The following is a 144,179-nucleotide window of genomic DNA, read 5'->3' on the forward strand; positions in this document are numbered from 1 at the left end:
TCGTTATCTCGGCTAGCTTGACCTTAACTGCTTCCAAATTGTTGACATCGTTCAGCAAGTCATAAATCTCCTTGTGTTTAGCCGTAATACTCGACAAAACACCTCCTCTTTAGTTAGAACTCGAATTCGCTCGACTCGAATAGCGTCTCGATCCAGCGTTACGTTGAGTCTTTGTACACGTAAACTTGAACGAACAGGCGGCGGCGTGTCAGAACGTACTGGACGCTGGCTCTTTGGCGACATACTTTTACGATTAACATGAGGTCTTGTTTGAGACAGCAACGGACGCCGACGGCAAACAATATTCGTCTTTTACGAATGTCGTCGCAAACGCGTTAACTCGTACACCAACCAAACATAATTTATTGATGAAAGCAAGTACGTAAGGTAAGGTAAGAGACGAATGTGACGACAAGAAAAACACTTAGAACTTAGAACTTGACTTTAGAAGGTAAATGAATTAAACTAGAACTTGAACTTGAATGACTTACGCAATATGGGCAGAACCACAAAACTAACAAGTAACCTTTATATATAGCATTATGCAAAATAAAACTAGCGAGTACGAAAACAACCTAAGAAAACAAAGAAGACTAATGAACGAGAAACCAAGTACGAAAGGCAACGGAGTGAAAAAACTAATAAACGAGGAACGAAAAACAAGAACGCTAATGACCTATAGAAATTCGTAACGCCGACAAACAAAACAACAAAAAAAATCTAAATTTTCGCGCCTACAGCTATGCTTATGGCTTACTTGTGTATCGATTCCCCTCGGATTGATGCAAATGAAGAACCTTGTTGCGAGTCTGTAAATTTTCAATGCACCGAAGGAAAGGTGCCAGCTGCCAAACTTGATTGTCGTGGGATGCAAATTAGGAGCGGCAATCCAGAAATTTCGCCTGGAGGTGTGCAAAATGAAAAAATCGAAAATTCACAAACTTTGCCAGGACATAGGTCTAGATGAAGTATTTCTAGAAAAACTACTTCGAGTTCGATTAGATTTTTAGTTTAGGCGAACGGCGACAAAGTCGGTTTGGCCGCTCCCACATCGGTTTTTACGGCGTCCACACCATACGTTACTTGAAAGTTGCCTAAAAATAAACATAATGGTAAACCCGATCATTAAACATCTTAATCAAAAGAATGCATATTTATGAACAGTCCGAAGTGTTATTTGTTCAATTCCATCGCGAGCTAAATATTTTTTTGGATTTTTTTTTTTAATATTTCGCCGATTTTGGCGGAACAAAAACATCACAAAATTGGGAGGGTAAAATCGCACCTTGGTACACCATGTGGTTTCATATCAAGTACACCGAGCGAAAGAGACACGTTTCTTCTTCAAATAACTGCAATAACATTTTTGGGCTACGTAAAATATGAAAACTTAGAGTGCCAAACAAAAGTGACGCAACGGTCAAATTACGCAGATCCTTATCACGCATTTACATTTACATTTACATTTACATGTTATTTGGTCGGTAAAATCATTAGATATCACACCAACCGTAAAAATAAATAAAATTAGTAACTGATTAAAATACAGATTATATAAAATTTAAAAGCGTACCATCAACAAGTAAAGATAAACGATAAAAAGGAACAACGTTTCGGGGTCGTCATGACACCATTATCAAGTTCGAAGTGATAGAAATAATTGAAGTCAATGTCAGAAATAGTATTTCTGACATTGACTTCAATTATTTCTATCACTTCGAACTTGATAATGGCGTCATGACGACCCCGAAACGTTGTTCCTTTTTATTGTTTATCTTTACTTGTCTATGTATAACCAAACCTTTACCATCAACAAAGTGCTCTTAAAAAATAGTGGGCCAACGTTTCACCAAAAATCATCATTGTTGCGAAAATAATGCTACTTTTGAAAATTATTTTCCTTTTTAACTTCTTAGTTTGTGTAAACTTTTTGAAGTTCAAGCGGTTAATTTTTGTTGCGAGCGAAATTCAAATCGCTAATCACCGTGGTTGTGAATGGTTACATGTAAGCCGTAAAGGACATTGATTTTCTATCATTTCTGAATCAACATACACAGCATGAAGGTAAATTTTTTCTGGTGATAACGTCGGGAGAAATAAATTTATGTGTAAATAAAAATACCTGGGAACTGAAGAGAAACGAGTCGAAACGGCTTCCAGTCTTGAGCCGGAGCGTCATCGGATGCGCTGGAATACCTTACACAAAAGATGAAAGAACAGAAAAACAGTATTATCTCTAGTCTGAAATGTCAGCCGTCTCCTCCCCTTAACCCACAGGGTTAGGGGGAGGGGGTGGGTTAGGGGGAGGTAGGGGGAGGAGACGGCTGACATTTCAGACTATGTTCTCTCTTTTTCCCTTTTGCATCTGTTGACATCCGGTTTGTTTCCGGTATAAAGCTTGACCAAATAACAAAAGTAGTCCGCATTTTTTTTGTAAACACTTCTCTATTTATTTATTGGTTACTTTATTTGTTATCCTTACCTTGTGTTCACAAACACGGCCAGTCACTACTTTTAACACTGTATTCCTAGTTTTTAAATGGAGGGCCATGACTCCAACCCCGCAAATGTCACATGTCTGCTGATAGCGCAATGTGGAAAAGACTGCTTTGATTCAACTTTAAAAAGAGAGGCAGATCTTCTTCTTGCTAGGTCAGGTTAGTCTGAATAATTATCACGTTATTCACCATATTAAAAAAAATAAAAACAAAGCAGAACAAAATGAAAAATATACAGAGTGCTTGGGCATAATACAGGGCAAACTACATCATTGGAGCTTCCTAAGGAGTATTCTTCATGCGCGTGGAAAGACATGCGGACCTGCCAGTCAGCCAGGGGTGTTTCGTGATGTTGCGAAACTATAACATTCAGTTTTAGTGCACGCTCCTATTTAATATCTGGGGATGGCACTGGCTTGAAAAACAGGCGAAAAAATAGGTTACCAAAAATTATTAATTTTTACATTGCAACAACCTAGTTGCAACCTCTTTTTGTCTTGGTCGGTTTTTATTTTTATCACCTTCCAGCATCGGTGTGACGTTCTCTAAAAGTTCGCTTGCCGTTGTAACATAACTTTATTAATGTCGTTAACAATTTGCGGTTTGGCGATCACATTGATTTTTTTTTAACATAATTCATTGAATAACATCACCATTGGAATCAGCGGCTGATTCCAATGGTGATGAACTACTCTTTGTTTCTTGTTCAAAGTCTTCAGGGAAAGTCTCAATTGACTGGCATGACACATTGGGAAGGAGGAGCCTCTTTAGCTAGACACAACCGGCATCGTTTACAAATTGCTGGAAACAATAATATAAGACTATAAATGACAAAAATACAACTGGATCACTTTCTTGCAGAAAGTGATCCAGTAATTCTATTCGTTATCAAATGGGATCGAGTACTGAGCAGTCCAAGCAGATCACTGTTTATGATCTATGCCTAGTTTCCCACACGCGTGTGCTATTGGTCGTGCAAAGAAAAAGTTTTAGCGCGCACCCTTACCATTCTTTTCGCGGCTCCGCTGCTCAACCTAACACTTTATTCTGCGAACAATCTCACCAGATACCTGAGATACCGTGTAATTGATTAAGTTCGTGCACGCGCACCCCGTACGAATTCGTTTCGCCTTACTACAGTCACCTGATGCTTTCAACAAACAACATATGCAAAGTCAAAACCATCATACAATGGATAGTTTGTTATTTTACTATGCTCTTGATCTTGCCAGAAGTGGCTCAAAACAAGTGGCCGAGTGGCCCGTCAAAGGACTGGGATCTAATTCTTTGAATTACACCCGTATAAACCTACCTAAAAGCTTGCCATTTGGACTTTGGATCAAAATAAACGTTCTTACAGGTGAACACAAAAATCTGTAAGCGAGGTAGGATGCAGGTATTGACTCAGTGCAATCGACACCCACCACCCTTTCCGTTGTAGTTCAGTTTTCATTATTTGCACGATTTCCCTCGCTAAAAACGAAAACGGCTGAAAGTTTCGTAAAACAGGATCATATAGCGGTCAAATTTGTTAACTCAAGGATTTTCTCTACCTGCTGAGTTAGACAATACCAAGGACAAAATGGTCCCAGGGTTAAATGATGAACACTAATTTACTTTCGCACGTTCAAAAAGGTCTCGTAAAAATGATCAAACAAACATTGAACTATTATTTGAAGATTTCAAACAACCTCCACAAACTTCTAAAGAAAGCGTAACGACTGGAATGCATTTTCTTTGTTATTTTGACGGGTGGCCGCGTGAACTCCTGGGTACTTGTCACGCAATCTTTTCCTTTGCTTCGAACGTGTAACGGCCGGTGGCTGTGAACCAAAAAGTAGATATCTATCTTTATGCTTAGCACTCACAGTTTGCTATGTACAGATCTGCAAACAGTAGTCTTCCGATAGAAGTGTAAATATGGCTAATACCCTGTTCGCTTAAAGTTGACTGATTAATTTCAAACAGCCTGAGCAGTTACTAAGGGAAATGTTGCTCAAAAGTAGTATTATCTTCGCAACGGTAGCGATTTTTGGCGAACATTGACCCATTGTAATATATATATTTAAGCGAGCATATTATTCATTTAACGGTTCTAAATGCGTGACAAGGAACTGCGTAATTTGACCGTTGGGTCACTCTTGTTTGGCGCTCTAAAATTTCATATTTTACGTAGCCCAAAAATTTTATTGCGGCTATTTGAAGAAACCTTGCTCTTTCGCTCGGTGTACTTGATATGAAACCACGCGGTGTACCAAGGAGCGATTTTATCCTCCCATTGTTGTCAAGTTTTTGTTCCGCCAAAATCGGCGAAATATTAAAAAAAAAAACAAACAAAAATCAAAAAATATTTAGTTCGCGACGGAATTGAACAGATAACACTTCATACTGTTCATAAATATGCATTCTTTTGATTAAGATTTTGAGTGATCGGATTAACTGTTATGTTTATTTTTAGGCGACTTTCAAGTAACGTATGGTGTGGATGCCGTGAAAACCGATGTGGGAGCGGCCAAACCGACTTTGTCGCCGCTCGCCTAAAATAAAATTCCAATCGAACTGGAAGCATTTTTTTCTAGAAATACTTCATCTAGACCTGTCCTGGCAAAGTTTGGAAATTTTCGATTTTTTCGTTTTGCGCACCTCCAGGCGAAATTTCTGGATTGCCGCTCATAAGTATTCGCAGCTGATTTCCTCTACTTAAGTCAATCACACCTGTTAGGTAGCACGGTGAACTTTCTGTTTATTGTACATTTGGTGCAGTAAATTTCATGACAATAAACGCGTGGTAAAGTCTTAAAGTTTAGAATAAGGAGTGCGAATTTAATAGCAAGAAACAATGTTTCCTTAATTGGTCTCCATATATCTCTTATACGGTAGTGGGTATATGAAAATGGAGCGTTAGTTTTGTTCTCCATCTCAAATTGTTACAATTTCAAGTTCACTATTTTGTTATTCTCTGGAGCTACCTTCTTTCTTGGAAAGTCTTTCCCGCACCCCGTAGTATTTTAAACATCACAATTATTTGAGTTAAATGATCATTCTCTCTATTCTTTAGACCTGCATGTTTCATCATGAATTGATTCTACAAAGAGAAAACATAGACTGGTCATTACTGTATTAGGGCTTGCAAGATTAAGTTGTCTTTCTTGATCCTGAAGACTTCAATATTCTACACAATAGAATTTTAAACGTAATGTTGTTACTCACACCACAGCAGTTTTCAATCGAGGAGTCGCTAAACCAATCACAGCAATCGTAAGCAACAGAACGAACCAATCGGAATTTGAAGCAAATGCACGTCATTGGGCAAAAGCGCGGGGAAATGTGTGCAAGCACGTGACCATTTGTTTTGTTTTGGATTGTAATTGGTCGAGAAGGTGGGACAATCTTTTTTAACCAAGCACAGAGCGTAGTGAAGCAACCTCAATGCAAAGCAAACGCCACATTACTTTCGACACTCAATTGAAAACCGCTCTATGGCGTGGTATAAGTATCCAATATTGATACTCCTATAATATTCACGGAATGGAGTACATATATTTCAAGGGGTGCTTACCATTTACCTGGAAAACCCGGAAATTCCAGTTGGAAAATCAAATGGTATGCATCATTCCATTTGGAGTACTTCTGAAATTATGGGCTCCTGTTCAAAGTGACGCATTTTTATTACTCATTTTGGGATTTACAGCTGATGTTCATACACTTTGCATGTTATCCATCTTCTGTTAAGACAAGCTAAATAATTTTGTATTGATGCCGAAAATTTCCATCCAGGTGGTTTGCGTAAATGGTAAGCACCCAAGCTTTCTATTCTGGTGTACAGGTAATAAATGTATCTTCTTTCTACTTTGCAATTTATTTCAATAAATCCTAACAAATATTATATTATTTTAAGCATACAACACGACAGTTGTTGATAATTGTAAATATTTAAATACAGCAATATTATATCTATCCTTTATTTTTTAGCGTGTTCGCTTAAGAATTCCTTTTATTTTCTCGACGTAAAAGCACTTATTTGCCTGACTGCATTACAAGAGCAGTAGATCTTTGGCAAAAAAGCGTTTCAGGCGCTGCACTTGCATACGCTATATAGTTATGTGCCACCCCAAGGGGTATGATGTTTGAGCCATTTTGGTCTGAAGTCTTAAAATGGGTACTGATCTTATAGAAACGGGAATAGATTTTAGAGGCGTGGTCTGAAAATGGGTACGGATTTACAGGCCTTTTCTGAGAATGGGTATGAATTTCGGAGGCTGGATCTGAAAATGGATTTTGAAAACGACATCTTTTTGCCTGAAATAGGGTCAGGGTTTGAAGGACGAGGCGGCACAACCGCACCAAAAATTATCAGGAGTGCCCTCCTCCTCACGGAGGGAGGGGGTGGTCACTACATAAGCTGTCGGCGTACTGAGGTCTGATAAATAGGGCAGCACAATTGCAATGACGATCTCTTACAATGTACGGTTTGCGAACATCATTGTGTTGCATAGATAAAAAGGTATTTGGATGTAACATCCTAGCTAGCTTTATGCATCAGTTACTTCCAGCAATGCCCACCACGTCCTGGGTCTAAAAATTTTTATGGTTTTTATCAACAAAGTTGCTAGTTATTCCTCGACTATCGAGTTGTTCAATGCTCCACAGCGTAGTTTTTGACTACTGAAAGTTAACTCGAGGCACACTAAAGGAGTAGAAAAAGTGCTTCTCCTTTGTATTTTTCTAATTTTATTGTTTCTGTGGATCTCTAACTTACTACAGCTTGCTTCGAGCTAGTTACTATTAATTTCTAGTTTTTGTTTGGGAAAACTCACTATTCAAAGAACCTGCGATTTGTTAAGGTCAAAATCTGCTGCCCGAGAATGGAATGCGAGGAAATACCCAGTCATGTCCAAGGGGAAGGCCATTGCTGGAAGTTACCGATACATAACTTTATACATTTTGAACTAGTTTGGTTCTTGCGTCCCTAATTCACTAACCAAACCATTGCCACAGTCACGAAACCTCTTTAGCAATGTGTTATCGTCCTTTCTCTATTCAGCCTCAACGGGCTAATACGCTGCCGATACAACAGCTCTTCTTAGAGGCACGTCGGCTCTGTTAAAAAAGAAAGCGTAGGCAGTTTAACTTTCACCTCCTTTTAAAAACAGTGAACTACAAATTTGATGTAAATGTATTCTTCAGTCAGTGTCACAGGCTTACCCGAAAAAAGAAAATCCGATTTCTCCCGCAGGAGTCGAACCTATAACCTTCCAGGTATGCCTGTGTCAATGACTGAAAAAAATACCTCTATCAATTTGATTAACTACCACTGTGATACTTCTCCTTTAGAGTGTGTGAACGGCGGCCATGTTGGAGGACTAAAAATATAGAAGATATTTGCATAAAAATAGAATATATTTCCCAAAGGAAAATCATTGTATTGTTTCGGTCCTCCAACATGGTCGTCGTGCACACACTCTTTAACCAAAAAAAAAAAGGCAAAAGGAACAGCAAGCATTCTCCATTGAATGCATAATTTTTTCAACATGGTGATAAAACAGTAATGATATTTTCACGAAATATGATGCACTTGAAGTTTACGTTTCCTATAATCCTAAAAAAAGTCATATACATATGGCTCTATTTTCTTGAAATTCATTACCCTTAAAAGCTATTGACATTGATAAGGTGCTAATAAAGAATGCTCCGAGGAACAGTTCTTTATTTCTCCTTAAAGAAGGTGCTTCCTAATACAGAGGTATTTTTGCACAGTTTACTACGCGGGAAAAGCAGATCTTAGTATGGGCTACTGGAATCCTGAAAGAAAATTGGAGGTAACCACGCAATTTTCAGAAATAACGACGCAACAATTATTCTTAAAAGCTTTAAATGCATAACAATGTATGACATGAGAATGACATATTCAGTAAATGACACAGGCACACTCGGAAAAAAAATTCCAGTGCTCCTATCAGGAGTCGAACCTTAGAACTTCCGATTACTAGTTCAGATGCTCTACCACTTAGCTACAGGAGACTTGTGGGAGCTAAGGCCATTAAACTAGGTTCATGGGACAAACATGCTTTATACTGCTAGGATTGGAATGTCATGTGTGGCTTATGCGCAATCGAATAAATGTGATGGAATATGTTAAGCCTAGTGAATGAATGAGAATGATGTAATACTCATTTATTCACCAGGGCCGGGTTCTTCGAAAGCCGGTTAACTCTAATCCTCGATTAAAAGTTAATCGAGGTTTTCATCTATCTCGTTGAATATGTCTTTAAAATCGAATATTTAGCTAATGGCAAAGAAAAGTAGAAGTAAAAAATGAAGGACAAAAATGTTTTGGAAATATCTTTATTGATTAAAAAAAAAAAAAAAAAAAAAAAAAAAAAAAAAAAAAAATAATAATAATAATAATAATAATAATAATAATAATAATAATAATAATAATAATAATAATAACAATCTTTATACAGGGAGCCCACATCACGAAAATGGTATTCAGTGGGACCCTGTAGATTAGTCGTAATTAAACTCGAATCAAAGTTCACGTTAACCCAGGATTAGTTTAATCGGGCTTTGAACAACTGGGTCCAGGTTTAAAATATTCCATAACATTTATTTCAATGTATGACATTTTCTTTAAAAAAGAAGGCACCGTCCTAAAAGGGTAGGGCACCATCCTTAACACGTTCAAAAGGAATAGGGATGGTGCAGCAGGAATTTCAGGGTCTTCGGGCCTTAACAACTTCGGGCCTTAACAACTTGTACAACTTCACTCGGTCTGTTGTCTTAAATGAAGTACCTTTTTAAAAAGGAGATTTATTGTTCCAAATGATTATAAACGGAATTGTTAAACAGGCAGAACTTTCTCTTCTCATTGGAAAACTACAACGTTATCCCTTGAATGTCTTAACCAGGACCCCAAAACGAAACATTCCGCCTTATGGACGGTGCCTACTATTGTTACTGCGCATACGTTCTGCGCATCGCGAGATACTCGGGTTTCCTATGGGTGGTGCCTACTAATGCCGGGATATTTTTGCGCGGTTTAAAACTATATGGAGAAAGCAGAACTTAGCAAATGCTTTTGATAATTAAACTTCAATTTAGGAAAAAAATCCCATACATTGCTTTATATTTTGGCGCTTTTTAGAGATATTATTGCTTAATTATCTCTGAAAAATGCGTGGTTACCCCGAATTTTCCTTTTGGATTCCAATAGCCCTTGCTAAGATCTGCTTTTCCCGCATAGTCATAAACCGCGCAAAAATACTTCGGTATTAGTAGGCACCGTCCTTAAATAGGGAAGGAAAATCGAAGCCCGTTGTCAAGGGTTTACGGAGCCCAATTGTACCTCCATACCAAAGCTTCCGTTGAGTGCACGTCCGACCCGACCCAGCAGAATCTGATATAATTAATAGCATTTGCTTACTCACTCTTCGCTCCCATCCTCGTCAAGGGTAGTTTCACTGTGGTGCTTCTAAAGATACGTAAAGAAACATTAGAAAATGACTTCTAAAATGTGCGTAAACTTACACATAGAGACGGAAGCTAAATGGTTCAAGTGAAACTGATGCTTTTAGATCATAACAGTTTACCACGGACCCACACTATAGAAGTGTGGATAGACATAATAGGATATTGACTGAATGAAAAACCAAGAGCTGTAACGGCTGAACTAGAATATTTTTCATAAAAAATATTCCTGTGATTGTTTGGCTTTATTTCTTGAAATGCCAGACCCACACAGATCACATTCTTGTTTCTAAATTCGTCTGCCATCATTACTAAGACGTTGAAGCAATGAACTCTCTTTTTATAGTGCGAGGCCTTGTTTAAAGAGTTACAGCTTGTTGAACGTGATGAGCTGTTATTTAAGGATATAGGGCTATATTTTTTGTTTGGCTATAGTTATGTTTTAAGAGTTATTGCGAGTAACGGCAATTTTAACTTTCGAGAGGGAAAGGTTATCCACATCTAACGCGAGTATTATCTTCCAATATACCAGCTTCCTGACAAGGCCAGCTCATTTGCTAAATGATAATGCCGTTCTGATGTTTTGTAGTAGCATACTTTAAAAATTGGACCTACTTGAAAACATGCGTACAGATCTTTCGCCCATATTTTATGCACGACTTACTTTTTTTGGATGCTTGAAATATTCCATGGATCTATAGAGAGAAATAAAACATGATCTCAAACTCAAAAGAACAATAACATTTAAGGTAAAATATGCACAGGGCACTGTTACTACAATTTTTAAAAACGCGTGAATTCGTAAGTTGAAAACTGGACTGAAATGAGAAAACTTCGCCTATCCCCATACTATACCGGATAGCTTAGCGCCGGCACAAACACCATACCGGATTGGCCATTTATTCACACACGAAACTCTGACATGGGCACAATTTTTTACCCCGGAATGCTGGGGCGAAGCTCCGTTCTTGAGAGTGGAACTTGCTATGAACCATGAGTTCGCGCGTTATATCAATAAAGATAGTAAAACAACGAACCTTTTTGCCGCTGATCGCACGCGGGTTGTCACCTCTCGTGTCTTCAACGTCACTCCGAAAATATCTTCGTGATACAGACCGGTTCTCTAAAATGAACAAAGAAGAAAGATAATTATAAACAGACCTGCTGACATTAAAACTGGCGGGGGGGGGGGGGAAGGGTTATGCTACCGGTGTCGTGATGAATGGAAACGACATGGAAGGCATCCGGAAAGAGAACAGAACCTTCTTTTCTTTATTGCCGACTCCGCTATGGACTCTGAAAGACAAACGTTAATAGCACAGGAGATAATATGCTGCCTGGCCACTGCAATCTGTTCCTTGGCACATCCACGTTCTCCTCGTGTTCTAAACATAGTTTTTACTTTCATTCGCTCCTTTTTTTGTGTGATGATGGACGGATTCGTCTATGTGCCCTTAACCTACACTATCGCTGAAACGTTTTCATTTCCAGATGAAAAGCCTTAAGACTAAAATTAAGAATGAATGAATGAACTTTGTTTACGTGTCTAAAAGTATTTAGCAGAGGGAGATCTGTACAGGCCCTAAAATGATTCCCGACCCCGAACTGATCCCCAAATTCCTCATCTAAGTAACTATGAGATAATTATGTAAAAACTATTTAAAAAATTACTAAGAATTGCATAGATGGCAGCCATTCGTCCATCTTGAACGCTCTTATTTGCGATTTAAAAGCATTTCAAAGATTGCTCGCGAGTGTCTTCTTTCTGGAAAGATTACCCCACAGTTTAGGACCAAGGTATCGTAACGAAATCTTCTCCAAATTAATAAGCCTTCAGCTATAAGTAGGATACACTGAAAGACCAACAATAACACGTGAACGTACTGTTAAAAAAGAAGAAGGTGGAGAGCGGGGGACAACGTTGGACCAGAAAGAGGAAGAAAGAAAGAATTTAGTGATTTAAGATGGCTACTTCAACAACTTACCTTCAGTTTATCAACTGTTTCCTGCGCTTCTTGTTGAGACATGGCAGCGTACTCTTGCAGCAAATTCTAAAAAATTAATTGCAACGCTTTGTAAATAATGGGTAAAATTTTTACCCTTTTCGTCTTCATTTATTTTCAGGAACTCTGTGAAAAGTCTGAAGTCGACTTTGCACTTATGGCAAAAGAGGTGCAGAGGTTAGGGTTTAAGGGAAGTGGGAAAACTACTGTACTCAAACAGGACCCACCAAACCACAGACTAGATGGTGGTCTCTGCCTGCACCCCCTTTCCTCAACCATTGACATTGCTGGATTACAGCAAATAAAAACTTGTCAACGTAAAACCGCTTTACTCAAGTGGTAGAGCATTGCACGGGGAACGCGTAGGTCATGGGTTCAAATCTTGTCCAGGTCTTTGTAATCATAAACGATTGCATTCATAACTGGAATCATTTTTTTTTTCTACTACACACTCGCAATTGGCGCAAGTCACATGTCACTCTGCATAAAACAGAAAGAAATAGAAGAAATTCTCAAAATTACCTGCAGGGTTCTACAAACATCGTCCGCCATTTTTACATCACCACACACGTAAAAGTGCGCTTGCTGGCTGAGGAGTTTTTCACAAATGTCAAATGCCTCTTCCTTCAACATGTCTTGCACGTATTTCTAATTGACACAAAAATATCACAAAATATAAATTAACCCAGTTCCACTGAAATGACTGGACGTCCAAAAGGATATCAATCAAGGGATGAACGAACCTTCCTAAGAACGGGAATGAAGTTTAAAATCTGTCTATAGCACTAAGATTGCTAAAGAGGAAGTATCACGGGGATTCTGACCTTTTTTGGTGAACATGGGTGGAAACATACCTTCACTTAGTTACACAAATAATTCTAAAACACCGAGACAAAGAAATCAACTGACTTCTGGAAAGGATGGCAATTCTTGATCTGGTCTAGCGCGTCTTGAAAACAAAACTGCGAGAACTTGAAAAAGGTTAGGCTTACGTTTTTCAAGTTTGAATCCGTTCTGACTCAGTCCACCTATGACCAGAGACACTCATTGACACTTTAAGTACACTGGGGTGATAACTTTTAACCAAATTTCTAATTTGAATTTTGATTGACGTCGCAGTATCTTTCAGATTGTCGGCCAGATAAATATACGATTCGCGCTCCGATGCTGTCGCGCCGACGAATAGCTAGTTGTGTGTAAACCACCTTTGGCTGTTGAGGTTCGCGTGAAAATGCAAAATGAGTCTCTGTCAAGGCACCTTCCTCTTTAGCTTTCTTCATTTCATCCTTGTAGATGCAATCCTGTTGGGAATTCCTACATCCAAAAAACAGCAACATCGAGCCCCATTTCCCTGCAGGATTCAAAAAATTGCCGCTGGCCACAGCAAAGTCACGTCGCTGAAGAACTGGGCTTGAGTCTGGTGTGACGTCATGGACCCTTGGTCTCGGAGCGGCTTTGTTGATGACGTCATACTGACGTTGTTGCCAAAAGCTTCGGAACGGAGCTATGCCCGTCCCAGGCCCCACCATGATGACTGGAACTGTTCCGTCTTCAGGCATATGGAAGGTATGGGCTCTATTAAAGCGAAACGTGAAAAGGGTTAAGTTTTACATGGGACACAAACGGCCAGAATCTTGACACGGTTTCTAGAGTATAAATCACTTTCAGCAACACCCCTTTCTACTGGCCTGGGTGGAGAGAAACAGCGTGGAGTAAAATGCCCTGTCAGCAGAGAAAAGGCTTGAATACAGGGTATCCCGAGGCACAGTGAATGAAATTAAGGGAAAATCAACCGCATTAGCAGTTTAAAAGCAGCCGAGAATCGAAAACAAGGAAGAAAATCACAACTGGTGTTCAGATCGAAATGTCGGAGACGTCAACTACGGCATCTCCAGAAAAACATGAAAAACGTAAATCTTAGTTACGAAACATTTATTCTAATTTATAATTTATAAAGGTTTTTAACCACGTAAGACATTTTTCTCTTTAAGAGTGCCCCAGAGTTTCCAAATAGGCGAAAGCCACAGTTGGAATTCTTAAGTTGCGTACACAAATGCGGTGGCCTTCTATTTTTAAATTCTCTCATCTTCAGTTTCAATATATGAAATGGTGTTTTCTTCACTTCCATTTTTTTTCAGTGTTCATGACAGTACGAGGCGTGCTTATTTGACAAAGAACGCAAGACTGAGGGGCTGCTCAATCGGAAGAACTACAAGGACAATGGCGCTAAAGAATTAGAAATAATTACTATTATGTAGCTGATCTGTACTCACTGTCTGACGTAACAAGGCACTTCGTCTCCAGGCTTTAATCCGTTCAGCCAAGTAGAGCACACGCCATGATGTAATGGACCTTTCCCACCTAAAAGTAAATTATATTATGGAGCAGTGATGAAGTTGTCCTTGGACCACAGTCAGCCCACACAGCCTTAACATAACGCGTTTTCTTAGATTTGTGAGCTGCAGTTCTTCGGACTCACGTTTATACTTTAGTATTGCTACTCCCCCGTGAATGGGATGCTAGACCATCACAGGATACCAGGGTCATAAGCTCCTGAGGATACCCAGCATGAAGATACTTGTAGTATTACTACTCCCTCCTGGATGGGATGCTAGTCCATCACAGGATACCCAGCATGAAGATACTTGGAGTATAACTACTCCCCCCTGGATGGGATGCTAGTCCATCACAGGATGCCCAGGATGAAGTGACAAGGAGTATTGCTACTAGTATAAACGTGAGTCCGAAGAACTGCATTTCACAAATCTCTATTAAATCCCGCATCTTTGTAATCTAAATCTTAGATTTGTGAGCTGCAGTTCTTCGGACTCAAGTTCATACTTATACATCACAGGATACCCAGTATGAAGTGACTTGGAGTATCACTACTTCTCCCTGATTGGGATGCTAGTCTATCACGGGATACCCAGCATGAAGCGACAAGTAGTATTGCTACAGTAGGACCCCGTTATCTCGAACTTCCGCTCGAGCGAAAAGTTATTTCCCTTATTTCAACTCACTCAACTAGCTTCAGATCAGTAAAGCTCATACCTTTCTTGTTATACTGAACAACTGCTACTGTGAGATGAACTTCACCGGGAAAGAGGTCTGGTGACGAGGAGATGGAGTAGAAGCGCTGTTGAAAGAAAAATAAGAAACAGAAGTTCCCAGAAATGTTCTTCTTTAGATACTGATACTTATGGGTAAATTCCATTAAGATGAGCACCTAAAGCGAGAATTTTCAATGGGAAAAGAGTTATGCAATCACCATGCGAATTGCTGTAACAATTTTCAATGTTGTGACCAACATTCACAAGAATTCTCCACAAGAGACACTTTACTAGAAGTGCCCGACTATCCTTCATAAACTGTAGGTTTTAAATTGCACACGATGCAATTCGTATCTTAGGCATGTCGCAAACAACAGATTTTTATAGTCCTAAATTTTTATGGCCCTAAAGGACATGTTTCCGAGGCAATTTACACCCATGCAAGCGATACAAAGCGATTATTTGTTATCTTCACGAGAGAATACTTTCAGTCAAGAACGGCATGTATGGTATCGCAAAGAAACAGATGAGATGTGCTACAGACAAACGGCGACGGCAACGAGAACATCACCAAGCAAAAGAAAAACGGCAAACCTCTGTTGATAGTTTTAAGAAGGCTTAAAACCTTTCGCGAAAGGTCTTTTATTTCTTTTAATTTTGATCCATACCTGCTGCCCTTTCTCTTGCAAAAGCATTGGGACATTGTTTTATGAAGAATGCGTTTCTAAGAACTGCTATTCTGAGTGCCGTAGTCCTCACAAATTCAGTTCCTTGATAGTTCGGCCATATTAGGCAAATCAAACGAGTTCAAATGATTGCTAAGTAAGTTAAATAAGATGACTTAATTGTTTTTATGACGCGTTTCCTTGACGTTACAGTCAAGATTGTCCCAGGAGGCACTCACCGGCTGCAACAGCGGTAATTGAGTAAGCAACAAGTCCACAGGAACTTTAAGAGAAGGATAATCTTCCAGCACTTCCAAAATGTTACATTCATTCTCAAATTTCCAGTCCTCGTATCGGTTATTGCCCTGAGAGAGAGTTGACGCAAGAAAAGCGTTTAGTTAAGGACGGTGCCTCCTAATACAGCAGTATTTTCGCACCGTTTATGACTATGCGGGAAAAGCAGATCTTAGTATGGGCTACTGGAATCCAAAAAGAAAATTGGGGATAGCGAGACATTTTTAGAGATAATTAAGCAACAATTATTCTCTGAAGCACTAAAATACAAATCAATGTATGGCATTTTTTTTCCAATTTGAAGCTTCTCTGAAAAATGCATCGTTACCCCTAATTTTCGTTTTGGGTACTAAGAGCACTTGCTAAGCTCTGCTTTCTCCGCATAGTTTTAATCCGCGCAAAAATATCCCTGCATTAGTAGGCACCACCCAAAAGAAACCCGAATTACCTCTAGATGCGCAGAACGTATGCGCAGTAACAAAAGTAGGCACACAAAGGACTGTATTTACATGCAAAGTACCTCAGAAAAAAATCTCTACTATCGAGACAGTAACTTGTTACTGAAAGGGCGATTTGATGTAAATAAAAACTTTACCTCGGCAAGGACTTCCAGTTTGACTTTCTCTTCTTTGTCAGCAGCCTTGAAAATAGCAAAAATGTCGACATCAGTTTAAACTGAGGTTAGAAATATTTAACTGAAAATTTTCATTCTGATAAATAGAATGAGTTTGTTTCAAGGAAGGAAAACCATTGCAGATGTGATAACTCATGTACAAGGTTTTCTGTTGTACTTTCCTGTGTTTTGTACAAGTTGATTGTAACTTTTGAGTCTGTGGATGAAATCCTAAAGTGTGACCATTCAAACGAAAGCCACTGAGGAGTGGTTTCCTGTGATCATATTAACTACGTTGTACAAGGGTCTTAGTGTGTCAATGAAATCTTCAAGTGTGGCCATTCAAATCCAACTTATAAAAGCACTATTTCCTGTGGTGTTGTGTAGTATGTGTTCCCATATAAAAGTGACAGCGTGATCGTTGTACCTTTTAGGGGCTTAGATTCGTGGTTTGGTACCCCTTAGGGTGCTAAAATCTAAAATGTCTTCCGTCAGAGGTATGGTGGTACCTTTTAGGGTATTGAACCGAAGCTTGAGAGGAGGTAAATGTCAGTCAACTGATTCGGTACCTCTTAGGGGTAAAAACATTGTTCAGACCACGCCCACAAAACAGAATTCTGGTACCGTTTAGGGGTTAGTTCAAAATTCCGAAGATCACCTCCTGACGCCATCACTTTTATGTGGGAGTCCCCTCCCGGAGCACAACTTACCATTGTGGCCAGGAATTGAATAAACTGTGGTGAAGGCACACTGGTGATGTCAAGGTAACGGGACAAAGCTTCTCGTACGGTGATCGGAGAAGGAAGACGCGTGAATGCCTCCCATTTCTTGGTTTTGCCAAAAAGTCCTAAAAAAAATTGCAGATGAAATATAAACGTCCGCAACACAGAACAGATGATTAACATTTCCAGTTGCACATTCGCTGCACATTTGCGGCAGGTGGCTCTAAACAAATGAATGTGATGGTGATAAGGCCCTGAATTATAGTTCACGTTTCAAGAGGGGGATGATGATGCTGATGTCCTGGTCAAATCGTGGCGACAATCGTGTCCGTTTTACATTATTGTTAGGAAATAAGACCGGACGTCAGCGTACTTGAATTTTTGGACAGCCAATGGATACACAAAAGTATCTTTGAATGATCATTCGCTCTTTCGATTTCACGTAGGGACAATCATTAATGTGGTTGTAACTTTTGACTGATGACAAACCCTTTAATTTTGCTGATTCAAATGAAAGTACGTTCATGTGAAGGTGCTGATCGTGTTGTACAAACCGTTCTAGCTTTGGAGGCTGTGAATAAGATTCTTCAGTCTGCAAGTACTTTTAAGTTATTTAGTAATTTAGGTAATTAGGTAATTTCTCGAAAAAGGATCGTCTTCCTTTCAGTACTTATCAACACTCTTACGAGATTAAAAGTTACCTGGACAAGTTTCCTTTAATGGTTTGTATTATGGAGACGGATCATACTCAACTTACTCGAAGTCTTTTCATGACTTACCAAAGCACCAGTTAGTTTGCTTACCTTTGATTTCACGTAAGGCTTCGACAACAATTGGTAAATCTGGATCGACGTCACCGGACAATCTGTCAATCAATGCTTGCACCAACTCAGAACGATTGGCCGGAAAAATAGCCACGTGATCTCCAGGTTTGTATTGCAACTCGGCGTTCTTGTCTGTCTTGAACTGAACTAAGATGGTGGATCGACTACACAGGTAGACAAAAAGAGGAGTGAATAGAGACACTCTGTGACGGTCATATTTGACGGTGAGGATGATTATGATGAAGATGATGATAATAGGGCCATTTATACGAGAGAAATTAGTCCGCGGATAAATAATCCGCGGACTATTGAGGCCGCGAACTGACCCGTATAAATGGTACAAAATGGACTGTTCGCGGCTTATTTAAGCCGGGGGTTTTGAGCGCGGCTTAAATGAGCCGCGAACAGTCCATTTTGTACCATTTACACGAGTCAGTTCGCGGCCTCAATAGTCCGCGGATTATTTATCCGCGGACTAATTTCTCTCGTATAAATGGCCCTATTGACTGTTATACAACCACATGAATAGAAATCGGTGAATTGAGCGATGGATATTTTAGTTTCTAAAGAAACTCACTATTAAGGACAGTAACTTGCGGTCCCGAGGGTGTCCGCAATAAAGGGAGAGTTCACTGTACTTCGTACTGTTATTAACCTAACCGACCTGGAATCTGCAGACTGCAAGTTTTTCACAGACATCAAAGTCGCAGAGCGCACTGTTTTCCCGCAAGTGTGGGACAAACCTGCAACAACAAACAAAAACGCACGGAAGATTAAATAACTAGGAAAGTTAGCGATTTGTTAACAATTCTGCAATGTCTACCCTGTGCTGAAAGAGGCATACACTCGCGGTTTCAATTTCCTTTTTTCAGATGTAGGAGTTCGGAGTGTAACACTTCCATTTACTTATTAGTTATTTACTAGTGGTGACATTTTTGACTTTGCATTATAAATTATCGTTTAATAAATGCACTCTTGTATTATAATTTGACCGGTTACGAAGCTGAAGTTGTAACAAGTTTAAGAGGAGGTGATGGAAGGGGGGTAGGAAAGGGGGAGATCCGAATGACAGCTCGAAACCCCACCCTCCCTCCCTACTCTTTTCTGGGCCTCAGGGCTCTAGACAACTCGGAACTGGCATAGTACTGTTGTATACAATACCTTGAACCAGTTTATTTTGTCCATCATCTGCTGCGGTACTCTCCACCAGTCGAAAGCGGCCTGGTACCCAGCCACTAGGCACAGCATCCAAGGATTGAGTAGCTTGCTTTGTTATCTCATCACTGATACAGAACGAATCGCAGGCGGCCTGGGAACGGGAATAATACCGTTCAAATTAGCATAAGTCAAGGAAGTGAGATCGTCTGGGTAAGTACAGCCCTGAGAAGGATTCTTGGTGGTGGTACTGACTGAAGTTTTGACAACCTGAACGAAAGTCATCATCAGAGTCAAACAAATTGTGTATCGTTTGTAGTACAGTCAAACCTGTATTAAGCGGTCACCCTCGGGGAATGGCTAAGTGACCGCTTAACACAGGTTGCACAGAATACATATCAAACACAATAAAAACGACATTCTATATAAAATTTTATAACTTAGTGTACAGTTTATGCACCGAAGCGCTCAAAAAATCACTTACTTGGTTAAGAAAGTTCGGCGATAAAATTGTATGACAAAGGAGAGCATGGTATAGAAACGGACTAAGAAAACGTTAACGCCACGATTGTGCAGCTCATAAGAAACTTAATCGCCTGGCACGCTATTAAAATATTTAAGTGGTTTACTTTTACAAAGTGACCGTTTGAAACAGGTCAAGACAATAGAAACAGCTCGTTGGGACTTAGTATAGCGTGACCGCGACCGCTTAATAGAGGTTACCGTTTAATGGAGGTCAGGATTACAGTAAATAAGGGAAGTAATTTTCGGGACTTCGACAACTGACCGCTTAATAGATGGTATTAAGTCTGGTTTCTGAGCGAAAGAAAACAAAACAGGTACCTTTTAGGGGTTCTATTCAAAATTTCCGATGATCAACCCCGTACCTTTTATATGGAAGGACCCCCCCCACCCCCCTTGGGGGAATGAAAACTCTTCTTCGAAAGCCTCTGTTTTTTGTGTCTTTCCGTTATTTCTGTATCAAGAGTGAAAGTTGCCATACGGTGGTTTGGGAGTTTACATCAAATTGCCAGCCATTTTACCTTGAACGTGTCCCTGGCCCAGACTTTAAAAGACTCCTCTTGGCCACACAGCTCATCTCCTTCTCCCATCTTCAACACCGGCTCCCCGCCAAGTTCCCGGATGATCTTGTCAAGCGAGCGTGCAAACGCACAGAAATTTGGATAGGCCTTAGAGCCCAGGCCGAACACGGAGTACCTGAGCGTTAGAGGTTATGGAAAAATAAAGGTTAGCACACGAACCTGGAGGTACACACCACCTCGCGAGCTGCTTTCATTTCTGCAAAACGCAGATGTCCTCTTATGGAATCTTAACGAGCGGAAAACCCAAAATTTAAAATAATCTCTACACGCACTTATTCGAGGTTATTTTTCAACACATTGTAACACTGCCCAAATATGGACATGGTGCACTGAATATTCGTCGTCCGTAGTCAACAGATATCGTGCGATATAATTTCTGTAATTTCGTGTGCCGGGGAGAAAAATGGCAAAGTAAAGATCGTCTCCGGATTTTCTGCAATAAAACTGGCTTTGTTATCAATGTGTTGAATAATAAAACAACTATCCTTTTAAATCTTGCTGCCTACGGCCTCGTCGGCTAAGTATCCGAGTCGGGCGACATTCCACGCGATTTCGCGGGATAATTGTTTAATACACGGTATCAAAATACAGTCGAAGCTCGGTGTTCGGTCACTACTCTAGAAGTGGACGCTTGCTCGGTCCCAGCTACAAACACACTACAGATTAACTATCCACTAAATGGACATCTCTCCTAACCAGGCAGTCAAAACTGGTCTTAAGGGATTCTACTTTCGGGAGCTCGAATGTATAGCGTACCTGAGGTTAGCCAGTGGTTGGCTGTCGTCCTTTACATCAATGAACCTTTCTTTCTCCTTCTGAACCAAAAGGCTTCCGAGCCGCTTCAGTGTCTTGCGAGAGTATCGACTCCTAAACGAAAATATGGAAATGCGGTTACGCATGCTTTAGATTGGAATAATAGACCATTTCCGAGTTGCTTTGAACCTCATTATGAAAGCGAGGCTAAGTGCAAAGGTTTTCTTATGAAAATTAGTTTTCATTCATATGCAAACAAAACTAATTTTCATCTGAAAAGTTTTGCACTTAGCCTCGCTTTCATAATGAGGTTCACAGGAACTCGGAACAGCAACTATTACTTGAAATAGGATTACCGTTACCCCTTAACGATCGAGAGTGCCATATGACACAAGAAGCAATTAACATTTAACAATTATTGGACGAAGTTGAGCAAAATATCGTGATTTGTCAGTGGCGAGCAAATAATTGAGCTGCGAGACACTGACAAATCACGATATTTTTCGACAACCGAGTTCAATAATTGTTTTATTATTCGATCACCGAGTTTGTTTTTCATAATTTTGATCAACTAAAAAAGTCAAATCACTCTCTGACAGCTCAGGGAAGCGATCTGCCATTTTCACACAACAGCGTGGTTTCATTATACATGAGCAGAATATTATTTGCAGCAAAACACAGTTGGGCAGTATTGCGCATTAGCGGACCATTATTTGTGGGCTGTTATTTGCAGGTCACATGGTTTGCTCTCGGCCAATGAAAAGGAAGAAGAAAATGCATCGAATGTTGTGTAACATTTGCACAACCAAAAGATCTTGAAAAGATCTGCGAATGCATAAAATCGTCCCTCTTCCTGTATGACAATTGATTTACCGCCCCTCCAAAGTTTTCAAGGAAGAAGACAGTGAATAGGGAAAATTTACCTACCCGTCGGGTGGATGTCGGAGTTCGTAGAGGTACCGAGCGAATCCCTGAGAAGAGAAGGTGTGTAAATTTTACAAGGCTAGCTTAATTAGACTATCTAAAACGATCCTGTTAGATGCAAAACGGGAGTTTTATTAAATCTAGATTTGAAATGGAAATAGATGAATATTTGGTGTTGTGTCTCAAGCCAAAGGTTTTCAGCGATATCGTCTTGTGATGCTGTTTATTTTGCTGTACAACGTGGTTCCAACTTTTCAGGCTGTGGATGAAACCCTAAAGTGTAACCATTCAAACAACGCTGTTTTTCATGCTGTATAAGATTGTTATAACTTTGAGACTGTGGATGGAACCCTAAATTGTGACTATTCAAAAGCTTTGAAACGTACTTTGACGTGGTAGTGTTAACTATGCTATAAAAGGGATTCCAAAGTTAACGTCCATGGATAAAATCATAAACTAAATATAGAAAGACGTCTTCTACTTACCTCCCCGTTCTCAGGTGGATCTCCATTACCAAAGGTGCTCGTCACAATGAGAACAAGCTGTTCATTTTCAATGTCAGGATGCGAATATTCCTCCATACACATGACCTGACGGGAAACAATCATAGTCCTTATGGCTCTTGCTCTTCGCGTACTCGCTTGAGTCAGGGGAATGGAGGGAAGGGGGGAAGGGGGATGTGGAATCGACCCCCACGGAATTCGAACACTAATAACCCTTCGGCTATCTCCTTTGGAGATACTGTACCACCTTCAACTGAGTCTCAGTAGGGAACTTAAACAGCGACGACGGCAAAGCCAAGGAAAACGTCACTTAAAAATATAATTTATGTTTGTTTGTGCTACTTCGCGATTATTTCAACTCGTTAAACTCGTTAAACGAACTACCCAGGAACCAAATTGGTAGAAGTGGTGTTCGTGTTCAGAAAGAGAATGAAAAATTCGCCGTCGTGAGTTCATGTTCTCCACAAACCTTGAATTTGGTCATTTCACGTTGTTGTTTTGCAGGGGACGACAAAGAAATGTAGCAAAATTTAAAACGCGCCTGCAAAGCGATTGTTTTTGCTCAATAAACCTATTGTATTGCGGCGTTGTCGTTGCCGTCGCCGTTGTCATTGCGTAAAGTCCCTATTGTCATAGCCTGGACAGGGCTTTAGCTCCAAAAGACCAAAACAGCTTGGTCGGAACAGGGTTAAAGAACGCAAGCGTAGAAAGCTAACATCTGCTACCCGAGGTTAGTTCGGCTCTCATCTCCTCGCTTTTAATCAAAAGTATATTTATCCAACAACCATTTTATGACGTCATGAAAAATTAAAGAAATCAGGACCTCTAAAAAAATCCAAGATGGCGCATCCAAGATGGCGGCTGTTCCGATTTCATGACGTGTACACCTTACCTTCGGGTCAAAAGCGTATGAGAAGAGTTCTCCCAGCATCTTCGCGTATCTCTCGGATTTCCCTGTTTCTGTGGCGTAAAGGATGACGGCTTTCTGTCTCTTAGCCAGCGCTTTGCTCATCATTTTTGTGGTGAATTTAACCACCCTAGAAATTAAAATAAATAATAAAAATTAACAGTGTTTTACCCACTTGTGTGAAATCCCAGGGAGCACGCGTCGGCCAAGCAAACAAGAGATCCACACGAACAAATGACGGCAAGTTTTTTTCGGAAGTGCAATGTGCGCGCCTCTGACGCACATTTTGACAGCATCAAGATGATGAACGACTTCGCGGAAAAACATGTACTTAATATTACAGTCTTCTGTAAATAAGACTAGAGGTGCAAAGAACATTGTTATAGAAACAAATAATCTTTAATCTGCTTAGCGATTGAGGATTTTTCAAATCAAAACCATCAAATCCTTCAACACAAAATGAATGGCTCACGATCTGTTTTGTTATAGAGGTAATGTTTTTTTTTTCAGTGAATCATCTGCAATAAGAAATTATTCTTCAGGGTTTGAAAGGATCGCTAAATACCACTGTTACCATTGACCACAGATAAAGGGGCTCTTACGGTTTCAGTTCCAAAGGGAGTCAATTAAAAAAGATTGCCACTAGCCTTGGATTTTAAAGAAAAGCACTGAAGTTTAAACTCACTTGGCTACTTCCTTGAATGAAGCTTTCTTTTTAAAGCCATCTTCAGAGTCGTCTTTCTTTAATTTATGGTGCTTCCATGGATCGTCCTACAACAGAAAACAGCAAGACCGTTGAACTACATTTACCATGAGATATCCAATAGTTTACCGTTGTTTATCTCATGGACTCCACACACGCAGTGCAGGATAGACATTAGATCAACAACAACAGTACCAATAGCAGCAGCAACAACAACAACAACAACAACAAGAACGACAGCAACAACAGTACCAATAGCAGCAACAACAACAACAACAAAACAAAATAACAATAACACCTCCACCACCACCAACAACAATAACAACAACAACAGCAGCGACAGTATATAACTAGAAAAAAAGAAATAACAACAGCTGGCAAAGGAAAACAACAGCAACAATGGCGGTGGAACAAGTGTGGGTAGAAAACAACTGTTCGAACAATAGATCAAACAAATCAAACACCAGACCAGTTATCAGGAATTAGAACAGCAACAAAAGGAGAACCACCACCAACAACAACAACAACAACGGAACAATCACCAATAATAAGCAATAAGCAACAGCAAGACCATCATCACCACCAAAAAAAGGGAACAACAACAACAACAACAACAACAACAACTGCAACAGCATCAGTAGCTATAAATAAACGAGAAGGGTGAAGACCAGTATGAGAAACTTAAATTTACAATCTTAACTTCGTTGAAATAACAGGAAAAAAGAAGCATAAGTAACATAAGTAAATTAATAACTGAAGTTTCTTTCTGAGTTACCTGGTATTCATAGCTTGGCTTTAAGGAGTAGTTTAACATTTCCTGTCGAGACAAACAAGAACATTCAGATCTTTCGTAGTGTGGTAATCAAATTCTTTTAGACGATTCTATAATAAGGACCAATGTCAACTATTTCCAGTTACACTTTGAAAGTCCAAAAAAATATATATTTCCTTTAAAATGGCTATTTAAACCACAGTTTTTCTGTCGAGGGTCTATGTTGGCGTTGACTTTGTGGTTTCTTAAATTACCTATAGTCTCTCCGCGGATGAACACTATCACGTCACATGATCAATTTAAACCAATGAGACTCGGAGAAATTTTAGTGGTGAATGATAATGTACTGTAGTGCACCGAAACAAAGTATTTACACACGTTTTTGGTTATGGATGGCCAAGATGGATACTACTAAACTGAAAAAGTGGGGCGACGTTTTCAAAGTTAGATACGATTGGTAATAACTTGTTGCGGCTTGTTCTGTATGAGCAGGGTATTTAAATGTTAATTGAGCAAATATTTGACCAAACAACGGGATAATTCCAAAAAATCACTTCCCCTTTGCTGGTTCAAAAAGATTCTTTTTGCTTTCAGTGGAATTAAAATCTTCTATTAGGTAAGAAAAAACAACTTTTGTCAAAAAAATAGACAGGAGAGAAGTTTTATAATCAACTCACCTGATGGAAAACGCCTGTGGCACTGCCTGACATGGGAGGCACAATCCAGACCCAGTCGCCAGGGCAACCCCCGCGCAGTTTAACCTATGAGGTTACGGTAAAGGCTCAGTTGGAAAGCTCTAGTACGATTTAAAGAATATTTAAAAATCGCTCGAAAGTTACCGGCAGAAGTGATTTCCTTCCCTTTAGTGTGTGAAAAGGAGTAAAAGAATTCATTTCTTACCGAGTTTCATTTTAAAAGAAGCCTTTTGCTACTCTTTAGGGGCACAAAATAGTGACCTTCAGAATTGAGTACAAGTACGACTTTTCAAATCTAGTTTGCGCGGTTTAGATAACCGCTTGTCACACCAATCTTGTTTCTAGGGTCTCCTTATCAGCTGGTAAACAACGGGAAGGAGCGAGAGTTCTGGGGATGTGACTGATTTGAAATTTGAACTCGTACTTGACTTAATCTCGTACTACTCGAAGTCAAATCTGAAGGTCTCTAATGGCTTAGGAAGCCGAACGATTATTTTTCCAATATCATGATCATTTCACCTAAGCTGTTCGGGACGGATTTAGCTACATGTTTAGGTATAAGAAAATACGACAGAAAAAGATGTTGTTCCTTAAAAATTTAGAACTGTAAGGTTACCTCCAACGAACTTTCTGAAACCTTAGCTGGGTTAATTTGGTAGCTAAAATATCACCCTTAGTTCACCCCAAAACGCAAGGAATCACTTCTCTTCATCTTGATTACTGCCAATGAGGAGACAAGTCTTTTTTTTGTTTTTTAAATGTTTAACAGCAAGATCTGGGTGAACGAATATGACACAGGTTACTGACCTCATTTTCAAGATGTTTCAAGAAAGACTCTGAAGAACTGTGATGATCAGTAATGGTCACTCCAGCTTCCTACAAAACAAATCATATCACTTTAACTGATAAGGTCAGCAAATTTTGAGGAAGTTTAGCACCCAACGAGAACATTAAAGCAAAATGCTTAAAGCGTTCTTTCCTGGATTGCCGCAACATTTTTTTTTTGTGGCCTTTTAAAAGACAAATTTGTTAAGCTAGTACAGTTTGATCTGTTCAAATTCTTTAGCTGAAAATAAATTGCCGAAAACTTTCACTTATTTCCAGAAATGCACCTAACCCTGAATTTGGGTACTTCACATAAAACATACCTTTCTGTCGTTTTCATATGACTTCATGTTTGACAGAAATATTTGTGTTTTAGTAAGAATTAAGGTTAGGGGACACCTTGTTATGTCTATCATACAGTTCATGAATCTCATTAGCGTGCATTTCTGGACATAGGGAACGGAATCTTATTTTCCGAACTTATGACCTGCTGTTGACTTTCCGAAAATGCTAGCTGACCTTTTTTCGCACTTTTAACGACATATTTCCCTCCGTAAACAAATGGGATGAGTTTTCCACCGTTCTCTAAAAAAAAGCGCTTGTTTTTCTTCACAATTTACAGCCAACTCTCGCCTTGCGGACCCCGATAATACGGACACCAGCTAAATCCCCGGAAAAACTAAATTACAGACGTTTAACTGAAATAAATTCCCGCTATTACGGACTCTTGCTATTAAGGACACAAACTCGCGGTCCCGAGGGTGTCCGAATTAAAGGAAGTTGACTGTAATCCGAATTTTTGAGGTGATTTTTTTTTCGAACAGATATTCCACCGAAACTAACCATTGGGTGCCCCTGACAATATAAATTTGTTCACCTACGACAGGCAAATGTTTAATTGATATCTCCATTTGTGAATCGAAGAGGTACGATTTCTTTTTAGTAGAAGAAATCACTGCAGTTTACAATAACCTCAATTGGACGTTTTACCATACCGAGAGCACTAACACTTTTTTTTCCTAAGAACGCCGAGACTGAGATTTATCAAAATTTTAAGAAAATACCCCATACTAAAATACTAAGAAGATACCTCAGCCTGAGGGTCAGTTAAGTAGGTTAACATTCTTGTTGTAAGGCATTTTGGAAACGAAAATACGAGAACTTGAAAAACGTTAGCTTAACTTTTTTTCAAGTTGCAATTCATTCCAATCCAATCCATTTGTAGCCAAAAACACTCATCGAAGGCTTTCGTGTACTGGGTAGTAATTTCTAACAATACTGGACCATTATCATCTTTAACTTTCTGAAACGTTTTTCTGTTAGGGGGCTTTTGAAATGATACCAAATGCCTCTGATACTTCTCCTTTGAGAACGTTTAAAGCTGACCTGCAAAAAACATAAGAACGTTCAGCCTCAGCACCAAAATTAAACGTTCTTACAAACCTGGAAGCTGTATAAAACAGCCAGATTTATTTCCACCAAGGCAAAGTCTTTCCAGAGAGAAGAGTTACTCTTTGTGTCCAGACCCATCCGCTTCGCTACAGGCTGTGGGAGAAAAACAGAGCAACAACATGAATTAAAGCAAAGGGTTGTTAATTTATCAGTTTAAAGAGTTTTAAAGTTTTTTTGCTCGATAGTTTTGATTGGAATAGGCTATTTTACAGTTGTGTGATTAGTGACCTGGCCTTTGATTAGAAACGAGACTGGTGGTGAGGTGATTTTGCTTTGATACAAAATTCACTGCTTTTCGTATGCAAGTGCAAAATAGTAGAACGGCATGATTTACGTCTGAAAAGCAGTGAGGTTTAGCCTCGCTTCAAGTTAAAGACCAGGTCACTAAGTACATAACTGTAAAATGGGGTATTGCACTGAAAGGTTTATTCCTCTGACAGAAAGAGTTAGAATTACCTTATAGAGCCCATAGTAAACAGGCCCACATGAAAGTATTGCTCAACAGCTTTGATTAGGATGGCCACAATTTAGCAATTTCAAAAATGTTAAAACAACCTGGCACACCGGGTCTAATAAACAACATCACAGGAAAGTACTTAAAGGTTGTCATCCTTAGACAAAAAACTTTGTTCCACATTGTCTCTCTTCACCCAGGTGTATAAATGGGTACCCGCGACATACTGCTGGGGGTAACCCTCTGACGGACTAGCGTCCCAACCAGGGGGGAGTAGCAATACTCCTAGTTGCTTCATACTACAGAAACCGGGTTAAGCACTGGCCGTGTGGGCCACTTCAGCCCGAGTGCGACGTTAACTTACCTTACCTTACCTTACCTTACTATGCTCACACGCAAAGGACATAACCACATTACATAACGCAGAAGATTGATTGTGAGACTCAAAGAGTCATCGTCTCTTCCATTACAACGGTATTTGCTTGGCATTAGTGGGAACTAACCTCCAACATGTCGTAACGGCCAGGATCACCGAAATCGCGTGCACCAATTTCTGTACCCATGTACCTGGCAAAGCAAATAACATTATACACAAGCTAACAACAGATTAAAATAAGTAAAATGGTTTGATACTGGCGTAAAAAACGCTTAACGCAAAGTAGTTCGCAAATTATTCCAACTTTAGTTCAACGTGCATTCTGTGGCTGACTGATTCGAGAAACAGGCCCCTGGGGCCAATGTTTTCATAGAATTAAAAGATTTTAAAATTTAGTATTCAAAGCTAACAAAAATTGACTTCTGTTAAGAAACATTTATCACCAAGGACACTTATAGGGCCCGGTTAGTTACCGGGACTTTCGAGAAACGGGCCCCAGGAACTAAATTGGCAGGAAAATCATTCAGAGCGTTTAATGAGCAAAACGTTGGTACTGCGCGTGCGTTATAAGGTTTAATGCATTTCTCTACCGTTCTGCAAAACAACGACTTGAAACGACTAAGAACGTGACCACCGCCGAAGTAGCTGTTTACTTCCTTTATGTAGTCATTTATCAAAGTTAGATTAGTCCCTCTCGCGTCCTACCTGAGGGAATTCTAATTGTCTGCTTTATGGTGGTCTCTAAAAACAAACAACTGAGCGAGACAAAAGAAGCCCTAGGGTTACAATGGTAGCAAGTGGTCATCTTGGAATTTTATCTTTTCTTGTCCGGATACGTCACGTTAACTTCTTGCCGAAATGGCCAACGATCGCGTGCAATCAAACTTCGTAAATTCTCGTTTGAGGACCGGTATGACCCTTACCATCCATTAAATGGACAGCCCGGGAACTCTACTCCTCCAACGTCCAGCATGATACACGATACTGCGGGTAGGGCGTACCATCTGAGTCCCATTTCTTCAAACCACGGATACCTAGAAAACAAGAAAGGTAAATGAAGTTAATAAGTGTCAAAGAGGCTGACAAGACCACCACCACCACCACCACCACCACCACCATCATCATTATCATCATCATCATCATCATCATCATCATCATCATCATCATCATCATTCTCATCTTCTTCTTCCTCCTCCTCCTCCTCCTCCTCTTCCTCCTCCTCCTCCTCATCATCATCATCATCCTCCTCTTCCTCCTCCTCCTCCTCCTCATCATCATCATCATCATCATCAACGTATCAAAGCCCTGAATTCCTAGGGAAGTAGTGAGTCCTTCACTCATTTACTCCAGCCATCTCTCTTATTTGCATTTCTTCTTGAAAAAACTCAGCGCCTGGCATTCTGCGTTGGTGGATTATCTTCATGTGATTCTAGGTTTCTATAATTTATCAGTTCTAGCGTTTGAGTTTCTGGAGAACATTCTAGGACATTATCCCTTGTTGTGGTACTATTTATAAGACTTCATTAGGCGATATTGACTTTTGAGTCGGGAGACGAAATCCTTAAGTGTGACCATTATGAGAAATGTTTCTGAGCAGTACTTTGCTATGATGATTTTATAACGGTGTGACCATTCAAATAAAATTTACTGAGCAGTACTTTTCTGAGGTGCTACTATATTATGGTGTACAAGGTAATTCTGACTTTTGAGCCTGCGGATCTAAAATCCTGAAGTGTGACCATTTAAATGAAAGCTACTTAGCATTTAACTGCGGCCCTTTAACGTTTCTAATTTTTTATGTGGTTAAATTTAGCAGTACTTTCCCGTGGTACTTTTTATTGCAGTGTATAAGGTGGCTCTAACTTTTGACTCTGTGGGTGAAATCCAAAGTGTGACCATTTAAATGAAAACTACTGAGAAATACTTTCCTGTCATATGGTTAATAACGCTATACAAGGTGATTCTAACTTTTCAGTCTGTGGATGAAATCCCGAAGTGTGGGCATTTAAATATGGTACAAGCTTGTTCATGCTTTGCTAGCCGTTCTGATTTCACTACTTCTGAAAATATCCCGTTTGGTTGAAAGACAGCACTCCTTGCACTAAATTGACACTGTAAGAAGAAATAAGCAGTTCATCACTCTCGAAGCAGCTTACTTTGGGTGTTTCATTTCCACTTCAAGTACGATCTCCGGAGGAATCTCAAACAGTTCAGGATCTCCGCCGTGAGCTTGAAGGATTAAAGGCAAAACGTCAAAATTCCCGCCCTTGCCTTCCCAGCCAAGTTGCTCACAGATCTGAAGATGAAGAGAAAATGTTAAAATATTAACATGTTTTTCTCACAAGTTGCATAGGACTAAAGACAAAAATTCTGAGCCCCGACGGAAGTTATAAGCATGTCGGTTGGAAGAGCAGCCCTGACCAATGCGCGCATACGCTAATGGCAGCCTGATGACGAGGTCATTTCTATCGCAGTGCCAAATCAATGCAGCGCACCTATGCTTGAAGCGTTGTCAAGCCGAAAGCAAGTGTACGTGCAAAGCTTTTCATGTGAAAAATAGTTTTGTTTAAATATGAATGAAAGCTACTTTTATAAGAACTTTGCACTTAACCTCGCTTCCATAATGAGGTTCAAAGCTTGAGGTTCAAATGGCTTATTCCATAGGCCTTGTCAGGGTGGTTGGGTTATCCCGCAGTTCTACTTGTTATTTTTAGGATAGGTTTTCGCCATCCCTTAAAATTGCCAAGGCTACCCCAACTAAGTTAATTATCCCCTCACTCCTATAAATTCTTTGCAGTTATGCCTTATCTCCAAAACCCCTAACAGCGCTTCATTCCATGCGTTAAACGTTTTGGCGCTAGCCTCCTATGGATGACTACTGGCGGGGGATTTGGTAGGCATAAATGGCTCGCACTCTTGGGGATTGCAAAAAGAGATAACAAGCATTCAAAACTCATTAATAATTCATAAGCCCATCGACCTATCAAATGGTCGATAATACATCACGTGCAGTGACTTTATACTGATAAACCTCCTCCTTATTTGTATGCGGCGTTTTATTAGCTGATAAAACACTCCTGATAAGTATGTGGTGTTTTTCTCGTGTGCTAATTTCGAACGTTCACAAAAGCATAGTTGTTATGAACTCTATTGACACAAGCTTTTCCAGGAATGTTTTTGAAGCCATTCAAAAAACTCTCAGCACGTGTTTTTTCGGGTTTAAAACCACTCGGCTACGTCCGATAAAACACTCCTGCTCGTTTTTTAAACATTACTCTACCTCAGTGAACTCAACGTTAGAAGGGTCACCGATGACAGAGCCATCAACCTGCTTGTAGCCAGCGTAACGAATCAGCTGGGAGTTCCACACACGGAAGTCTTTAAAAGACTGTCTCCTTTGGGGAAAGATAGTAATGGTGGACCTGCAAACATGGAACAACAACAACAGAAGCAGCATCATCAGCATCATCATCATCATCATCATCATCATCATCATCATCATCATCATCATCCATCATCATCATCATCATCATCATCATCAAATATCAACATCAACATCATCATCATCACCATCATCATCATCATCATCAACATCATCATCATCATCATCATCATCATCATCATCATCATCATTATCATCATCCATCATCATCATCATAATCATCATCATCACCATCATCATCATTATCATCATCATCACCATCATCATCAAATATCATCATCATCACCATCATCATCATTATCATCATCGTCATCATCTTTATTTACACACGAGATCGTATCATTACATCAAATGATCTTCCTAGGAGCCGTGGGAAAAACAACACTAAACTCGAATTACAATACGTATAAGCTATAATAAACTACTCTTTTAAATTGAATAAAAGTATAAAAAGAATCACAACGATATTACTTAACAAATATATTAAGATAACTTTATCTATACATTGCCGGTGCTGTCAAAACGTCATTCCTTGCTCAAACAGCTTGAATATTTTACACATTCAAGTTCCATTTGTCAATAACACTTTAAAGGTTTAACTCTTGTTTTCTGTGAAATTGTGACTGAGTTACAATTTTTTCAATATACCCACTCCTAAACTTCAGAATGCATTAAACGTGACATACATGTAGTTAAAGCCTATTTTCACAAAAGTGGAATCTGACTTAGGGTCAAGTCTATTTTAAGTCAAAAGCACTAACACCAATCTACTAATGTAGGTAGTAAAATTTATGGGCACTTTACGCTGCATGCCGTAAAGAGCTCCGCGATATCCCTAATATTCACGGATTTCAATCGAAACTAAACATAAAGCCGTCAGACCGATAGATACATTTCTGATCCGAACGAACTCTTTTAGAAATACAAAATAATCACTAGGTAAATATTTCTGGCCATTTAGCCATATTTTAGAGAAGATCTATCCTTTTATAGACGATAACGGTACAGTGCTCTCGTTTTCCTCCCTTAGTGACAAAACTACATAAATAAATAAAAATTACATGTATTATAAAAATAACTAGCATAAGTAACATAAGTGTTGTGTTTAAAGTTAGTATTGTAACTAATGTTGCTATATTGTAAACAGTGTTACGTATTGCTAGAAATTTAGTTTTGTAAATAATGTTAGTATTGTAAGCAGTGTTAGCGTTGTAAGTAATGTGTGGTACTTAAATAAAAGGAAAAAAAGATTTAAAAAAATGATATTACAGATTCGGAACGAAATGGAAAAAAACCTTTCATTTGACATGAAAAGTTACCGTAATTTCCAGCTGAAAATTCGGCTTAACCGCGAAAGCGTCTTCGGACACCGTATCTGCCTTACCGGTCAATATGCGATGATACAAACTTGTTGACTGATCAAAATAGTCATGTCTTCCTGGATTAGAGTGTATCGAACACCGGCGAGCTCAAATGATGCTCTGTTGGAGATTCATCTTGTATGCTGCTAGGATTTGAATGTCGAAGAGCGGTAAGCCGACAAATGTGATGATAGTTTTTAAGTTAGGTGAAAACAAACGGTACACGCGGATCAGTCAGTGAAATGACATTTCTTTCTCATCTGCCTCTCTTCGACATCCAATTCCTACGAGTATGCAGGATTAGCTCAGTGGTACAGCATCCAAACTAGTCATCGGAAAGTCTTGAGTACGATCCCAGCCGGCAACTCTTGTAGGGATCACTAGGATTGCCTTTTTTCAAGTATGCCTGTGTCACTGAATGAAAACAAAAACCGTCGATCGTTTATTCACTAGGGTTAAAACATAACATGGCATTTCTTTCACTGAATGCAAGTTCATGCAAATCTTTGCGCACGCGCATATGAATGAAACACAAATAATATTAAAAAGACCCATAAAATTTTCGTAGAATTTCTAGTGACATTTGTTCTTCATTCAGTCTCTTTGGAAATGGGTTTCGCAGTTAGGAATGATTGATTGCTTGTAGCAAGCTGCAGTGTGCTTTAACCTTCAATTCTATTTACTCGTATTAATGCGCAATGTAGTTGAGTAAGTACAACCGAACCCGGCCGGGCACGACGGACGACAAGATGCTTTAAAACGTTACATAGCCGTTCTTTATGGAAGACGTCTGAATATAACCTAGAATGATAATTAGCAGATAAAAGACGAACAGACACAATTCATCAGTTGGATGCAATACTTTGTTACGGGTCAGGAGACTTTTACATGTTGGGTCACTAATGGATTTATAATAATGCGTTGGCGTCATTCTTTTTTATGAAACAAAGAAGCTAAACAGTTCTTTATAGAAAAACACAAACTCGTCAGTAGTAGTAAAAAGCTAAAATGGTTTCTATGTTTGCTTGCAAGGAGAGTTTTGGCTTTATTTCCTTTACCGTTCAGCAAGGAGCTTGCTCTCGAGTTGGAAAAACCTCAGTTAAGCGAAAGTAAAAACTATCTGCTGATTTATCTTCCAGAAAAACCGAGACGGGGGGGGGGGGGTGGGAAAACTCCCGGATTGTGGGATATAGAGAGAGGCACGGCTATAAAGGAAGCCTATTTCGCCCACGTAGTATGTCAACCTTGTAACAAAAATAAAACAAAACAAAAAACAAAATAGCATTTTACATGATCGCAAAGTAGACTGTTTGTCTTGAGGGTAGCAATTTCATTCTAAGTATTGCAAACGTGTCAAAAACAGAGCAGAAATTCCTTGAATACATGTTGTAAAGCAGAGAGTTTGCCCTTCCTGTGCAATAACGAAGGGGGCAATTCTCCGTCTATGGCTTACCTATGAGGTGTACAAAAGGGAGTACAAATTATAGTTTTATGTATGTGAAAGGGTCTCCATTTCGGCACAGGTTGGTCTATGAAAGGCTATTAATCTGATCGAGGGGATGAACCTTCGGGAGTAGCCTCCCCGCATGAAACTATATTGAGTGCCTCAGTAGCTCCCCCTCCCACCCCACCCAGCGTTAAATCCATACACAAACGACTTCAGTCAGTATGAGCCAGGGTTATGTGGGTCAACTTTATGATGTGATTAATTTTGAATTTGAACTATTTGAATTTATTTAATACAATAAGTTTCAAGGGTTTGTTAATTAATTAAATGGCGCCGTTGAGTCTTTCCTTGAGGGTCCCTGTTTTGTAATGACTTGCAGCGCGTTCACCACAAAAACAAAAGAATAAAGGCTGAATACAGCACTTAAAACCGTTATCAAAACAGGAACTCGATGAAAAGTTCCACAACTCGGTAAATATCTTAAACATTCATTTGTACCCTTTAAATATCTTGATGGTTTTTAAGCATATACCCCTCCCCTTTACAAAAATTATAACAACGTAGGTTCCCCTTCACTTATGCGGTTGTAAAAAGGTTTTCAAATGACTGTTCGCTAGATTATTAAACCCTCGCACACAACATTTCTAACAGATGAAACACTTCATTCAAAGAAAGCAAAGCCATTAAAGTATGATACATAATGAGCTCTGCTTGAGGACAGAGAGCCCAATAAATCACAATTTTGACAGCCATTGTTTTGGTGCTGGAGTCAAAGTGTCCGCTCTCATTCAATTTGTTCATCGAAACATGAATGCGGTGAAAATAAACCTTGCGTCAACTTAGTGTCTTTTGTGAAGTAATGACCTATAACGTTGTTTTGCGAGGGCAGCCATTTGTGGAATTTTTTCCGTGTTTAATAAACAGCTCCGTGCTAGTAATCAGCCCTCATATTTCGTAGAATACAGCAGAGTTAACGTTCTCTGTTAGTAGTCATGTCGGCGATAATAACAGCCGTGTTCAAAGCTACTTTCGGCTTACTCGTGAATAAAGCCAGGGATAAGGCAGCCGAAAAGTTAAAAGAAGGTGATGTGACGGATAAAAAAATCCGAGACTTGATCCAACGTGAAATCAACGATATCAAGTCTAAGTTGGATGGATTGGCGAGGATGAATCTACTGGCATCCATAACCGCTTTTGAAGCAGGCGTTAGATATCTGTATCAAGCAATGGACGCAGATGCTGATGCAGCAATGGCAGGGGCAAGGGAAAGAGGCAATGAAGAAAAGCTTGATGCAGTAAGCCCGGCTTCACCCACACGTACGGTAAACACAGTGGCTCTCGCTACAGAAATGGGCAAAATGGAACTGTCAGAACTCAATGAAGAAACGAAGATGGCGCTTTCTCATGCGAGAAAGCGATTCGAATTTGCTCGAGAAGAAGCAACTCGTGCCTTCAGCAATGAGGCTCTGAGTACGTTGGACCGCATCAAAGCTATCCGATATCGCGTCATGGCGGCAATGTTAGAGTCAGCTTTGGAGACTATGGGAATTGCGGGCGACTTATCATCCTTATCTATCAGCAGTGCTTTGAAAAATGCAGTACCAGAGTGCGAACAATGCCTTCAGGAACTCCACTCTCTGCCAGATGTTCAGAACAACTTTAAAGTGGAGCTCGAGAAAGGCTTGCTCAATGTCAAGGGTCGGTTTGGTAAAGATGAACGAAGAGAAATAATTTCCGCTGTCTGTCAGGTAAATCGCGCAATCTACGATGTCACACAAGCGGCCGGTAAAAATGGAGCTATCTTGAACTGTCCCCCTGTTGATACTGGAGAAGACATAATTGACCCTCTGCGTGACGACAGAGTTGCAGAAGTATTGCGCAAAGTTGGCATGGCGCACTGCTGTGTCACACCATGGTCACTTGGTCAGGAGGGTGAAGTGAAGCACAAGCTGAATGGACCTCAGAGTATCGCTACAAACCCAGATGGACAGTTTATTATAGCAGACTATTCGGATAAAAGTGTGAAAGTGTTTGACAGCATCGGAGAGTTTGTTGTCCAATTTCACCCTGAACGCAATGACACTGACACGGACTTATATGTTCTTGATGTCGCCACTGATGTGAACAGCAACATCTTTGTACTGGTCAGGCTGGGGAAGCCTGGGACTCACCTGGAAGTTCAGGTATTCAGTCATACCGCTGACCTACTACACAAGTTTCCTGTGAGGGACTTCGGCTCCAGACTGGCAGTCACCAATAACAAAGTGCTGGTACTGACAAGACGGACTGTGCATGTGTACGAGCATGAGGGGAGATATGTACGCAGCTTTGGAGAAGGGATACTGAAGTATACATTTGATATCACTGCTAGTCCTGATGGTCAGGTCATGATACTGGACAGGGATGCTCATTGTGTGTTCATATTTACCGAGGATGGCGAACAGCAGCGTAAATTCAACATTAACACTAAAGAAGATGTCTATAGCCACATTGCCTGTCATCCATCAGATGAATACGCTGTCGTCGCTGGATATGAACGAGTAACAGGGCACCTGTGTTTTGCAGTATACACTAAAGATGGTGAGTGGGTGAGGAGAATTAAACCAAATGGACAGCGGAATTTTTATATAAACGGGATGACAGTGAGCATGGAAGGTCACATTGCGGCTATAGATGGTTACCCTAATCCCAAGGTAATTGTTCTCTAAAGTTACTGATGCTGAAACACAAATCAGCAATTTCTGTTAGTGGAAAAGAAAACGCAATGAATTTTGTGACATCAATTACGTTATTTATCTTCGGCACAATTCAGGATTCTCAAGTGACTGTGAAGACATCCATTACTGCTTAGCTATCACCTGTAACAGTGACTACGTTCACTGATGTTTTCTTTTGTTTTTGTGGTTACAGCTTTGTAGAAGCTGAAACGTACATTGTCATCGTGTATTGTAAGTAAGAAAGAAAGAAAGAAAGTAAGTCCATTTTCCGTAAAGGTTCGGTATGCCGAAGGTTCACCACGACAGGTTGACGAGATCTTACTGAGTCGGCTTTATTAGTACGGAAGAGTATTCAATTCAAAATGGCTGCCGCGTCTTTCATGAGACTTTGAAAAGGCATTCGACACCTCGGAGTGGAACTTCATATCAAAAACTTTAGAGGCATTTAATTTGTCTTGGGGAGAATTTGTATCTACCGATTTTATTCATACATACAAGGACGGTAACCTTTAAATTGAGCGTACAATGAATATCGAATAATTTATATACCTTGAAATGAGCAACTGTCAGTCACACAAAACAAACACTGCTACAGGCACATCGTGGAAAAGAATAAAAGCTCAAGAGGTTTCATTTAAAATGCCAATTAAAGGATAGATCTTCTGTAAAATATGGCTAAATGGCAAGAAATATTTACCTGGCGATTATTATTGTAATTCTAAAAGAGTTTGGTTCAGAAATGTGTCTATCGGTCTGACGGCTTTATTTTTAGTTTCGATTGAAAACCGTGAATATTAGGGGAAGAGAAAATAGGCTTCAACTACATGTAAGTCACGTTTAATGCATTCTGAAGTTCAGGAGGGGGTATTTTGAAAAAATCGTAACTCAGTCAAAATTTCACAGAAAACAAAAGTTAAACATTTAAATAATTATTAACAAATGGAACTTGAATGTGTAAAATATTCAAGCTGTTTGAGCAAGGAATGACGTTTTGACAGCACCGGCAATGTATAGATAAATCGTAGAGTCTCTCACCTTGTAAACCGTCTCGCCAACAACGAAAAAAAAACGTATTGAGCTCAGTAAATGTGATATTTGTTAATGTGATATAATGATTGATGTTCATTAAAAGAAAAAAAATCAGCGAAATCGTGAAAAGTCGAACTTTGCCTTATCCGTTCTTACGCGGACAGCCTCTTAAATTTGTTCGCTGCTTTTAGCAACTTCGTTTCCAGGGTCTCTCCTCTCGCTCCCTGGGAAGTGAAGAGGAGGGACCCTGAGAACGAAGTTGTGGTTTTCGTTTATTACACTACCATGGTCCAAATAGCTTGGCCTGACTGAGAGACTGGTTGCATTGTTTGAAATCACTGATGCTAGAAGTGTGGAAGTCTACGTTCCTGAGGTTATGACCGGAAGGACACAAAATAAACAGATTGGTCGTACTCTTACGAAAAAGACTGTGCTTGATCTTTTATGTACATGAAGACGGCTATGTGTTTACCTGATGTTTCCCTTGTTTGTGCCGTACTTAATGTGTTTACAAAGTGCCTCAAACATTTCTGACGGGGTGGTTACATCACGGGCGTCGAAAACCTGAAAAGAGGAATACATTTTTAGGTTATGAAGATGGCGGGAAAAGGAAAAAAAACAAAACAATACAAAAGCACCCTCGAGCTCGTTGATCTTTATTCATAATGACTGTATTATTGTTCTCTCGTTTCACATTATGTGGAGGACCCATGCAGCTGCTTAAGCTTACATCTGTTTCAAACTGAGAAAAGCCGCAAACAGATAACTTGTCGCTGAAGTGGCCGGGAAAGTTACAGCTACTGAGCAGAATCGTGTTTTCCGCGGGGCATCTCATTGCGCTGTGCAAAGTGGTTCTATCTTTTTCAAGAGTCTGTGAATGAAATCCTAGAGTGTGACAATTCAAACGAAAGCTACTGAGCAGTACTTTCCTGTGGCGCTGAAAAGTACGCTGTGCAAGGTGGCTTTAACTTTTAAAGTCAGTGGATAAAATGTAGAGTGTGACAAACAAAACGAAAGCAAATGTCCTTTACTGTGGTACTGTTTATTATGCCGTAAAAGCAGTTCCAACTTTTGAGTATGTGGATGAAATCCTAAATTAAAAAGTGTGACCATTCAGAGGTACTGAGCAGTACTTTCCTGTGGTGCTGTTTATTATCCTGACAAAGGTGGTTCTAACTTTTGAGTCTGTAGATGAAATCCTAAAGCGTAACCGTTCAAATATAAGCTAATGAGTAGAAAGTTTCTGTAGTGTTGTAAACTATGAATTTGATATACAAGATTGTTTTAACTTAAGATTCTATTGATGGGATTCTGCTCTTTGTGGCAAATGCTAAAGGTGATTCCTTCGCTACTGGATATATTGGAACATTTATGGCATTGCTATATACAAGTAAAAGGGGAAGTATCACGCAAAATTTGCTGTCATTTCAAAACCCAAAAATGCTTGTCTGTCAGCAGAAACAACGAAATAATTGTCAGGTTTGTTATAAATTATCACCCCAGTGCAATAAAACTGTTGATTAGTGCCTCTGGCCAGTGACAGAGTAAGCCGGTATGGATTGAGACTTGAAAAATGTTATGCTAATGTTTTTCAAGTTCTCACATTTTTGCTTCCAAAATGGAATCACGAATCACGAATCACGAATCACGCACCGATCAAGAGTTGTTCCTTTCAAGAATTAAGTTGATTTCTTTCCTCTCGTCATTCTAGAATTATTTGGCAGCTGATTGGAGGTCTCATTTTGTTATTCTTCATTTTTAACAAAAGATATAAAAACCCCATGATACCTCCCCTTTAAGTGTTCACGATTCTTCTCCCGTTTCAGAACTTTAGTAAGGGAAATAATCAAGCTCACGTGTAATTTATTCCACTGTATTCGCCCTATGCACCGCGGAGCGTTCCTCCAAGCCAGTCGAGAGCCAAAGATCAGCTCCTTTTCCGTCAAGTCATAGCTCCCAGTCTCCTCAATCTCCTTCATTACCTCGGCCAAACGCTGCTGGTGAGCAGGACCGTCAACACTGTAAAAAGACGAAAACAAAATAACCAAAAAAAAAAAATTTACTTGCACATCAACTGCCAAGAGTAACCCTACTAAAACGTCTAGTTAAGTATGTTCTTGTCGCGCTTGGAACGGGTAACGATTTCTTACGCTTAGCGCATCGGCTGCGTGTTTCCCACGCACGGCACCGGTTGCATGTTTTCCCGCGCACGGCACCGGTTGTATGTTTTCCTGCGCGCGTCACCGGCTGCATGTTTTCCCGCGCGCGGCACCGGCTGCATGTTTTCCCGCGCGCAGCACCGGTTGCATGTTTTCCCGCGCGCGGCACCGGTTGCATGTTTTCCCGCGCGCAGCACCGATTGCATGTTTTCCCGCGCACGGCACCGGTTGCATGTTTTCCCGCGCGCGTCACCGGTTGCATATTTTCCTGCGCACGGCACCGGTTGCATGTTTTCCCGCGCGCGTCACCGGTTGCATGTTTTCCCGCGCACGGTACCGGTTGCATGTTTTCCCGCGCGCGTCACCGGTTGCATGGACTTATCTTCGAGTTGTTATTGTGCTGTGATTAGCCAAATGATATCAATTAAATCGCTCTTCGAATCCTGATAGATTCAGTTAACGTAATGTGAGTATTCTAAACAATACCCTGCAAGCAGAGGATACTCTTTATCGCCAATTCTGTTTTCCTTCGTCTCGGTAGTTGATTGACATCTGTCATACGAATATACCATGGGCTCAAAAAAAACCAGCGAGGAACGCCGGAAAGACATGCTCACTAGCGGGCAATAACCAGTATTTAAAACCGGTTGATCACGTAATGAACGTGAGCTAACAGCAGCGCATGCTCAACGTGTGCAGGTGTCGTTTCGATTGTCATTTGAATCGTTCTCTCGCGGTGAAGGAAAATAGAAGCGACAAAAATATAAGAAGAGAACAGAAACGACAAATAGAACTTTATAGGTGAGGGAGAAAAGGACAATGCTAAAGGTAAAATATAAATAGCTGCTAGGCAAGGGGAGGATCAATAATAAAACAAAAAAAGGTCGGCACCATTTAATTTCGTTGCAGGCATAGCCTCATCTAAATCTGCGTTATTATGTAAAATTAAGTTTTTCCGTTTTCCAGCATGTTTGTAATTTATTGTAATTTTTTCCATTATGTTCTCGTGTTCGTCTTCTCCCGCCTCGACTATCTTTGTGGCTATATTTGCGAGACAAGCCCCTTATATCATCTGAATTTGTAAATAAATTGTTGTTGTTGTTGTTATTGTATGTACTCACAGTTTCATGGATGCATAATATTGCTTAAGGAAATCTTCAGCGTGAACCTTGACTTCTTCTGGTGGCCTAGGTACACCATAAGGCCTTTTAGGGTAGGCACCATATGGGGACATCAAGGAGCCTAAACAGCGGCTTTGAGAACAGTGAACAGGCTGAGGAGAGAAATCACAGTGCTAATCACTCACATTCACTGCTCATACTCCCGGCCAACGGTCAAGCATAAGGCCGCAAATATGACAGTAATTTTTAACCCTCTATCCAGGTCATGCCTGTGTTAGGACAGAACGCATTTCGAAAACTCTTTGATAACAATGCACTTCTGCGTTTTCCACTCAAACGAAAAAAACCTAAAAGAACGCAATAGAGTGTGTGCACGACGGCCATGTTGAAGGACCGAAACAATACAATGATTTTCTTTTATTGTATTTTTATGCAAATATCTTCTATTGTTTAAGTCCTCTAACATGGCCGCCGCGCACACACTCTATAGAACTACTCGGCTAACGTAATGTTGTACCCATTTCAAATCCTTTGGGCATAAAATGTTTTGTTCTAAGTATTTCCATATCATTTAAAAGCGAATGCTACATTATAATGCAAATGCACTAAACAAAGAATCATAACCCCGGGGGATCTGAATTGGGTACAACATTGGGTTAGCCGAATAGGTCTATTCCTCCAATTCCGAGTAAGTCGTATTTTATTAATAGAATACTTTTCCTTATGGCTTCAAAGAGAATTCATTGCCTCTGTTACTCGGCTACATGTAAATTTTGATATTGTTGTATTTGTTACCTGGGCACGTTGCATGAAGCACCTCACGATTGTGGGCATATTTTTGACACCGTTCCGTGCGTTCCGAAGGATTTTGTGACGCGTTATGAAGGATCATTCGGCCATAGGCCGATTAATGAGAACAGGACACACAAAAGAAGCGAGGAAAAATCAAAATATACGAACGCAGGTAAGGTGTCTGAAAAAATGAGCTTGTGGGGGCTATCGACGAACTGATTGGATAGTTGGTCTTAGACATGAACAAATAATGAATTTTGAAGTATTGAATTTCTTACAAATAGTCACACCTTTTAGGAATGTAATGTAAACATGGCAATTGTTATATGTTGTTCAAATTTGTGTGGCGAGTACCTTTACACGTGATTTATGCCGCTAAAAAAGCGGTGCTAGGGCCAGCACAAACATAAAACTTCAGTCCAACTCACTTCTATCGCTGTTTGATGAAGACTATCCGTTGTGAAAGTATTAGTGATGAGGTTCTGTAGTCTGACATACTTTGGCGGTTGGTATTGCGAGAATGCATTGGTAACTGGGCATTTCTGGATACCATTTGACTCACAGCGCAATTCAGTTTTGTTGTGTGGACGAGCAACCTTCTGTTCAGTTTCGGCAAATCCATTCGAAGTCGGTATCTCCTCCGTCGAATTTTTCTGCTCCTGTTTCTCTCCATTCGCCTTTTCGTTCATATCCGTTGTAGAATCGGGAGAGGTTTTGGGCTTCGTACTTGGCACTCCTCCATTAACTATGCTTTCGTCCTTCGAAGCCAACCGCTCTTCTGCGGAATTGTCCGAATTCTCTTTTTCTCCGTTTGATTTTTCATCCCCCCTTTTCCCGTTCAACAATCCCTCGCCTTCATGCTTTCCGTCCATATCCGTGGCACTTTCTGAAGACGTTTTTGCTTTCGTACTTCGAACCGTCTTCACGAGTCCTTCCTTGTCGAAAGCAGTTTCCAGACACGCTTGGAACCCATCTCGGGCGCGAATTTTCAGCACCAAAGTGTCATCGGTCGGTATTTTGTCAAGAATTTCCAAAGCCTTCAGATATGGCACGTTTTCCAATGATTTGCCATTTACTTCAAGAATAACGTCTCCCACTTCAATTAACCCTGTTTCTTGCGCCACTCCACCTTTTACTACGTGCGAGACTGCGAGATACGGACTGGCGTTACTCTTACTTGCTAAAAAACCGACGCCGCCTTTCTTGCACTTTACAAGATTTACTGTTATTGTACCTTCGTCTGGATTGTCGTCCATTTTACCTGCCTCGTTCATCGTTGAGCGCACCTTTGGAAAACAAGAACAGAGAAATCGTATATTTTAGGGCATACTTCCAACTATTTTAGTGTAATATTACCAAATTGAGGGAACATTTGAAAGGGATATCCAAACATCGAGCGACCTTTGTAAACATGTTTTCAGTTGGCCCTGACATTTGACAACGGCACGTTGAACAGATTTCGACGAAGTTTCAACTGAACAGATTTTTGAACTGTGGAAACTTTTGAGGTACCTTTCGAGACTGTATGACGATATACGTTTGCATCAATTTCTTTATTAAAATTGACAAATTGATCAAAGTATTATAAACACAAATTACACCGCAAATTCTCTAAGAGATCAAATGAGTAAAACAAGCTCTATACAAACAAAACGATATTGCAAACAAAGTACAGTAAAACTGAACAAAAAAAGCTCTATACAAACAAACCTAATGAGATATACAAACTGTATTGTTTTTTAAACAGGTTTCTCTTCTCTTTGTGTATTTAACAATGTTGACGCAAATTAAAACATCTTTCGTCAAGTCAGGTTTTATTTATCTTTTTTTTGGAATTTGTCTATAAAAAAAAAAAAAAACCGACAAATTTGTGGGTGGCAATCTTTAGCACTTCCGTTGTCTGACATCTTGAGTCTAATTACAAGTGTTTAATGCTTCAGTCAACGCGGGGGTTAACGCTCATTTAACAACGCGTTGTCGCCGAGAGGCGGGGAAATTAACAAAACGTCGGTTTGACCGGGGCCATTAGAGGGTTTAAGCAACGACGACGGCAACGGTAACGAAAACGCCACCCGAAAATATAACTTTATTTCATTTGTGCTCCTTCGCGATTATTTCAACGAGCTCAACTTTTACAAAAATGGCGAACTATCCAGGGAACAAATTGGTAGGAGTGGCGTACAAGTTAAGAAAGAAAATGAAAAATTCACCGTCGTACGTTCACTTTCTCCACAAAACCTTAAATGTGGTCATTTCACGCTGTTGTTTTGCAGAGGACGGCAAAGAAATGTACCAAAATGTAAAACGCACGTGCAGGAGTGATTGTTTTTGCTCATTAAACCTATTGTTTTGCGGCGTTGTCGTTGCCGTTGCCGTCATCGTTGCTTAAGCTCCCTATTGACCCGGAAGCGGGGACAACAGCGGGGATTTAACATGAAGGAACATTGAGCCGAGCCCTTGTCTTTCTAATTTTTATGTGATTTTAAATAAAAACAGTCACGAACATTTCCATAGCTGGGTATGTGACTTAGTTTAACTCAATTAGATAGATAATTAAATGGAGCTTATTTTACGAAACGTTTGAGTTACGGGTACATGTACTAGGATCGGATAGGAATTTAGTCATTCTATGGTGCATTCCGCGTCCTAACTGGCTCGCAAGTAACAGTTTCGTGTCGTTATCCAAGAAGACTGGATACACAGGTCGAGCAACCCAAGACAAGACTTCAACTCAAATTGCAGAGGTAAGTGAGCTTGTTATATGTGCTGAACGACCTGTGCCGGTTTGATACTATGTTTCGGAGAAATTTACATTGAGTTTAAACAAGAAATCGATCGAAAATAGTAAATTCGGGTCCAAACAATGATTACTTGGGTGTACTATTGGTGTTATGGGAAAATGTAATTGAATAGAATTAAACCAAAAAATCGGTCGAAATAGTGTTAATACAATAGGCCGTCACTTGCGTTTACTTTTAGTTCTTTTTATTTCCATATTTTCTCGTTTTTACTTTTGTTTGATTTGGAATATGATTGAACTGTGCTCGTTTAACTAAGATACTGTACTTCTCGATACCTGTAGGTTTTGTTATATTGATTCTGTAGTTACAGCAGACCTCCTGTATTTATCTCTACACAATGGAACAGACTCTCGTGGTTTTGTATATGTTCTTAGCTATACTGGCCTTTTTGCGCTTTTTGAATAGAATTTCCTTGCGTATCCGATCACATAATAGAACAGACGTTCCATATATTTTGTAATTGTGTTTCTAGCTGCTGTTCCTATTTTAGTTCTTTTGAATAGGACGAGTTTATACAATGGAATAAGTTTCTTTCCAGTTTGATTAGCTTTCGCGACAATATGAACGTTCGGCGTTCGCGACAGTATAAACGTTCGTCTTTTGTTGTAAAACTGTTTTGAATAGCCCTGCTAGTTACTAATATACCCTGCTTGTAATTGTTAAGTTGATTTTGTGAGTTGTGATTAAACTGTGTGGATCTAGGTCTGTGTTGATCATTGCTGTCCTTCGAAGTTCAGTCCGAAAGTACCAGGAATTTGTGACGAGATTCCGTTCCCGCAGGCTAAGCGAGTTGCCGAGTTGCCTAAGTTTCCGGCCAAGTTAAGTGAGTTAGTTTTCCCGCCGTTGTACCGCAGAAGTTACAGTTTCCCTTCCAAAAGCTTAGAGTGGAAAAACCTATCGTCACAACTAAATCAAAATCTACAATGTGCTGACAATTTAAAAATTTTAATGAAAAATCTTATGATACCACGTTAAGGCGGGGGCACACCTGAAAGCCGTTTTCACGCCGCTTAAAATCGGTTCAACGGAAATATCTCGTTCGCATTTCAAGCAGTACAAAAACCCTATGCTCATTACACAAATCAATGTTTTGGGGTATTTTGTAAATTTTTAGGTGATTTTTAGGTATATTTGGGAGGAGATAGTTTTTCTCAAAAAAATTAGTAAAATTAAGAGAAGTAAGAAATATTGAAGATTTAGTGAAGTTTTAAAATTAGAATTTGTGGTTAATAATTAATAGACGGATACCAAGTTAGTCCACTAGAAACCCGGGGTGCTCTTGCGTGGGTATCAACTGTCTGTTAGTGTTCCAAAAATCATTTTCTTCCTGCTATTCATTCTTAAAACCTCTTCAAATTTCACTCAAATTCGGGTGTACCCCCGCCTTAAACGTTACGTCCGTCACAATGTCCATTTTTACCAAACGGATTTGTATTTTATTTGGTTCCGAAGTACGGTATTGATGCCCTCCTATGCGGGGCTTTTAACAGTCTACTTGACCCCGGGGGCGGGGAAATTAGCGGTGTTTTAACACCGGGCCAATGTTAAATTCCCCGTTATGTCCCGGGGGTCGGGGGGCTGGGGTTTCAATTGACTGATGCATAATACAGGTTTGTAACAATAGAAATGACCATCAGTTTAGTCACTTTTAAGGTGTCCCCGTCCGCTAAATAGGTGTCCGTTTGGGACTTTGGTTTCTGTCCGCTTAACACAGGTTTCACTGGATTGTTATATTTAATAACGCTATTTGTGCGAACTGCTTGAAAAAGTACCGGACCACCCTACAAGGTTTGGTGAGTTTTTGTCCGACCATTTCTGGACTTCAAAGGAAAAACACGTCTTCGTTTCGTTATCAAAACGCTGAACCTTGATTATGGTGACCCTAGGGAACTGGTCATAACAAGTTTTTCCGAAGAGGGACCCACCTTGTCTGGGGTAGGGGGTTATCGAAGACACCACCTATCTCATGAACATTGTCAACAAAATTTTATTGGCTTTCAAATTTGATTTGATACAGAAATGTTCAGCTTGCAAGAGTCAGCATTGTTAGAAAAACAAGAAAAGCAAGGTTTGAATCAGTCTCTTTGTCATTTTTAGTGCTGGATAGAGGAGTGGCTATGCAATAAAGACATCATCTTTTGAGGTTGAGAAAAGAGGGGGGGGGGGGGGAGGGGGAGGGGTGCAGGCAGAGACCACCATCTATTTTGTGGTTTGGTGGGTCCTGTTCGAGTTTAGTAGTTTTGACCACTTCTCTTATTGAGGAGACTGTCGCTGAAACTTCTATTTTAACATTGCAAGTGCAATTTCAGTTGTAGTTGTGTGACATTCGGAAAACCGATTCACCTAATTGTTCTTGAAACTGTTTTTTTAGAAGATCGTAAAATGATTCAGTTAACTCACAGACTCACAAAAACCTTCTCAGCTTTCAGCTATCAGAGAAAAAACCTTACGTTTGACAGCCTTTTCAAATTTTTTGCGCTTGACAGCGGACATTATCCGAAAAAGGCCGAGAAAAGAGATGTTTGCTTGCTGAGTATTTGCAAACATTTTACAAATTTTCACTGAAAGACGAATCAATTTGTGTTGTTAAACGTTTTCAAGTCTAACAGTATGTTGATAAATAAAAAAGAATTTAATGTCAATAACAAGGGGACTGCTTATGCAATCTGCCGAGCCAGAGGCTCATGATAAAGTGCTTGACACAAAAAGTAATCCCGATCGAATTGGAATTTGGAAATGTTGGTTTCTTAGGAGAGGGGAAAACCGGAGTAGCCAGAGAAAAACCTCTCGGAGCAAGGACGAGAACCAACAACGAACTCAACCCACATACACGCTTTTTATATAGGAATTTATTTTATAGAATATCGATGCTGAAATTTGCGAAAATTTAAGAATATTTTAAGAATAAACCCGAGGCTGAGATTTTGAAAAGAATATAATTTTGAGTTTAAAATTTGTAAATACAATACAATTACATGTTTTTAACTAAACCGTATAAAATTATTCCTTTCTCTAAATGGCAAAACTAGCCAATAAAACGATAAAAACCTGCACTAGCCAAATGTTCGATGCTAATGACAGTTTGATACAGATCTGAACACCAAACACTTGTAACTGATATCCCAATACATTCTAAAACGGAAATGTCGTACGCTACAATCTAAGAATATTCACAAGAATAACGTCGGCAGAAAAATAAGAATATTCAGCCTGGGCCGGAAAAACAATATCTTTATATAAGACTGTATGACGCCGAGTCCGGGAATCGAACAAGGGCCACATTGGTGGGAGGCGAGTGCTCTCACCACTGCGCCATCCCTGCTTCCTTTACTTATTATAATCTATTATTCGATTTCTTGAACATCATCAGCCCACACTCGCCAACTTCCATAAAGATAAGTGATCACGATTTTGAAAATTTCGCTACCAAATGGAAAAACAAAAAAAAAAAAAACAAAAACAAAACAAACAACCGAACATTCTATGCCTGAGGGCAGAGGGCAAATGGTAAACCGCGTGTCACCGGCTGTTCAAGTTAATTCATGTATTTTTAATCCACTTCTCGACGATGAAATCAAAATTTAATTAAACAACGAACATCAAACTTAACAAGGGTGTACATATCTTAGTGATCTGATCCCACTTTGTAGGGGATTCACAAAGAGTCAACGATAAGAAATGTTATAAAAAGTCTAAAGCGCCTGATGCAAGAAACAACACTTAGCTGTAAATTAAAAGAATAAAATTCGCCATCGTTAAAATTCCGTGATCTGGTCCCACTTCGTAGGGGATTCACAAACAGTCAACGATAAGAAATGCTATTAAAAGTCTAAAGCGCTTGATGCATGAAACAACGTTTAGCCGTAAATTAAAAGTGTAAAATTCGCCATCGTTAAAATTCCGTGACTAATGCTATCGTGACTAATGTAAATGTTCCGGTAATCGCTGCTTTTTCACTTTCCAGTTTTTCACATTAACAATTTACATTCTACTTCAGAAACCACACTGATAAATGAAATTGATAACTACAAGGTCAAGCAATAGCAAGTACAACAAAATATCAACCTCAAGGAAATCGCAATAAAACTTAACCTTTTTTCTTTTCTTTTCCTTTTTTTTGTGTGTGTAGTACATTCAACGTACACGATGTGATGTCACTTTTACATGTGCGGTTGGGACCAAAATCTACGCCCCCCTCCCCCCTCCTCCGCCCCCTTCTAAAAAGAAAAACTACAGGGAGATTACCAGTCTGCAAGGGCGGACACGGGAATTAAAGTTAAAGTTAAAGTTGCTTTTACATACCAGAAGCAACGATACCACGCAAATTAAATGGCGTATGAACAATGTTTTGTTCGTTACATTTTTAAAGGGCGTATGTCCCAGGAAACCAAGCCTTCGGCGGCGAGAGCCGGCTTAAGTCAAACCCGTTTGCAGATGGTGACAAATGTATCACGCCAGGCCTTTACACAAATATCACATGAAAAATATCTCAAAAAAATGTCTAAATATCCCATTTTTTCTTCTAAATATCTCGAAAAATTCTCTAAATATCTCGTTTTTGTTTTAAAAATAAGCCGATATGAATCCAGTTATGCCAAAATTTTCCCCAGCGGGAGCTGAAAAGTATGTCAGACATTGTCTACACTAGTATTACGGAAATAAAGCAACTTTCAAAACAACGTGGATGCAAAGTTTAATGTTTTCTCACTAATGGGTTAAACAGTTGGTATGTCTATCATGTGTATAACGACTATGACTGAGTATTCTGCCAAGAAAATAGCGAGGAAAAGCTGGAAAACAGCCCCAAAAAAGATATAAATCTTTCTAAATATCTCAAAATTTTCTAAAATGTTCTAAATATCTCGGAAACTTCTAAATATCTCAAAAAATATCCAGATATTTGTGTAAAGGCCTATATCACGCGATGTTATTTTTTCGTTTTGGTTCACAAGAAAAGAAAAACAAAACAAAAAGAAAGACGCCTTATTTTAAACGTTATAAGGTCGAAAATATGCGTTACATCTGGCTAGAAATATAACCCATATCGCAAACTGTCAACAAATTAACTCGATTACGAAGCAGTGCACGAAGTCCTTATGAAAAAATTCCCTAAAAAGTCACGAAAATCAACCTTTGTAACTCAGGACATAAAATCGTCCAATTTAAAAAATCAAAGCGCTGTGTGAGCGAACTCGTGAATTGAACAGGTGAATGAAATAATATTTCGGATTATGTCTAAAGTTATTTGTTTCTTTGATTTTCATACCTAAGGCATGAACAGCAGTTGTTCGCTAATGTAGCAAAGAAACACCGCTGTGGCCGTCGTAATCAGTGGTTCAATAGATCCACGTCGTCACTTTTGCTTGTCTTTTTTTTTTTAACCTTAGGACAGTGTTCTGGGTTGGTGTCATGGCAAGTCCTCGAGTTTATACCCTGTACGTCTCGGGATCGACTCCTGGAGGGGGCATATTCTGCGATTAGTTCATTTTTCCTTCTCCGCCTTTTTTTTTTTTCCAGACGGAGAGGTAATATTTTACTGCATTTACCGTACTGAAGCCAACATTAACCGTAATGTAGCGTTCCCCATTCCGGTAATTAAAAATCCATGTGAAGCCCGCACTTTGGTTTAATCGTTCAAAAGCTTGTGCAGTTTTTCGAATTGAGATTCTCAAAATCTTCAATATCCTCCTTTTCGGCGGTCGAGTCCTCTTTTTAGGCTCCACAAAATGCGCATTTCAATTGCAAGAGAAGAGAAACTTTAGCAAGCCATGAGAGTACCTCATATTTGCTGAAAGTGTACAGCCCATCGACCGACCGATGAAACACTGAGCGAGTGACATTTTCGTTCATTTCGATGACTCGTTCATTGCGCATGCGCGTTTTACGAATTAAAAAAAGTTAAATAATTAAAGAAGTTACTTTAAGTGCCACTTTGCTGCTAATCGACAAAGGCTCCTTAAAATTGCTTCCTTAAAATTGGCACTTTTATAACGACTTGTTTAAATTGCTGGCGATGTTAGTAATGACTGGAGCCTCAGAAGTGGCAGTTTTAAGAAGCCTCGAGGCGACAATTTTACGACGCCTTTATGAAGTCGTAGACGTGGCGATTGTAATCAGCCTAAAAGTGCAATTTTAAGAAGTCTTGAAAGTGGTACTTTAAAGGAACCTCGTAAAATTGGAGTAATCCTTAAAAGTGTCATTTCAAGAAGCCTTTGTTAATTACCTGACTCCCTTAATTTTTATCTTTTTTTTAATTTAATGGGACGATTTTAATGTCCTGAGATATAAGGGCTGATTTTCATAACTTTTTTTGAGAGATTTTTTCATATACTGATAACGATCACATCTTCTCATACAGAAAATTAAAAAGAATTAATAATAAATTGGTGGTAAAATTAATATTCTGAGATATGGAACTGTTTACTAACTTGCTTTGAAAGCAAGCTTGCTTTGTACATTAGTATTTTCAGCTGAATAGTGTAGAATGATTTCCTATACGACCATGTTCGCAAAAGGCATTCAACTGTTAAATCTGCTTGTAATAAGTACATAGTCTTACTTGGTAAAATCGTCCGCCAGGTTTGCGTCGTTGATGCAAATTGTATGCTCCAGTATGGTTTTATTTGCGGTAATCCGACAATACCGCACTGAAGAATAAACTCTGTATTTTCATTGATTCGGGCATAGAAACAATAGAGATCTAAAATTCAGTTTCAGTTTCAGTTTACTGTTTTCATAAGTTGTACAAAAACAAGGAAAAAAAACTAATTATTCAAACACTAATAGCGAGGAAGCCTAAGGGAAGCCACCGGGCTTTTAAGGAATGGGTTCCCTCAGTAAACGCAGGAAACGCAGCAATGACCACGCGACCATATTTATCCTTCATTTCCCGCTCGGTCAGTGTTTTCAGTTTCTCAGTAAAATTGAGTAGTTTTGCGTTAGCATCAAAGGTCAGAATTATTTTGCAGTGTTCTCATCTGTAATAATAATAATTACATATTTTCAAGAAAACATAAACGCGAATCTCACGTTTGCCGTCTGCCGTAAACGCGATTCGAAATCTCTCTCTTTTATGACATTAAGACTTAAACAAATTTTTCTTGTTAAAGTGGCTTTAATACTCGACTAAATGAAACAATAAAGAAAACATCCTACTTTGGCCAGTCGAATATTTTGGTAACTATTTTTATTTTCTGTTTTAAATTGTCCAGGAAACACAGAGAATTAAAAAAAATAATTCTATTACTTTAGCCTTGAATTAAATTAACCCTGATAATGCGATGTATAAATACACAGAAACTGAAAAAAATACCCTTGGGTCTCTTATGAACGATTTTGGTTACACTTATGAAAAAATCAATCATACTACCACAGGCAGTGAAAATATCATGGAAATAATTGAAACAGACAGAAAGAAATATTTAAAACGACAAATTTTTCGTTTAAACGAAATAAAATTAAAATCTTTAATTTCTGGTTGACAAACGAAAATTCCAGTTTACACTGTGGTCTTTTCAGAATGTCTAGTAATTAGAGAGTCTCGAGTAATTGGCTGACAAAAACCTCCGTTGTTCTAGGCGTTGAAATCATTTAAACACAAACAACCGACAATTTCGAAAAGATTTTAAGATTACAAAAACCATAAACTTTGGTAACACGAACCTACTTACGAATTTACAAGAAGCAATTTGTTTTACAGGTCTAAGGAAATGGCAATGTGGTAAAGTTTTTTAAAAGAAGTTTGTAAGACCAACCGGCGCTTTTTTTAGTCAACATATGACCATATACTGATAAACCAAGCCCTTTAATTAATCGAACTTAAATTTTTGGTTTGCATTTACGTTGGTGAATTGTGATCTTCACATCATGTTTACCTAAGCTTAAACTTGCAATTAGCTTTACTTGTGCATAATTTGATAACAAGCCTCGATCGTGGAGTAGTGAAGAACAAAACTAGGAGTTTTATTCGTCAGTGATTGACCAACAAGCGATTAGCATTTCACCGATCATGCAAAGTTTTTAAAAGGCAAGGAATAGATCAGTGATACTGCTCACTCAAACTTACCATAGTTGAAAATATCTTCCGATCAAAATCTTGAGTTACGATCGGCGTGTGTTGACTTTAAGGCTAAAACAGATGTCAGCTCTTTGATCTCCTATCTTCATTTCCAGACATCTTACCCTTTGTACTCGAAATTTTCTTTAATAAATAATGATCTGAAGCCCAAAATATATACAATAAACAAAACGCTGACGGCGATCGATCGATTGACGGACGATGGATAATCGATCGTTGAACATTGATACGACTGCACGCGGAGTTAAGTGATTTGTTATTATGGACTGACAAAATCAAGCATATTTTGCTTCCTATTTTCCCAAAACGACATGCAGTAACCTACATTAACTTATTGTCTGTAACTCAGTCCGTTCACATTAAGAAAAAAGTAAGCAACTGTACTTGAAGAACGTTTCTCACAGACGGGCTCAGTTTAATCATAATTAACTGAAGTGACTGTTTTAGATCCGCCATCTTGTAATTTCAAATCTTCCAAATCTGCTCGTAAAGTGACGTGCAGTAAAATACGTTAACTTATTCCTGTTATTCTCCGTAACTCAGCCTTTTCATTTTAAGGAAACACTTACAAAGTAGCTGTAATTGCAGAGCGTTTCTCACAAAGGGGCTGAACTTTATCATAATTTACGTACGCCATCTTGGATTTTCAGTCTGAGATATTTGAAGTGCATCACACGACGATTTCAAACCTTATCACTTGGAAAATTCCACCCTAAGAGAACCTTTTCCAGTAAAAACAATACCAGGAACAAAAACAATACGAAACCAAATCCAATCCAGTTAATGCGGGCGAGAGTGCCATCTACTTAGCATTGTTTTTACACGTCTTGAGTTTGATTAGCTGTCAGTTAAAATAGTTTTCTACTATTTCCTTCCACAATATCTTAAACACGAGCTGGTGCGTCTCGAGAAAAGGACCATATCGGTCGTTTCAGCAGGTCTAGACTAACAGACAGGTCTTGTCAGGCTAAGGATCAGACAAATAGGCCACTTTGAGGTTGAGCAGGGGAATGGGTCGAGCTGCAAATTTCATCCAATTTATAAATTAACACCACTATACGAAAGATCACTTTAAGATTAGTCATTTGACTATGTTTGGTAGTGTTTAGTTGAATAACAACAAAGTTATGGACCTTGAAACATGGTTCCAAATCCATACAAACGTCTCTAACTTTGAGAAGGCGTCCCCCAAAACAATACCAATTTTCAAAATTTTTCTTATTTCTGTGATATAGTAAAAATTAATGATAATTTTGAACCCAGTTTCTTTGAAATGGTAGCCATCTCACAGGATTTGACAGGGGTCACGAAAATGAGTGAATAAAATGAATGAATTTTTAAGAATCTTAACGTTATTTTCTTATATGGTAGTGTCTATTTATAACTTAGATAAAATTTGCAACTCAGTCCCCTGTTCAACCTCAAAGTGGAAAATAGCATAAACGTTTTGAAACTATTAAATCTCGGCATTCTGGTCACAAGATCCACAACTTACTACCGCCAAAGCACGAAACGCCCTAAAATTTAAGAAGTAAACGTACTTTTAATATCCTCCGGGACCTACACCAATCGTTCTAACCAGGAGCTATTTTTAGAAGTTATATTTGCTTACATTATATCATAACAATAATATTAAATACTGGATCATTGTATAATGCAATTCCAGGGTTTTGATTGGCTTAGTGGCCATGGTATTTGAGCCATTATATCATGCCCGAGAAGTAGCGACCATAAAATGTTTTCTGGTTGCACTTGAAAAGGAAATCAGCAAGGCCTACCAATATTCCTTGATTGTTTTTAATAAAACAATTATTCCACTCGCGCTTGTTGGATCTGAGATGATTATAGCCAACTTGGCGCTACGCGCCTCGTTGGCTATCTATTATCTCATATCCAACGCGCGCTCGTGGAATAATTGTTAATTATACTATTTTTATAGCCCATTTTTCACGTGAATGAGCAAACGCGCTTTACATCAAGTACTTAATTAAAAACCATCAAAAAGGCTACTAAGAAAACAAAAAAGCTGTAAACGCAGATTAAAAAACACTAAAAACACAATAACCTTAATGATACATATCATATCAGAAATACTATCAAAAAAACAAAGTCAAAAATTGTCTCGCTTATTATAAAAGTACCAATTCAAAAAATTTTGTTTCAAAGAATCTTTTAAAAGCATTAACAGATCTAGCATTTCTAACCTCAACAGGAAGTGAGTTCCATAACTGTGCCGGAAGTTTTCTTTTTCTAACCACTGCTCCCGCAAGCACCGCGCGCTACCAGGGGGTCCTGCGGGCCCTTTCCATTTGACCAAACCGGTTTAACCGGTTGAAATGGAAATGGTAAGCGCGAATCAAACGGAAATTTTCCGGAGCAAACGGGCGACTTTTTCCATTCCAACCGGCTGGAACGAAAATTACCGTTCCATTTGCACAGAATTTCCATTTCCACTTTGTTTAGCCTGCGTACAGACGTCTCGTATTTGTGACACTTCTGAGTGCAACAAAGGAAGTATGAGACGTCTGCACGCAGGCTAATTTAGTTGACTTCCTGCGCCATCACGTACGTTATTCGATCAACCAGTGAGATTGCAAGTTTGGAACGAATGGTAAAAAAAGTCTTTCCATTTTGACACTTCCGAGTGCAACAAAGGAAATACGAGACGTCTGCCCGCAGACTAACTTTGTTGACTTCTTGTGCCATCACGTACGTTTTTCGATCAACCAATAAGATTGCAAGTTTGAAATGAATGGTCAAAAAGTCTTTCCGTTTGACACGGAAATTTTCAGAAATTTCCAAACGAACATTTTGGCTAAATGGAAAGCATCCGAGACGTCCTCTCGACGCTCACATTTTTAAAAACAAAATTCACCTGATCTTTTAAATATTTCACGTCGAATTTGCATTTCAGACGCCCACTACGTGCCTCACCTACAGGAATGGACTACATGGGTTTGCCCTATCAGGGTTGCCACTTATCACGACAATAAAAGTTCCCTGACTTTTCCCTCACTTTTTCTCTGACCACAAACCAGTTTTCAAGGACACAGAAGACAAATTCTTTGGCAAATAAGCCAGCAATGGAGCCACAGAAATCAACTCCTCTTGTAAATGTCTTTTGAAATAACATTACCTTTACCAACTAGGAAATCCTCTCCCAAACCTGGTGGCCAGCCAAAACTAAAATATCCTGACTGACTTTTCACTGACTTTACGGTAGAATTTAGTATTTCCCTGGCTTGATACAGAATTACCTGACGCTTTCCTTACCTTGAAAAAAAATTGTTTTCCCCTGACTTTTCCCAACTCCGCTAATATACAAGCACCATATTTGTGCCCCATGTTACACATTACGGTGCGTAGAATGTTAGCTTGTTCATTCATCCTGTCAAAAACTGCTCTACTCTCTTCACATTCGAAATACTCCATATCATGGAGAATTTTCAGCTTTTTGGTCACAAATTTGAAATTTAGCTATAGCTGTAACTTTATTACCAATCGAATGATATCAAGTGAATTTTTAACGCAAAACATACCAGGAACGTATCATTATCTTTCTCTTTAAGAATACTGACAGATGCGAAAAAGTCAATCAAACTGATTCACATCGACAGCTAGTTAGTGAAGCAAATGGGGAAGAAAGCCGAATATTTTTATCGTGGATCCCACTTCTCTGCAAAACGTGCCTTGCATTTAGTTTTAAAAACGCTATGACAGCAGACAAGCATTCCACTTAAAAGTTCAAAGTTATTTTCAACATGAGAGCAGCTTTTAAGTGACGTTGTGCATTGGAAAGGTGATTCTAGTTATGAAATTCTGGCTGAGATATTACTTAATAAATGAACGCTACTGAGTAGTGCTTTCCTGTGGTGCTGTTTATTATGCTGTACAAGTTGGTTCAAACTTTGGAGTCCATTGATAAAATCACAAAGTGTGATAAACAGCACCACGGGAAAGGACTGCTGAGTACTAGCTTTCATTTGAATGGTGACATTTTAGGATTTCATCCAGACTCAAAAGTTAGAACCATCTTTTACAGCAAAACAAACAAAAGCACAGGAAAGTACTGCTCAGTAGCTTTCATTTGAATGGTCACAGTTGAGGATTTCATCCACAGTTTCAAAAGTTATAACCACCTTGTACAGTATAATAAACAGAACCACAAGAAAGTACTGCTCAGTAGCTTTTATTTGAATTTTAGGATTTCATAAGCAAACTCAACATGTAATACAACTCAACATCTTCGATTTAAATGGGAAAACATCCACAGATTTAAAAGGTCAAACCATCTTGTGCAGTATGATAAGCACCACCACAACAGAAAAAATAAACTGCTCAAGATAATTAATTCACATGGCCAATCTTCGGGATTCCACTCAGACTCAGATTTTTGAAAACACATAAACCAAGCTTTGGTTGTCAAAAGCTTAAAGGTTTTAAAAAAAGAAATCTGTCTCAAGTGCCTAAAATTAAAACGGTAGGCTGGACTTTCAGGTTATAATCTCAAAGGAGGTCGGTTTACAGAGGCGTAAATGAGACTGAGACAAAATTCGGTGTATTCAAAATATTCCAACAAAACAGCTGCCCTTCTTATGACAGTTTCTCGGATACTTTGACGCATATAAAACCAAAACCGTGACTTGAACGTGGTGAATTTTTTAAAACTCAGCTTGCTGTTTTCGTTGCAAGACAGTAAAACAAAACAAAATAAGACATAATAATAAAAAACTGGTTGTCTCACTTACCAATCTCACTGACTGTAAACGGCGGAAATTCAATGGGATCTATCAGCGTTTAAAACTCACAGCTTTACTTTGCTTTCCCAGACACTTTGAACAGAGAGCAGTGAAATACGACCAACTCGGATTATATAGAAGTCATTCCTGGCTATCACAAACCGATGACACGATTTACACAAAGCTAATTAAAATTTAACACTTGTGTGAGCGGGGGAAAGGAAAACAAATCGCGGTAAATCTGTCACATAAATAAATCAAAATGAAGCTAATAACAAATGTCACACCCGGGAAATTATTGCATTCTTTAAAGATTTTGTAGGATAAATAGCACTCCCAACCTTTAGCTTTTCTCGATGCTGCTTTGAATTTTAACGGGACAATGACGGAATAACAAGGTTTGGGTTTGATAACAGTAAACTTCCAAATGCTATTTTTACAATCGATGTCAAAACTCCCATTTTTTTTCTTCTAATAGCTAACTGAATTTTCATTCTTCCAACGAAGAATTACTCCATTAGTCTCTAACCTCCTGGAATTATTTTATTCTAAGGCCACAAAATTTTCATTATTGATTTTCCTCTTCATTTACGTGAGGTGAATATATATGGCGTAGAGAAACCATTTGGTTCTATTCATTCCAAGTTAATTAAGATTGTTGAATTTAAAATTCGACAAAGGGATGATATCTTTCTACCAGAAGGTATTTTGTGATTTTCAAAAAAACTTCACTCAGTAAAGGTACGGACCCCATTTCGAAGAAAATATTTTCAGTTGTGTAATTCACATGTAAATGTGCCCAGATTGAACGTTTTCACGTTTTGTGTCTGTGGACAAAATCCTGATTTGTTGGGACCAAGTAATTCGAATATACTGAGTATTACTTTCCTGTGGTGATATTTGTTACGCTGTACCGACATGGTGGTGTTATATTTTGAATACCTGTGTGTAACTATACAATCACGTCAAATAAATTATAAGGCTACTGAAAAGTTATTTCATGTGGCAAAGTTTGTGATGCTGTACAAGGTGATTCAGTCCTGTGTCATTAAAAATGAAACGTTTAAAAGATAGCTTCTTAATAGTTATCCTTTCTTGTCTTTTTCTAATTTTTTTTTTTTTGTTGGTTTAGTTGTGGTCGGTTAGTTTTCGTGTTTTTCGAAACCGGGCGTTTAAAACTTCTTTGATCTTTGGCATTGCTTATGTTATAAGGCACCTTTTCCTTTCTACACCTGCTAATCAAACACATGCCGCAAAATAAGCTGTCGGTAACAGGCAAAACCGCAAAAGTAGACCGATAAGAACATTTCCCTATCAATAAAGAAAGATGGGAAATTTTACGCTCAATAAGGAGATGAAAAGGATGAAATAGTCATTATGTCACGAGCGTGAAAAAAAAAATAATAATAATAATAAAAATTCTGATTCACCGACCGGATACTCTAACTACCAAACCACTCAGATTTTTGCGACATGATTTTTTTTATCTGTAGAGAGAATAAATTAAAAAAAAAATCTATTCGAACTTTTACACAGAATTGTTGAAACCATTACTAAGAAAGAAATTTCTTCGCTTTGGAATTGAACAACATAGTGATTGTTAATACTGCGGAGAAAAAGGGTGCATTGAGCGCACATTTGCGAGTCTTCGGTTGCTTTGACACAATCTTTCAAACAAGGTGGTTGTACTCTACGAATGACTGTAATTATAGACCTTCAATATGAGAATTGTTGTTTTTTATATCTTCAAGTGCATCTTTTAATAGAACTTTGGTGAAAAATCTCAATCGCACATTACCATTTATGAAATTTTACGTTCACTCATCGGTGAAAACTTGACATAAACATGATAAAAAATTACATCTCTCTCATTTGCATGCTCATAGCCCTATCACTTGATCCTTTCACTAGCCGCTTAACCCAAATTTATAGCCGCAAGTTTTATTATCTCTGCGCTTTACACGCTGTTTACTTTTCAGCACGAAATGACAACAGTTCAATACCCTTTTCGGAAAAGATATGTTACACATGGTTGAAAATGTCAATATTTGTTAGATATAAATCTCCTGAAACCAAAACTCTTTGTCTAGTGTATTGTACGATGTAGCGCCTTTGTTTGACAGTTTTTCAGTCGACATCAGACACCGGAGGAAAACAGATTAACTGTTTGGATAATTTATCAGAGTGACCTTGCAAAAATCATTACCCTTCCTCTTTATTCTAACATGAATCACGCATTGAATCAGTGAATTTCCATTGTTTCCTGTCATTAAAATACACAGTCTTATGAAACATTTATAAGGCTAAAAAAAATTATAAAAATGTTCTTAAAAGGAAATACCTAACGTTTTCAACTATTTAGTCAGTGCTTTTTTGTAACCAATGTCGATGAAGATCAGGGTTGTTCCCAACCTCGTTCCCAGGTCTCTCCTCTTCACGTACAGGAGAGACCCTGGGAACGAGGCTGGGTTGCTCCCAGACACAACTCAGGATCGCGGGTAACAGCAACAAACTGGTTTATTTCCACAACGTTGATTCCTCAAATTACAGCATAAAGCTTCTTCGCATTTACACCTCTCTGTACGGACGAACTCTCACTCTTATATACGTACACTTCAAGGCTCTAGAAATTTCTCTAAAGAACTAAATTTAGTGATGTTACACGGTTTCTAAACCAGGGTAATCCGAGAAAGTCTTGGATTCCGGATTCTTTGTAGTGGATTCGGGATTCCACTGTCTGGATTCCGATTCGAAAAAAAGCTGGATTCCAATTTTACTTAGTTTCTGGTGTCAACCATTTTCTTTACATACTTTTTTCTTTACAAACTTTTTCAATGGCGGACTTTGCTGTTAAAGTGCGTCTTTCAATTGCTTCGGTTGTTGTATTGAAGTGTACATTTTTTATCCAAAACAAATAATGCGTACCTGCAAAGATGAGCAGTCTGTGAAGATCACTGATACGACGTCTGATTGATGAGGCAGGCCATTCTTGCTCCAATAACTGCTCCAACAATAACAAGAAACCAAATATTGCAAACAACAGCTTTTGGTGTTCACACGTAATTTACCTCCAAAATTCTTTACTTTTTCCATGAACACATTCTCTTATCGTCATCTCTTGAGTTCTAATTGAATATACTACGACGCAAAATTGTCCACGGAAATGTACCATGGAAGCAACTTACAACTCCTCGGTAAATAGCTGAAAATATTCATCTTTTTCTTTAATTTGCTTTATGGAAATTTTTACTTTCTACTGAAACCAAAACCAGAAACACTGAAACAGAATTAACCTTAAGAAATACAAAAACCACCAACTTCAAATCGCTATTTAACGTGGCAAATGTAACTCCAATTTATGACAAAGACAAGTCCAATTTCCTTAAATAAAGAATGATTTCTCTTTCATCTCTTGATTCTCCCTTTTGCCATTTATTATTAACTGATGACTTAGCACGCAACGCGCGAATTCAATTGGTCTCAGTAGAGAAAATCTCTCCCGAAAATGAGCGATTTACGACGATTGTAATACTCCAGCATCGAGAAGTGTGAATATGCTTTGTTGTGTTAACTCATAAAATAATGTTATCATTTATGAGTGGCAGTAAGTCTTCACAGCAACTGGGAGTGGAATTTCTTTTTCTGGGAAAAGAACATGCTACTTACAACGCTTAAAATTCTTTCTTTTGTACAATGATGTCCTTCCCTCTTACTCTCTGACCACCTGGAACGATTTTAAGCATCAAGAATTGAAAACCTGCAGAGGACTTTAACTTATCAAAAACAAGCCATCACAAGAAACAGATGCGAAATATTTTGTGCAAGCTGAAAAAGTCCCAGGCCGCCAATGAGTGTTCTTATGGAGTGCCTGCACAATGTCATTGTCAGCGCCTTTGCCTTGATGGAAAACTGAATCAGAAACAGTTTTCGATCACAAGACATATAATACTAAATGTTAAGATAACTCTCTTCGCATTACGTTTTGTTCACATTTTCTGCTTCTGCATTTTGATTCTATATTTCTACGAGTATTGCATCATGATAAACTTGGCTAGTCGTAGCCAGCCGACAACGGAGACTTTGCACAAGGCCAGGCTAGCAGCGGCAGAACTGCAGCTGTTAATCTGGAGAAGAAACTTTTTAAAAATATTTAAAAATATTCATATAATATACATGAAATACGTCAAGTTGAAACGAACAGGAAAAGGTCTCAAATAGAAGAAAGATCCTCGCAGTTACTACGCAACTTAAGCAGTTGCGAAAAGAAAGCCTGAAAAATATTCAGGCTTGAACGGGATTCGAACCTTGATCTCTCCGATGCCGGTGCAATGCTTTACCAACTGAGCTATCAAGCCAACTGGGAGCTGGTCATATTTTGAGTTCATAATATACGCGTGAAGGATGAATAAATAAATGTAAATATATGAAACATATATTTGAACTGCGGATGAAAGGTCAAGTATAGAAGAAAAGATCCTCGCAGTTGCGAAAAGAAAGCCTGAAAAAAGGCCAACTGAGAGCTGGTCATATTGTGAGTTCGTAATATACCCGTGAAGGGTGAATAAATAAATGTAATATATGAAACATATATTTGAACTGCGGATGAAAGATCAAACAGAAGAGAGATCCTCGCAGTTACTACGCAACTTAAGCAGTTGCGAAAAGAAAGCCTGAAAAATATTCAGGCTTGAACGGGATTCGAACCTTGACCTCTCCGATGCCGGTGCAGTGCTTTACCAACTGAGCTATCAAGCCAACTGGGAGCTGGTCATATTGTGAGTTCATAATATACGCGTGAAGGATGAATAAATAAATGTAAATATATGAAACATATATTTGAACTGCGGATGAAAGATCAAGTATAGCGGAAGAAAAGATCCTCGCAGTTGCGAAAAAGAAAGCCTGAAAAAAGGCCAACTGGGAGCTGGTCATATTGTGAGTTCGTAATATACCCGTGAAGGATGAATAAATAAATGTAACTATATGAAACATATATTTGAACTGCGGATGAAAGATCAAGTATAGAAGGAACGATCCTCGCAGCTGCGACAAGAAAGCCTGAAATTCAGGCTTGCACGGGATTCGAACCCATGACCTCTGCGATGCCGGTGCAGTGCTCTACCACAGATGAATTTATAAAATTTGAGGAGTTGAACGCACTAGTATAATCTTTGATTACTGTTTGTAATAAAACGAATACAGTCAACTCCCTTTACTTCGGACACCCTCGCGGCCGCGAGTTAGTGTCCTTAATAGCGAGATTCTGTAATAGCGGGAGCCTTGGTTGTAAAATAAAACATAGATATATATAAACCTGATGGAATAGAACTGTTTACGTTTATGACGTAGTCAACGTTAGTCTTTTCCTTATACTGACCTGTAAAGACGATTTTTCTTATCGTAACATCACTGGATCAATATCCTCAGCGCAATGTTCAGAATGTTATGTTCTATCTTTTAGCTAGCTACACAACATCTGCCCAATTAATAGACAGATTTCTAAGGAAATGACAAAGATTTTTTAATCAAGTTGTGTAATTAAAACATGCCTTCTGCTATTGTTAATCTCTTAGAGATTTTCAAGATTTGGAAACGAGAACAAGTTTATAAAGAAAAACTTAGTTCCATTTGATCTTATTCAAGTAAATAAGGGAAGTCAATTGACATTTCCAGAAATGTGACATCTATCTTCTTATCATGTACCGGTCGTTTATCCAAACCGATGTACCTTTGCTGATGATTAAAATCTATTTAAGTTGTTTTAGATGCACACTTATATATAAGTGTATTAGTTGTTGTTGCAAATACGAATTGGTCGCTTTGACAAGCGGAAGAGGACTTAGGACGAATTTTCTCAATATCCTCCGCGCAATTCGGGTTATATGTTCCAACGAGCGTACTTTAGCCAAGCACGCTACATTTTTACAACAGTCATACAATATAAATTAATTACATACATCAAAATTTAAATTATAGTATAAGGAAGATTTAGATTATAAGCACACCACAAAGTTTTTAATCTATCAAGCTGTGTAATTAAATCATACCTTCCGGACGCCTGTATCGCTCAGTGGACGAAAGAAAAGACGTGGCGCCTTTTACCAGCTTTAATAACCTTAAACAACGCAATTCATATCTTTGCACGTATTTAAAATAACGATTTAATACGCTATATTCAAGTTCTAGATAGAACTTTGGCAAGACTTTATCGTAAAACAAAACCAAAACTCAAACCGTTTTTCTTTTGTATTGTTGTTTTTTCTTTTTTTTTTCTATTTACCCGGCCAATCGAACGTAATTTCAGTCGAGCTCAATCGATCTCAATCCTAGGATCGAATCCAATTGAGTTTAGTCATCAAACCAGCAAGCTCTGTCGACAATTCAGTTCCATTACCGAACTCCATTGAACTCAGTTCACCGGATTAAGCTTAATTGAGCACGATTTTCGAACTCAATCCATCGGATCAACTTCGATTAGTTCTATCAGTTGGGCAACCGAACTCATAGAAATTTTCGTTGTTTGGTTGCGTTCGATTAATCAACACAATCGAACTCAATCGATGGATTGAGTTCGATTGTCGAACGTTCGATTGGCTACGCCTGGCGTACTCGCCGCCATTACGCTTGCGAACCCAGGCTGAGTTTGAAGACACCAGAAGCTAGAGTTAACTCGGAGTAACGATTAGCTAGACGTCGAAATATTATAACCGGCTGTTAGGTAGTCTTCTTTAATGTCATCTCTTATCTCTTAAATGGAGATTTTCCGCAACCTGGAATCTGAATTCCATTTGGTTGGATTCCGGATCCCTAGTTCTAGGGATTCCAGATTCCAGAGCCAAAAATTTCCTGGATTCTGGACTCCGAATTACCTTTCGTAAGAAATACAACGTTCCAGAATGTTCTTACAGTTGACGGCTGAATGACTTCCGGTTCTAGACTGTTCTATAGAAAGTTCTGGAAGTTTACCTCAGACAATTTTTCGTAATATCACCCTGAACAGTCGAAAAGGTTAGGTGTTTCCTTTTTAAGAACATTTTATTAGTTGTCTAGCTTTCACGATTTTTCCTAATTTTACTAACGAAAACTGTTTACAATATATAGTTTGTTTCTTTCTTTTAGTAAATATAGTTATATAAATGCGTTATAATACAGTTATGCACTGATATAGCTCTATATACACAGTGATAGTTTTATATGTGCATACACATTCATACAATTGATTTCTTTTTCACGACATGACTTCTGGGTTCAAATCATTTACAGTTAAAAAGAAGAAAAATGATGATGATCGCCCAGAGTGGAAACGTTTCTTTGATGCTGCTTTGGAACTTCGACGAGGCAAACAATTTTAGTAGTTAAAGAGGTTGATATGGTCCGTAGAGAAGATTATATGGGTCACGTGATCAAAATAGACCAATCAGACGACCGGATTTTCACATTCTATTCCACGCCATCTTGGATACCGCCAAGGACGCTCTCTTTTCTCACATTACTTAGCTTTTAATAACCGCACGAGGGCTCCACGAACCACATCTCGTGTTACGGTTTAGTTTTATCTATCAGAAAGTGTCAAATATGTTATGAAAAAAAAAAACATACGTTTCGGGTATATAACCCTTCTTCAGTGAGGAGAAAACCGTTGAAATATGTTCCGGACACACGCGCGCATATGAGCAATAGCGCAAGCATGCATTAAAAGTTACAACTCAAACAAACTAAAATTGATGTTAAGTCCATCCGGCTGAACAATTCTAAGTTGGAAAATCAACCTCATTTCACGGTGCTTGAGCTGGAGGTTTGTGCCATTGCAAAACTGCATACCCCGCACCTGGATATCTGAAATACTGTGACCCTTGGAGTCGAGATGTTGGGCCATTTTTGACACTTTGTGATAATTATTTTTATATCAATCCAATCCGAAAACATTTTCAAGCGTCATGCATCTCCAAGGAACTTTCCTTTTACCGTTCATTATCGTTTTATCTATCATGAGAGGTTTTTGGAGTTACCGGAATACAAAACGGCTCTTAAATAGACTTTTGTACACTATGCTAGCATTTTTTTCCAGCATTTAAGTGAGGCAAAAGCAATAAGCATTATTCGAGCATTTTAGTGACATTTTCTCGGAAAATTGATTCTTTTTTTAGAGAAAATAATTTTTTTTTAAGAGAAAGTGAAGACTTGTACTTGAAATTCAAAAAAAATTTCAAATGCTACCCTTAATACAGCCGAGTGGAGACTGAGGAGAAGTCAGGGTTTCAGAGTCAAAGCCTCAAAGGCGGCCATGTTTGTTTTCGCTGTGACCCTGTGATACCTTTGTTTGATAGTGTCAGCGTTAACATCCTATTAAAATCTCTGTATAATGAGCATTATCCGAGCATTTTAGTGACCATTTTGAGGTAGACCGAGCATTTTAGTGGGAAAAACGGAGCATTAAGGTGGAGCATTTTAGTGGAGAAACAAAAGCATAGTGTAAAAAAGCCTACTCATAAATTATCGTGTTTGACTGAAAGTTTGTAGACACGTCTTCCCGAATTTACCTAAAAAGAGAAATCTAACAGCTATTCCGCTTATTCTTATCCCCAAATACTATCAATCGAACGCGACCTAAAAATGTAGCACGTCATATTACAAATTGCCAACAAATTGACTACATCGTGATCACAGTACACAAATACGTTATCAAACGTTGATTATATTTGCCATAAAAATTTAATAGTAATGAGCGTGAAATTGTTGATAAAGGAACAAATTTATCACTCAATTGCAAAACCGTACAAGCCATTGCTTGCTGATGTTAAAATTTAGTCACGAAAATGCCGGCAATGCGTCAGCAAATTCGAATACAACAATTTGTTGAGTTAACTGTAGTGACAAAAACAACAAAGCTACAAAATCTGAATCCATTCCGACAACGAGGTGTTAACTTTGCCCTAAAATAGGGAATAGTGCTAGTTCCAAAACAGTCGATAAGGAAACAACCTTAAGACTTACACCTGAGACTCAACCACCACACACCATTGTTTACTTGAAGGAGAAAGTTGATCACAGAAATAGCATTTTACAATGGCAACATTTCTGATATTCCTACTTCATTTTGCATAACATATCCTCCGAGAACGAACTAATTTAATTCAAACCCGAAAACACTGTTGTCTTAATTTTAAGCAACTGATGGTTGGTGAAGGTCTGAGTCGAGTCTGTCACGAAACCACGTCACATTTCAAACTTGATACAGATCATCACCCAAAAACATCACTTATACTAAACTGTCTACGAAATAACCCGATGTTACAGCGACTATTCTCTGTCGGGAATAACGAACATCTGTCGAGCATCAACGAAAGCTCACGGAAAGAAACATAGGAAAATTATAGGAATGTGCCGACTTGGCACCGAGTGTTCGCAAAATCTCGTGGTTGCTACTACAACCATGAGATAAAAAGGAGGGCTTCGTCAATTCAATGCATTTGAACTTCCCTTACGCAAAAACAGTAGGCAAGACCATAACAGATGTGTCCTAAGTTATAGAAGTCATATATATATCGTGCTTCACTGACAGAATTCAATGTATTTGTGGAATCGACTCAACCTCAACTCGCATTGAGGGTATAACCTTGATCCATTAATGGCCGTTATTGAAACACGTTTGTATAGCTTATCGCAAGTTATCTCATGTATAGATAGATAGATCAGTAAATAGCCTTTATTTTCACTCCACCTGTGGGGTCGAGTATATAAATATAATATAAATATAATAATAAGTGGACGTAAAAATTAAAAGGCTACTGATCTCATAACGAAACTCATCACCAAACTTACTTATCAGATAATAAAGCTGGTATATGTAAAGTTATTTACATGCTAAAAACGTATGTTCAAATATATATAAAATCGCTATCTCTATGCCACGCAGTTGAAGCGAAGACAACGTTGAATTACTTGAAATGTTTAAAATAGTCTTTAGTTCTTAAATACGAATCATCCTTATAAAACTGTAACAGACATAACATGTTTCATGAAAAGGAATGTACAGTAAAATTCCAAAAACGACTTGTAATATTCTCTTAAAATTATTATGTGATGCTCGCAACGGGTCTCTCTGTGGCTCAGTGCTTTCCTTTGTCTCGTGCTGGCATGATACTGACAACCGCACATTTGTTAAATTTTTTACAATTTGTATCGTTTTATTACTTTTGAACTTTCCAGAAGATGTGGTTGTATTCAGCATGTTTCTATAAAAATCAAATTTAATCGACTTTCATGCTTTTAATTTCTGTTGTCAAAATAACATTTCGCGCACACATTACTGTTTGCTTTTGGGAACTTATTTAACCGAAATTTGAAACAAATGTGCTGTTACGATCCATTCAGTCTATTGTCAAGCTGACATAAATAGAACATTTATTTACACTGAATTCTGAAAACACTTTTAACGGGTCTACAGAGAGATAATTATTCAAGGATCTTTTTTATGCCGGCTTGTTTTACCTGAATTGATAAAGATTTTATTTACAGAGATTACTCGGTTTTAAAGGCGTAGAGTGCGTTTGTGAGTCGGTTTAATTTTATTCCTAAGAACTAAAAAGCTGTTATTTAACCATGCATTGTCCAAGAGAAAACTAAAAAAAAATGTTTAAGAAATGAAAACAATAAATAACAGCAAAGCAGAGTACTGCTCATGTCAACGGACACACTTAATTAAGGTTCTCGTCGACAAAATCAAAAGTTTTAACCACAATACAAGACTAGGCTGCGAAAAGGCAGTATTGGGAAAGTTTCACTTACGTTTTAAATGTTTTTAGAACCCAATGTAGCTTTCACGACGTCTTCAATGTTGCAGAACATACTAAATTAAAAACGAATACTTTGTGTTTAATGAGTAACTGAATCTTCCCACCAGGGGGGGGGGGGGGGGGACGGAAACTCGCCAAATGTTCGTATCCTGAGCATTGCCGAAAATAACGTCACTTCCGGTTGGAAAACGCAGCAACGTTGTACAACGGAGTCCCGATTGAGAGTGATTTCTTTGCTTTGTTCAATCGACATTGCCGTGGAACTAAATTATACTTTGGAAATTGAGAGTAATGCAGAGATATTGCTTCGAATTTTTCAGCAAAGATTTCGGCAATAGAGAGGGAAAATAGAAGATAGCTTCGCGTCATTTCACGTCAAAAAATTTCACATTCTCAAAACGACTGGTGTTCGAACTTTTGGCTCTACTGGCCCCTGATTCATTAAACATCAAGTAAAATGGCCTCTCCTGCGTGCAACATAATGGCAGAAACATCGACCGTCATAGTTTGCAGTGGTAACACTGGGAAGGTAATGAACTGACTGAAGATGTGCTTACTCGGTCCATGTGTTTGATATAAAAGACAACTCCTATCGTTTATTCGAGGTTAGCATTTGATTATTCTTCATTCCTTGTTGTTTCTAGTTATTTAAAACCTGTTATCAGCCGCTTTTGAAATTGTGCAATGAATTTGTTTTTGTCATTACAATATTTCAGCAACCTTTAAATGAGCTCAGGCCAGTAGTATATAACCAACAAATCTCTGCTAGGCGGAGTTGTTCTGTAAAACGGCAAGTCAGTTTTCGAATCATCTCTTCATTTCCCAGTAGTTGAATCATCAAGTTCCTTGAGGCACTGGACAAAAACGTGTAGCCATCATTCAAATGAAAGCTGTTAAAAGTGCTTTACAACGGTACTGTCTCTATAGCAATAGGGAGCTTTAGCAACGAATACGACGACTGCAATGAGAACGTTAACAAAGCCATAGTAAAAATGTAAAAGTAAACTTGGGTGCGGTCTCCAAGAATACAACTCCAGCAAATTTCACCTACATTTGATATTGAAAGTACGTTGGAATAACCGCGACGACGTTTGAAAAAAACGCGAATTCATTTTGATAGGTACGTTTTCGGTGCCGTAACTGTCGTCGTTGCTAAAGCTCCCTAATTCATTTAGAAATTAAACAGTTGAAAATTTGTTTTAGAATCTCGATCCTGAAAACCAATGGCTTTCTTACCTTTTTCCGTCGAATGATATTTCATAAAGTCAGTATTCTTTGCTGCTGAACCATGAACCATGGGCTCTTATGAGAATCTGTTTACTCGCAAAATCAGCTGCTTGGTACTGTTTAACGTAAAAATAACCCTTTGAGAGAGTTTTACAATATTTATAAACCCCGACTTGTGAATTACAACTTATTACCGAGGTATACAGTGTGTTAGGCCTATTACACTTACCGTTGAATCAATGTTAAGCCGCAGAGCGGGGAGGTCGAGAATCTGCGGGGAACCTGAGATTTTCTGTTCAAATTCCCTACTGCAAGATACTTCTGGATGGTCAAAAGATTCACTAAACATCTTTGAAAATTTGTTAGAAAGTCCACTAAAATGGTGTCTCAAATGAGGGCAAGTAATTGCTGTCAAAACTCCCAGCTTTGCTCGGCCTGCCGCTCTTTCCCCCCCCCCCCCCCCCCCTTGCGGCTCAATATTGATAGGTGCATAATTTATAAGTTGCATTCAGTCTGTTGAACAAAATCCAATAATTTGCTTTCTGTTCGACTTGCGAATTTTTATCAGGTTAATTATTATTTTTCTTAATGGTTTTATTCTTATGGGACCCTTCTGTAAATCGCTAGTTTTAGAGAAGTTGGCATCCCAGTCAATAAAGATTATTATCATTCATTCAGCTCAGAGTTAATAGTCTATAGAATAGTGTTGATTTTTGAATAGTAGGTTCATATACTGCGATCTTTGCTAACAGTTTTCTGCGTTCGAGCTGTGCTGAAGAGCCACCGATAAATTGGGTGTTAATTACGTGTATTCAAGGTCTCTATCAAATCCGGACTCGCTTTTGCACATAAAATGTCATAAAGCAATCAACGCAAAATGCAATAACATTTCAACGAAACTTGAAATGTAATCACGTTTCCAAAGAATACTGCAATAGCGCAAAATGTATAATATGAGAAGACAATAACGGTAGGTAATTAACAATTATTCCACGAGTGCGCGTTGGATATGAGATGATAGATGGCCAACGAGGCGCGTATAATCATCTCAAATCCAACAAGCGCGAGTGGAGTAATTGCTTTATTAAAAACAGTCAAGAAATATTGCTAGATCTTGCTGATTTCGCTTTGCAAGAACAACCAGAAGAAAATTCAATGGTGCCTATTTCTCGGGCATGGTATAATGCTCATATACCATGGCCGCTAAGCCAATCAAATCCGTCCCTGGAATTGCATTATACAATGATCCAGTTTTTAATCTGAATATACGGTATATATTTTTTCAGTCGGTGATACAGTCCAGTACTCGGAAAAAAGAAAATACTCCGAGTATGCCTGTGTTCCACGCTCAAAGAATAAATTATTGTTTACTCACCAGACTTAAAAACATAATCATCACATGTCTTTCTACATGCCTGATATTGTGAGCGAATTCTAGCATTAAGTACACACTGAGCACAGGGTATAATATAGATCAAAGAATTTTACACAAGGGCAGATGTTTTTAACAGTAATCCGAACAATACACCTTAAATTGTCGCTTTTATCTTGCCGCACTCAATTGTCGCAAAAAGAACAAATATGGCTAACTTTGGCGTGTGTTTTTTCAATTTTTCCATTTTCTTTTTCAATCAAAAACGACAAGGTTCTGAATCATTTTTCCAATAAGCAGGCAAAACGTGCTGTGTTTTACTCCAAAACGGAGGTATATATACATCGTTTAGACACAACCAAACACTTCACATGAGACGAACTAAATTGCAATTTGGGTCGACCTACAGTCAACTGTCGCCTTGCGGACACCTCACTATAACGGACACCTTAATTATACGAACGGCACCTAAATCCCCGGCAAAAATAAATTACAGACGTTTGACTGAAATAAATTCCCACTATTAAGGACACCAACTCGCGGTCCCGAGAGTGTCCGCAATAAAGGGAGTTGACTGTTGATGGGTAAAGCTTGACCATTGGGTCAAACGTCCAACATAATTGCTCGAACCAGATTCAGAGCAACAACAACGAATTCATGAAAAGATACCATAAAAAGATTCATGAAAAGATACCATACCTGACTGAATGACAAAGGGTGCGAGTGCCTGACGTGTATTCTATGACTGCATCTTTTGCAGGACCACAAACGTATGAGGTATTCGCTCCTGGCAGAACCTCTTAAAAATTGTTCGGAACGGTAGTTATAATCACATAAACTCTGGTATTGATAATGCAAATTTTGAACAAGAAGAAGATTTTATCAGCACGCGTCCGCTAAGTGGTCCTAAGTACCTATATATAATATCCATTTTTGTAACCGCACCGAAAGTGGGCGCTAAGTCTCAACAATCCCTCACCTACGCGGTCCCTGTTTAATACACCTTCTCTCCTTAAAGTCAGTTTTAATGAAAAATATCTGCAGACGAGGCCGTAGGCCGAGTTGGTTAAATAAGGCGATACTCAGCAAAATTTGAGTAGGATAATTGTTTTGTTATTTAACATATCGGACAAAAAAGCAAAGGTTTAAATGAATATGAATATATGAAACATATATTTGAACTGCGGATGAAAATTTAAAGAGAAGAAAGATCTTTGCAGTTACCAACTAAAGTAGGTGCGAAAAGAAAGCCTGAAAAAAAAAAAAAAAAAAAAGAATCAGGCTTGAACGAGACTCGATCCCATGAACTCTGCGATACAGGTGCATTGCTCTACCATGTAAGTGACCTATCTATCAAGGATCTATCAAGCAAACTGGGAGCTGGTCATATTGTGAGTTCGTAATATGCCCGTGAAGGATGAGTAAATGAATATAAATTTATGAAGCATATATTTGAATTGCGAGTGAAAGATTGCTTGCATTGCATTATGTCCAGAAATAACCTAACCCTGAATTTGGGTACTTCATATAAAACAAGCCTTTTTGTCGTTTTCATATGACTTCATGGTTGACGGAATTATGTGTGTTTTAGTGAGAATTATCTCTACTAACCTTGTTCTAACATTTTACCTTGAACGAGGCTAGTGAGGCTAATATGAATGCAGACAAAAGAATATTAAAATGTCAGCCATTTTTGCATAAGGACTATAGCTTTTTTTGTTCTTAGAAATACACATTTTACTCAAAAACCATCAGTAGTAGTTCGCGAGTCTCGATGAGTCTCGCGAGTCTCGATGTAAATCAAAACGTTTCGCTCTCCGAAAGATACGGAAAGATTAAAATCAAAATATTTCATATTGAAGGAGTTTCAAGAAAAATCTGAAATATTGGCTAGCCTTCACATGAAAAAGACAAAACAAAGAAAAGCATATAGTTAAGCAGGATACAAATGGAATCTTCCAACCTTTTTATCCTGCGGATTTGTCTTTGAGGTTGTTCCGAGTTTATACTTGTTAAGGCTGTTAGGCTTTTCTTCGTCTCTCTGGTTCGGTGGACAATATTACAAAACTAAAAGCTGTGCTGGTAATGAAATGCAGAAGTGTGTGACCTTGGTATTTTTCTGTTGATATTTACAGTTATATCTGCTTTCCATCGAGTTAGTAACGACAATATGTGATAAAAACTGTAAACTAAGATAACTTATCTGAGACTGGCGCCAAATATCAAAACCGGATTTGGAGGCGCGAAAAACATGTCACGTACAGTTTAGCATTTCCTCCTACATGTAAGCATGTTTCAACCGTCAACTGACACTTCATTAGGATGGGCTATCGAGTTGAGTTTGAATTTCCGCTTTTAATACTTCTTTATAGTGTTTCAGATCACTTCAAAGGATAATTAAGACGCTTATTTGAAGAGATTAACTAAACTAAACGATTACACAACTCAGATACATTGGATCCAAACAACCCCAAAGGGCTCACCCAATTTGGCATTTCTCGGTAATTTCTCATGTACGTAGGACATAGATTGTCAATTCTTACTAATATGTTCCATAACTCTGAAATGGTTTCACAATTCAAATACATTGGATCCAAACGACCCCAAAAGGCTCAAGCAATTTTACATTTCTCGGCAATTTCTCTGGCATAGACGTAGGTGAACATGGATTGTCAATTCTTACTAATATGTTCCATAACTAAATGGTTGCACAATTCAGATACGTTGGATCCGAACGACCCCAAAGGGCTAATCCAATTTGGCATTTCTCAAACCATTTCTCGCGTTATGTTGTCCAAATTGACAATCCGTATTCACTTACGCAGTCGTATAATTTGGAGCTCTTGAAGTCAAGATCAGAAGCGATAATTTCAAGTCCTCACAAAAATAAAGAAAAGGCCAATACTTTAGCCACCCCTTTCCAGTTTTTTCCAGACGTAGCCACCCCCTCTTAATACGTACACACGCACAGAACCGAAGTCGACAATATCAAATCAAAACTCTCTTGTTTATATGTCGCGAAAGCTGCATTAGCGTGCTGTGACGTAATTGTCACGTATAAAAACAGTACCGTGAAGAGACTGCGTTTTATAAATGTGCATTTTGTAAAATAAAATAAAATAAAATAGACAGCATTTTTACAGTTATATATTTGTAGAAAACGGTCCAAACACTTTAACTTCTTGGCGATTCAAGCAAGAGTGATAAAATATTTCGTACGTTATCTCATCTATCATGGACATGTTTTATCTCTAGCAACCCACAAACATTCCTAAATATTTACGGACAGTTTTATTGAAGTTTAGGTTTCCGAAAAAAAATGGTCCTGATGCTATAACTGACTTCAAGATTTAGCCAAAATATTCGGCATTTTTTTTAAGTACCCGGTTTTAGACTCATTTAAACAATGTCTTGATCCAAGTGCACTGAGTGGCCTCAAAACGTTTCAAGCAGATGAACTGAATATTTAGTTGGAGGTAAGCCACTATGTTTCATTTTACTAGGTTCAAGGCAATGCACAGTACTGTTGCAACCCATTAGCTGTAAGAAAGTGGTTTACGGTATGTTTTCTTCGACACCTATCGACCCCTAGAACAACAGTTAACTTATGTCTGATAGTTACTGCTATTTGGGTTAGCACAATCCTCGACAAAAAAAAACATTATTGAAAGCATTGGTCTACAGGTTTGAGAAATTATAGCGCTCAAGAAATGCATTTTGTATCCCAAACTAATAGAAGCTCTGAGCAATATGTTCTGACACTCTCCGGCGTTGAGGCAGCACACGCAGCTACTTCTGAAAAATAATGCTAGTTACGCCATCATGATTTTCAGTCGTTAGCGCATCAGATAGTAAGAAGGTCATGTGGGTTAGAATACCGTCATGTCTGGGACTCATAGGTTTTCTTTGTTCGTCCCACGCTCTTGACACACACCAATGTCAATTTACAGTTTAGTTATCTACAAAACGTTCCGTGAATCACAAATTCTTGACGATTTAACAGAATGGGGCACCAGAAAACATTGCGAAAAAGGAGGCAAGGCTACCCTGCGAGCACTGGTTTCTCCACCAGACGCTTCGTAGCTTAGCGTGCGGTGGAGAATCAACTGGTCACAGGGTAAGGTAAAACAGGTCAATAACCAGAGAAACAATACCCCCGGGGATGGGGGGACGGGTACTCGAGGTCCAAACTCTTGGTCTTTTATATACCATGTTTGACAGGAAATGTAACCCTTTCATATACCTTCCAAAGGAAATGGCACCCTTTCACATACCCAATGGGTACATTATAGACACTATCTTTTTTCGTTGGGTCTGTTCGGACTCGCCGTACAGTCCATTACAGATAGTACCCTCCCCCCCCCCGCCCCCGACAAATACCCTGTGATAAGAGTTCCTTTGCGAATTTTACAAGGCACAATTCACGCCCACTCATCTGCTGCAGTACCTTCTCAATTCAATACATCAGGACACTCAATAACAGACATTTAACTCGTACCTGTGGAAATATTGACTACCAAGAACAACTCCAGACGCAAAGCAAGAGGAGCAGACCTCATCCAAAAGGCAAACACTCACCTAGTCCTTCACAGACGTGATGAAATATCAACTACGTGTACTCGTGTTATCTTGTTATCTTTGTCGGTTTATTTTGTCAACTTGATTATCCTTTGTACAAAGAATATTTATCTTTATTATCGCATATTCGTAAAGTGCCATGCCAACTATTTATTAGCCACTTACATTTTCAATCTTCTTCATTTTCAATGTTTAGAGTCGTTATATTTTTGTCACTCTGGCCCGTAGTGTATCGTGATCGCTCAGCTTTTTGCGTTCCAAGATCCCCGCAGATTTTCGAGAAAAAGAGACTGACTGCCCGCAGTCTAAGTCAGTATACTATGGCTCAGTATACTAGTCGAAATATAGGCCTATATTAAATTTGTCATTCTAGTGCGTTAACAGCGCCATAGCAGTGCAATAACTTAACGAAAAAGGCGAAAGTTTCGACTTCCGAAATGCAAAGCGAACAGATTCAAGAACAATGTTATTCTACGTAATTCCTTCAGTTATGCCAACTAGCGATACTTGATCGATCCATTAGTTTTGTCTTCTATTACTGAGCATGGTTCAAAAATTTGTACTTTTAAATTCAGTTTAGCTAGTAGCATTCGTATACAATTTTTTGTAAGGTTTATTGCACGTGTATAGTTTTAAGCCTTTATATAAGTAGTGGTATTGTTAGCATAACAATTGTAAAGCTTATCGTAATTCAGCCGTGCTAGGGGCTGTAAGGTAGAAGTTAATGAACTATCTATCTATCATGCTATCTATCCGTTGCACTAGCCTTGCAGTTTTGATTGTGTTTCTTCAAACACAAGATCTAGTCTGTTGTAGGCTGCATGTCAGTTTGCGCACTTATTAGCCTGTTCCATGTTACGCATACAACTCACACAGGCATGTAGGAACTCCCTCGGAGATGAGCAATCGTATCGTAACTCTGGTCTTTTTTCATCCTTTTTTTTTGCTATTGTACTACATTTTGCCAAATTAAATAAGCCCCCCCCCCTCCCTATTAACCCCTACCCCTCTATTAAACCTACACCCCTCCCCTCAAACGTGCTTGAAAAAAAAGCCCCCCCCCCCCCCCCCTGGCGAATATCAACGGAATTCATCCACGGAGTCAAATACTGAGTATTTGCACGATCCATAGCTTCAACATTATGCGACCTTGAGAATGATGTATTATTCTAGAAAGTGACACAGGCCTACCCGGAAAAAAAAATACGAGTGCTCTTATATTAGGAGTCGAACCGACGTTGTATAGAAATATCGGTAGAAGGTAAAATGATGATAACGGCGATATTTGTGCATAGCGTAAAAGTGGTTGATTAGAATGGCAGTTCTCATAATCCCCTAAGCAATACCACATTTGATTTTTTATTGAGAACGAAAGAGTCTATTTAAATATTTCTATTTTAAGACTGCGGTCTGGATGAATGTTGATATTTCCCGCCGTCTGGATATATTGGATGTAACCCATTAGATAGCTTTGCAAGAAATTTGTTTACTTCCAAAGACTCCTTTGTTGTCAAAATATACTTCTTAGTCTTCTTGATGGATATTTTAATGATATTTTCGCAGAAAATTAAAGTTAATGTTTGGCAAAGCAAGGCCCGCGTTGTCCCAGCGGTACATCCCGCGGGGTGTTTACCATATTTAGCACAAATCGGTCAAGCATATATTATCGATTGATCATTCGTCCCCTTCTCATATTGCTGCAAGTTTTCTACGCAGCAAGGTTAATTTTGTCTGTCTTGCGATGGCAATCTCGTTAGACACGCTTTCCAACGAAGTGTTGCGCCTTCTCTTGGCCCAAAACAACCTCGATATCACTGGAGGTCGAGATCAGCTGATCGAGCGTTTAGCGACTGTTTCTCCAGCTGGCGTTTCGACTCATGATCACTCAAGGACACGAAGCTCGGACACGACCCCAGAGGCTGCTAAACGCCCTCGGCTCGAGCAAAGCGGCTCTGAAGAACAGTCCGGCTCAGAAACCAATCCGGGAGGCTCACCAGAACTACCTGAGGTCACTGAACAGTACGGTCGCGAGCAGCCTGCCGGCGGAAGAGTCGAGGATACCACGCGCCAGGCACAATTGGGCGCCCAACCAGGGGGCGTTCCCGGTTCGGTTCCACACATGGATAGCACCGCTCTCGCGGCTTTAATTTCGACAATTATGGACGAAAAACTCAAAAAGCTTACGCCTGCTACAACTGCTCAACCGATCGCCCCGGTCCTTCAATCTCAGCCACAATTGCCGCTCCAACAGCAACTTGGCGACCCTCAGTTCGCGGCGGGCCTTCTCTATCAACAGCCAAGCACATCCACCCAGCGCCCTCAACAACAATTTCCTCAAGCCTCACCTACCTCGCACGTTCAGCCCAAGACCAGGCAAGCCATCGTACGCGGTGAGTACGTAGAGTTTGACTCGCTGCTGCCAGAAAATTCTTGCCTCGATGAGGGTGATCATCCCGGGGTTTCAATTTCATTCGATGGAAAACAACTTAATATCCCTTCCCCGTCCAGAAAGAAAAAAACCCATATCGATTCCATCGATAAATGGCTCTCGGCCTTTGCCGTCTATTGTATGGTTCTCCTTACCCAGTTTCCCCAACGGGCGGTTGAAATGTTTTGTTACCAAGAAATTATTCGCTCGGCCCATCGTAAATTTGCTGGTTTTGCTTGGTTGTCATATGATATCGACTTCCGTCGGAAAGCTGCCTCCAACCCTGCCCTAAATTGGGGGGAACGGGATATTCAACTCTATTTACTGAAGTTTACTGGGCAAGCTAAATCTTCTTGCACCATCTGTGGGAGTGGGGACCATTTATCTCATGGGTGCTCCCTCTCTGCCCTTAGGCCCAGTGCAACCACTCAACGAGGGACTTGCAACAACTTTAACCGGGGCGCCAAATGCAGCCAGGATCCATGCCCCTACAGCCATCGCTGCAAAACCTGCAACGGAGACCACCCAGCCTACAGGCACGATGACCCCACTCCAAAAGCTAGAGGCCAGGGTGATAAGAAGTCATCAAGCCGCTGAAGTTCTTACATATCTTAAGCCCCAAACACCTATCAACATCCCTCTTTTAACTGAACTCCTTTCCAACCACCCCGATAGGATTTTTGTCTCTAATTTGTGTACTGGGTTAAGCCACGGTTTCCGGGTAGGCTATAAGGGTGGCCGTTTCCCCCGAACTGCGAAAAACCTCCCTTCAGCTAAGCAACACCCTTCTATAATTGCAGAAAACCTACTCAGTGAAGTGGAAATTGGTCGCCTGGCAGGCCCCTTCGAATCACCTCCCTTTAGCAATTTTCAGATTCACCCCTTAGGGCTGGTTCCCAAAAAGAACAACCAAAAATGGCGCACCATTTTCCACCTGTCTTACCCCAAGGGGACCCCTGACAGTTTAAATGCAAATATCCCCATTGAGGAATTTACCCTCCAATATATAAGAGTAGATGATGCCATTGCCCTTGTTCTAAAGCATGGCCAGGGGTGTTACATGACCAAGACTGACATTCAGTCTGCCTTCCGAATCATCCCCGTACATCCCGACGATTGGGAACTCCTTGGAATGTCTTGGAAGGGTCGTTACTATTTTGACATGGCACTCCCATTTGGTCTCAGGAGTGCCCCGTTCCTTTTCAACCAATTTTCAGATGCTCTTGAGTGGTTGGTCAGAAATCATTTAAACATCCCCTCCATTATCCACATCCTCGACGATTTTTTCATTGCACAGCCCCCTCCATCCTCCCTTTGCGCTACAGCTCTCTGTCGAGTGCTTACCCTCTTTGAGGAATTAAATGTTCCTCTTGCCCCAAACAAAACCTTCCGCCCTTCCCAAGTCTTGGAATTTATGGGTATAACTCTGGACTCCATGCGCATGGAAGCCAGGCTTCCATTGGACAAACTCCGCAATGCACGCTCTTTGCTTGCCTCCTGGGCTTCAAGACGAGCCTGTTGCCTGCGCGATCTCCAGTCCCTCATTGGAACATTGCAGTTTGCCTGTCGGGTTATTGCCCCCGGTCGCCCCTTCATGCAGCGCATCATCAACCTCACCCGGGGGGTCTCAACACCAGGGGCTTTTTTATCACTCAACCCTGAATTCCGGAAAGATATCCAGATGTGGCAAATCTTCCTTGACCATTGGAATGGGGTCAGCCTTTTCCTTCCCCCTTTTACCCAAACCTCCCCTGATATCCACCTTTTTACTGACGCCGCGGGTGGTATTGGGTATGGGGCCTTCTACGACAACCAGTGGTTTCAGGGCAAATGGCTCCCCTCCCATCAGCTCAACCCCGATACTGGGATTAGCATTGCCTGGCAAGAGCTCTACCCCATTTACCTTGCTTGCATGCTATGGGCTCCACTATGGGCAAATAAGAGGATATGTTTCCTTTGCGACAACCAGGCAACAGTTGCAATCCTGTCGTCTAAGAACTCCAAAATCCCCCGAATTATGAATCTTGTCCGTTTGATTACTCTCCAAACCCTTTTGTTTAACTTTACTTTTACTGCTAAACACGTACCTGGGGTCGATAATGGCATTGCTGATAGTCTGTCTCGTTTCCAGATGTCCCGCTTCCACACCCTCGCACCGGATGCATTGCCCGCTCCCTGCCAGATCCCCACTTTCCTGACCAACGTTTAACTGCACAGGCAGCTACTTACATCTACCAGTCAATTGCCATTTCCACCCGCCGTACCTACTCATCTGGGGAGCGCCAGTTCATCCGATTTTGTCTCCAACATAGATTAATTTCCCCTAAAACTCCCCTTCTCCCTACCACTGAGTCCACCTTAATTCATTTTGTCACCCACTTGTCCAATACTGTCTCTTATGGCACCATTAAAGTTTACCTGGCAGCAGTTAGGAATTTACATACTGAGTTTGGCTGTCCCTTGGAGTTTTCCTCTATGCCCCTCTTACATAAAACTTTGCGAGGGATTAAATCCCATCTCGGCATTGCGAAACGTTCCCGCTACCCCATCACTGTTTCGGTCCTCCACAGCATCTACAAAAAACTGAACCCTTTTTGCTCTTTAGACACAGACTCTTCTATGCTGTGGGCCTCCTTTACCTTAGCTTTCTTCGGTTTTTTGCGTAGCAGCGAGTTCACTTGCAACGGCAAGTTCGATATCCAAATTCATTTATCTAGGTCAGACATCTCCTTTTACCCTAATATTTTTCACCCTACCTCGTTTGAGATCGTTATTAAAAAATCTAAAACAGACCCCTTCCGGGAGACAGCCACACTCACCATAGGCAAGTCAAACTCTACCGTATGTGCCGTCACCGCGTTGCAAGACTACATGCTCCAAACGTCTTCACGCCAACCAAGTCTGCCACTATTCCAATTTATGGATGGCCGCAATCTTACTCGGATCTCCCTCATTAACAACCTACGGGCCTTATTACAAGTCTGCGGTTTGGACAGCGCCAACTTTGCCTCACATAGTTTCCGCATTGGCGCAGCCACAACTGCAGGGGCAGCAGGGCTTCCCGACTGGCTCATTAAGGTTCTTGGACGGTGGAGGTCTGACGCCTACCAATCTTATATCAAAACCCCAAAAGACACACTTCTCCAAGTCCCTACGACCCTGGCTTCATGCCTCACTTGATTCCTCAGCATGGACAACTGGAGAACTCCATACTTGAACGTTGAGAACACTAGATGTCTCTTAGTTAGAACAAGTATTTTATTTTGACAATTTATCTATTTAGTAATTCCATACTTGGACTTTGAAAACACTGTTGAGAACATTCTGATGTCTCATAGCTACCATTGGTAGCCGTTCCTGTAGTCCAGCCTTATTTGTAAACTATGGTTCATGTTCTAAAACCCCTTAACCATAGGGATATAGCTAGTGGACCTTCAATCTAGAACCCCAACCGCCTGCGTTATTTGACATCTTGCTATGCTCGGACAGTACCGACACCAGCCAAGTCTCGTTAGCTATATCCCTTGGGGGCCTGCTAATATACAAAAAAAAAAAAAAAAATTACACCCTGACCCCTTCTCCATAGAGGCCGTTTTCGCTTGTCACTCAACGCTTGGGGCAAGCAGCGGTCTGTCTTGAACCTCTCATGGAGACAGGGATGGGGGTGTCTTATCAGCTCATTGTGGGCTCGCACAGGGTACTTCGCGTTACACTTGGCGTCTTGGGCGGGGAATTGCTGCCTGCGGCACCCCTTCAGCCCTGTGCTGGAGCCCCGTCAGGGAGGGGACATCTTGACATTCTGGACTGGATTCTACGCCAGGACATTACCCCAGGTCGATGTCTGCCTTGCAGTTCAGGCATGAGGCACCCCCTCGGCATGGCGCCATGTGCCGAGGCCCCTCATCCCTTATGCGGTCGGTGGGTCCTATCCCCATCCGAGCCTTGCCAGTACATTCCCTGCCCAATCTTGCCCATCAATAATTATTGTCTGTTGTGTTTATTGCGTGCCTTTACATTAAGTGCGGGATAAACGTCTTTTATTCAAAATTAGACCACTTAGCGGCTATTGAACATCAGCCGTTATGCCATGTCTGGGAAATAGCGCCATTAAATTGTCTTCTGGCCGTTCTAGCAAAATGAAATCGGCTTGATCTTGAAATATTTGGTGGTGGTTTTTAATAAAAACAATTATTCTACCCTTGCTTGGTGGTTATGAACTGGGCGCATATCCAACGAGCTCGAGGAATGGTTAATTTGCCAAGTTCGGCCTGTTCAGTTTAGTTAGGACACAAGGTTTCGCTGGGATAAGAACTTTAAGAAAGATCAGGTTCTAAAACAATTTTGATGGTCGTAAACATCCTATGCGCCTTTTTCTTGGATTTGTTTTTCTCTTTTCCAAGAACTTTTAGCATGGAATCAAATTCTCCAAGCTATCTAGACAAAATAGTTCCCTCTTTTTGTTGATAAGCTCCGGTGTGGCTAGCCCTTGGCTAAGTAACTCGTGGCTATCATTTGCAAGTGTTATGATTTCATTTATGTATGAAAAGAAGAACTGATTTGAGATCTTTTTTTATATCGCAGTTAACTATTTTGAACAAGGAAATTATTTTCCCAGTCACTACGATACCTACTCATATTATAATTCCCTTGTAAACCAGTTGAATCAAGGACAAAAGGCAGTTCCGGGATGACGCTTATATTTGGCAAGGGCCAATCCATGAAAATGGAAATGACAACTAAGTCCGCATTCGATGACATGAGAAGGGTACGACCGTTTCGATACTAATGCTTGCCGAATACAAAAGCAAAACTGAACAGTTCTCACAAAAACGCAAGTAGTGAATAATAGAAGGCAGCCAGAGCAGTTTTCCCAAGGACGGTGTTCAGTAAAGAATCCGCTGTGGTATTACTCTATAACCAACTGTTATTGACAAAAACATTATCGAATCTAACCTTTAGACTGTTTTTGAACTCAGTGTCGTAAAACCAAAACCAAAGCAATTACTCTGACCAATCACAATTAACGTAAACAACGCAATGAACCAATGAGAATTCGGAGCAAATGCATGTAGCCGGTGCCAAGCGCGGGAAAACGCCTGCGAGCGAGGCACGATTGGTTTTGGTTTTGCTTCTCATTGGTTGAGAAAGTGGCACGCGAATTTTGCTATCCAATCACAGAGCGCTGTAAGGTACAACCAAAGCAAACGCGAATTTCTTTTGACACTCCAAATGAACATTAGTTACCTTTAAAGAACATGGAACCCATACTTTTATTACTCTTTGATCTGTAATTTGGTCTCATTCGGATAAGATATCTCGTTTAAAACATCAAAGCTATCCGCCTTCCTTATCCCTAATGCATTTCCGAAAACAAATTAAGCGGTTTTACCAATCTTGTTTCCATATACACATGACATTACGTGCACTATGTTTTAAAAGAGGTTGGAAATTGGTATTTAATTGCGTCCAAATTTTCGTGGTATTTTGTCCACAATATATCTATATGATATCTTTTAGGGTTGAAAGGGTTGGGTCAATTTCTCTTTGGTCAACCAAATCGTATGACTGGATTATAAAGTGCTATATTCCTTGTGAATGTTTTACTTTTAATCTCCCTGAGGGTTCCAGTAGGTAACGTTTTTCTTCAGTTTCCGTCGACATGCGCAAAAAATAAAAGAAAATAGAACGACAGCAATATACCGCTCAAAAGCTTTCATTTGAATGTTATACTTGAAGGTTACATCCACAGACTCGAAAGGAAAAGTCTTTTTGTACTGCATAATAAACAACTGCACTCCAAAGTCAATAAGGAGCTTTGGCAACGACGACGGCGACGGCAACGAGAACCTAAAAAAGCAATGGGCTTAACAACCATGCAAAACAACAACTCTGCACACGCATAACGCTTTTATGGACATTTCTTTGCCATCGCTGCACGACTAGGACGTGAAATTTCCTGATGGGATGTTTTATGGAGGACGTAAACACACGACGACGAATTTTTCTCTCTTTCTAAACTTGGGTGCGGTCTCCAAGAATTCAACTCCAGGAAATTTCACCTATATTTGAAATTTAAAGCAAGTTGGAATAATCGCGACGACGTTTGAAAAACGTGAATTCATTTTAATAGAGACGTTTTTGCTGTCGTCGCTGTCGTCATTGCTAAAGCTCCCTAATAGCTTTCATATAAACGGTTACGCTTCAGATTTCATCCTCTGCCTCGAGAGTTAAAACCATCTCGTTTACCATTAGCAATAGAAAACATAACGTGAGAATAGTTAAGCGGCGTCACTATCTTCAAGCGATAATTTAAACATCTTAAAATAAAAGCGGCTTTTAGTCGCAGATTAGCTCCGTTAATTAAACCAGACCTCTAAAGCTTTTTATTTTATCTCAAAAAGTATCACAAGATGAAGAAGCATAAAGCATCGACAATTTTCAATAACCGTGCCATTCCATGTACGCTTTTTCTTCCCTATTTGTCTTCCTTAGAGCCATCTTCTATATAAATGTATTACAAGATACAAACAAAAATTTCAAGCCCATATAGCCAGTAACCCAAGCCAACGTTGCGCTGATAAAACGGCTTAAAACTATACTTGTAAAAAGTTGAACTCGTTTAAACTATAATCTGGAATCCGCGTGGCGAGTTCGCGTTTGACAGATCAAGTTTAGAAAAAATTATCTTTATTGCGATTTGTTTTTATTTGCATATTTGTAAAAAAGCTGACATGGTTTAAACTATAACCTGGAATCCGTGCGATGAGTTCATGTTTGAACAAACGGAGCAAGTTGAAAAAAATTCTCTTTAATGTGATTTGTTTTAATTTAACTTCATTTCCAATATATGAAAATATTAAATCAGTGTACCACCTGCTTAAAAGACAACTTTAATCCTCAGTTTACATAAACCCGGCGCGCGACAATTTTTCATTTTATTACAAAAAGCATTTTCTTGGTTCTACAAAAAAAACCTTGTTCACATTTTCTTGAAAAATCCAAGTTTTCTATCAGTGTTCAATTTCTTTTTAAAATAGGAGCTTTTCTGTACCATTAAAAACATCCCATTTTCCGAAATTTCAGTCACTTTTCCGTTTATCTCTGGACTACTTGAAGACAAAGTCGGTTTTCTATTGCTCTGAAACCAGTTCAAATTAAAACACATATCCAACACCTCGCCGACAACATGACTTGTGACTAAAAAAAAATTCTTTAATGTACAATGTTCACGACTTTAAAAAAATGACACCCTTGAATTCACTGTGCCATTTCGAAAACAAGTTGCCCCTACAGGACATAAATTACATTAACTAAAATTAGTTTTCAAATATTAAATTGCCTTACCTCCGAAGCGAATCTTGAAGCCAAGGAATTTTCTTGACTGTCTTGAAGCAACCAGTTCTTGAGTCCCTTCGCACTGTTTCGGCCGCCTCCGTCAGAATTAAGTAAGTTGTTCTTGAAATCGTCTTTCGATGCACCTGCAAATTTTTGCAAACATGATTACTTGTCGCCCTATCAGGAAAGGTCAGTTTTAATCAGATTTAAGCTTTCTGACCGAGAAAATGAAATATTCTAACCACTATGTTTATCGAGCTTGATCAGCCTTAAAAGGGAGAAAAAAACGAAATATACCTCAAATAAATCACAGAAATGATATCTATGATACGAGATAGCCAGAGTTCATAATTTTTTCTAAAGAGTATATTGACTTCAATGTAAAATCCTGCTTCCTAGCTTTCATTGTAAAATCATATTTCTTACACTGCGTTAACTCAGTCCTTTTTTTAATCACTTTGTTGATTTTCTATCGTAAATTCAATATAAGGAAAATGAACAATTCGAGAAACAATAAAGGCGTGATTTTGTTCTATTTAATTAGAATGGTTACTGAGAGTGAACAGACGAAATTTGATACGTTTGACCTACGGATGATAGAGTTAAATACACGGAAGCCCATCGCAGTTACATACGCAACTTGAGCAGTTGCAAAAAGAAAGCCTGAAAAAAACAAACTCAGGATTTTCTTTCAGGATTTCTGCTAAAGTTCCGTACACTTACTATGGTGGTTTTCCATATATTTAAATAGAATGCTTGTTATATTTTATCGGACTAGAATCCAAGAAAAGTTAAATTGAATTATAACAAAGATTGTAGAAATAATCGGAATGTTTAAAACGTATGTGACAACCAGCTCTTTCGTTTAGATATTAATTTCCCACAAGGGAAAAACCAATAGCTAGTTAGACTTTTTCAGTTCAGAGAAAACTTGTGCGAATCATTCTCTCCTGCCGAAGGAAATAATAACGAAACGTTATTTTTATTACCATTAATAGTGATTTTTGGTAGAGTGGTTACGTTTTAGAATGCCTTTTATAAAGAAATCGCGGAACAAAAGCAAAGTGAAGAATAAAGGAAGTTCATGAAAATCACTAGCTTTTAACTGTTTTTTTAAGTTTCATTGTACATATTGTGTCTTTTATACATATTTTATTTGCATTAGCCTGCTGTTCCAGGCTGTGGGTGTACCGTGGGAGAAGCGAAGGAGCGGGCGAGAGGAACGAAAACGAGGGGGACTGGAGCTAATTTGCATACGCCGAAGTTTCGTGTTTTGATGCCATTAAGGACGGTGCCTACTTCTGTTACTGCGCATATGATCTGCGCATCTCGAGATACTCGCGTTTTCTATGGGTGGTGCCTACTAATACAGGGATATTCTTGCGCGGTTTATAACCATGCAGAGAAAGCAGAACATTGCAAGTGCTCTTGGTATCTAAAAAGAAAATTGGGGGTAACCATGCATTTGCAGAGATAATAAAGCAAAGCTTCAATTTCGGGGAAAAAAAAGCGATACATTGCTTTGTATTTTACTGCCATTTACAATAATAATATTGCTGCCCCGCTACCCGCAATTTTCTTTCTGGATTCCAGTAACCCATACTAAGATCTGCTTTTCTCGCATAGTCATAAACTGTGCAAAGTAGTTCTGTATTAGTAGGCACCGTCCTTAATGCGCAGAAGTCAAAGGTTCAACCTCTGATATTTCGTGTTTGCATACGTGACATAACACCACGTTTACCCAAAAGTATAATTTCACCCAATTTTTTTGCTTTTCCTGTGTCAGTACTATGGACAGCTGCCTGTACTTGACCTCAATGACGTAAAATTGTGAACAGAAGCCCCACCCCCTTTTCCCCGAATATAAGTTCCATCCTCATCCCTATGGTCACCTGAATATAACTAATAAGCCCGTAAAACTACCTTCGCGTTTTCTGAATAAATTCGCGATGATTTCTACTCATTTAGTTTTTGTAATGTGACCGAACTATCCAGGAGCTAGCGCCGTAGGGGCGTAAGGGCGGCTTTAAAGTTCGGGAAAAGAAAGGAAAAGTAATTTTATTTCATGCGTTCACGTTCTCCATAAAACCTTCATTTTTTGGCCGTTTTTATACTGGAGAACGCATTATCCGTCTGGACGAACTTGGGTAAAGATTTGTTGTTCGTCTGGTTATTCGTCTGTAGTATAAAGACGGGCACAATACGCATTATCGGTCTGGACGAACTATTTTCCCTTGTTCGTCGTTCAAGACAAACAACGGAAGAAATAAGCCCATATTGAAACGAACTAGAAGGGGTCCACCATAGGTGAATAGCCCATTTTACAGTTGTGTGCTTAGTGACCTGGCCTTGGATTGTAAGCGAGGCTGACGGTGACCTTGTTTTGATACAGACCTCGCTCCTTTTCATATGTAGATCGTGTTGTTCTTATGCTAACTAGTTTTCGTTTACATATGAAAAGCAGTGAGGTTTGTATCAAAACAAGGTCACCCCCAGCCTCGCTTACAATCCAAGACCAGGTTACCAAGAATACAACTGTAAAATGGCCAATTTGTACAATGTAAGGTGTCGAGCGTACTGATATAATAATTGATTACTGCCAGTTAATAATAAAAAAACTCATTATTCCACGAGAGCGCATTGGATATGAGATGATTGACAGCCAACGAGGCGCTGAGTTGGCTATAATTATCTCATATCCAACAAGCGTGAGTGGAATAATTGTTTTACTAAATGACTCTAATTTCTGCAAGGCTGATCGGACTGCGTAGAAAACTTAACGCGACAGAGACATGATAGAGGCCAAACCGAGAAGCAACAGAATGCGGCAACCGTGGACAGCTTTTTCGACGGCTGGTTGGCTCTCGTCAGCACGGTGCAGCACAGCAAGAAGTACAACAACAAACACGAGTCGAGTGGTCTACCAAATGCACGTGGTAGTGATTTCGGATGGGCCCAAATTCAGAAATCCCTCCACGTCATAGCGCGTGACTACGAACAATGAACAAAAAAACTGAAATATCATGTCGCTGTCGCAATAAGTTAAATGAGAAAAACAAAACTTTGCTTCATAAGTACAAGGCCAAACCATGTTAAAAAAAGTACAGCATATCGGATCTAAAAAGATCTACGGTCCAAAACAGAAAAGTAAACAATAATCAAGGGACCGCAAACGAAAATGCTGCATCACAGTAAAAGATCTAATCAGCCAAAAATATAAATGACTCAAATTTCTGCAAGGCTGGACTGCGTAGAAAACTTAACACAACAGCGACATGATAGAGACCAAACCGAGAATCACCAGAATGCGGCAACCGTGGACAGCGGCTCTTTCGAGCTGGTTGGCTCTCGACAACCGTGAATCAAGAAATATTCCTAGATCTTACGGATTTCGGTTTGTAGGAACAACCAGGAGACAATTTATTGGTCTCTATATCTTGGGCATGGTATAATGGCTCATATACCATGACCGCTAAGCCAATCAAATCCCTGGAATTGCATTGTACAATGATCCGGTTTTTAACAATTGTTAAACTGTTATCATTACTAAGTACGCCTGTTTAGAGAATATCGGATGAGACAAAGTCTTACTATGTTGGCGTCTTCATCAAAATTAAATGTGCGTCATGGAAAAAAGCTTGGAACCTCGGTTTCAAAATAAAACAGCGATATAAACCTTACGGAATAGTTACTGTATACGTTTATGACATAGTCAACATTAGTCGTTTCTTATACTGACCTGTAAAGATCAATTTTCTTATCGTAACGTTACTGGATCGAATCCACCGCGTAATGTTATAGACCTTTTTTCATAAATGGCGGCCGACAAAAATTTGTACAAATTCAATAAATCAAAATCAAAATAAAATGGGCCGATTTCTAAGGTGATGACAAATATTTTAATCAAGTTGTGTAATTGGATCATGCTTCTCGCTACTTTAAATCTCTTAGGAATTCTCAAGTTTTGACAAAGAAAACAAGTTTATTGGGGGAAAAAAATTTGTTTCCATTTGATCTTATCCTTAGTGATAGTGTGAGGTCAATTGACATTTACAGAAATGTTACATTTCTCTCCTAGTGTACTGATCGTTAGTCCACGCCGCAACGCCGGGGGACTCAGATTTGTAACCAGATCACAAAGTTTTAATCATTCAAGTTAACCTTTCAGACACTGCGTCTCTTGGACTGAGAAAGAATACGGACGTGACGTCTCTATAACAAGCTTTAATAACCCCAAACAACGCAATTCATATGTCTTTGTACTTTCTTTTTACCAACTTTTGACTTTTGATTTAATAAGCCATGTTCAAGTTCTAGTTAGCAGTTTGGCCAAAATCAAAACCAAAACTCAAAGGGCCAGTTATTTAAACAGAGTCTAACTTAGGCCGCGGCTTAAGACAATCAGTGGGCCTCTAAATCTGTCTATAAGTGGTGTTTTCGTAGATAAATAGTTTTCTAGTCTGGGATGCAAGCCTTCTTATTACCATCAGCAGCAGACAATGTTTAGATATGATTGTTCACAAAATTGAAAATAGCTTATAACGTGGTTTTGTTCAACATCGTCTAAACTGCCTTTTAATAACTGACCCAAACTGTCTTTCTTATTTCTTATTTTTCTTTTTACTGATTCATAGCTCCCATCACAATAGAACGGAATTTCAGTCGAACTCAATCGATCTCAATCCATGGGCGAAATCGATTGATAATGGTAATTGAAATGAGTGGAGTGCAATTTGGTCTGAAATCATACGCGTGATTTCAAAATCAAACTCGCGCTGCACGCTCGTTTGATTTGAAATCACAAGTATGATTTCAGATCAAAATTGCACGACGCAAAGTTCAATTACCACTTTATTACACCTATTTTGAAATCACGGAGTTTTATTGTCAATATTAATATTCTATTTTTGTTACTTCATTTCCATTCTGATGGGCTAAAGAAAGGATGCAATTTAGAGCAAAAAATGGTGCAATTTGGGAATAATTTGCACTGTTGAGAGCCAATCATATTGGAAGGATCACCAGTGATTTCAAAATGAGTGTAATAAGTGAATAAATCGCACTGTTGAGAGCCAATCAGATTGCAAGAATCACCAGTGATTTCAAAATGGGTATAATATAGTTCGGTAATCGAACGCGATCGAACTCACAAAAACATTCTTGGCTGTAGAGCACGAGAACATTATTTTCATTGTCGAACTCTTGAATGCAAAGTTTACTGTTACAGTATCGAAAGGGATCGGAACAGGCGATACTTCTCGCAAGTATCGATTCTATTCAAAGAAACCTCAGTGTCGATTATATCGAGTATTTGGTATCGATTTAAGCCCATCCATACTGTACTGACGATTCAGTTCGATTTCCGAACTCCATCGAACTCAGTTCACCGAATTGAGTTTCAGAAATTTCGTTGTTTGGTTGCGTTCGATTAAAGCCGAACTCAATTAAGGACGGTGCCTCCTAATACAGAAGTATTTTTGCACAGTTTATGACTATGCAGGAAAAACAGATCTTATTATGGGCTACTGAAATCCAAAAAGAAAATTGGGGGTAACCACGCATTTTTAAGAGATAATTAAGCAACAATTATTCTGAAAAGTAGTAAAATACAAAGCAATGCATGGCTTTTTTTTTTTCAAATTGAAGCTTTATTATCTCTGAAAAATGCATGGTTACCACCCAATTTTCTTGTTGGATAGGCACCTTCCTTAAACTCAACTCAATCCATGGATTGACTGGGAGAGTACGATTACCGAACGTTCGACTGGGTACGCCGGGTGTACTAGCTGCCATTACACTCGCGGACCAAGGCTGAGTTTGAAGCCACAAGCAGAGTTAAGGGGGAAGTGTCATGGTGTTTTTGATCTTTTTAAAAAAATGGCGAAATAAGACCTTAACTTAGCCACAAAATAATTCTAGAACAAAGAGAGGAAAGAAACCAACTCAATTCTTGAAAGGAACAATTCGTGATCTGTTCTTGCGTATTTTGGAAACAAAAAGGCGAGAACTTGAAAAACGTTAAACTAACATTTTTCACTGAAATTTCAATCCATTCCGACCTACTATGTCTCTGACTAGAGGCACTTATCGACAGTTTTGTTTCACTTAGGTGATAATTTATGACAAAACTACACAATTAATCTCTTGTTTCTGTTGACAGACAAACGTTTATGGGTTTTCAAATGACATAAAATTCTTATGATCTTCCCCTTTAATTAAAAACGCGGTTGACCTATAACTATCATGGCCCTAATCATCTTTATTGAAGTGAACAAGTTAATGAATATCATTTCATTTTTTTAAGGCTTAAGATATTTCGATACAGTTTTTGAGGGGCCATGCCTCACTTTCTCAACAAGCTATTTTATTTAGTAGTCTTCTTTAATGTCAACTCTAATTTTCCGGGAAAATGGACACAGGATTCCTAGTTCTGGATTACGAATTCTAGAAGGCAAAAATATCCTGGATTCCGGAATCCGGATTACCTTACAAGGGGCAAAAACTCCAGTGTGTGAAATTTTGTTTTGCGTCTGAAGGCCCCTTTAATGCTTTCATTTTGGATGGATTTCAATCACAGACCATGTAAGAATCCAAGAATCACTTTGTACAGTATAATTTACCAAAGGAAGCCGACTACTTGCAGTTCTAATAATTGTCAAGGAGCATGATGTTCGGGACAGGGCGAAGATATCACGATTTGACCCGCCCGTGAAAACTTCGTCCGGTCTCGTCTCCGAGTGTGTAAATGGCGAGTGTAGATAGTAGAGAGAAGCGATATTGGAATAAGTTATTTTTGACGCCAGGTATGGCAAGGTGTAGTTCCGGTAAATGACAATTTTTTTTTGTTTCGGGGGGGGGGGGGTGGGGGGCAAAATGTTTTTCAAGACAAAGAATTGTTCTGTGTCGTTGACGACTATGAAAACAATTTTTTTCAAGCTGCATCTTCCTGTTGACAATTATTTGTGTATTTAAACAATTTATTTGAGCTTTTTGTGGTTTGCAATCAATTTTTCCAGGATTTTCATCCCCTCCCCACCCCCCTCCAAAAATCTAATTGTTCGTCCTTGATGCAGTAAATTGCTCCTTCGATAAAAGATACCTTACTAGGGGAGAGTGAAGTTACACAAGATGCAGAGTCATTCCATTCGAGTGTCCCTGGGAGCGACCTGGTAAGGTCAACTGATGTAAACGTATGCAATATTTGCAAATTTTTTTCACATACAAAAAGCCGCCGAGTTCATAAGTTGTCTATTTTTATTGCGGCTTCACACGCAGTAAATGTTTTGCGATGGATTTCTTAAAATCTCGAGTGCGAGGGATATTGTATCCACCCGGTACAACTCCATTGAACTGGAAGCTAATTTTAAATCTATTCTTCTCTCTGGTAAGTTGAGTGATCTGTTGTTTTGTCTCGTCAACTTTGCTGGAGCTCTTGTCTGGTTCAATAATCCGTCTGGAGACGTTTGGTTAAAGTTTGCGTGATTGCGAATACTTACGTGAAAAGGCCATCTGCACAATTTCACAGATGTTCAACGTATTGTGTAAGACCTGATAATTTTCCGCGGATAAAAATTCTAAGGTTATCGAAACCATATGCATCACGCAAAGCTTAATGTAACGGCAGTGCACGAAAGTTGCGCCAGTAAGCGTAAATTCTTTTTGAGCTGTTTTGATGAGAAATTTTCCTGTTCTCTGGAGAATGCACTCGTAAAAGGTACAATTATGTAATCGGTTATCAGAACAAAGAGTCTAGAAATGAGAAAGAACGAGCCGGCTGTTTTGTTCGATTTTGTTATTCTGTAATCAACATATTTTGTTCCGCTTTCTCCACCTATCTCTCTTACCCGGTCTACCCAGATATTTCCCGGGGATATTTAATCCTTTAGTAGAAAACGTCCTGGAAACCCCTCTCTGAGTAACCGTTCTACGGCACTCTGTACGAGACATCAACTTCTTAAGATATGTTAAGATGTTGTTCTTCTGGTATTAGCGAAAGTAAAAGTAAGAATAAGTCGTGCATGGACATGTCCAGATATGACATGCCAGTTGTTGAGATGGCCAGTTGGCAAGATGCCAACAACTTCACATCTCAACATCTTGACAACTTGACTTCTCTACATGTCAACAAGTTGCATGTCATCTCGACAACTTGACATCCCTACATGTCAACAAGTTGCATGTCATCTCAACATCCCAACAACTTGACATCTCTACATGTTAACAAGTTGCATGTCATCTCAACATCTCAACAACTTGACATCTCTACACGTCAACGAGTTGCATGTCATCTGAACATCTCAACAACTTGACATATTAACAAGTTGCATGAGGATGCCCCCTACAGAGCACCGTGCCATTCTGATTGGTTGTGGATGCAAATTGTGTGATCCCAAAAGTTTGATAATTTTCAAAACCACTACTGCAGGAAATTTGTTGCTGATTCTAGTCTCCACGACTATATAAGGCCCTAAAGAGTGTACTGGCTTATCAAAGACAGGCATCATGCAAAATGAAATATTAGAATTCTGAGGTGTAGACTTCTGTTAAATTCACACATTCTGTCTATTCTAGTGGGGGGGGGGGGGGGGGGGGGACTCAGGTTGAGGTGGGGTGGAAGCAATTAGAGGTGGGAACCAGCATGAGGGGTATGGGAATGGGAAGCAGAAATTACATGTGCAGATGCCCCCCCCCCCCCCCCCCTCATTTCCTCTTGATGGAGAAGCCCAAACTACAGTATAATGATACATATGCCGGGATGCAAGCTATGTACTGGGACATCCAAAACAAAGCGACTTCATCCAGTCAATTTGAATTTTCTGCCCAGGTGGGTTACTCAGGTATAAACATGATGGGGGGGGGGGGGGGGGGGAGTTGCGACAGAGCCTAATATTTTGCACCCAAAAAAATACAAGACTGGACATTTTAGACCCAAAAAAGTACATGACTTTTATACACTAAAAATGCAATTTTAAGAACAGTATACATACTGCCTTTCTGCTTTCTGCTGCTTTCTTTCTGCTTTCTACTTGAATTGCATAAGAACTATTAGCCTGGCGGAAATTCAAACCCAAAAAAATACGTGCAGATTTTTCAGACCCAAAAAAATACACGGTTAAATCGTCAACCCAAAAAAATACAGGAGTTGAAAATTTGAGACCCCAAAAAATACGTCGGACGCCCCCCCCTTCCCCCCCCCCCCTTCCCCCACCTGTCACGTTTATAACCAAGGAACCCACCTGGGATTTTCTGTTTTGGATGTCCCAGTGCGTAGCTTGCATCCCAGCATGGTGGATTTTGTACCATGTGACCGTTAGCTGCTACGGGCCCATTGAACAGTATTTATTAAAATTTTTGTAAGATTTTATGAAACCAAGCGAACATACGATCAGTAAGTATTGAAGGTAATGAAATCTCCACAAAACTTCTCCCATTATTATAAAGTGGAGTAACTCCCTTCAGACAAATTAACATATTTGTACAGGAATGGAAACCTGTGTCAGACAAGATCTGTATTTTTTTTTTTTATATACATATTTCCACAGTTCATAAACTTAAGTACAGTGAAACCCTGCTTTACGGACACCTCTTCTTATTACGGAGAGTTTTCTTGGTCCTGCTCCAAACATTTTCCTTAAAATTAACCCACGTAATTATTAAGGACACTCTGTAATACGGACACTTTTTCTGGTCCCAACGGTGTCCATAACAACAGGGTTTGACTGTAATTCATTCCATGGTGATCAAAGAGTTGACTAGTTCTAATAAAAGTGGATTTTAAAGCAGATTGTCTAACTTACTGTATTATGGTTTTATGGCCTCCGATAGCCTGTAAGATTGACACACAAGATTTTTGTCTGCAAAAAAAATTGCAAGATGTTGATATTGTGGTGCTCCACTCAAGCTGTGCAGCTGGAAAGCTGATGACATTTTTTCATCAAAACATGCTCTATCATTTTTGTGCAGATTTATTATAATTACAGAGAGGATACAAGTTAATATGGGAGTTATGGATCCCTGCGACATCTCCCTACCCAAGCTTCAGTTTTGTGTCTCTCCCTAATTGGTAATTACTGCTGTAACAAACTTTTCTTATTGTATGTCTAAAAATGATTTAATCTGATGTTCAAATCATTCCATTTACAGTTTTGCAGTGCCATGTCTATCACCCTATTGTTTCCATTCTTACCCGCAATGGTGAAGGTAAGAGACAAGGTTATTAACTTAGATCCTAAATTTATCTATTGATGTGGTGGCCAGCCAGAAATGTCAGTTTGCAAATACAAGACACAATTATCACAAGAAAAAACCAGCAAAGATTTATTGCTTGACGTTTCGGGGTCATGCTTATCTTGTACCCTTCCTTATTTGCATGCTAGTTTACTAGTCTCTTGATAATGGAGTCACGATGACCCCAAAACGTCAAGCAATTAATCTTTGCTGGATTTTTGTATGCCTTTGCTTCAGAAAATCCCCCCTGATCAAATTATCATAAGGACTGGTTAAATTCTAGTACTTTTAATTTCTTCAATAACAAACACATTACCTGTTTTGGAAATGTTCAATTTTGAAGGATTTTTCTCAGAATGGTGGATTCCTTCATAATGGCCAACTTCTGGCCATGCAGCCTGAGCTCAGGCCAATGGAAAACATCCATATACAACTGTCCAAGGACGTCATTTACCTAGGTGTCTTTTATATTCGGAGGTTCGTTTTTAATAAGATATGGCTCAATATCATGTTACAGTTACTGTAATAACATCTTAATATTATCAAGATTGTTTATTGAGAAGTATAATATTATCAAGATTGTTTATTGAGAAGTATTATTTTCATTTATTTATTTTTTATTAACTATGATTTTATTGTAGAGTTTTGGAATATCAGAAGAAGATACAGGTTAGAGTTTCCACTAAAAATTTTTATTGTTAATTGTTACTAATAGTCATTATTATTGGTGGACTCTCACACCAATTAACACTGTGTACACCACAGGTATAAACAGCGTAATTATAGTTTTTTCCTAACTTTTTGCTATAAATTGGGTCCATTTATACTAAACATAACTGGTTGGCAATTTTAAGTGTCATGAAAAGTTTCTGCTGAGCCAAAACATGGCAGCATACCTGGGGTGCTTTCCATTTAGTGAACATTTCAGTTTGGTAATTTGCCCTCACTGCATATCTGTTGTGGCATCATGGTAAACTGAGTTATAGGAGGAATCCACTACTGCCTAGGCAAAAGATATGCAGCGAGGCTAGGTGAATTGGTCACCATCACCAGGGGAGTAGGGAGGGGAGAAAGCACTCAAAGTGCTTTTTTCTCCATTCTGGCAAAGGGCCTTGTTTTAAGTTTCAAACATGTGCTGTTGACTTTTTTTGGGGGGGGGGGGGGAGGGAGGGGTTGGGGGCTACCACACTGACCTCAATCTACCCCTCTCCTGAATAACTAGGGTGTAATGACCTGGAAAGTGCATAGTATTGCACAAATTTTATCTTCTTGTTATTTTGTTGAATGCAGTGAGTTGCTATTTGTATTTACCAGCTAGTAATGTGCATATTAATAATTATTACTTTTAAATTAATTGTTTCTTTTGATCTCCAGGTTACTATGCAGGTCTTGTGGCATCATCATTGTTTGTTGGGCGTACACTAGCATGGTAAGTAGATCGAAGCCTAACTTTATTTATTATGTTCTTAATGTATATATGTTTTTATTATGTTCTAAATAATAATTATTATCAGTGGTAAAACAAAAATTAATGTACTCCATAGCTAAATAGCCATCCCATGAAAACATGATAATCTATTGAAACCTTCTAACAATCTTTAAAATTTTTGATGAGCATGAGTAATTTAAAGTAGGCCATGCCAATAAGTGATCAGGAATGTTGTATGTGTTAAAAGGGGGTGGTAAAAAGGAAAAGGGTTCTTGGTAATGATTCAAAGAAAACGAAAAGCTTATTTCGTGTTTCATGAATAATGAAATGGGCATATATACATGTACAATGTTTCATTTTCAAAAAGAGAACATGTTGGAAACAAACTAAGTTGCATTCCTGGGTAGCTTTTTAAAATTTTCATCACATTTACTGTCTTGTTTGGTATCCTCACTACCTGTAACCTTCCTGAGTGATCTGCCTGGTGTGTTTTGCTTTTAGTAATTAAAGCATTGCAAGCTCAGACCATATTATAATATATATAGTCACCAAGAAGACAGAAGGCTCTTCATCTCTTGGTCATGCAAAATGTATGTTAAAGCTCTTACAAAAATTATAAAAGATGCAGCAAAATCATGGTTCTCAGTTCAACCAAACACCAAGTAGTTTCCATAAATGAATAAATAAATTTTCGTAATGAAATGCAAAAAACAATATGGGTGACATTGCCTTGAGATCTGACCAAATCATGATTCATGAGAAAAGTGTGACTGTCATTTTATTCATTTTAGGCTTTGGCCTTTAATTGGTCCAAAAGCCTGTGGGGGCAATAACACTTCAAAACATATTTTTTTGGTAGATACTTTATTTGTGCTTTAAGTAACTTCCCACTGTAAATAGACTTTTTTAAATTCCTCCTCTGATTTTTAAATAATTAAAAAATCCTTTTTTGCCTTGACTATAAAGCCTCCACTCTAAGGCAAGTATTAAGTTATCATCTTGTTTTTAATCATGGCGTGTTACAACATCACTTTTCAGCTATTTCTGGGGATGGCTCGCAGACAAAGTTGGGCGACGACCTGTCATGCTTATCTCCCTGTCACTTCTTTTAGCTGGCATGCTGGGATTTGGACTATCATTCTCGTTATATATGGCCATTTTTACAAGATTTTTCTGCGGGATTGCTAATGGTATGACAATAATTCATAATTATCATTCTTAACAGGGGTTTCATTAACAGCTGGCAAATTGGTCAGCTGTCAACATGATTTTGTCTGGCTGCATTTTTGCCTCTCAAACAAGTTTCTGTTGTAAAGAAGTGGAAGTCGATAATATTTGCCCATCTCTAGATCTGAAGCTCATTTTCCCTCCTGTACAAAATATTAGTGAAATCCCGATTTCTATCTATAACCTATGAATGCAGGACAGTAATCTTGAAGGCCAGTCATCACTTAATTGAAAGAATTTTGAGATGAATTTGATGTTAAATGTTGTAAGTGTTGTGCTGCAGAAATATGTCTAGCACATAAGTTACTGGGATCATAACTCCATATTGTATCTTGCATTTTACAGACTGAGATATATAATGCTGAAAGTGTTTCATATGATTTAAAAAAAAAAAAAGAAGAAAATTTCGAACTATATTATATTCAGCTAAGCCACGTAATGAAAAGCTGTAGTAAGCTCGTTCTCTCTATCAAGCTTCCCTCTCTAACCCCCCCCCCTCCCCCTTTCTCCCACTTCCCATGTTAGAAAGCCCAAAAGAAATAATTCAAAACTCATTTGTACCAATGGTTAAAACATTGGATGGTCAGTTTGTCTGTAGGAAAACTTGGTCTTTGATGTAATAGTCAATTGCACCAAGGTATAAGAATAACATGTTTGTGATACAAAATGCATTCCTGCGTTGTTGCAGTCATTTCTGAGGCAACATTTTGGAAAAGCTTATTCAACTTTTGTTCAAATTTCATAATTTGAAATAGCCCCCCCTCCCCCCTCCTTTTCAAGGCCTGAAATTTACGAAGCCGTGTGAACCTGGGGGCTTGATACTCTAATAGAGCTTTTACTGTAGTTGTTAAATAACTTTAATTTGCAATATTTAATTCAGTTCATGGCAAGCTTGGAACTCTAGTGAATGATAAGTGAAAAATATTTCCTTATTTCAGGGCTAGTTGGGACTTGCAAAGCAGTTGTTTCAGAATCCTGTGATAATTCTAATCAGGTATTTTTTAACTTCTTTTCTTATTTCAATAGCCAGTGTTAATTATTTTATAAAGCAAAGACAAAATCATGTACCTTCATGTTTTGATATCAGCTGATATCATACCTTAGGAATTAAAGATAAATTGGTGGTATAAAATATGGGACTAATACCAGTTTGCTTTCAATGGCAGCAGAGTAAATGTGAAGTGTTTTCAGGCTATAAGTAATGCAAAATTATTTCAAATACATACACAGAGTCATGTTACGTAGTACATATATAAGAACATTTAACAAATCAACAGCAGTTTCCTATTGTCTACTCTTATAGACCATTAAATGACACCATAAAATGTTCAAAACTCAAGTGGAACCACAAGCTGCAGGCAAGTGGTTTCACTGCCAAGTTTTGAACATTTTGTAGAGTCATTTTATGGTTTTTTAACAACTCATTAATAATTCATAAGGCCATTGTAAGTCCATTGACCTATCAAATGGTCAATAATACATCACGTGCAGTGACTTTATGTCGATAAACCTCCTCCTCATTAGTATGTGGTGTTTTATCAGGTGATAAAACACTCCTCATTAGTATGTGGTGTTTTTCTCGTAAGCTAATTTCCAACGTTCACAAAAGCATAATATTGTTATGAACTCTATTGACACACACTTTTCCAGGAATGTTTTTGAAGCTGTTCAAAAAACTCGCAGCACGTGTTTTATCGGGTCTTAAACCACTCGGCTGCGCCTCTTGGTTTTAAACCCGATAAAACACTCCTGCTCATTTTTTAAACATTACTAACATTACTTAAGAGTATAGCTCTCCTTTGCAGCCGTCGTTTGGGCTCATCACGAACCCAAACGATGGGTGTGAAGAAGACTAATAAGAGTATAGACCATAGAAAACTGCCGTTGATTATTCTTTTTACAATACGAAAGAAAGAAAATTAAAGTACAAAACCTTCAATTGTTTAATGTTTAAGGCCATGGGGATGTCAGTGGTACTTACAGCTTGGAATCTGGGAGTCATTGTTGGACCAGCTGTGGGAGGTACGTCTAACGTAGTTCACAACTTGCAGTTACTGGTATTCACCAGGGGCTGAATACCTTCACTCTGAAACATATGTGTAACCGTACTCAAACCTCTGTCAGCTGTTGCATGTATCACTCTACTGTGTAATTAAAAATAAATTTCTAATTAGCTCTAAGAGATATAGAGTGGTCCTTGAAAAATGATGGGTCTCTTCAAATTTTCGGCGAGTCTCTAAGTCTTGGCATCTCAAACTAGAGTCTTGGTATCTCAAGCTCATAAAAAATAAAATCAGAATCTTGTATTTTGAGTCTCAAGAGTCTCACAGGCCAAGCAAAAGTTTAGTCTTAACCAACAAGTTCTGAATTATCAAGAAATAATTTCTAGTACGAGGGAAAGAGTACTGTAAAAGTCTGGTGCTTGCCTCTCTTGATCACGGTGTCCTGCACTCGGATTTTTGAATCACAGTGTCTCAGGCTCGGATTTGAAACAAGACAGTGGTTAAGTCTCGGTCTCGGATTTGTAATTAGGGTCTCAGCATCTCAGCTAGTCTTGGATTTTGCTATTCTACACCCCTAGCTCTTGTGTCAAGCTTCCCTGTTTGATGGCAAATTTTACATGTGAACAGCCGACCAGTGGGAAAGCACTAGCCAAGGCTACTGTGAGGGAGGTCACAGGTTCAAACCGCGGCCAGACACACTCAGGGTCTTTAAATAACTGAGGAGGAAGTGCTGCCTTTGTAATGACATATGCAAATGATTAGACTTTACTTTTTTGTCTTCTCAGACCATAAACTGTTCTTGCTGTCTCACAACACTTGTTCCTAATAATCTGTGGGACGTTAAAGAACCCACACACTGTTTGAAAAGAGTAGGGGACGTGGTCCCTGGTGTGATGGTGTATGCCAGTCTATCTCTCTCATTTCATCTGTCTACGTTCACATCCATGCATTGGGCCGGTGGGTGGGTGAGATCAAACTATGGACTGATAGCGGCTGCCAGTGGCACCTTTACATGCTGACATCCGATCTCACCTTGCTAATTACTTGCTTACTTCTTTACCTGCAGGGTACCTTGCAGAGCCTGCAGAAAAGTACCCCAATGTCTTTCCTAAAGGTTTGTGTTATAAGTATCCAAAATTTTACCACACAGCTATTAAACTGACTAAATATAGTGCTAATGGGTTGTGTATTGCAAATGCAACATTTCTGCACATTGAAGTCCAAGTTGTCCTATAGAAACAAATGTTGAAGGTTTTATCAACAAAGTTGATATTAGGTAATTTGGCTATCGTGCTGATGTTTCAAGTGTTAGCCCCTTGCCACAGTGAATCAGTAATGGCAGTACTCAAATCTCTTTACGGTGGTCAAATTACCTTATCAACTCTGTTAATAAAGCCAAACATTCGTTTCAACTCCCCCACCAACGTAGCACTGCAGTTTGTTTCAAAATGAACCCTGTTATCTATGCCCTATAGACAAACTGACTGATGCTTGACCATTGGTGCATTAATCAAGTTTTGAAGTATTCTTTTGTGTAATTTTCTAACATGATAGTAAAGTGAGGGCATATTTAAATAGAAAAATCAAGTCTTGAAGCTTATTTGGATAGTACCACCAAAAGACAGTTACCGTTTACGTAATACTTCCAAACCAAATGGGCAAGACAAAGTTATAATTTCACAATTTATAAGCTTCAAAAGCTCACAGAATCTGTCAACAGTTTCTAGTTGTTATCTGCAAGTGCACTATTAGCAAGACTTTACAGTGAATAAAGTGATGTTATAATAAACTATTTTTCACACAAGAAATTCTTGCTTGTTTTATTGTAGGTTCCTTTTTTGACCAGTTTGCTTTCCTACTTCCATGCTTAATGAACTGTGTGGTATTGCTTATTTCAATTGTGTTGGACTATTTCTACTTGGAGGAGACCCTCGTCAAAAGGTAGATCATACAATACAGTTGAATCCCAATTTGCAGATATCCCGAGCCATACATTTTAAAATAGAGCACCCTTATGTAACCTATTGATGCCTTTAATAGTATACATGCTTTTTCTGATCCCAAAGTTGTTTGTGATAATGCATTTTGACTGTGTCTACTCGATGCTAGAGCAACTAAATCAAGGACAGACGGCTTCTAGCATGGGCACCTAATTAAGTTCCTATTCAATCCTTATACAGTACATGTACTGAAGCTGAACTCTCTTCTGGAATCAGGATTATTAGTTAGGCTGGTCTTGATGTTGTTTTCTTAGAAAGTTAGAGTTGACCATAATGAACAGGTCTTTTTTGTGCATTTTCTTTGGTACAGTGAAAGTGAAACAACTGGAAGTGAGCCTAGTGAATTATTACCCATGCAAAGCACAGCTTCTTCAGATAATCAAGATGATTCCAGTATACAGAGGGTACTGGAAGATTCTGAGAAGAGTTTTGAAGAAAATACAAGTTCCCTCAAAAATGAAGAACTAGAGATATTTATTGAAAGTGATGCTGGCAGTAAAGAAACAGAAACTTGTCACAGCAGATGCTGTTGTTGTCAAAGATCCATATGCTGGCAAGTTTTCAGGAAAACCAAACTTGCAATTCTGCTCAGGTAAGTTGTGAGTTCAGAACCATGATGTTGTAGAATGATGTATTTATCTATAACAAATCAGTACAATATGCTTGTACATCATGTCTGCAGACAAATGACAGTAGGGGTGGATTAAAATTCAATCTTGCCTTGCGAACCTGGACAATTTGTTGCATGATTTGTTGCAAGATCTGGGCCTTGTTTTCTTGCAGAAAAAATAGAAATGTTATTCATTGGCCAAGGTTGATCCGTGTTGACAAAAACTGATGGCCCTCGGCCTGGGGTCTCTGGTTGACTTAAGAGCTCTCGCACAGTTTTTCCCAATATGGACCTACCACCCAGTGAATAGCATAAAATTATTTATCTACATTATCCCTATCCAGTTTTAAGGTTGATAAGTGAAGTTCCCTTTTATTATTATTTTTTTTCTTACTGATGTGTATTTAATTATTTATTTATTTATTTATTTATTTATTATTTTTATTATTTTGTTTTAGTCAGAACACAATCATGATACGATTTTATAATTACAAATAAGAATATTATAATTGTAACTTTATGACATTTTGTTTTTTCTTTAAAAAAAATTGTGCTTGCAAATAGACTCTTTTTAATCAAAATGAATTTTGTAAATAGGTTTTAACAACTTTCTTTTTTCTACTTTTAACTTGTAAATAGCAATTTGCTTGGAAAATAGTAATAAAGAGATCATTATTATTATTATTATTATTATTATTATTATTATTACATGTATTATTATTATTATTATTATTATTAAACTATAAAAGTAAACGCTAAAAGAGAACGACGTTTCGACCGTCCGACGGTCATTTTCAAGTTCAAGATGAGAAGAAAAATATGTGCTTATATACAATTGTGAAAAAACTAACGAGATACTGACTCACAAATGTACATAAGCACATATTTTACTTCTTATCTAGAACTTGAAAATGACCGTCAGACGGTCGAAACGTCGTTCTCTTTTAGCGTTAACTTTTATAGTTAAATCAATTTCGAAAAAATTGTTGATTCGTATTATTATTATTATTATTACTTTTTATGGTAATTTCCTCATTCAGTGATATTTAAAATGCAAGTGAAATTAATTAATTTTTGAGGGATAAATTTGGATGTGAAGGGGAGCTGGGCACTGATCATTGTTTGGGATTGATTTTGTGAGAAAACAGTCAGAAATGGCCCCTTTTTAACCTGTTGTTACTTATACTAGTCTGTAATTAAATTAAGTGTTGTCTTGATCCAATTTTTCAGAGATCGTAATGTTGTCCTTACTATTGGCACATACTGTATGGTGTCCCTTGCAATCATTGGGTATGACGAGCTGTTTTCATTATGGGCTGCCACTCAAGCTCATCATGGTAACCTTATTGACATGAACTGATAACTAATGACATTCTTACTACACAATACATTAAGGACAGTGCCTACCTTGGTCACTGCACATATGCTCTGCCAATTTTTGGCAGTACCACAGATTTTTGTTAATCAGGCCAATTTTCAACCAACAGAAAAAGTAATAGACCATTTCCGAGTTGCTGTGAACCTCATTATGAAAGTGAGGTTATGTGCAAAGTTTTTGTTATGAAAATTAGTTTTCATTCATATGCAAACAAAACTAATTTTCATGTGAAAAGTTTCGCACTTAGCCTCACTTTCATAGTGAGGTTTACAGCAACATGGAAATGGCCTTAATTGGCCACAAATTGTAACCCATAATTTGGCCCATGCAATTGAACCTACTAATTGCATGGGATGATAAATCAGTACATGTACATGTACATATGGGGAGCAGGGATGGCACAGTGGTGATAGTACTCGCCTCCCACCAATGTGGCCCAGGTTCAACTCCTGGACTTGGCGTCATATGTGGGTTGAGCTCGTTGTTGGTTCTCGTCCTTGCTCTGAGAGGTTTTTCTCCATGTACTCCAGTTTTCCCCTCTCCTCAAAAACCAACACCAACACTTCTAAATTCCAATTCGATCTGGAAAGTGTCCCCAATTAGTGCTCTGCGCTAAATACATTGACACTCAATTAACTATGTTAACAGATAATCATAGATTGATTGGTTTGTTTAATTTTTAAGTTTTTAAAGTAGCTGCAAGGATCTCACTACACTACACAATATTGTTGTCCTCATCTTAAAAGCAAGCTGTTTGTTAACTTATAAACTATAATAAGAGTCAATGTTTTATGCTAGCAAGGGTTCCCACCTGAATTCTCACTTTTTTGTTTTAGGTGGACTTGGATTCTCCACTGACCAAATAGGCACTGCATTACTGTGTGTTGCTGCTCCACTCCTTTTTCTTCAGATGTGGCTGTTTCCTAAGGTACAATTTGAAAAGCACAGATTACTTAGTACAATAGGGAGCTTAAGCAACGACGACGACGACGGCAACAGCAACGAAAATGTAACCCGAAAATATATCTTATTTCATTTGTGCTATTTCGCAATTATTTCAACTCGCTCAACTTTTACAAAATTGGTGACTACTATCCTGGAACCAAATTGGTAGGAGTGGCATACAAATTAGAAAGAAAATGAAAAATTCCCGCCGTGCATTCACCTTCTCCACAAAACCTTAAATGTGGGCATATCACGTTGTTGCTTTGCAGAGAACTGCAAAGAAATGTACCAAAATGTAAAACACAGGTGCAGAGCAATTGTTTTTGCTTATTAAACCTATTGTTTTGCGGCGTTGTCATTGCCGCCGCCGTCGTCATTGCTTAAGCTCCCTATAATGCCCAATAATGCACAAACTCTGGGGGAGCGCTGAGATGGCAGTGTTTTGAAAGCAGTTGCCTCCCACCAATGTGGCCTGGGTTCGATTCCCAGTTTCAGCGTCATATGTGGGTTGAGTTTGTTGTTGGTTCTCGTCCTTGCTCTAAGAGGTTTTTCTGCGGGTACTCCGGTTTCACCCTCTCCTCAAAAACTAACATTTCCAAATCTTATTCGATCTGGAATCTGAGGGCCACAGGTCTGCCAGTCGTGACAGACTGTTAAGTGTCACCCTCGCTAAACAAAGTTGGTTTACTCTGCACCTCAAAACCCAACAAACAATTGAAGAATATGAGGGTTACGTCAGCACTCGAATCTCTTTACGGTGGCCAAATTACCTTCCTTCTTGTCAACTTGTTGACCAAAGTTAATGTTGAAGACACCTGATATTTTATTATTAACAACCCTCCTACATGTATTACAAAAAATAATGAAAACCTTGTATGTCCATTGAAATGTTGTTTCCATGGAACCATCAAGTCACATGTACGATGGCATGTCATAAAACGTTGCTAGATAGATTTTTGGAACGGTAATGGAGTCTGGTGGCTTTCTCTTAAATATTATTTTTTAACTTGTGTTTTAAAAAATAATGATAATTGTGCTACTGAGAAGCCTATTTAAAATATAAAGTACAGTATAGTCTAATGTTATCACTTGTCTTAATTGAATTTCCTTTTAGTTTGAAAGACGACTTGGAGCAGTAAGGGTAAGACTATAAAATTAATTGAAAGCCTGCTTGAATTGAAGTTGATTTTTTTGGGTGGTTTTTGTCCAACAATGTTTGCATGTCACCTACAATAATTATTAGCAAAACATTCACCTGTATTGTGTTTTTCTAAATTTTGCTGTCAAGTTGGGAAAACTTCACACATAGAAGGAGGTTTCTGATGCTGATGTCACATCTTCAGTGAACTCTTAACAATGAAAACAAAAGCACCTATTAATATCCTTTGCAAATGAAAACAGCCAAGTGCAACATGCTATAATTATACATCAGGAAAAAATTAATGTTTCTTTGGTTGTTAGAATTATTTTTTTCTGTAAACTATAAGCAAACCTGGAAAAAAAATGATACTACATTTCTTGAATGAATTGGTAAGCCATATGCTGAAGGTCATAGAAATAGCAATTTATTATTTGAAGAACCCCCCAAAAAAAACAGAAAAAAAGACCTAAAATTCTACAAACTGCGCTCTTTGTGTTCCCAGCCCTCAAATAACTGTATCCCCTCTTTGTGGCTTGCATGAATTTGCACATGGAAGTTCAATCAGTTCTTAAGTTTTACATCCTTGACTCTTACATGTTCAAGCCAATAACTGGGGACTCTCCTGGTGGTAGTCATAATTATTAGTACAGGCTAATATTAAAACTGACTTTTGAATAATTTGAATGTTCCCGGTCTTGGCTGTTCTTTAAAATGTCACATGGTACTCCACACTGTCTCTAAACATTCAAGTGTATAATGTACGAATGGGTATGGTAATAGCAAACTGTTAAGAATTTTTAAAACTGTGCAGAACGAACACCAGGAAGTTTTCAATTTACTTTCAAGGTCCAAACTTTTATAATTCGCTAACTTCTGACATAACTAGTTCTCCCTCCTCCGCTTCTTTTAAAAGAAAGCTTAAAGAATTTCTTCTTTCTAGGTATTAACTTCTGTAAGGCTGTAATTCTTAACTAACTTACTTAATATGTGTGTGTGTACGTGTGCGCGGTCAAAGTTAATTTACCATAAGTCCATATTGTAATTCTAATATAAGATTAGTTAAGTGAGGAAGCCTGACTTGTTATAAGCCTCGTGGTTTCTTTCAGGTTTCCTCGCCATTTATTTTCTTTCTTCAATTTTTTTTCTTCATTTTTTCTTCCCATCTGTAAATGTTGTGTATATGGCGAAATAAATATTGTATTGTATTGTATTGTATATCTAACAAACTGCTGAATGTATTAACCCTTCAATAGATCATCAACCCAGCCAATTCCTATTTGTTTCCACAACAGGTTTTTCAATTTTCAAGTGCTACTACAGGAATAGCAATACTGTGTTTGCCATGGATTAACACTTACTATAACAGGCAAGTTGTAAATAAGTCCAGAAAAATATTGCTGTGTTCTGTTAACACTTAATATTTATACAAGATCACTGGTATGTGTTTCTTATCTTGCAAGTGAGTATCAACCCTAGTAATAATAATACTAATAATAAAAACAATAATAATAATTATTATTATTAATTAATAATAAATATAATAATGATAATAATTATTATTATTATTATTATTATTATTATTATTATTATTATTATTATTATTAAGTTTCCAGTAGTATTATTATTATTGTTATTATTATTTTGAATTGTTAATAATAATAATAATTATTATTATTTTGAATTATGAGATATTTTGAATAGTTTTATTATTATGTTTTGTTAGTAGCGCTTACTTCCACAGCCAGAAATATTTCATTTCTGTACATAAGTTACTTTTGTTTCACTATAGTCAACCAGTTAAGCTCACGTGCCCCATCATACTATTTAATGATATTTGCACATTGCATACAGACGTTTCTACTGTTATAATAATAATTTATTAATAATAATTATAATTGCATCTGCCTCATTTTTCAGATCTAAAGTTCTTTGGCCACTATTAATAGGCATTCTTCTGCCCATGAAGTTAAGCACTGGTTGTGCTTTCACCTCAGTGACACTCTTAGTAAATAATTCAGTGCCCAGTGACCTGTTAGGCTCTGTAAATGGTCTCGCAATGACAGCTGCTTCAACATCCAGGTGATAAAACAAACTATTTAAAATAATCTAAGGTAATGATGTTTTGCCAATGGTTCTAAATGAGTCTGTCACAAAATTAGTAAGAGGGATTTGTATGGCAGAGTTATTGGAGCATATAACAATGCTAATATCTCCAACCAGCAAATTACAAAAAAATGCTGATTTTTGGCAAGCAGTTATTCCATGCATGGTCTTTCCAAACATTTTTAACAAATCCCATAATTTCAAAATTTCTTATATTTGTGACATCACACTTTTATTTGGACTCTACTCTGTATCAGACAAAATAATACTTAATATCCTTTCAACACCACACCTGTATATGCGCTTACTAGATTGCCAACAGGTTCCAGTAAGGGTTCCAGAGGAAAACTGCATGTTAAATTATATGACACCCAGGTGCAACTATACTTTTACACATTTATGGGAGAACATGCCTCCGAGATGACTTTAAAATGTTACAGTAAATTACTGCAGAAATAGTGTTAGTAATGATGAGAGACACTCAGCAGTTCTTACCTGGGATTTCCACTCACTGGCCTGTCCACTTTGTGCATCCATTTGCTTTGTGCTTTCAGGGCTGTGGCACCAGTGATTGCTGGAAGTGCATTTGCCTGGTCAATAAGTGAAGGATTCAAGGTTGGATTTCCATTAGATGAACACCTCGCCTTTGTGATATTATCCATTGTGTGTGTGCTGGCTATTGTAATGAGCGCTGCTGTTCCTGAGAGATTGAACAGAAGACGCACAGAAGTAGCTGTAAAAGTGTGATCGCCAGCAAGTTTAAGACCCTCATCGTGGTTGCGAACTGCATCAAAAGCAACAGAGAAGGATTAATATACAAGCACTACAGTCAATGAGTTACATGTATGCTGTGACCAACCCAAGGTGTTGCTGATGTACATAAGTCTGCAAAGTCTGTGGACACCACTTACAGCAGTCAGAAGATACAATTATAATACTTGATTGTTCACACTGGAGAGTTTTTTCGGGTCAGACCTACGTTTTGTCACAGAAGGGTTGACTCTACAGAGAAGGGTGAAAGAGGCTGTTGACATGAGTCCAGAGTACCCACTCTGATGCAGGGTGCAGTAGTTTTGTTGTTGTTTCATGGCAACAAGTGCTTAAGCCTGGTTTTCACTAGCGACTCAAGCACAGGCACAGGCACTATATGTGAAGTGAAAACAAACACAAGGCAAGCACAAGAAAAGGAAAATTTGACCCTTGTGCTTTTGCTTGTGTCGAGGCTGTTTTTATGGTGAAATAAACACTCCTATGCTTGCACTTGTGCCTGTGTTTGGGTCGCTACTAAAAACCAGCCTTTAGAATTCACAGGCCTCAAGAAACACAGTATTTTGAATAACCTAATTATTTGTGGATTAAGACTTTGAATGACTTTATAAAATCCTGTCACCCATTGGTGTCTGGAAAATTCAAATTCAGTATTTAACTTATTTAATGTATTTTTGTTTAAGCTGGTCTAAACATGAAAAGGAACTACCACTTTATATTTTATAAATCAAGAAAAATTTCTGTCACAGAAAAAGGATGTTGCCTCTTAAAATTTGTTAGAACAATAATTGTCCTAACAAATTTTAAGAAGCAACATCCAATTATTATAATAATATAACTATTATTTAAACAGATATTTCTCAAACATTTGCAAGAATTTAGGGCCATGAAGTAATGTCTTTTGAAAAATATCATAAAAAATAATGTCCCGTTATGAAGATAAAGAGAACTTTGTCCCTGGTAGACTTTACTGTAACCTTGTCTAAAATAGCTGTGCAACCAATCAAAGTGCAAGATATTTTGATCAAAATTTTATAAATTTAACTATTTGCTGGTTCAACAGACAGAAAGTGGATGCAATATATAAGTCCCACATCTAACATATCTTTGCAACCAATTATTATCGGAGTACAAAATATTTATGATGAAATTTTTTTCAAATGTTGTATCTATTTGCAATACTGGTTCAACAGAAGTATTTTTATAAGGTTAGGGTTTTTGATGCATTAGTATGAGACTGAAGCAAGGAGAAATACTGCTTTTAAAATATAAAAATTTTATTAGTTTTTACAAATATCTTTTGTAAATTATGCTAGATTAGTTAAAGTTCAACCAAGTGATCACTAATAATTATTATTGATTCATAGAATCATGTTATTTATTTCAAATTTAACTATATTTGACCAGGTAGTTATTGAAAGTCTAATAAAAATAAAACAAATAAAAATAAACCAAAAACTGGAACAATAATGACTGCTGTTATATTGCCACTGTCAGATGATCTGCCTGCAAAACACTGACAGCATTCACCCAACCGTTCTAGTGAAAGGCCTAGATCAACTTATTTCTGAGGGCGGCCTATCTGTTGGTGCAGCCAGTGAAATCCAAACATATCTAACTAGCAAATCCATTGAATGGAACCCATTTGCTGTGTAAACTATTGGTGTGAGATTATGGTTTGATTTACTGTGGTACAAGTACATTAAATGTCATGCGGTTCTGGAAGAATTAAAAAAAACCCAAAACTAATGATATCAACCTTCAAACTTTTTGCCCCCCCCCCCCCCCCCTCTTCCCCAGATCCAGAGTAAAACCTTTCTGATCCTCCCTAAATAGGGGAGTAAACTTCGCTTGCCCCCCTCCCTCCCATTTGCCAGCCCCCCCTCCCCCCTCCCCATAAATAATAAACACTCCCTAAAAGTCATGTCTCACAACTCACTGACATGGAAACTTTGGAATTAATTTATATTTTTACGGGAAAATTATCCTGCAAGAAACCAAGATGTACGCTCGATCAATAATCAATTGATAATTATCCTGCAACAAACCAAGATGTATTCTGAAAAGCCCATTTGGGACAAATAAAGTATGTTTGTATGTCTGTCTGTCTGTATGTATGTATGTCTGTCTGTCTGTCTGTATGTAGGTATGTATGTACGCTAATTCAAATGAATAACTCTTGCCATCAATTCAGTTAGTCTGTTTGCAATAGCGGAACTATTGTTTTTAAAAAAATATTGTTGTGTGAAAGAGGTACTGAGATTAATTTGAGAGGGCAAACCATCTGGTCCTTAAAAAAGTTGCAACATTTTCTTAGGGAGATGCAAATCCATAAGTAGGGAAACTTGTAAGGTGTGAACTGCTTAGAACATGATTCATGTGCACAAGCCTCACACTTGGCTGAAGGAGGTGTCTTCTTTTTCATTTCCAAATGCACTCGCTAATCTTTGATTATTAAAAGTTTGGAAACCTTTTAGTCTACCATCACCAGTAATTACTGGGGGGGAGGGGGTACTCCCCTTTATAAGCTATATAGGTATGCGTAGTGGCAAAGGGTATGGTCTGACATAGGGTTTAGCTTTGGTCTGAAAATCTGAAAAAGGGTATGAATTCTACATACGAAGGAAAGAAAAATATATATATATTTTGGTCTGAAATAGAGTCAGGGTTTGGAGAACCAAGCTAAGCTACACACCGCCACCAAAAAAAATAAGGATAACCCCCTCTTCCCCCCCCCCCCCCCCCAAAGGTGAATTACCCACGGAGTAAATTCTGGGGAAATACCAACATGTTTCTCCCATTGCTTGGGAAGTTCTGAGAAACTTTATGTTCGCCATTAGGAAGATTAGGCTAATTCTAGTTAATGTCTGACGTTTAGAAAAATATTAGGAAATGCAGTTGGCGTATAACAGTTGAGCAACGGCGCAGGTATGGTGCCCGGCAATGTGATCATGATCCATGGTGGATGCCATCTTGTTTTTGTATCAGCTTGCGTGTGCAGCAAAATTAAAAACAAGCGAGAAGTTACATTCCAGTGAGAAATATTCGATTCCCTCCAGCCCCAGAACATAACTTTGTTGCGAATTACAGTCACATAATCAATCCATGACTTAAGCTATTTAAAGTCTTAAACAATGAATCGAGATTGTAAGATCGAGTGAAAGGGCAAAAAATCAAGAGATCTCCATGCGCATTTTTTAAAAAGCGACAGCCGGAAATGGTAAACAACACATGATTTAATATCAGTTGGCTTTGACCAGTTTCGAACATGGCATTAAAAAAATTTCAGACAGATAATCTAATGTCTTCATTTCTTCGTACAAACCCACCTCTTTGATTGCTCCGCTCCGCCGAGCTTCGCGTGAACGCATTTCCCGCGCCATTTTCCCGCTAGTTTAAACATACGTGCCCGCGATACAAAACAACTGACCAAACACATGCGCCGGAGTGATGCGCAATACAACATTACGCAATTTTGAACAAGGTAGCGCGAAATAATTTTTAATCTGCAAGGATTTTTTGAAACCGGCCTGTTGAATCTTGCTATATCTCGACCATCTTGTCCCGAAAAGTACACAATGAGCAACGAGAAGGTAACTTTGTTCTTTGCACATGTCTCCTTGTTTTTATTTTTATATTTCCTCCTGTAATACTCAACAAATTTGCACTTGCTAAACAGGCAACGGACGATGCTCCCGCTAGTCCTGAAATCCACTTTGAACCAATTGTCAACCTTCCAAAGGTGGAAGTAAAATCGCTTGAGGAAAACGAGGAAGCACTCCTAAAATTGTAAGTTTTTTTCTATCCTATTCTATTTCTTGTGCTTGCTAATGATCTTTGCTATCAGTTTATCGTGATGTGCTAATTTTGTTCGTCATTTGTCAAATTATTCCTAACAGACGTGCAAAGCTTTTCCGATTTGAAACCAGCGGCGAAGAGAATGAATGGAAGGAACGGGGAGTCGGAGAGGTGAAGATCTTAAAACACAGCGACAATGGAAAATACAGAGTTCTCATGCGAAGAGACAAGACTTTAAAGATCTGTGCAAACCATTACAGTGAGTCTTGACACTATATTATGCTGAATCATCTTCGTATTTGTCATCGTCATTTCTGATTTTGAATTTGAAACTGGTTATAATTGACTCCTTGACTAAGTTGTTCGTAATCGGTGGTTTATGAATGGGCAAACTTCTCGAGAAGGGCTCTTCAAAGAGGTTTTGTTTGTATAATTCATTGATTAAATTAATATTGTTGGACGACACCTCGCATATGAGGGCATATCACTTGACAATGAAAATCATCACCCCTTGCCTTTACCCTCCCCTCCCCTCACCCTACCAGGATTTGCAGTGCATAATAATAAGACAAGCTGCCTGATTTTTTAATAATGCTGATACCGCTTGTGCTTGTGCTTCAGTACAGGAAAACAGCAGGAAAAAGCTACTAATTGAAAATGAAAGATATCAACTTTGTTTAATGATGGGGACACATAACATAAGTCTGTTAAGACTGACAAACCTGTGACCCTCAGATTTGGAATGTTGGTTTTTGAGGACAGAGAAAAACCAGAGTAACCCCTCCTTCCCCCCCCCCCCCCCCCCCAACAAAAAAAAAAAGCAACAACAACAAACTCAACCCACATGATGCCAAGTCTGAGAATTGAACCAAGGCCACATTGGTTGGAGGCGAGCACTTGCTCTTACCAATGCAAATTGTTCATCCCACAACTTGCACATTTTGCAATCACTATGAAGTGATCTTTTTTTTTTTTATTTCATTGTTTTCTGTGATATTTTTCAACAAATCTACATTGTACATACAATCTTGCAGAGAAAGACAATTCATTTCATGGGTCTCCAAAATGTGTGCAATCTTCAAGTCTTCACCAGCACCTTTCTGACTACACCAAAAAACTTTCATTTGAAAGGTTGGACAGAAGTCAGAGCCACAAAGCAAGACCAAAGGTTTTACAGTGGGAGTGAAAGTGATGCCACTCGTGGTTAAATGTAATTCCAATTTTTCCTTTTTTCTAGTCACAAAAGATATGGATTTACAGCCAAACTGTGGAAGTGACAGAGCGTGGGTTTGGAAGGCAGATGACTATGCTGATGAAGCGATAAAAACAGAGACCCTGGCGATTAGATTTGCAAATGCAGAAAGTAAGTTTGTGGATTGACTGAACAATAAATTATTATTATTATTATTATTATTATTATTATTATTATTATTATTATTATTATTATTATTATTATTATTATTATTATTTTGATCTTGTTATTGTTGTAACTTATGTTTACTGGGGTTGATGCCCTCGGCAGTTTTGAATCCCAGGCTATCTTGAAATTAGGGGGTGTTTACTTGATCATTGTTTGACTTAAGGCTGGTACGAGTTCAACCTGGTTCCCTATTAAGGCTCCATAGCCATATGCATGGTATTGAACAAAAATTTCATATTGGTTTAAGTCATGCCAGTGCAAGTTATCCTGGTAGTTGTGCTGCATCAAGATTTTCATTCTGGAACCAAAACTTGTATCAGTGTCATGTGAACATAGTATGATTATAAACAGTGTGCATGTGATGTCACTAATAAGAAACCCTTTTTTTACATTACTTGATATAGATGCTAAGAAATTTAAAGAAGCATTCGAAGAGTGTCAGGGTAAGTTAGATGGAGAAACAGACGAACAGGAAAGTAACAAGCTTGCTAAAGAACTGGAGGGTCTGAAGGTCAAGGAAAGTAATGAAGAAGAGACAAAAGAAAATGAGCCCCAAAACACAGAGGCTGAAACCAGTAGTGAGGATAACAAGCCAAAAGAATCAGAAACTACGGAAACAGTACCATCAGAAGACAGTAAAGAGGCCACCAGTTCAGAAGATACACCAGAGAAATAAAGTTTAAGTATAGAAGATTGATAGTACTATAGGCAGTAACTGGCAATAAAACACTCCTCCTATGGCATATATAAGCAAGCTGTGCTGTTATGCTAGGCAAAACTTTGAGAACAGGGACTGACACACCTAGTAGAGTTTAGTTGTGCGGTAAATCTGTTATCAATGCAACAACTATTTGTGATTGTTAATCTTGAGGTATTTGTAATCACTAAGACCAGTAAGTCTTTTGTCTTGTAGCAGGTATACTTGACAAACAGGCAGTAAGTTATGAAATCAGCTAAAAGATGATGGAAAGTTTGAAACTTATCTCAAAGTTTCATCATCAAGAGCATCCTTGAGATCATCATCATCATCATTACTGGCAGCCAACATTATTTTGGCACTTGGTGAGAAATTTTCACCAGGCTAGGACATACCTCGGTGCTCAATCGTTTTTGTCTTTTTTGCTAACTGAAAGAATTTTCTATCTTTTACAAAGCGCCAATACTTTCATATACATGAAGCTGGTAACCCATCCAAAACCTGATTGCTTCAATCTTATTCATGCATTGTGTTGTTCCAGAAAATATCCCTACTCCCCTCACACCAAGGTGTTCTTTTGGCTTGAAACCCCACCACCACCCCACTGGAAATTCCAGTTTAGCTTCATACACCACTTTAAACATTCAGGATTTGGAGACCCCTCTCCCCCGCTGAATTTCCAGTGACTTTCCTTGTGAGGTTGTGGATATTTTCAGGAATTGCACATTCTTGCCACGAGCTCTTCAATATATGTAACTGTTTTAATGCAGTTGAACCTCTTGTCGACAACCACTTCTCTGTGGCCACCTTTCTTGTGATTGTGGAGGTTCTCTTTCACGAGAGATTTGTGAGCTATGGACGGCAACCGGAAGTTGAATTTTTTTCCTTTTTGGAGCATTTTGACGCCATCTCATTTGTAACGTCAAGCCACAGATGTCCAACAAGAGCCTTTCCCATCCGCCGTGAGGAGCAAAAACGTGCCAAAAAGGAAACATGCAACTTCTGGTTGCGGTCCTTGGCTTGCGAATGTCTGTGCTTAAGCTCCCTATTAGCTTAATATTACTCTGTCCTTAGTTTTGTGAAAAATACAGTAAACCACCAACTCTTCCCATGATTGGAGGTTATGCAAAAGTTGACATTGCTAAATACAATAAGCTTTCAACATTTAACCTGGTAACAGGTTAAAAAGAAAGACTGAAATTTGAATGTGTAGTTTAACAAGTAACATCTGCTTTCCAATAACTATATTATACAATTAACTAATAGGGGTATCATTTCAGTTGTAGTCGTGCGTGGTCATGACTTGAACTGCACAGCCAAAATGCGAAAACTATTAAACCTGAATTTAAATTTTTTCTTAAACATAATTAAACTGTAACTCATAAGTGTGTCCAGTCATGCGACTGGAGCTTATTTTCAGTTCAACTGACAACTTATTTACTAGACTTTGTTATTTACTGTGTGTAATACTATTACATTTTTTAACTAAGCTTTTTCCTCTCTTTACTTCTAGCTTTCAAGACTGTAAAGTTTAGAAATATTTCTGGCCTAGATAGATAAATGGTGAACTTCCATGTTAAAATTAAACGAATGGCGTAGTGAGAAAATGCCACAAGCCATAATTCACTTACTCCTTTTTCCACTAAGTCCTTCTAAGGAAAATCACATTTCTTTCATTTAAAAACAACTTTACTTTTTTCCTTGACACAACATTCTCCTTTATAAAATTAAATTAAGTGGCTTCCCTCTTTCCTTTTCACATGTACAGATCTTTAGCCAATGAATTTGTTTTGTCCAGTGCGCTGTAGATTAGTTGAAGTTTCATAGAGAAATTTTTTAACACTTTTTTTCAGATGAGACATTATTTTGGGGTTTGAAAAGTCAATTATTTGGAAACATTTAATTTTATTGTTATTGTCTTGTGTAATTTTTAAGGTATTGACTTTATGCTGAATATTGATATTTATGCAAAATAAAATTTAGCGGTTAGAATTGTTTTTTTGTGGTGTACATGTATTGCTTTTAAGCTAAGCTTTTTTTGGATGCATGAGTGGATCAACAAAATCTTGGCACAGCCAAAAGCCAATAACTACCAGTCAGGTTTCTCACCTGTTTTTTCTTTTTTGTCCCTCATGGACAGCAAAGTTGGTAAAAAATGCGAGTGTGTGTGAAAATCACCTCTCACAAGGAGATGAGACATACAGGAGGTGATAATAAGCTCAATAGACCCTTATCACTCGGCGGCCATGATGAGTCTTGAGGGAATAAAAAGCTTTGTTTTCGCACAGCAAACCTCAACCAGAGGCGAATTCAATGTGAGGCTTACTGTACAAAAACAAAGCTTTATATTCTCCTGAGACTCAACAAAGCTGCCGTCTGCTAAAGGTCAATTATCACATTTTTCCTGCTCATCTGTCCCTGACAAATAACTACTCGTGGTCTACCAAAATTAGACTGCAGGCAGTCTCTTTCTTTTCCTAAGCTCTGTCACAATCGCAGGAGACATTTTTCCTCCCTCTCCCCAATCCTTCCTCGTTCACGTTTCTAATTTGCATAATTTTACTATCACTGTACACTTGATCAGAGAAAAAATGTAGGACTGCTCGCAGTCTATCAAAATCCACTTATACACAAAGCAGGTCAACATTCATCTAGCCCTCATTGCAAAAATGTGTAAAGAAACTTCCCGTTTTAACACTAATCCCTGATTAAAAGTTAATCAAGGTTTTCATTTTGCTCCTTAAAAGCTAATTTTAAGAATGGTGCCTACTTTTGTTACTGTGCATACGTTTTGCGCATCTAGAGATAATCCGGTTCCCTATGGGTGGTGCCTACTAATACAGGGGTTTTTTTTGCATGGTTTAAAACTATATGGAGAAAGTAGAACTTGGCAAGTGCTATTGGTATACAAAAAGAAAATTGGGGGTAACCGTGCATTTTTCAGAGATGATAAAGCTTCTATTTGAAAAAAAAAAACGCCATACATTGCTTTGTATTTTACGGCTTTTAGTAGAGTAATTGTTTATCTCTAAAAAAATATGTGGTTTGCCCCAATTGTCTTTTTGGAGTCCAATAGGCCTTGCTAAGATCTGCTTTTCCCGCATAGTCATAAACCACACAAAAATACTTCAGTATGTAGAAGTAGACACCGTCCTTAAGCTGATGATAAAGAAGGCTAAGTGACCTTAAGTCAAAACAAAGGGACAAAGATCTTTTGAAAGAATCCTTACTGATTAGCATGTGTAATTAAAAATGGATCAAAGTTCATGTTAATCCAGGATTAGCTAACAGTAGGCAAGCTTTGAACAAATGAAAACGTTATCCTGTCATGGAACAAAAGTCCCTCAAAGAAGTCTTCCAGAAGCACATTTGGAAGACACTTGATATCTTTCTCTCGGTGTTGTTGGAGCATTTTGTACACAAGAAAAGGTACTTAGGGGTAGTTTCAGTTTCAGCAGAGGTTAAACCAAAAACAGAAAATCCCATCACTCAACCCCTTTAAAATGTACTGTTGGAAGTAACTGCTAATGTCTTTCTTTGAAAAGTGATTTTTACTGAGCTGAACATCCATACCCTAGAAAAGTTGTCTGTGTGCGATGACCTCATGCCCCTGGTTACAGTGTGATGTGCCTTACTGTGGCCACCCAACAAACTTTTTGTACAAGTTAGCTAATCAGGATATGCGAATTTGATTCTCCTTGCAAAGTCCAACAGGCAAGTGATGCAACAACGAATTATTGAAAACATGTCATTTTGTATTTCAAGGCTAACTTGTAAAAAAAAAAAATTTTGGGTGGCCACGGTAAGGCGCCTAGCATAGTAAATACTTGTGGCCAGTTATTTAAACAGAGTCTAACTTAAGCTGTGGCTTAAGACACTCAGTGGGCCTCCAAATCTGTTTATAAGTGGTTTATAATTTTTAAGTAGTTAAATAGTTTTCTAGTCTGGTATGCAAGCCTTCTTATTACTGTCTGCAGTAGACAATGTCTAGATATGATTGTTGGCAAAATTGAAAAATTCTTGGCTTAGAACGTGGTTCTGTTAAACACCGTCTGAACTGTCTTAATAACAGGCCCTTAGGGTTTAACAAAAAACAGGCCCGTGCCCCATGGCCTTTTCCTTGGCCCTCAGCCTTTGTTATCCAAATATTTTCCGCTAGGGTTAGTTTTAGGGTTATGGGTTAGGGTAACAAGCCAAGAAGTGGGCTTTGGGCCGTAGGCCATGGTGTGGGTTGGTGGTCTAGGGCCGAGGGTTGCAGATCTGCTTTGAACAGAACCCTGGTCCAAAAGATTTTAACAAGCAGAGTTTTAAGTCAACAAAAGTTGGAAACTTGTGTTGACTTGCAACTCTGCTTGCATTGAAATGATTTGCATCAATTTTTTGTCAGCTTTGACCCCTCTACAACCTAGCTTGTTCTTAAAAGCATCACCAGTGTAGTGAGTTTCAAGCCATCTACATGCAAATGGTGAGAAACAGAACATTAACAAAACTAACTACACATCAAATTCTTGTATTTTATTTGTCTATTAAATTAAGGTGCTTCACATTTTGAAAGCAAATTTGTTTACATTGTTGGGTCAGCTCAGGGCACAGAAAAAAGCATTTGTACGAGTTGATTATTAGGCCAAGGTCCCTTCAATGTCCAGGTTCCTTGAGACTATGATCCTAACACAAGCTGTACAATTTAAAATGAAAAGCACACTTTGTTGTTTCATCTACAATAAGACCAGTTTCTTTCCATAATTTTTCCATAATACCAAATTGACAGTTCTTAGATCTCCTTTCACTTTACTGGGAAAGGGTTGCAGCTCCTTTTGGTTATTATACCCTGCAAAGAAAACAAATTAATGTAAATTGAAGAATTAACCATCTTTCTAAATAGAAAAAAGCATACATTTTACTGTACAACTGAGCTTACATTTTACTGTAGTCTCAATTCTTCAAAATTGAACAGGCATATACCTGGATTTATGCAAGGTATTTTTTTCTTATAACTTCCTGCTGATGACAGCATTGCATTAAAGTTGCAAAATACACTGCATTTATTTTATTGCTATTAAGAGCACAAGACCATTCCACTTTCTCTGTAACTTACATTGAAATTTGGCTTAGTGATAAAAATTCTATTGCAAGACTGATGCATAAAAAGTACTATGCTTGGTTGACGATGTTAACAAGGCCAGTGACAGTTTCAACATGTGACATACATTTTGCTACTTGTCTGAGCATACTATCATCAGCATTGTGGTGCAAGTCTCCAGAAAATAATTGCCCCATAATTAAGCCTTGATTATACAATCCTGATCCCAGGCTAAAAAGTTCACAACTGATTAAATATTCAACATTCAACTTACTTTTTAACTATCTGAACAACATCTTCGTCTTGCAACATGTGTTCTTTACCAACTTTCTGTGGGCTGAATTTAACTGATGATCCCCAAACTAACGCACTGTGGGAGAAAATGAAGAAATAAACAGTCAAACGTCACTCAATAATATTTGTTTTTGTCTTGTTTCTTTTGTTTGACCTTTGCTTATGGGAAAATGCATTTAATGGTAGTTAACAGATCTGAGTTACCAATACCTTGCAAAAATTAAGCAGCAAAAGTTTACGTGGTTTCATTGCTGCCATGTTGGTGTAAATAACAAAAGAAAATTTGTTAACATAGTGTGCATAAAAATTGAAGTTAACTCCCAGAGGAGAAAAATCTTAGTGTTCCTGTACACCAACATGGCCGCCATGATGTCACATGCGAACTATCAATAGTCAGCGAATTGGCTAAAACTCAGACAATAGAGCATTTTTCAATTGAGTGGCATAAAATCAAATCCAAAGTAATATTACCAGTCTGACCAGCCACAAAAGTGCAACAAGCCAATCAGAATTCAAAGCAAATACATAATGTTGTGGTTCAAAATTTGTTTTTGGTTTAAAACTTTTCAAACCAATTTGATTTTTATATTCCTTTGTCTCTGATTTTGGTAATGAATACTGAATGAAGGGAATTTACATTAAACCAATAAAATGAAACAACAACATATATACCGACATAAAGTGAGCAAAACTCATGCAAGCAAGTCGCAATAAATTGGTGACTGTCTTGGTTTTGATTTTTCTTCTCATTAGTTTAAGATTTAAGTGGCACGGGATTTGTAACCATTCACAGGCATAGTAAAGCAAACTCAATGCAAAATAATGTGAAATTACTCTAAAGAGCTGGAAAACCACTCTAAAGAGCTGACAGTTGACAAAGTTTCAACTCCTTAACTCAAGTCTAAGTTCAAAGTACCAGTCTGAAACAATCATTTGGCTGACAGTCTGCCCAACAGTTGGTTGTATCTTAGCAACAAATACTAGTAATCAAAAGTACTTCACATTAACAGAGACGATCAGACCAAACTACACTTAAAAGGACACTGGAATAATCTTTATATACTAAATTTAAGAATGAAATGATTATCATAAATGTAGCCCAATCGAAGATAAACAAACCAACAACAACAAAGAATATATGAAGCAGTTTAGTTCCTTGCCATTCACATATAATCCACTCCCGCGTTATACAAGAACATGCATCTGTAGTCTCATGTGTAACAACAAATCCTTACTGTTTAAATTCTTTCATGATGCTCTTGTGTAGATTGTTACAGAAGTCCTCAATAGTAGATTGTCCATTTTTCAGTACCACTGGTGCACCATAATCTGGAAGCTGACCTTTTGGCTTTGTGTATCTAAAAAGGGAATTCATTAATTAACTAAAAATTCTTTTAGGGACACAAGCCCATGGATGGCTTTGGTACCCACAACAACCTGCAATTCTGTGCATGTTTCATGTTAGTCCCTACCACCACCCCCACCCCTTCCAAAATGTTTTAATGGTCTTCAGAAAGACTGGTCAACCAGGATCCAGAATCCACCTTATTGTGTATACATTTAAAAGTTTTAGGAGGTCCTAGAAAGAAAGGTTTTTGTCACTTGAACAAAAGATCATATTTCATTTCAAAATGGCTGCAGTGTCCCTCATGAGATAATTTTCAAGAGGGTAATTTCCCATTTTCAGCACGAAGACACAACTTTTTAAAACTGTAAATCAAAGAAGAAGTGATAAGGAATACTCAGCAGCTTAAACAATGAAAACCAAAGAGCTCGTAGGAAAGAAATCACTCTTTGAGAAGAGATTGTGGTTTTGTCAAAAAAAGAGGAATCTTTCATCACAAATCATCAGCAGCCATTACCAAATTGCAGGAATGACTACTCCAAACCTGTTTTAAGCAAACTGCCGACCAACTTAACATCTTCATTTACTTCATCTACATTTCTCCACCTCCATTTACATTCAATCCCCTTCATCCACCTCCATTTGCCTTCATTTCCCTTCATCCACCTTCATTTGCCTCCTTTCACATTCATCCCTGTTTATCTACCATCACCTAAGTGAGCTAGGCAAGAAAAACAGGCTCCCATGCATAGTATGAGCAAGCATAACCATCACTTTGCAAGCACACTAATGAGTTTGCTAATATTGCTGAAGAATGACATTTCATCTTAAAGAAGGATATACTTAGTGACTCTATAGGTAAGTGTTTTTAAGCTTTGCTATAATAAAAATAATTACTAACTTCTGTAACTCACATTCTGATAAGATTGAGGTACTCCCACAATTTTTCCAACAAGTCATCAAAGTTCCACTTGTGATGAGCGGATAACGGAACTGCGTGTGGAATTCTGTAGACCAAATCTAATTCTTCGATTGATATTTGATCGATTTTGTTCAGGATGTAGATACAAGGGATGTAAACCCTGTGATGTAAAAGGAAAAGGTTATCAATCTGCCAGAGATATTGGAAGCCTGATTACATTTCCAGCACACACTAATATTTTGTCAGCCCCTACTATCAAGTTGTAAAATTTGATGTAACAATGTTATTCAGTTGGGCATTAAACGATGTGTGTGACCGTCTTATTTTTTTTAAGTCCCTGCATGCCCACAATTTTATTTAACATTATAAATTAACCATACATACAAATAATATTATTTATTCTAAGGGGTTAAGAAGGGTATTCAGAAGGCTGCCAAGAGATTGATGCAAAAACCTGAATTACACACACGGTATGCCTGTTAGTGTGTGAATGAAATCCTACGAAAACCACGCAACCCCACCCTGTATTAAGCTGTAGTTAGTATTTAATGAGAATTTAATGATTATAAAATTCACGCTGTTAAAAGAGTTTCAACCAATGTTTCGGTAATGCTGCCTTCTTCAGGGTACAGCATTTCCGAAATGTCGGTTGAAACTCTTTTAAAAGCATCGATTTTATAATCTTTAAATTCTCATTAATTAACTACGCAGCGCAGAATTTCAATCTTTAATTTGTAGTTAGTATTTGTTTGTTCTGTTAAGTCAACTGTACATGTATCTTATTGTTTTTATTACAAATAAGGGCCCGCAGTAATTTGCTCCGTGCCATTGCCGTCACCCTGCCAACTTAGCATATATCCAACGTACAACTGTTTTAAATATTTTTTCTTCAGCAAAGCTAACAAAACAAATAAAATGAAAACTTCTTCTATGCAGCATTACTTGCCTATTTCCTTCAATAACATCGATGAGGTCATCTGCATTGGCATCATATCTCAGGGTGATATCTGCATTAGCAATGCGATATTCACTCAAGATGGACCTCACTGAGTCGATGTCCAGCTCCGACTGGGTACACTGATTGATGCAATACAAAGGTCACAGTCAGTTTGACTTGCACTGGATGTAACAATGTATCTCAATATACCAGTTGTATGGGTACATGTATAGAATGGTCCTTGAAAAATGATGGGTCTTGGCACATTTTTGGTGAATCTGAATCTCTGAATCTCAAGCTCATAAAAAATAAAGCAGGTCTCAAATCTCGTATTTTGAAATTTGAGTCTCGCAAGCCAAGTGAAAGTTTAGTCTGAATGAAACATCATAAAATGACAACAACAAAACAAAGAATAATTGTAATAAATGACTAAACATCACAATCGTTACTGTGAAACATGTAGGCTCGGAAAATTTTTATTGTAAGTCTCGGTCTCAGATTTTAAATGAGGGTATTGGCGTCTCAGCGAGCCTCAGATTTTATCATTTTATTCCCCCTAGTTGTGATAACAGTCTATTTTCACACCTCAAGGACATCGCGGATGATCAATGATTTCATTGTTTTTATTTATTGGATTAAAGGGTCAGCGACTATCAGAGATTACTAAAATAAAGATGCGCAGGGAAGCGTGCCATCCTGAACTTTTGAGATATTTTGGAGATTTCACAAAGTTAAAAGGTTTGTTGCTAAGGTAAACATCATTGCCTACGTTTTGTGTAAGGAGGAAACGCATCGCAGAGAGAGCAGAACTTGAAACACAAACCCCCTACCATAACAGATCATTGTGCAAAAGTCAAGTCAAGATCAACATCTTAGTAGTAAAAAATTCAAGCTTCATTTCCAAGAATTAAATAGATTTTCTGTGATTTTAAGTCTTGATTGACACTTTTCTAGGGAGTTTATTAACATAGGACTAAGTCTCAAACTTCCTTTTCCAAGAGGCGGTTTGTTGTTTTTGTTGTTCATTGGATTGGACTGCATTGCATTGCATTATTTTCTATTGTACTGTACAAAGGCAAGAGTTGCACTGGTCTCAAAACATAGACCTGATGCAAAAATAACTGACATTTTAATATTCTTTTGTCTACATTGAAATTAGTCTCACTAGCCTCGTTCAAGGTAAAATGTTTTTTGATCTTTGAACTCAAGAACGAGGTTAGAAAGGTTAACTTGAATGCAAACAGAAGACTATTAAAATGTCAGCCATTTTTGCATAGGGTCCATACACTAATCTAAATATCAAGATTTTTACAGCTTGGAAATATTAATGTTGTTATATAACATTAGTTTTTATGTACATACTGTCATTTGAAGATTGATTCCACCTTTTTCCTTCCTTCTGAATGTAATATTTGGTGGTTCCTTGTTGAGCCTGATAATAAAATGTTTGAATAAGTGAATGATAATCGCAGTTATATATTATGCAACTTAAGCAGCTGTGAAAAGAAAGCTTGAAAAAAAAAGTCAGGCTTGAACAGGATACAAACCCATGACCTCTGCAATCCCATTCAAGCCTGAATTTTATTTTATTTTTTTTTCAGGCTTTCTTTTCACAACTACATCATAAACTTTGATGATCATTCATGGTCACTTATACATTCTTTCTTCTGCAGTTGAAATGTATGAATTTTCATATATTCACTTTCACCAATAAAATGTTTAACAGCTGCATTTTAGTTCCAGGAACAGGATCATGAAGCTACCTTATTCCAAAACCTTCCAGTTCATGTTCAATAAGTCGCTTGTGCCCCAAAGGCTTGAGAACATCAAGCACTATGAAGATCAAACTGCAGGTCCGAGCAACTGTTTGGAAACAAAACAACAGAAAGATTAATATTAAAATCATCACAAGTATGTTTTAGGTTATTTCAGGAGACATTACACTTCTCTTTCCAAGTTGTTAGTTTCAGATCTTGTACTTAACACTGTCTTGGTATATCTCTGTCTAATTGAAAACTGTCTGAAATGAATATGAGTGGGCTATAGGGTATACCACTATCGTATAATACTAATAATACTGGTACTAATACAGTGGAACCCAGCTAATACGGACACCAAAGGGACATGTAGAAGCGTCTGTATTATCTGGGTGTCTGTCTTAAGCGGGTTCTCACAGTAAACATTACAGACTCAGATTTTATTGATACAAAGACTAAGTCATACAATTAAAAGCAACAGAACAATGCTCAATGTCTTAACTGTAACTTAAGTTCAAACTGAAGAACCCTTATGCTCATTCAAATAGTCTCGGACTTCAAATGTGACTGATGACATAATCATTTAAAATAGTCTGTGACCTTGCTCTGCACTGACACAGACACACTGAACAATTATTTATACAGTGCGCAGATAACCAACCAGTGTCCATAAAGTGAGATTTAAACTTTATATGAGAGCGTGTAACTCGGGTCACTGAAAAGTGTCCATTGTCTGTATTAAGCAGGCTGATGTTTACAAGAGAAAAAGATATAAGCTTTTCATCAGGACAAACACAACTGACTGTAATGAGCGGGTGTCCGTATTAATTGGATGTCCATGAAGCGGGGTTTCGCTGTAATCAAAAGTAGTCTAATCAAGATAGTTTCACACACCTGCGATAACCTGCCGTCCTCTTCCCTTACCATCCTTGGCGCCCTCAATGATCCCAGGTAAATCAAGCAGCTGTATTTTCGCCCCTTTGTAGCGGATCACTCCTGGAACAGTAGTAAGGGTGGTGAACTCATAAGCTGCTACCTCAGAGTACACACCAGCAAGGTTGGTCAATAGGGTTGACTTTCCAACAGATGGGAATCCTGTCCAAACGACACACCACATTGTAATTCAATGTCTACTTTCCTGCTAGAGATATCCCTGAACCTCTTGTGATGGACATTTTCCATTGGCAGAAATCCTTGGAGGAGGACAGGGAGTGGGCAAGGAGAGAATCCACTATATTATAAGTTATACAAATACATGTATGTTTGTGTTTGGTATACACTTATTTCTATTTTTCTTCTTTTCAATTTAGACCATTTTGGTAACAGATTTTTTGCCATTTTTCTTTTAGCCCAAAAGGGGGAAACTTAGAATGTAAGGTTTACAAGTTAGGCCTGCAACAAGACACAGAAAACATGACTTTTGGTGTAAGATATACATAAGCTTAGGGTTTCCAGCTCAAAGCTTCACACTAGAACCCAAAATAACAGAGTCCTCTCCCCCCTCCTCCACATGTCTATATTAAACCAACAGTCAGCATAAAAACACCACTTTTTTAACTCCAACCCTGCACTCCCTAAATTAGACACCTCTTCCTAATAGTGCCTCAAAGTGGTCCTAACAATGCCCACTTGAAGCAGGTTTGCCAGTTCAAAAAGATGTTCTTTTAATAAAGGCAGGTTAAAATGTAGTATTGAATGTGTCTGAATGCATGCTTGGGAGAGGTGTTCACCTTCACATTCAGTTTATATTTAGCTTAATACAGCAAGGTTGAACCTCACTTACCAACAAAACCTATTCTAGCATCACCAGTCTTAGCAACATCAAAACCTGAAAAGATAATTATGTCACTTGGATGAGAAGAACTGTCCTCAACATTGTCATAATGAAACAAAATACCCATTAACAAGTTTTTTATTAATAGTGATTGCATGACAGAAGTGTAGAGAGAAACATCAATAATTTTATTGTGAGAAATGTTTCGTGATCACCATGGATAGAGTGCATTCTTTATGCATGATTCAATTCTCGCTTTTACTATTCCACAACCCCCTCCCCCTCCCTCTCTGGGTAACCCCTGGGACAAAGTCGGCTCTTCTTCCCAGGGGTGGGGAAATTATTTTTAAAATGGTGCTGTTCCTGGTGTGATGGGCAGGGTAAGTTGAAATAACTGCTTCGTGTCTACACATGTTTTACTTCAGCTCTTCAATTTTTGAGGAAGTGCGATTGGCAATTCCCCAGGGAAATTTTAGTGTTTGTGTTTATAGTTTATTCTCTCTAATTCAGAAGTGTTTCTTAATGCTGTAAAACTTTGTATTTTGCTTAACTGCATATTTAAAATAGTTTCACCTTCTTGTAAAACAAAACAGTTTTATTCTTAATTGATGTCAAGAACCCCGTGAGTGGAGAATTATCCCTTTCTGTGTGCCTGGCGATCAGGAGCACAGCCTCAAGTACTCAAAAAATCGAAAATTCATGAGGGTGTACCCATGGGAAATGAGGGGGGGGGGGGTGGGGTTGGGTAACAGTACAAATTTCACCGTACATTGTAACAGAGAAAAGTTCAAATTTTATTTGCCCAAACTAATGAATACAGGGCCACTTGTTGTCATAAAATTTAATAAAAACAACATCTGCAGTAAACATCATCTGAGAAAGTGTTTGGACACATGTTAATATAGCCTTGGTTAATGTATCAGTCAATTCCAAGCGCGATCATCCCCCCCCCCGGGCAACCCCCGGGCATTTGACCCCTGTTCGGCTCCACATAGTGGGGCATTTGACACGAATAGAAACCCGACCCATCGGGCATTTGACCCGTCGAAAAAATGCTGGTCAGCGGTCGCATAAATTGTCGGAATGCTTTATTCACAGCCAGGATTTACGCTAGATTTTGCGTCAAACAGTTTTTAATGTAGTAAGCCATGTAATACTACCATAGAGAAGCGTTCCAACAAATATATCTGAGATTGTTTTTGGCATGACGGGATTACATATTGCCCTTCCCTTCTCATTTTCAGTGGTATGTCCAAGTTCCCTCAAGCTTCGTTCTCCCTTTGCTCGGCGTTCGAAGCTCGACTTGTTGGCATGTCTAGGTTTCATAACATAGTGTTTTTTATCATTGTTCTTGTTATCACACGTATTAGCAAACTTCATGTACATTTAATATAAAAGAAAAGCGAGTATCGGTACATATATCGTTAAACTCTCTGTTAGTTGAGTTTCATATGTGATGTTATGCATTATCTTTAATAATAAATTGTTTTAAATTTATTAATGTATGAATTTCGTTGATTTTTATATAAACAGAGCTAGCCAATACAAAAAAAAAAAACCAACACGATGACTTTTCAGCCCCAACCAGTGGGGCATTTGACCTAGAAATCGGCCCATATAGAGGGGAATTTGATCAGGCATTTTTAAAAAAGTCAAATGCCCGGGGGTTTGCCCGGGGGGGGGATGATCGCTTTTGGAATTGACCCAGACATAAGTTATATTAATGAAAATCAATCACAATCAAGAGACGACGAAAGAACAGAGATCACATTATGAATCAAAGTTTAGTTTTTTCGATTGGTGATCACCAATAACAACGAACTCTATCTACCTTTACAAATAAATCATCAATTGCTTAGTTATATATAGACCGGCGAGGCCACGTTGGAGAAATCAACATAAGACTTAATTGGACGATGACTTCCTCACAAATTAAATTACGTATAACATCTCAAATATTACCAAAATGTTAGATCCTATCACTCACCCTCTCCTTGCACTCCCCCTCCGCCTTTCGGTGTAATCAGCTCTCGTCGTAACTTTGCCAATCGTGCTTTTAACAATCCAAGATGGTGAGCTGTCGCCTTATTCTTCTGTGTTCGCGCCATCTGCAATCACGCAAATTTTCCACCCATTGGCGACTTGCCCGACAAGTAATTGGTGATGAGACAAAGTATACATACCTCGCTTTCTATTTCAGCGATTTTTTCAAGGATACCCATGATGAAAAACGTGAAATAGGAGAGAAAACACGACGATTTCACCTAAAATGTACGTAAGAAATTTCATTCAAGTGAGCCCAAATCGTGAAGCCGCTGGCCAAACTTTTTCGAGTCCAGTCCGCCAAGTCGTTCATTATGTTCCCAGAGTCGAGGGGTCCCTGGGAACTAGCAGATTGGGCGCTTCGAAACACAAAAATCAGTAAAGTTCCTCGCAAAGTTTTCATGGGGAGAGCGATTCAAAATTTCCTCTTTGACAATTTCTTGAGCACTTTTAATGTCCTCCTTCTCCAGAACTTTCCCATTCACGTCACTTTTTTTCCCTGTTCTGATTTTTTTGGGGCGTTAATTGGACTTATTGCGGCCCTCTGAATGCTCTGATTACAACAGAAATGGTTCCCCAGATTAAATATTTCTTGTTCATTGAACGTCAAGCAAAGAAAGATACACCATGGCAAAATTAAGGCCTCGTTGTCCTTTTTGTTCCCAGATCTCACCTCTTTCATGTTCGTGGGTGGGATCTGGTTACCCTCATTCCAAACGAATTCTTGATTGGCTTTAAAAAATGTCTTTTTTGGAAAACTTACACAAGAAGAAGACCAGTGCCCACTTGCTCAAAGCCTGATTAAGCTCAACCTGGGTTAACGTGGCACTGAGTGAACTTTGGTTTGACTTGAATCGCTAATCAGTAAAGATTCTTCCTAAAGGTTTTAGTTCCTCAGCTTTGACGCTTCTTTACCATTAGCTTCAGTAGAATCAGCTTTTAAAAACAATTTTAACGAACGAAATGTGAACCTCGGTTAACTTGTCTTTTAATCGCAGATTTTAATAGCGGAAATCGGATTTCGAACAACCGGGCCCAGTAAATATCAAGCTGTCTCGATTTTCCTGCTGATAAAGCTCTTTTACATTCAAATTAAAATAAATGTGCTCATTTAAGGCGTGGAAGCTGGGAACCAGCCTTCTGACAATTTGCGCGCGCTTATGTGCGCGACGTTATAAAGTCTGATTATGACGTCATGCAATCACTTTGCTCGTTTTCGCGAAAAGGAAAAAAGGGCGATTCTGGTTTGAAGAAATATGCTGTAAAATAGGCCCTACAGGAACACTTTATCTTATTGCGACACTAGCAGTCTAACCAAAACTGGATCTTACGCCACTGATGTTTCAGCAAAGGTAAGAATTCCTAAAATGTAAAAAAATTTATTCTTCCAACATTTCACTGTTTTCCACAAGAGATTCGGAAAATCTAAAAATAACTTTACAATCCATCACAAAACAATTTTAACAGCTTTACCGCACTTCCTCATTGATAACACGTGAAAGTAAACAATGAAGAGTCCTGCAACTGCAACAATTTTTTTTATTATTTCCCAAAGGCGCTTTTTACAAAGTGGGAGCATTTTTCCAAAAAAAATACATTTGGTGACCATGGTGTTCCATTCTTGATTTCTGTTACTTGAAGCGTCCACATCAACGGTTGTTAACTTGGGTTTCCCTTACGTAACTTTTAGTTTCATTAAAAATCCCTTTTACCAATAGAAAAACAAATGGCATACATCAACTCACTTTTCTCGACCACAGCACTGAAGGGGTTGCTCTTTCTGGTCGTGATACTAGGACCCCCTCTGCCCCCCCCCCCCCCCCCCAAAAAAAAAATTAAATCCGTATCGAATGAATAAAATGTATAGTCTTATGGGATCTGTAAGTAAACAGATAATAAATTGACTGAGAACGGAATAAACTCATTCATAATAAAGTGTATTCTGGTTTGTCTAACGGTTTGGTCACTTCAGATGTAGATCGCGACGTTTTGACTACTTACTGCTAGTCTTTTTCAGGCGTTGAGATCGACTAATTACGCGGCAGCGTTTATATTGCATCTCAATTACAAGTGAACAAATCCTGAGACAAACGATAATACACTTCCTTATTCTTATTGTATCTACTACAATGAACAAAAACATCCTTTTCCTGGACGTAATAAAATAACAGATAGCGAAACCTGGGAACGACTATTGTAACAAGTGCACGCGCAGCGCGCGCAACGAAGTCTTATTGTGATGTAAAATACGGTTTCTCTCAACCTCAACCACTTTCTCTTACTTCGTGGAAGCAAGAAGTTAAAAGAGTCTCAAAAGAATTACGAAGTTTAAGCACGATCAAGTAATAATATCTCTTAAGTTTCGGTACGCATAAATCGTCAATTGTTCATCCCAAAAAAGATTGTTTTAGAGTTATGCTATGTATACATCACGCAGTCTTTATCTCAAGAAAAGTTGTTTTAAAGTTACGGTATGTATATATCATCCAGTGTTCATCTCAATGAAAGGCGTTTTAAGGTTGTGGTATGTATATATCATGGAGTGTTCATCTCAAAGAAACTTTTTATTACAGTTGCGGTATGTATATATCACATATTGCAACTTTAAAACAAGTTTTTTTTAGATGAACACTTGATGGTATATGCATACCGCACTTAAAAACAACTTTCCTTCAGATGAAGACTTGATGATTTATGCATACCGCATCTTTAAATCATCTTTTCTTGAGACGTACATTCGATGTATATATCATCAAGTGTTCATCGCAGCGAAAGTTATTTTAAAGTTGCAGTATGTACATATCATAAATTGTTCATCTCAAAGAAAGTTGTTTTAAAGTTGCAGTATTCATATATAATCAAGTGTTCGTCTCAAGGAAAGTTGTTTTAAAGTTGCGGTATGTATATATCATGGAGTGTTCATCTCAAGGAAAGTTGTTTTAAAGTTGTGGTATGTATATATTATGGAGAGCTCACCTCAAGAAAACTTGTTTTAAAGTTACAGTATGTATATATCATGGAGTGTTCACCTCAAGGAAAGTTGTTTTAAAGTTGTAGTATGTGTATATCATGAAGTGTTCATCTCTACGAAAGTTGTTTTAAAGTTGCAATATGCATGTGTCATCAAGTGTTAAACTCAAGGAGAGTTGTTTAAAGTTGCGGTATGTATATATCATGGAGTGTTCATCTCAAGGAAAATCGTTTAAAGTTGCGCTATGCATATATCATCAAGTGTTCATCTCAAGGAAAGTTGTTTAAAGTTGCGCTATGCATATATATCATCAAGTGTTCATCTCAAGGAAAGTTGTTTAAAGTTGCGGTATGTGTATATATCATCAAGTGTTCATCTCAAAGAAAGTTGTTGAAAGTTGCGGTATGTATATATCATCAAGTGTTCATCTCAAGTAAAGTTGTTTAAAGCTGCGGAATGAATATATCATCCAGTGTTCATATCAAGGAAAGTTGTTTTAAAGTTACGGTGTGGATTTATCATCAAGTGTTCATCTCAAAGAAAAGTTGTTTAAAGTTGCGGTATGTATATATTATAAAGTGCTCACCTCAAGAAGAGTTGTTTTAAAGTTACAGTATGTATATATCATGGAGTGTTCACCTCAAGCAAAGTTGTTTTAAAGTTGCGGTATGTGTATATCATGCAGTGTTCATCTCTACGAAAGTTGTTTTAAAGTTGCAGTATGCATATATCATCAAGTGTTCATCTCAAGGAAAGTTGTTTTAAAGTTGCAGTATGTGTATTTATCACCAAGTGTTCATCTCAAGGAAAGTTGTTTTAAATTTGCGGTATGTATATATCATCAACTGTTCATCACAAGGAAAGTTGTTTAAAGTTGCGATGTGTATCTATCATAGAGTGTTCATCTCAAGGAAAGTTGTTTAAAGTTGCGGTATGTATATATTATGGAGTGTTCATCTCAAGTAAGGTGTTTAAAGTTGCAGTATGTATATATCATCAAGTGTTCATCTCAAGGAAAGTTGTTCAAACTTATGGTATGTATATCATGGCGTGTTCATCTCAAGGAGTGTTTAAAGTTTTGGTATCTATATATCATCAAGGGTTCATCACAAGGAAAGCAGTCTAAAGTTGCGGTATGTATATATCATGGAGTGTTCATCTCAAGGAAAGTTGTTTAAAGTTGCTGTATTAATATATCATCACGTGTTCATCTGAAGGAAAGTTGTTTAAAGTTATGGTATGTATATATCATGGCGTGTTCATCTCAAGGAGAGTTTAAAGTTTTGGTATGTATATATCATCAAGTGTTCATCACAAGGAAAGCTGTTCAAAGTTGCGGTATGTATATATCATGGAGTGTTCATCTCATGGAAAGTTGTTTAAAGTTGCGGTATGTATATATCATCAAGTGTTCATCACAAGGAAAGCTGTTTAAAGTTGCGGTATGTATATATCATGTAGTGTTCATCTCAAGGAAAGTTGTTTAAAGTTGCGGTATGTAAATATCATAGAGTGTTCCTCTCATGGAAAGTTGTTTAAAGTTGCGGTATGTATATATCATCAAGTGTTCATCACAAGTGAAGTTGTTTAAAGTTGCAGTATGCATATATCATGGAGTGTTCATCTCAAGGAAAGTTGTTTAAAGTTGTGGTATGCATATATCATCAAGTGCTTATTACAAGGAAAATTGTTTAAAGTTGCGATATGAATATATCATCAAGTGTTCATCTCAAAGAAACTTATTTTAAAAGTACGGTATGGATAGATCAAGGCGTGTTTATCACAAGGAAGCTTGTGTAAAGTTGCGGTATGTATATATCATGGAGTGTTCATCACAAGGAAAGTTGTGTAAAGTTGCGGTATGCATATATCATCAAGTGTTCATCTCAAGGAAAGTTGTTTAAAGTCGCGGTATGCATATATCATCAAGTGTTCATCACAAGGAAAGTTGTTTTAAGTTGCAGTATGTATATATCATGCAGTGTTTATCACAAGGAAAGTTGTTTAAAGTTGCGGTATGGATATATCATGATCGAGTGTTTATCTCAAGGAAAGTTGTTTAAGTTGCGGTATGTATATATCAGGAAGTGTTCATCAATAGAAAGTTGTTTAAAAATGCGGTATGAATATATCATGGCTTTTTCTTCTCAAGGAAAGTTGTTTTAGAGTTGCGGTATGTATATATCATCAAGTGTTCATCTCAAGGAAAGTTGTTTAAAGTTGCGGTATGAATATATCATCAAGTGTTCATCTCATAGAAAGTTGTTTAAAATTGCCGTACGTATATATTATCAAGTGTTCATCTCAAGGAAAGTTTTTTTAAAGGTACGGTATGATTAAATTATGAAGTGTTCATCTCAAGGAAAGTTGTTTAGAGTTGCGGTATGTATATATCATCAAGTGTTCATCTCAAGGAAAGTTGTTTTAAAGTTACGGTATGGATATATCATCAATTGTTCATCTCAAGGAAAGTTGTTTAAAGTTGCGGTATGCATATATCATCAAGTGTTCATCACTAGGACAGTTTTTTAAAGTTGCGGTATGGATATATCAGCAAGTGTTTATCTGAAGGAAAGTTGTTTAAAGTTGCGGTATAAATATATCATGGAGTGTTCATCACAAGGAAAGTTCTTTAAAGTTGTGGTATGCATATATCATCAAGTGCTTATTACAAGGAAAGTTGTTTAAAGTTGCGGTATGAATATATCATCAAGTGTTTATCTGAAGGAAAGTTGTTTTAAATTTACGGTATGGATAGATCAAGGCGTGTTTATCACAAGGAAGGTTGTGTCAAGTTGCGGTATGTATATATCATGGAGTGTTCATCACAAGGAAAGTTGTTTACAGTTGCCGTATGCATCTATCATCAAGTGTTCATCTCAAGGAAAGTTGTTTAAAGTTGCGGTATGCATATATCATCCAATGTTCATCTCAAGGAAAGTTGTTTTAAAGTTACGGTATGGATATATCAAGGCGTGTTTATCACAAGGAAAGTTGTGTAAAGTTGCGGTATGTATATATTATGGAGTGTTCATCACAAGGAAAGTTGTTTAAAGTTGCGGTATGCATATATCATCAAGTGTTCATCTCAAGAAAAGTTATTTCAAAGTTACGGTATGGATATACTATGATCAAGTTTTCATCTCAAGGAAAGTTGTTTAAAGTTGCGGTATGAATATATCATGGAGTGTTCATCACAAGGAAAGTTGTTTAAAGTTGTGGTATGCATATATCATCAAGTGCTTATTACAAGGAAAGTTGTTTAAAGTTGCGGTATGAATATATCATCAAGTGTTCATCACAAGGAAAGTTGTTTAAAGTTGGGGTATGCATATATCATCAAGTGTTCATCTCAAGGAAAGTTGTTTAAAGTTGGGGTATGCATATATCATCGAATGTTCATCTCAAGGAAAGTTGTTTTAAAGTTACGGTATGTATATATCATGGAGTGGTAATCACAAGAAAAGTTATTTAAAGTTGTGGTATGGATATATCATGATCAAGTGTTTATCTCAAGGAAAGTTGTTTAAGTTGCGGTATGTATATATCAGGAAGTGTTCATCCATGGAAAGTTGTTTAAAGATACAGTATGAATATATCATGGCTTTTTTTTCTCAAGGAAAGTTGTTTAAAGTTGCGGTATGCATATATCATCGAATGTTCATCTCAAGGAAAGTTGTTTGAAATTGCGGTATGAATATATCATCAAGTGTTCATCTCAAGAAAAGTTATTTCAAAGTTACGGTATGGATATACCATGATCAAGTTTTCATCTCAAGGAAAGTTGTTTAAAGTTGCGGTATGAATATATCATGGAGTGTTCATCACAAGGAAAGTTGTTTAAAGTTGTGGTATGCATATATCATCAAGTGCTTATTACAAGGAAAGTTGTTTAAAGTTGCGGTATGAATATATCATCAAGTGTTCATCACAAGGAAAGTTGTTTAAAGTTGGGGTATGCATATATCATCAAGTGTTCATCTCAAGGAAAGTTGTTTAAAGTTGGGGTATGCATATATCATCGAATGTTCATCTCAAGGAAAGTTGTTTTAAAGTTACGGTATGTATATATCATGGAGTGGTAATCACAAGAAAAGTTATTTAAAGTTGTGGTATGGATATATCATGATCAAGTGTTTATCTCAAGGAAAGTTGTTTAAGTTGCGGTATGTATATATCAGGAAGTGTTCATCCATGGAAAGTTGTTTAAAGATACAGTATGAATATATCATGGCTTTTTTTTCTCAAGGAAAGTTGTTTAAAGTTGCGGTATGCATATATCATCGAATGTTCATCTCAAGGAAAGTTGTTTGAAATTGCGGTATGAATATATCATCAAGTGTTCATCTCCATGAAAGTTGTTTAAAATTGCCGTACGTATATATTATCAAGTGTTTATCTCAAAAAAAGTTTCTTTAAAGTAACGGTATGACTATATTATGAAGTGTTCATCTCAAGGAAAGTTGTTTAAAGTTGCGGTATGAATATATCATCAAGTGTTCATCACAAGGAAAGTTGTTTAATGTTGTGGTATGCATATATATGATCAAGTGCTCATTACAAGAAAAGTTGTTTAAAGTTGCGGTATGAATATATCATCAAGTGTTTATCTCAAGGAAAGTTGTTTTAAACTTACGGTATGGATAGATCAAGGCGTGTTTATCACAAGGAAGGTTGTGTAAAGTTGCGGTATGTATAATCATGGAGTGTTCATCACAAGGAAAGTTGTTTAAAGTTGCGGTATGCATATATCATCAAGTGTTCGTCTCAAGGAAAGTCGTTTTAAAGTTACAGTATGGATATATCATGATCAAGTGTTCATCTCAAGGAAAGTTCTTTAAAGTTGCGGTATGTATATATCAGCAAGTGTTCATCCATGGAAAGTTGTTTAAAGTTGCGGTATGAATATAACATGGCGTGTTCATCTCAAGGAAAAGTGTTTTTAAGTTGCGGTATGCATATATCATCGAATGTTCATCTTTAGGAAAGTTGTTTTAGAGTTGCGGTATGTATATATCATCAAGTGTTCATCTCAAGGAAAGTTGTTTTAAAGTTACGGTTGGATATATCATGGCGTGTTCATCGCAAGGGAAAGTTGTTTAAAGTTGCGGTATGCATATATCATCAAGTGTTCATCTCAAGGAAAGTTGTTTTAAAGTTACGGTATGGATATATCATGGAGTGTTCATCACAAGGAAAGTTGTTTAAAGTTACGGTATGGATATATCATCAAGTGTTCATCGCAAGGAAAGTTGTTTAAAGTTGCGGTATGGATATATGATGGATTGTTCATCACAAGGAAAGTTGTTTGAAGTTGCGGTATGTATATATCATCAAGTGTTCATCGCAAGAAAAGTTGTTTAAAGTTGCGGTATGGATATATCATGGCGTGTTCATCACAAGGAAGGTTGTTTTAAGTTGCGGTATGTATATATCATAGAGTGTTTATCACAAGGAAAGTTGTCTAAAGTTGCGGTATGCATATATCATCAAGTGTTCATCTCAAGAAAAGTTATTTTAAAGTTACGGTATGGATATATCATGATCAAGTTTTCATCTCAAGGAAAGTTGTTTAAAGTTGCGGTATGGATATATCAGCCAATGTTTATCAGAAGGAAAGTTGTTTAAAGTTGCGGTATAAATATAACATGGCGTGTTCATCTCAAGGGAAGTTGTTTTTAAGTTGCGGTATGCATATATCATCGAATGTTCATCTTTAGGAAAGTTGTTTTAGAGTTGCGGTATGTATATATCATCAAGTGTTCATCTCAAGGAAAGTTTTTTAAAATTGCCGTACGTATATATTATCAAGTGTTCATCTCAAGGAAAGTTGTTTTAAAGTTACGGTATGGATATATCATGGAGTGTTCATCACAAGGAAAGTTGTTTAAAGTTACGGTATGGATATATCATGGCGTGTTCATCGCAAGGAAAGTTGTTTAAAGTTGCGGTATGCATATATCATCAAGTGTTCATCTCAAGAAAAGTTGTTTTAGAGTTGCGGTATGTATATATCATCAAGTGCTCATCTCAAGGAAAGTTGTTTAAAATTGCCGTACGTATATATTATCAAGTGTTCATCCCAAGGAAAGTTGTTTTAAAGTTACGGTATGGATATATCATGGAGTGTTCATCACAAGGAAAGTTGTTTAAAGTTACGGTATGGATATATCATCAAGTGTTCATCGCAAGGAAAGTTGTTTAAAGTTGCGGTATGGATATATGATGGATTGTTCATCACAAGGAAAGTTGTTTGAAGTTGCGGTATGTATATATCATCAAGTGTTCATCGTAAGAAAAGTTGTTTAAAGTTGCGGTATGGATATATCATGGCGTGTTCATCACAAGGAAGGTTGTTTTAAGTTGCGGTATGTATATATCATAGAGTGTTTATCAAAAGGAAATCGTTTAAAGTTGCGGTATGCATATATCATCAAGTGTTCATCTCAAGAAAAGTTATTTTAAAGTTACGGTATGGATATATCATGATCAAGTTTTCATCTCAAGGAAAGTTGTTTAAAGTTGCGGTATGGATATATCAGCAAGTGTTTATTAGAAGGAAAGCTGTTTAAAGTTGCGGTATGAATATATCATGGAGTGTTCATCACAGGGAAAGTTGTTTAAAGTTGTTGTATGCATATATCATCAAGTGCTTATTACAAGGAAAGTTGTTTAAAGTTGCAGTATGAATATATCATCCAGTTTTCATCTCCAGGAAAGTTGTTTTAAAAGTACGGTATGGATAGATCAAGGCGTGTTTATCACAAGGAAGCTTGTGTAAAGTTGCGGTATGTATATATCATGGAGTGTTCATCACAAGGAAAGTTGTTTAAAGTTGCGGTATGCATATATCATCGAATGTTCATCTCAAGGAAGGTTATTTTAAAGTTAAGGTTTGTATATATCATGGCGTGTTCATCACAAGGAAAGTTGTTTAAAGTTGCGGTATGGATATATCAGCAAGTGTTCATCCATGGAAAGTTGTTTAAAGATGCAGTATGAATATATCATGGCTTTTTTTTTCTCAAGGAAAGTTGTTTAAAGTTGCGGTATGCATATATCATCGAATGTTCATCTCAAGGAAAGTTGTTTTAGAGTTGTGGTATGTATATATTATCAAGTGTTCATCTCCATGAAAGTTATTTAAAATTGCCGTACTGTACGTATATATTATCAAGTGTTTATCTCAAGAAAAGTTTTTTTAAAGTTACGGTATGAGTATATTATGAAGTGTTGATCTCAAGGAAAGTTGTTTAAAGTTGCGGTATGCATATATCATCATGTGCTCATTACAAGGAAAGTTGCTTATAGTTGCGGTATGAATATATCATCAAGTGTTTATCTCAACTAAAGTTGTTTTAAACTTACGGTATGGATAGATCAAGGCGTGTTTATCACAAGGAAAGTTGTGTAAAGTTGCGGTATGTATATATCATGGAGTGTTTATCACAAGGAAAGTTGTTTAAAGTTGCGGTATGCATATATCATCAAGTGTTCATCTCAAGGAAAGTTGTTTTAAAGTTACAGTATGGATATATCATGATCAAGTGTTCATCTCAAGGAAAGTTGTTTAAATTTGCGGTATGTATATATCAGCAACTGTTCATCCATGGAAAGCTGTTTCAAGTTGCTGTATGAATATAACGTGGCGTGTTCATCTCAAGGAAAGTTGTTTTTAAGTTGCGGTATGCATATATCATCGAATGTTCATCTTAAGGAAAGTTGTTTTAGAGTTGCGGTATGTATATATCATCAAGTGTTCATCTCAAGGAAAGTTGTTTAAAATTGCCGTACGTATATATTATCAAATGTTCATCTCAAGGAAAGTTGTTTTAAAGTTACGGTATGGATATATCATGGCGTGTTCATCGCAAGGAAAGTTGTTTAAAGTTGCGGTATGCATATATCATCAAGTGTTCATCTCAAGGAAAGTTGTTTAAAGTTGCGGTATGGATATATCATGGAGTGTTCATCACAAGGAAAGTTCTTTAAAGTTACGGTATGGATATATCATGGCGTGTTCATCGCAAGGAAAGTTGTTTAAAGTTGCGGTATGCATATATCATCAAGTGTTCATCGCAAGGAAAGTTGTTTAAAGTTGCGGTATGAATATATGATGGAGTGTTCATCACAAGGAAAGTTGTCTAAGGTTGCGGTATGTATATATCATCAAGTGTTCATCGCAAGGAAAGTTGTTTAAAGTTGCGGTATGGATATATCATGGAGTTTTCATCACAAGGAAAGTTGTTTAAAGTTGCAGTATGTATATATCAGCAAGTATTTATCTCAAGGAAAGTTGTTTAAAGTTGCGGTATGAATATATCATGGAGTGTTTATCACAAGGAAAGTTGTTTTAAAGTTGTGGTATGTATATATCATCCAGCGTCCATCGCAAGGAAAGTTGTTTAAAGTTGCGGTATATATATATCATGAGTGTTCATCTCAAGGAAAGTTGTTGAAAGTTGTGGTATGTATATATCATGAAGTGTTCATCTCAAGAAAAGTTGTTTAAAGTTGCGGTATGTATATATCATCAAGTGTTCATCTCAAGGAAATTGGTTAAAGTTGCGGTATGTATATATGATCGAGTGTTCATTACAAGGAAAGTTGTTTAAAGTTGCCGTATGTATAAATCATCAAGTGTTTATCGCAGGGAAAGTTGTTCAAATTTGCGGTATGTTTATAACATCAAGTGTTCATCACAAGGAAAGTTGTTTTAAAGTTGAGGTATGTAAGTCCCATCGGGTGTTTATCCTAGGTTGTTATGAACACTAGATGATATTTCTATACCGCATGTGATGTTGGTTTTTAAAAGCGAGCGCGATCTTGGGAGATTCTGAAATAGCGTGGTGAGCGGAGTTGGGGTTAGTTGAGTAGGGGAGTTGGGGTTAGTTGAGTAGGGGAGGGGAGCCGCCTCACTCCCGACTCGTCGCTCCCCAGTCCTTCTTCTCTCGGTATTTTAGATACTCCCCCCGCGATTGCGACGATGTGGCACTTTAACCTTGTTCCCGGGCTCTCTCGAGGAGCGTTTTGAAAAGTCATGTGATAAAATCGCCCAACCTGATTAGTTGAATTTACTGGCGATTCGGAGCTATGAGCGTAGAATATTGCGGGAACGGGCACACTTGGCGAATGCCGGCGAATTTAATCACCGATATCTGACATGCCAGATATCGGCGATTTTATATGTTGATCGCGGCCATGGGCGAAAATCGCAAACGCCTCACCTGGGACACCTGGCGATTTTTACCGATCACGGCGATCGGCGTATAAAATTGCCAAGCGTGTCGCCGGCTTAAGCGGGTTACACTCATGTTTGCTTCAACCCTACTTTAAGATGGCGGATGTTCGCGTGTGTGACACCTCAAAATCATAAATAATTCGTGAAGGAGGTTTGAAATGTGATGAGAAAATTTTGAGAAATGTTGGTTTGATTTTCTCGAAAAAATATAAATTGTTTGAGAAGCTATATCAAACACTCGTTAAAGTGTTTCGTCCAATTTCCAGACATTGAAGTTGGTTAAAAAGAAAAAAAAATCTAAGAAAAATAAGGGGCATCTTGTATTCAAGTCTCAGTTTCGCGCGGAAGATTATGAAGGAAGGATCTTTTTCAACGTTTAATATTTCTTCTACTGTTCACAAACAATCATTAGATTACAAAAGCTTTGCGAAGGGGAATATATCCTCTACTTTTATAAACTGATGAAAACGTTAACCTCCCATGTAAAAATATGTTAATTTCTCCTACTTCTAGGCACTGTAAAAACACCTTTGAGTGAAACACTCGATTATCTATCGCTATTTGGATGTTCCAAATTCGACCTTAATTGAATTAATTAAATTAACACCACTGTAAAATAATCTCGAACAGAGATATTCTTACTCTTCGGGAGAGAACTTCTGGTAAATTCGATCACGTTCTCCAGTCTGATAGAGCCTTATCACTCGGCGGCCATGTTGAGTCTCGGGGAATAAAAAGCTTTGTTTTCGCACGGCAAGCCTCGGCCAGACGCGAATTCAGTGCGAGGCTTGCCGTGCAAAAAAGCTTTTTATTCTCCCCAGACTCAACATGGCCGCCGAGTGATAAAGGTCTATTTGTTCATTAACATTGCTCGACCCCAGCCTCGTCTTTCCATATTCCGCGCGGAGTTTCAAAATCTTTTAAACCCGCTGAAGGCAAAGTCGGCTGACTACATTTTCTCCGCAAAATCTGAGACATGCGCAGTTGTGCTATGTGTCACATTCCTGCCACATGAAAACGGATTCTCACCCCATGGAAGAAGAGAAGATCGGGGTACGAGATTACACTGTACAACTCAAATCTCTGTATTTCTAATGTTTAGGACATGGCCTGTGTTTCTCTGGTTATTGTATTTGTAGTTAAATAAACTACTTAACGTCACTTGGCCGTATGGAACAACGCCGCTTCATGCCGGTAAATGTGGTCGTTCCCGGATTAGTGCCTAGTCGTTCTCTTCCTTTCACGAGCGAGCACGAAGTGCACCTAAGAACCTGGGAATGAGCTGCGTGTCAAAGGGAGGGCGGTAACGCCGTAAATTCGCGCCAAAAGCGAGTAAGTGGTCAATGGTTTTATGAGCACTCATAGGTCATCTGTTTTATCAGGCAAAATAATTTGATAATAGGTGCGTATGATTGCAAATATTTACACTAGTCCAAATGTTCATTTAAAAGGACGATAACGTATTGACGACCGTCAAAGAATATTTTCTTTTTGTTTCTTTTGGAAAAATAATTCTTGGAATTGAAACCGTACATATATCGTAACGTGTCAATTATATTCAAGAGGCGAGGTAGCTTGATTTCTGCGTGGTCTCGGAGAAACTGAGTTATAACTGCCTAATTTCTACCTCTCGTAGACAAAAGACCCTTCAAGTCCTTTGTAGCCTATCTGCTTACGTATTTCAAGTAAACTCTCTTCTAAGCAGTGGCAAGAAGGCCGTGATACCGAATCGAATTTCTACCAGGTTTCTCTTTCGACGAAGTTAATCGGTCATTTCCGACCGAGTCCAAGTGTCCTGGGGCGAGGGTCTTCCCTTTCCCAAGTCGGTGACCACTTCGCTCTTTGCTTGCGGGCTCACGACTTTTCCCGGGCGTGTTTCACTCATCT

The 144,179-nt window shown here is 38.3% G+C and overlaps 7 protein-coding genes across 16 annotated transcripts in view; 3 read left to right on the forward strand and 4 right to left on the reverse strand.

Moving 5' to 3' along the window:
- LOC146482681 (glutamate receptor 4-like) overlaps window positions 1-1,040 on the reverse strand; it is a 20,580-nt gene extending 19,540 nt beyond the window's left edge. Inside the window, exon 1 of the mRNA XM_085106725.1 lies at window positions 758-1,040. The gene's annotated coding sequence lies outside the window, so the exon portion shown is untranslated. The remainder of the gene's footprint in view (window positions 1-757) is intronic.
- Window positions 1,041-6,305: 5,265 nt separating this feature from the next.
- On the reverse strand, window positions 6,306-89,937 carry LOC146482682 (nitric oxide synthase, salivary gland-like). Of its 8 annotated transcripts, XM_085106752.1 has the most exons (35): window positions 89,922-89,937; window positions 86,192-86,325; window positions 43,258-44,115; window positions 42,038-42,189; window positions 40,614-40,776; window positions 39,230-39,321; window positions 32,042-32,183; window positions 30,918-31,057; window positions 29,685-29,795; window positions 28,889-28,952; window positions 27,923-28,024; window positions 26,462-26,530; window positions 25,637-25,720; window positions 24,963-25,004; window positions 24,170-24,255; window positions 23,470-23,614; window positions 22,560-22,664; window positions 22,078-22,121; window positions 21,154-21,264; window positions 20,338-20,512; window positions 19,301-19,448; window positions 18,804-18,882; window positions 18,119-18,303; window positions 17,304-17,440; window positions 16,576-16,620; window positions 15,926-16,051; window positions 15,023-15,107; window positions 14,245-14,332; window positions 13,177-13,546; window positions 12,494-12,619; window positions 11,954-12,019; window positions 11,006-11,091; window positions 10,633-10,663; window positions 9,925-9,971; window positions 6,306-7,598 (listed from the first exon to the last, which is right to left on the reverse strand). In XM_085106752.1, exons 3-35 carry the CDS (start codon window positions 44,101-44,103, stop codon window positions 7,553-7,555), a joined length of 4,338 nt encoding a protein of 1,445 aa, XP_084962878.1. In that variant the 5' UTR covers window positions 44,104-44,115; window positions 86,192-86,325; window positions 89,922-89,937; the 3' UTR covers window positions 6,306-7,552. The 8 variants fall into 8 exon arrangements, with proteins under 8 accessions (XP_084962878.1, XP_084962871.1, XP_084962870.1 ...); XM_085106745.1 differs by lacking the exon at window positions 89,922-89,937 and having other exon boundaries at window positions 9,929-9,969; XM_085106744.1 differs by lacking the exon at window positions 89,922-89,937 and having other exon boundaries at window positions 9,929-9,972.
- On the forward strand, window positions 77,967-81,203 carry LOC146482683 (uncharacterized). The gene is made up of 2 exons (XM_085106742.1): window positions 77,967-78,809; window positions 79,261-81,203. The coding sequence occupies exons 1-2, from the start codon at window positions 78,161-78,163 to the stop codon at window positions 81,054-81,056; spliced, it is 2,445 nt and encodes an 814-aa protein (XP_084962868.1). The 5' UTR covers window positions 77,967-78,160; the 3' UTR covers window positions 81,057-81,203.
- A 3,496-nt stretch (window positions 89,938-93,433) lies between the features above and the next one.
- LOC146482684 (uncharacterized) lies at window positions 93,434-111,483 on the forward strand. The gene is made up of 16 exons (XM_085106753.1): window positions 93,434-93,566; window positions 96,326-96,382; window positions 97,051-97,078; window positions 97,784-97,838; window positions 98,877-99,028; window positions 100,004-100,059; window positions 101,021-101,087; window positions 102,135-102,182; window positions 102,898-103,009; window positions 103,379-103,660; window positions 104,909-105,015; window positions 105,893-105,984; window positions 107,116-107,142; window positions 108,435-108,508; window positions 109,060-109,221; window positions 109,800-111,483. The coding sequence occupies exons 1-16, from the start codon at window positions 93,471-93,473 to the stop codon at window positions 109,990-109,992; spliced, it is 1,608 nt and encodes a 535-aa protein (XP_084962879.1). The 5' UTR covers window positions 93,434-93,470; the 3' UTR covers window positions 109,993-111,483.
- Window positions 111,484-113,450: 1,967 nt separating this feature from the next.
- On the forward strand, window positions 113,451-117,922 carry LOC146482685 (ran-specific GTPase-activating protein-like). Its single transcript, XM_085106754.1, has 5 exons — window positions 113,451-113,606; window positions 113,693-113,802; window positions 113,913-114,070; window positions 115,049-115,174; window positions 115,636-117,922. The coding sequence occupies exons 1-5, from the start codon at window positions 113,592-113,594 to the stop codon at window positions 115,905-115,907; spliced, it is 681 nt and encodes a 226-aa protein (XP_084962880.1). The 5' UTR covers window positions 113,451-113,591; the 3' UTR covers window positions 115,908-117,922.
- Window positions 117,923-120,452: 2,530 nt separating this feature from the next.
- Window positions 120,453-130,354, reverse strand: LOC146482686 (developmentally-regulated GTP-binding protein 1-like). 2 transcript variants are annotated; one of them, XM_085106755.1, is made up of 11 exons: window positions 130,221-130,354; window positions 130,025-130,145; window positions 128,047-128,091; window positions 127,158-127,358; window positions 126,270-126,369; window positions 125,869-125,938; window positions 124,516-124,646; window positions 123,562-123,729; window positions 122,538-122,660; window positions 121,283-121,378; window positions 120,453-120,756 (listed from the first exon to the last, which is right to left on the reverse strand). In XM_085106755.1, the coding sequence occupies exons 1-11, from the start codon at window positions 130,257-130,259 to the stop codon at window positions 120,750-120,752; spliced, it is 1,101 nt and encodes a 366-aa protein (XP_084962881.1). In that variant the 5' UTR covers window positions 130,260-130,354; the 3' UTR covers window positions 120,453-120,749. The 2 variants fall into 2 exon arrangements, with proteins under 2 accessions (XP_084962881.1, XP_084962882.1); XM_085106756.1 differs by lacking the exon at window positions 120,453-120,756 and having other exon boundaries at window positions 121,279-121,378.
- Window positions 130,355-142,655: 12,301 nt separating this feature from the next.
- Window positions 142,656-144,179, reverse strand: part of LOC146482687 (EF-hand calcium-binding domain-containing protein 5-like) — an 18,475-nt gene continuing 16,951 nt past the window's right edge. For both annotated transcript variants that reach the window (XM_085106758.1, XM_085106757.1), the window contains exon 19: window positions 142,656-144,179. This exon is cut by the window's right edge and continues 99 nt beyond it. In XM_085106758.1, the coding sequence (XP_084962884.1) occupies window positions 144,055-144,179 (125 nt within the window). In that variant the 3' untranslated portion in view covers window positions 142,656-144,054.

The sequence above is a fragment of the Pavona decussata genome, unplaced genomic scaffold, assembly GCF_977016875.1.
Source record: "Pavona decussata unplaced genomic scaffold, jaPavDecu1.1 SCAFFOLD_44, whole genome shotgun sequence".
Lineage (NCBI taxonomy): Eukaryota > Metazoa > Cnidaria > Anthozoa > Scleractinia > Agariciidae > Pavona > Pavona decussata.

Excerpts from the sequence above, each read along its gene's own strand:
- LOC146482682 (XM_085106752.1), bottom strand. The coding sequence starts at position 44,103 with ATGAACGAGGCAGGTAAAATGGACGACAATCCAGACGAAGGTACAATA. Across the intron at positions 29,796-30,917 it reads GTGGAAATGAAACACCCAAA|GTATCCGTGGTTTGAAGAAA; the intron begins GTAAGCTGCTTC and ends CTTGTTTTCTAG. Across the intron at positions 12,620-13,176 it reads GCGAACCTCAACAGCCAAAG|AAATACGTGCAAGACATGTT; the intron begins GTGGTTTACACA and ends TGTGTCAATTAG.
- LOC146482683 (XM_085106742.1), top strand. The coding sequence starts at position 78,161 with ATGGCAATCTCGTTAGACACGCTTTCCAACGAAGTGTTGCGCCTTCTC. Across the intron at positions 78,810-79,260 it reads CAGGCAAGCCATCGTACGCG|GCCCAGTGCAACCACTCAAC; the intron begins GTGAGTACGTAG and ends CTCTGCCCTTAG.
- LOC146482684 (XM_085106753.1), top strand. The coding sequence starts at position 93,471 with ATGGATTTCTTAAAATCTCGAGTGCGAGGGATATTGTATCCACCCGGT. Across the intron at positions 103,010-103,378 it reads GAGGAGACCCTCGTCAAAAG|TGAAAGTGAAACAACTGGAA; the intron begins GTAGATCATACA and ends TCTTTGGTACAG. Across the intron at positions 109,222-109,799 it reads ACAGCTGCTTCAACATCCAG|GGCTGTGGCACCAGTGATTG; the intron begins GTGATAAAACAA and ends TTGTGCTTTCAG.
- LOC146482685 (XM_085106754.1), top strand. Across the intron at positions 113,803-113,912 it reads GAGGAAGCACTCCTAAAATT|ACGTGCAAAGCTTTTCCGAT; the intron begins GTAAGTTTTTTT and ends TATTCCTAACAG. Across the intron at positions 114,071-115,048 it reads GATCTGTGCAAACCATTACA|TCACAAAAGATATGGATTTA; the intron begins GTGAGTCTTGAC and ends CCTTTTTTCTAG.
- LOC146482686 (XM_085106755.1), bottom strand. The coding sequence starts at position 130,259 with ATGGGTATCCTTGAAAAAATCGCTGAAATAGAAAGCGAG. Across the intron at positions 125,939-126,269 it reads CTGGAAGGTTTTGGAATAAG|GCTCAACAAGGAACCACCAA; the intron begins GTAGCTTCATGA and ends TTTTATTATCAG. Across the intron at positions 121,379-122,537 it reads ATCATGAAAGAATTTAAACA|TGCGTTAGTTTGGGGATCAT; the intron begins GTAAGGATTTGT and ends TTTCTCCCACAG.